General features: G+C 34.6%; 2 protein-coding genes across 2 annotated transcripts; both read right to left on the bottom strand.

Annotated features, from left to right (window-relative positions):
- Positions 1 to 41,189: 41,189 nt before the first annotated feature.
- On the bottom strand, positions 41,190 to 43,115 carry LOC131037624 (receptor kinase-like protein Xa21). Its single transcript, XM_057969814.2, has 2 exons — positions 42,006 to 43,115; positions 41,190 to 41,681 (listed from the first exon to the last, which is right to left on the bottom strand). Exons 1-2 carry the CDS (start codon positions 43,096 to 43,098, stop codon positions 41,674 to 41,676), a joined length of 1,101 nt encoding a protein of 366 aa, XP_057825797.2. The 5' UTR covers positions 43,099 to 43,115; the 3' UTR covers positions 41,190 to 41,673.
- A 21-nt stretch (positions 43,116 to 43,136) lies between these two features.
- LOC131860061 (putative leucine-rich repeat receptor-like serine/threonine-protein kinase At2g24130) lies at positions 43,137 to 140,220 on the bottom strand. The gene is made up of 2 exons (XM_059214412.1): positions 140,073 to 140,220; positions 43,137 to 43,846 (listed from the first exon to the last, which is right to left on the bottom strand). The coding sequence occupies exons 1-2, from the start codon at positions 140,218 to 140,220 to the stop codon at positions 43,137 to 43,139; spliced, it is 858 nt and encodes a 285-aa protein (XP_059070395.1).
- Between the last annotated feature and the right edge of the window lie 3,959 nt (positions 140,221 to 144,179).

The raw sequence follows: 144,179 nt of genomic DNA, 5'->3' as shown, positions 1-144,179 counted from the left end.
AATATTTTTCACTCAACATTTACCCGATATACTCTCAAAATCATTTGTATGATGTAGGTTTACTCATATTTCTCCTCAATCTCTCGATCTTGTAAAGGCTCCTTCACACACATTACTCTAAAGCCCTCTAATTCTTACATAATTTCTTCTTGGAGAGATGTAGTGGCTATAGCCTCCTTAATTAATCATAACACTCTCAACTTCCACATTGACTATAATGAGGATTTTGATGGGAGCTATAATGGTTGAATTGGTTAGTTTAGCAAGGAATCATTTTTTATTTCAAGAAAACTTTTCATATTCCATAAATTATCACAAACTAAGAAGTGGTTGAGTATACACATTGTGGTTGTTTATAAATTCTTCAGTTTATGGACTAAATTATCCAAACCATATTAGTGAATTTCTAAGATATGTAAGTATTTCTTGGAGGATAAAATTTATATTTATCCTCATATGGGCATATGCTTTTTTATTTTGAGTTTGAATCTATTACATATAAAGATCCCATTTTGAAGCGTACAAATCAAAACCAAAAATGATGAATTCATGTATTGCACAATAATTGCAGAGGTGCAAATATTGAGCTAGGGTCCCAGAACATAAACAGATGGGGTAACATTTCTTCAAACACCTTATCTTTCACCATGGGGGCTAATGTCATCTTGCAGACACTACAAAGAATAAATAAGGAAAAGACCGAGTAAACACAAAGTTGAATGGGCATTAGACAAAGACAAATATAAGTTACAGGAAACAAAGGGATTAATATCTAAATTGTAAAGGATGAGGGAAAGACCATCGAAGAGGGCAATTTTTATAATTAAATTTGTTTTAGGTGTGTAATTTTGTTGTGAAGTGAAATTAAATAGAATTAAGTAGTTATTGTGATCTTCATAATATCATTATTTGAGTTTGTGGGTAGTGAACTGCCTATTGTGTGAATGTATGTTTGGTAGCAAGGTAAATTTTCTATTGTATTAGTGTTATTAGAGCTAAAAGATTTTGAGTGTGCAAGCAGATTCACCAGAGGGAGGTAGCTTGCACCAATATCGAGCTTGTGGGTATTGTGAAATATGTATGAAAGAGGAGCCCTGGGTGGTTGAGGTAGAGGTGAAGTTAGAAAGGGAGGAAGAAACCCTCTAAATGTTGTCTATATTGATGATTTTAGAGAATTGAGTAGGCAAGTTGAAGCCATACAAGAAGAAATAAGAAGAGGGTTTTATTGCAAGAGAGGACCTAAAAGTGAAGAGGATGAAACTGTAGAAGATGCAGATAATTAAAGACATGTTCAATATGAAGGAGTATCAACAACTTTCAATGATCCTTTAGTAAGGGCACTGACAATAATGGGAAAGAAACCAAAGATTGATGTTCCTACTTTCAATGGTAACTTAAATTGAGAGGAGCTGATAGATTGGATAAATGATATGGAGGAATTTTTTGAGTTTGAGGAAGTGGAAGATCCTGATAGAGTGAGGTTTGCAAAGACCAGGTTGAAAGGTCAAGCCTATATTTGGTGGAAAGAAGTGCATTTTGAAAGAGGAAGAAGATGTAAAGATAAGATTCACAAATGGGATAGGATGGTAGAAAAGATGAAGAGGAAATTTATTTCTATGGATTACGAGTTAGATTTATTAAAGAAAATGCAGTCTGAGACAATGAAGTAGAACAATGAAAGAATACACTAAAGAATTTCATAATTTTTTAATCACAATAGGCCATTTAGAGGTCAACAAGGAGAAGATAGATTGTTGCATCGATGGCTTAAAGCCAAGCATTCAAGAAGAGTTGGCTTTGATAAGGATTTATACCATGGAGGATGCATATTAATTTTCATTGAAGGTGGAAGAAAGATTACAAAAGGTTTGGAAACAAGCAAATAGAAAAGGGTAGATCATGTGCAGAGAAGAATGAAGTTAATAATAATAAAAAATTAGAATGAAGAAGATCATAGCAGTAGCAAAACTCAAAGGTATGATGATTCATATGGTCCAAGATATCAAAATTCAAGAGGTAAATGGAGATTGGGTAGAGGTTTTGAAAGAGGAAATTTCAAAGGAACCTATTATAAGTGTTGTGAAGAAGGTCACAAGGCCTATGAATGCCCTTATGAAGAGGAAATACCAAAATGAAGATAAAAAAACTAGACTAGAGCAGCAAACATCAATGAAGAAGAAGCACATTCATCACAATTGGATGAAGTTGAATGAGATCAAGTCTTGATGCAAAGAAGAGAACTGTTGAATGCAAATAGAAAACTAACATAAAGAAAGAATTTTTTTAACACAAGTTTGTAATGCCATCATTGATAGTAGTAGCATAAACAACCTTGTATTTGAAGAAATAGTGAGAAAGTTGAAGTTTGAGAAGAAGAAACACTTGAATCCATACATGATAGCATGGCTACAAGATGATAGGAAACTTCTGGTAAGCGAACAAAGTGTGGTAAGATTTGAGATAAGAGGTTATTTTGAAGAAAAAATTTGATATTATTCCTATTAATACTTGTCATATGTTGTTGGGAAGACCTTAGCAATATGATAGGAAAGCAATGCATGATGGTTATACTAGTACTTACAAAGTTGCCTTAGCACTTTGAAACCAACATACTAGGGTATGACTATGTTTCATCATTTAAATATATCATTTGAACTAAAGATCAATAGATTGCACAAGTACAGAAAGGGATTATCAATTTAACATATAAGAAATTGATAATAATAATTGAGAAACACATTCAAGATATACAAATTAAATGCATTCTTTATTTTATTTTTGAAAATATACAAGTTCAAAAACCCTTAGTTAGAAGAGTGAACAAATTAATGTTCTCAAAATATTTCTCTATTGTAAAGTTCTTGAGAATTTCCCCTCTGTAAGAGTCTCATTTACAATAAAAAGAGCCTTGAATTTATAGGCCTCACAAAATAACGAATTCGTAACCACTTTGCATAACTACTTAGGATAACTACCTAAAATAACCACTTAGGATACCTACCTATGTTATTAGTTAGAGTAACCACCTTTTTGGAGACAAGTGAGGATATACCTAACTTTTATAGAAATAAAGTTAAAAATCAAACTTTTAGTTACAATGGGTGACATAAGTCACTTATACAAATAGACAAGTTCGAAATTGTAACTTTGATGAAAAAAAAAGTCATGAGCTATGCTTAGGTACTTCTTCATCTTCATCTACTTCATTTGTACTTGTAATTATCTCACCATCCATTTGTTTGATGACACAAAATATATACCTTTCCATTCAAAAGGAAAAGACAACTACCAGGTTCTCCTCAATGATGTAAAGGATCAATTGTTGCAACATGCCCATACATTGATACCTTGATCATTGACACAAAGAGATATCTGTCCACCAATTTAACTTGAATTCAAGGACATGTTGTCTAACTATATCTACATCTACTAAGAATTATTTTCTCAAGAAAATAACATTCATTTGTATAATAGAAGGATTGTATGATGGTGATCAATTCTTGTGTACTCATATTCATCATCACCTTCACAAAAATAAGCATCAAATGAATCATAGTCATATTTTACTATAGACTTGTATCATAGACTAGTTACAGGTTTCAATCACACAAGTATCACACTACACATGCCTTTTGTGAAATAACCTATAAATATTCTCAATAACATTGATATTCTTCTTTGTGTCATAATCATCAAATCTCTAACTAGAGAGTTTAAGGACTAACATGATTATCAACAGTCAACTTTTAGCTGAGTAATTTTATTTTGCTTAGACTTTTTTTTCACATTCAAAGGGAACCATAAAATGCAAATTACAATAAATTGAATGAGAGACTTTTAGTTTTTTTTTAAAAATAATTTGGTATTCATTTACGGGTAACCTATTCTCAATTCAATGCAATCCTCTATTTTTTTATTGTCATTATCTCACAACTCTTCCTTTCATCATGCACAACTTTGGAAAATGATCAAATTGTATTTGAATATTATCACTACCCACATGCCTTCTAGACTGTTTCTCTCACCTTCAAACCTACCCTCTTATTTTTGTCTTTACTCACATAGCTACTGTAGAGTCATAAAATTGTGACCCTAACAATTTTAGACCACATTAGGGTCTTCACACATGTGAGATTGAATACTCTAGCCTGATCAGAGACCAGAGACTACTCAACCCTCAGAATATGCTTCTCCCTTGGTCTCCACACCACCCTGTTTACACACTACCCTGTAGAAAGGGGTAGGACAAAGGAGTGCCACCTCTGTCCCCCTTGGACATGGGCGTGGCATCCTTGTCCTTCAAGAACAGAGGCATGTCCCCCTAGGACATAGGCGTGGCATCCTTGTCCTCCAATAACAGGGGCATGGTGCCCCTATCCCTGCCCTATTCTGGGGTAGGAACTTTCCTAAAAATTCATTGTAGGTTGTGGAGTGAGTAGGAAAATTCCACAATGTCGGCTTGTGATGAAAATCAGTATCATTAACCCTAATTGACATGTATGTAAGTTGCATTTTCCCTCTCATTTTGGTAAGTGGGATAAGTCGGATGAGGGGAAATTTAATTGAGATCAAGCATTCAAGCATTCAAGCATTCAAGCATTCCTTTCCAACATTAAGCATTCTCAAGTCTCCCTTCAAGGCTAGGTGTTGCGTTCAAGTCAAGCATTCAACCATTGAAGAGGAGATTGATTCCAACATTTAATTCCACACAAGATTTTATATCAACATTGCTATCACAACCTCCCTTGAGGTGACCTACATTTCAGTCTTTCATTTACATCTACTTGCAAGTGCTTTCTTTCGTTACTTGGTTAAATCCAAAATTGAGGTTTGACTTGAAGGAAAAACCCCAATCCCAACCCATTTTCCTCTTTGTTCTGTGTGTAGGTTGCAGGTGTGCAACTGTACTTTCAGATTCGGGCTCCATTCAGTGCAACTTTTCCTCAAATTTGCAAGGCGGATTCATGTCAACATATTACTACCAGATCCAGGTGCACAACCTCATCCCATGCTCCGTTCTCCAGTTATAATCAGTTCTTTGTCACTTTTTCACTACATAATTCAATCAATTCCTTTCCATTTCAAATAGGAAGAGGGGATCAACTTATCATTCCCATTTCATTCAGAATTCTATCTTCTTCTTTGGAGGTTGAATGTAGTGAATTTTCCTCTCCTCTTCCAATGTAATTAGGTGAAAAGTGTTTGAAAGAAAATCCGTAGTGAAACTCTCATCTCTCCTTGGAGGGAAAGGGTAGTTTTCCTCATGATCTCTCATTCACAAATTTTTCACCCACCAATACATTATGGTGACATAACATTTTGGTGAACTTAAAATTACTTAGTGACCTTTGTTTTGATTTGTAATCTTTAGTATCCTTGCTTTCATGACTCATAGTGAGGGGAACTTTTCTACTTGCAGTCATGGTTCTCCCCTTTTGGATCTTCCCTTTTACTTTGTCAATCGAAGTCGTAAGATCCTAAGTCCACTGGGGGCTTGACGCATCTTGCCTCCTTGACGTAATAAGTCTTTCAATCCAGTTTCCTTGTACTTTACCGATAGTATTAGCGTACACTCATACTCCCACTAAAGTGAGGGATAAATTTAGTGCCATAAAATTGTAACCCTAGCAATTTTAGAGTGCATTAGGGTACTCACGCACACAAGATCAAATCCTGTAGCCAGATCGGAGACTGAAGACTGCTCAACCCTAGGAATCTGCTTCTCCCTTGGCATCCACACCACTCTGTTTGCACTATGCCCTGGAGAAAGGGGTAGGAGAGGGGCTTGGAGCCCCTGTCCCCCCTAGGATACGGGCGTGGTACCCTTTTCCTCCCAGGATAGGGGCATGGTGCTCCTATCCCTACTCTATTTTGGAGCAAGTCCTTTCCTAACTAGGCATTGTAGGTTATGGAGTGAGCGGGAAACTTCCCCGATGTCAGCCAGTGATGAAATTCAGTTTCATTAACTCTAATTGATATGTATTTAAGTTGCATTTTCCCTCTCATTTTGGTAAGTGGGATAATTCAAATGAGTGGGAAGTTTACATGAGATCAAGCATTCAAGCAGTCCTTTCTAGCATTGAGCATTCTCAAGTCTCCCTTCAAGGCTAGGTGTTGCATTCAAGTCAAGGATTCAACCATTGAAGAGGAGATTTATTCCAACATTCAATTCCACACAAGCATTTCTATCAACATTTCTATCACAATCTCGCTTGAGGTGATTTACATTTAAGTCTTTCATTTACATCTACTTGCAAGTACTTTCTTTCATTACTTAGTTAATTCCAAAACTAGGGTTTGACCTGAAGACAAACCCCCAATCCCAACCCATTTTCCTCTCTTTTCTATGTGTAGGTTACAGGTGCGCATCTGTACTTTCAGATTCAAGCTCCATTTGTAGAGGCAAAAAACCATTTTTGTTTCATGGATTTTTCGGAGGACTATGTACATTCCAGCCATGGTCCAGACAACTTTTCCTCAAATTCGCAGGGTGGCTTCATCTTGACATATTACTGCTAGATCCTGGTGCACAGCTTCATCTTATACTCTGATCTTGAGTTATAATCAATTTTTGTCACTTTTGAACTACATAATTCAATCAATTCCTTTCCATTTCAAATAGGAAGAGGGGATCAACATATCATTCCCATCTCATTCAGAATTCTATCTTCTTCTTTGGAGGTTGAATCTAGTAAATTTTCCTCTCCTTTTCGAATGTAATTAGGTGAAAAGTGTTTGAAAGGAAATCTATAGTGAAACTCTCATCTCTCCTTGGAGGGAAAGGGTAGTTTTCCTCTTGATCTCTCATTCACACATTTTTCACCCACCAATATATTTTGCTGACATTACATTTTGGTGAACCCGACCTCTTACATGCTTTCCTTTGAACAAAATTACTTATTTTTTATTTGCAAGTTTAAAATTTCTGCAAACTTAGTGGTTAAATCTTTAAAAAACCCTAGTTTTAAAAATTATCATTGACCTTGTGATTTGTAAAAATTTCTTATGGTTATCTTAGATCTAAAAATTGTTTTGTTTGTCAAATTCAATTTCCTCATTGTCTTGTTCAATTTGCAATTCAAATTTAAAAAATTAAGAGATTACTTGTTAAAACCCTAAGTTTCAAAAATCATCTTGAACTTGTGCAAAAATTGAATTTCCATTTAATTTTTAGATTTATGATTGCTCTCAGATTTGTTTTCATTCCTACAATTCAAATTTTCAATTTCCCTCCCTTTTCCCAAAATTCAAATTTCAAAATTAAGTGGTTAGGTCATAAAACCCTAATTTTCAAATTTAATTGGATTTTTGTGCAAATTTCAACAATTTCATTCAAATTCAGATTTCTAAACATTTTCCAAGGTGTCCCTATCCATTAGGTTTGACCTTTTTCAAATTTGCAATTCAATTCCTCTTTTTCTTTAAAATCCTAATAGGGTCCTATTTTTGTATTTCAACCTTCATTTAGCCCATCTAGAAATCATAAAATTTGTCAATTTTTTGGGGTTAGCTTTGAAATCATCATAATATTCATCCTTGAAATTTTCAAAAAAAGTTGGTCGAACCATGTGCATTCCTGCCACGGCCCTCGACTTTTTTTCCTGAAATTTTGGGAGACTGTTATGACTGTATTTAATAGCCTAAATCCAGAAGATTGGCTGATTTTGTCGATTTTTTATTCCTCTAGACTCGCAAATACCTCCAAAATTCAACATTTCAAATTTCAAGAAATTTTTTAAAATTAAAAGGTTAATTATAGTCTACCCTGATTTTAAAAATTCTCATTTTAAAATCAAGCGGTATTCCCTTGGCCCTAATTTTAAAAAATCCGATTTCCTTTCATTTTTTGAGATTGTGTCATCCTCGTCCTCCAACAAATTTTAAATTGTGTAATCATTATTTTTTGCATTAATCAGTTTTGTAATCTTTGTTCCACAATTTAAAATTTAAATTTTCCCTCTAGTGCATGAGTTTTACCACTATTAGTCCTACCTACACTATCCCCATTAGACAAAGCATTAGAATTAAGGCCTCCAAAGGTTTAATTACTGAGGAGACGGAGCCTAGTTTGGGTGACTTCTTTAATTAGGATCAGGCTAATGCTTCCCATCCTAATCATGTCCCTATCTATCCAATTGATGAATCCCATGATGAACATGAGGAAGCTTTAACTAGGGTCTCTATAGATCAACTTTCTACATTGGACAATCAATTTGATAACTTTCAACAATGGATGTCCCAAGAATACCCTAATAGTGAAGCTCTTCCATTAATTGAAGGCCTTAATCGCATGATTCAAAGTGATAAGAATGGAATTGATATATTGCATGGCATTGCACATATTGTTGATTCTAATGTCATTCCTATCAAGAGTTGTGTCGAAACCCTAGGTTATTCACAAACTTCAACACAAGTCAATCCTTCAATTCCTTTGACTCCTCTTATGACTAGTATTCCTACTTTTACCTCAAGCATCATGGCTACTTCAACTCAAAGTGTCATTCCTACAACCATTGGTCATGGGGGAAATTCCTCTTCTTCATTTAATCATCCATCTTTACCTATGTCTTCCATAAGTATTCCTATTATTTGTCAACCAATCAATGTGACACAAGGGGGTAATTCATTCAACAACTTTCTTCCTCCTTTAAGTGTCCCTTTTCCTACCCAATCATCACCTATGCCTACTTATCATAATGTCCCACCACCTTATTCTCAGTCCATGCCTTCTTTCAATAAAATCACACCACCTTCTCAATCAACTATGTCTAATATACATTCTTCTACCGAAGCGATAATTAACAATCTTGCTCAAACTGTGTCTTCCTTACAAGTACAAATTGCTTCTATGTTCAATCCAAGTTTAGCGTGCCCACTTTTGATGTTGTGAGCCCACTTTCTCTTGATATTGTTAAAGTCATGCCACATAAATATTTTGAGATCCCTCAATTAGAACTCTATAATGGAAAAGGTGATCCTCTTACGCATGTCAAAACATTTCAAACCTTGTGTACCGATTTTGCTTATGATCAAAGATTGCTTGAAAAATTATTTACAAGAACACTAAGAGATAAGGCTTTACAATGGTATTATTCTTTGCCTTTTTATTCTATCACTTCTTTTCAACAACTGGCAAATGCTTTCACCCAACAATTTCAAAACAACATTTGTCCTAAAATCACTTTGACTGATTTAATGCATTGTAAAGAAGGTGTTAAAGAAAAAGTGGCTGATTTCATTGGTAGATATAATAATTTGTGTGCTCAAATTTCTTTTCATGTACCTAATAATGATATTAAAAGAATTTTCATTTCTAATTTACAAAAAGATATTAGGAAAAATCTTCTTTTGTCTCAGTTTACTTCCTTTCTACAGTTGTGCTGAACACTCCTCAATTATCAACTGGCTATGAGTCAAATGAGGCAATCCACTCCTATGGCTTTGAGTGATAAGGAGGAGAGTGTTCAACAACCATTTGTGAAGTTCAAACCAACAAAAAGCTTCATCAAGTTCAATGATAAAATCAACAACCACAATGTGAATGCTATAATAGGCGTGCCTTCTATTTCTAAAATTTTCCTAAGAGAAAGACAGTTTACTTCTTTGAATGAATCTTTACATAGTATTATGTCTCAGTTGTTGCACATAAATGTTATTCAGTTTTCTCTTGCAGATTGTGAGGGATTTTATGAATCTATTCTTTTCAACAGATTCTCTAGTGTATCATAGGCTTTCTTCCTTCCTTTTGTCTTTTTCTCTCTTATTGAGGTGGACCACTCTTCTTTAGAGGGGAAGAGTTGTGGGTAGAGTTTGGTGGGATGGCTCTTGATGGGGTTTTTGGTTAACTTTTTGTTCGAGGTTGCATGTGCTCCCGTGATTGTCTCTTTGTTGATGGGTTTCTTTCCCTCTTCTCCTTTAGAGGTGGAGGCTTTGGTTAAACTTATTGGCATAGAGTCCTTCTGGTAGTGGCCTCTGTTTCTATTCAAGGTTTTGGGAGCTTTTCCAAAACCCTTCTTTCCAATTAAGCATCATGTGAATATTTGTTGGTTATTGGTCTTTGTTTTGGGGTTATCTACTTCATTTTCCTTGCACATGGTTTCTTTCCTTCCAACTCCTATTGAGATGGCTTTATTTCTTATTGAGGTGGAGAGGTGTCATGCTGGAAGGCGCGTGCTGATTAGATGTTGGGTGGTGACAAGTGCCCTCCTGCTAGTTATGGGAGCTAGTTTAAAACCCATTGTTAAGGTCTGGGATGCCTTTCAAAATAACCCTCTTGGCTGTTGCTTTTTGTTTATTTTATTGATTTTTGGTTCAAGTTGTGGGAGCCTTGTAAAACCCACAAGTAGGATGGATGCTAGTAGTTTTCAAGGGCCCAGCCTGGCCACTTGCTAATTTGGTTTTTGGTTAAGGATAGGTTTTGTTTTTGGCAACCTGAGATCTATGTTGAAGGTTAAGAGAGCCTGGGAAAGTCCTTCTCTCCTAGTTTTGGGGGTCAGTTCAAAACCCAGGCTGATGGTTAGGGGAGTCATTCAAAACCTTCTGAGTCCTGATCCTAAATGTATGGCTACCTATTTTAGTCTAGTGTCTTTGAAGGTTATGGGTTCCTAGAAAACCCATGTTGTTAGTCGAAGGTTAAGGGAGCCTTAGTAAAACCCTTGTGTATGTTTTAGAGACTAGTCATTTTAGTCTCAGCTATGGTTGGGCTCCTAGTGTTCTGATGATTATTACTCTAGGCAGCATTGTTTTTTGGTTTCTAGATCTTGGTAAAATCTGAGGGTTTCGGGTCCCTTCAAAACCTGTTGTTTGGGGTTTCGAGTCCCCTCAAATCTGTTTATCCTTAATAAGAAACTTAATAGTTTAATATTACTGATTATACATAGCATCGATTATATTAGTATACTGATCTATATATGCAATGAATAAATATTAGGATAAGTGCAAGAAGTTGTGTCCACTTAATGTGGAAGTTTTGGACTTAGTTAAAAAGTCAAAATCGGGCAGAAAGAATAGGAGATGAATCAGGATCCCGTTGGCTCTTGGCATCACGAGCCTAAAATCAAACAGGATCTCGTGGGCCCTGGGATCCCGAGCCCAGAGCTCCAAATGGGATCCCATTTCATTTCAACACGGGATCCCATTTGGAATATATAATTTATTTATTTTTAACGTAATGCGGTTCATTTTTATCATACGGGATCCCAATTCAAGGTGTGGAGCCCTCACAGGAATTGCCAGCAACTCACCTTCTAGTCTTCCAGGTATGCCCAATACCCATTTTTATTCAATAATTCATGTTTAGATTAATTTTTTAGTTGAAAAATTAGATTTATAGTTTAAAAATTATTTTTTTGTTAATAATTTTTTGTTTTAAATTATTTTTTTTGTTAGAAAAAAATGTGTTTTAGTTTAGTAATTTTATTTTAATTAGAAAAGTATGTTTTTATTTTAAAAATTAGTTAAATTTAGTTTGAATTTTTTTTATGAATTGATTAGATTAGGATTTTTTTTAAACGAAACAAAAACCCCAAAAAAAATCAAAACCAAAACATTTAGTTTACAAGATCAAAACAAAAATAAAAATGAAAACCAAAACCAAAAAATTACAAAAAAATGAAACTATTTAAAATATTTTTAAATTGTATACAACATACCCCCTTATGACTACATAGGATCACATCACGTCCAACCCCTTACGACCACATATGACCCCATAGGATCAGCCATAGTGTCCAAAGGGGTCATGTATGTGGTCTTAAGGGGTCATTCATGCACATTCTAATGTACATGTGTGACCCCTTAGGACCACATACATGACCCCTTAGGACACTATGCACGATCCCATGGGCTCGCACATGTACATTGTAGAACACATGCATGTATCCCCTTAAGCCATCTCCTATTTTCAAATTCATTCCCCTTTTAAGCCACATTTGTCCTATAATTTAGTTTGAGCCATGTCTATATTATACCTTGAGTTAGAATGCATGTATGTGTGTGACGAGCCTTTACTAGGACCACATTCTGTTCTAATGGGTCATAATATGGTCCTAAGGGGTCAAATATGTGTTAGAACACATGTGTGACCCCTTAGGACCACATATGGCCCCTTTTACCATCCTAGTAGCTGGGGTATATTGCATGCACTAAGTATAGGATGTTAAAAGGGCTCATATGTAGTAAGGGGTCACGCATGTGTTAGAACACATGTGTGACCCCTTACAACACAATGTGGTCCTAAAGGCCCATCACACACATGCCACTTTTTTAACATTTATGTACACAACATGTACCCCTTATGACCTAATTTGACCACATAAGATCTCCTATATTGTGTACCTACGCCAATCCCCTTAAGTTGAGTGTCTTAAGTACATGAAATTAAGTAATTAACTAATTATGACTATACCCCTTTTAAAACATACTATTACAATCATACCCATTTTAATGTATACTAGGACCTATTAACTATATTTAAAGTAAATCTTCTTATAAAATGATCCCCTTAACTATATGTATACTAGGACCTATAAACTATATGTATACTAGGACATTTTAAAATGTATACTAGGACCTATTAACTATATGTATATACTAGGACCTTATAAAATGATCCCCTTAAGCCACATGTGTGTCCTATATTTAAAGTAAATCTTCTTTCCTTTACTTGCCACATACATCCTATAATCTAGGAAAATGGTATTAAGCCACATACATCCTAATTAGGCCTATCATCTTAAGCCACATACATCCTAATTAGCCCAATCCGTTTAAGTCATGTGTCTTAAATGATTAATTACAAAAGTTGTAGATGCTAAATTTGAAATTCTTATTCTAAACTTACATGAAATTAACTAATTACAACCATACGGGCCTCTTAAATAGCATGTAATAGGTCCTATTAACTATATATTCAATTTATTAAACTTAATTATGATCAAATGTAATATAATTTCAACCATGTCCCCTTAAGACACATGTAATTAGGAAATGTTGCACTTACATCCTATAATTTCTAGGCCTGTCCCCTTAAGCCAGATACATCCTAGAATTTATGCCTCTCCCCTTAAGCCACATACATCCTATAATTTATAGATGCTAAATTTGAAATTCCTATTGTAAGTACATTAAATCAACTATTTACAACCATACGAGCCTCTTAACATACTATTACGACAATTCCCCTTTTAACATACTAGGACCTATTAACTATATATATTATTAAATGCCATATATATTAAATAGCATGAAATAGGTGCTATTAACTATATATTCAGTTTATTAAACTTAATTATGATCAAATATAATTTAATTTCGACCATGTCCCCTTAAGACACATGTAATTAGGAAATGCACGTACATCCTAGAATTTATGCTTGTCCCCTTAAGCCACATACATCATATAATTTGTAGTTGCTAAATTTGAAATTCCTATTCTAAGTACATTAAATTAACTATATTTACAACCATATGGGCCTCTAAACATACTATTACGACAATTCCCCTTTTAACATACTAGGACCTATTAACTATATATATTATTAAATGCCATATATATTAAATAGCATGAAATAGGTCCTATTAACTATGTTTCAATTTATTAAACTTAATTATGATCAAATGTAATTTAATTTCGACCATGCCCCCTTAAGACACATGTAATTAGGAAATGCACGTACATCCTATAATTTAGGCTCCTCCCCTTAAGCCACATACATCCTATAATTTGTAGATGCTAAATTTGAAATTCCTATTCTAAGTACATTAAATTAACTATATTTACAATCATACGGGCCTCTAAACATACTATTACGACAATTCCCCTTTTAACATACTAGGACCTATTAACTATATATATTATTAAATGCCATATATATTAAATAGCATGAAATAGGTCCTATTAACTATATATTCAATTTATTAAACTTAATTATGATCAAATGTAATTTAATTTTGACCATGTCCCCTTAAGACACATGTAATTAGGAAATGCATGTACATCCTATAATTTAGGCTCCTTCCCTTAAGCCACATACATGCTATAATTTGTAGTTGCTAAATTTGAAATTCATATTCTAAGTACATTAAATCAACTAAATTTACATTAAATTACTATTCTTAACATACTATTATGACAATTCCCCTATTAACATACATTCAATCTATCCCCTTAAGCCAATCTATTAACATACATCCTAATTAGGCCTACCCCCTTAAGCCAATTGTCCTAGTTAGGACAATCCATTTAAGTCGTGTGTCTTAAATGATTGATTACAAAATTTAATTACAACCTATTTAGGCCTATCCCCTTAAGCCAAAATTATCCTATTTCTAGTTTGATCCCCTTAAGCCATGTGTCCTAACTATAGGCCAATCCCCTTAAGTCGTGTGTCACTTGATGATTAATTATAAACATTTTCATGTAGATGTTAACTTTTAAATTCTTATGTACATGATCATATATATTATATGTAAAACTGTGCATGTTCTTGATTTCATATGTACACATGTAATTTTTTATCATTTATCTGTTTGTAAAGTTTGTATATGTATATATATGTTTACAATGCATATATATGTAGATTCTACATGTTTTAAAATTATTTGTAATTTAAATTCATGTTTTAGTTTTAAAAGTTAGAATTTAAATTCTTATTTTATTTTTAATTAAATGTATTGAATGTGTACATGTGTATATATATATATATGCAGAGCTCAGATTACATACACATCATCACATGTATTTGTTTGATATATAAGATTTTCTTAATGAAATAGGGCCTGAGCAACCCCCCCAGATGACCCTGCCCATGGTGCACCACCTCCACCCCCACCTCCTCCTCCACCTCCACCCCCACCCCCACCCCCTCCTCCACCCCCATCCCCACCCAATCATCATCCTCCACCTCTTGATTTTGCTGAGGGTCGACTTCGAGCCATTATTGATGAGAATGTTATTTTCATATAGGGGAAAGTTAATGATATCCTTAGAGCACCACATATATCCCCACACATGCATCATTTTGCATCAAAGATGCAAAATGTTATTGATGCAGTTAGGTCTATAGATGCAGAGCTCGATTCACATCGAGCATGGAGAGAGGAGAGATGCTAGTTTTATTCTAATGGCCTCTCCTATAAGGATATTTTGAACCTAAGAATAGACAAATCTCACCTTGTTTGATATTTTTCAGCCCCTGTCACAGGTGAACCCATTCCACCAAACAAATCCCGCATATCCATGGGGTGGTGTACACATCGAGGCATGGCCGATAATTTTTGGGATTGATGGCAGATGGTATTTGATACTCTACCACATGCCAACTTAGAGTGCCCTTTATACTTCTTGAGAAAATTATATGCAGAGTTTGTTTTGGGTTTAAAGCCCAATTATTTTGATATAAGAGCATTCCAGGGTGTTGGTGGTGGCATGCCATAGGATAGGTTGGGCACACGTATTAACCCCAATAGACCTACCTGTCGCTAGGCCATTGTGGCTCCTATGCCTGTTATACCTATGACTGTTCATCAGCATTCTGTTATCTCCACATTGGACTCATTGGCCACACTCACTGGTAGCCTTAGTCAGTAGACAACTGGTTTGTTGGACTGTACACACACACACACACACACACACACACACACATATATATATATATGTATGTATATGTACATATATCTATATGTACATATACATATATATATATATATATATGTACATATATATACATATGTATATGTACATATATATACATATGTATATGTACATATGTACATATGTATATGTACATATGTACATATGTATATGTATGTATATGTACATCTGTACATATGTATATGTACATATGTACATATGTACATATATATATATATATATATATATATATATATATATATATATATATATATATATATATATATATAGATCTCTCTATCTATATGTCTTCACTATTTACACATTTGCATTAAAAGACATGTGCATTAAAAGAGGATCATTTGAACTAAATTATAGGACATGGCTTAAGGAGAGATTAATTGATTAGGACATGACTCGGCTTAAGGGCATGGGTGTACAATTGGGACATGTGGCTTAAGGGGATCAAACTAGAAATAGGACATGTGCTGTTAAAGAGGATCATTTGAACTAAATTATAGGACATGGCTTAAGGGGAGATTAATTTATTAGGACATGACTCAGCTTAAGGGGATGGGTGTACAATTTGGGACATGTGGCTTAAGGGGATCAAACTAGAAATAGGACATTTGCCTTAAAAGAGGATCATTTGAACTAAATTATAGGACATGGATTAAGGGGAGATTAATTGATTAGGACATAACTCGGCTTAAGGAGATGGGTGTACAATTTGGGACATGTGGCTTAAGGGGATCAAACTAGAAATAGGACATGTGCCTTAAAAGAGGATCATTTGAACTAAATTATAGGACATGACTCAAGGGGAGATTAATTGATTAGGACTTGACTCGGCTTAAGAGAATGGGTGTACAATTGGGACATGTGGCTTAAGGGGATCAAACTAGAAATAGGACATGTGCCTTAAAAGAGGATCATTTGAACTAAATTATAGGACATGGCTTAAGGGGAGATTAATTGATTAAGACATGACTCGGCTTAAGGGGATGGGTGTATGATTCGGACATGTGGCTTAAGGGGATCAAACTAGAAATAAGACATGTGCCATAAAAGAGGATCATTTGAACTCAATTATAGGACATGGCTTAAGGGGAGATTAATTGATTAGGACATGACTCAGCTTAAGGGCATGGGTGTACAATTGGGACATGTGGCTTAAGGAGATCAAACTAGAAATAGGACTTTTGCCTTAAAAGAGGATCATTTGAAGTATAATTTTAAAGCAAGTATAATAATTTCAAAAGACATACATAATTTTAAAACAAGTATACGTACCTCTATATATTAAATACTTATTCCATTACATGTAACACAATTGTGTAAGAGCTCTCAATAAGGGGATGTCCCTATATATATCAAACAATAATATTTAAACCATCTATATGATCAAATGGTATGTAATAAAAAGAAATTATACATGTACACAATATATAAATACATACATTTAACATGTATACATACCTCTTTATTTAAATACTTATTCCATTGTACCATCTGCATCCTCTCTTTTTCCAAAGCATCTATAATTGTCTCGTGATCTTCCATAGAAATTGTCCACAACTTTTTATTACTAGGTCTGCCGCGATATCTCACTAGTTGTATATTTGTTGCAACAATCAAATGCGAGTAGTGTATTATCTTGTTATGTGTTTCATAATCATCAAAAGCAGGCAAACCATTCTTCCTTGCCAAATATTTCCTTAGCCAAGTTCCAACAACTACCACTGAACCAGTCAGATAATGAAAACCATCATCATCTTCTCGAGGATTAACTAGTTTGTGTTTAGTCTCAACACATCGAGCCAACCAATATTCTGTTTCCTCTTCATTGTCCTCAGGTGCAACAACAACATACACATGTCCTAGACAAACAAAAAATTAATAAATTATCACAATTTAGAATTTAAAAAATGCCATTTTTAATTTACACCAAATATAAAAAAGTTTGAAACTACTTTTATTAAATGGCCAACAAAATAATAAAAAATGATTACCTTTCTATACAAGGTCTGAAACACGATCATAATCATCTGATGCAAATAGTTCATCATTATCTTCAATTGTGTTAATCTGATCTTGTGCTTGAGTATGAGTCAACGATCTTTGTTTCCAATCTTCAACCCATTCACTATTCTCACATACATTAGAATCACCTGAAATACAAAACTGACAAAAACAAACAAGTTCCCTTATCCATATAGTCCATGTTCTTGCATTTGAACTCTTAAATGAATGCCATTTCGCTGATTCGCTAATTGTCTCACAATCAAGTTTCGGCACAATGTTTTCCTCTTCAACTAACCAAAAGAATTGTTGAATTGTAGAGTTCACACTTGATCCAGTAGATAAGGTTGTGTTGCACCAATCTACAATTGCACGTGCATCTTTAAATTTTATATTATCTTCAAATATTAATTGCTCTCTAGCAAGAATTATTTTAACACATGCACCAGCTCCATCATGTTCTCCTTTGCCATGTCTAGCTTCAAGAAAGCTCCATATATGTTGGATATTGTATTCCTTGTGAGCCTTGCTTAACCAATAAAACATTCGAGCATTCTTGAATTGTCCAGTACAATTATCTGACCATATAAGATGTTCTGTCATCTGGACTCCTCTTTCTCTTATATTTCTATAGAATATACTGAAACAATATTGAACAAACTCTGATGAGTGCATCCTATTATCACTCACATAGAAATGATACTCTCTTAGGATTTTTCTATCATCCTCTGTGCTGTCATCTGCATGTCTATAAACAATATGAACAAAAATAGCAACTTGAGTGGAATTGTAATATTGAGATTGAATTTCCTCTTGTGGCTTAAGAGTATAGTTTTCTGAAAAGTCCACCACTGATAGCATACTTCCAATTGGAAATGTATTTCTACATGTGCGAAATTGAGAATCAAGCCATCTAGCATGTTGAGAGTGTGTCACATATTTTGGTACAATCTTACTTTTAAATTCTGACATGAATGCATGTACACTAACCTTCTCTGTGATTAAATTGACACGCTTTCCTATTTTTCTATCATTTAAGGGATAATCGACATTCTTAAATCTTCTAACATCCACTAGTTGTTGTCCAAAATCAGTTTCACTACTCTCATGCATACATTCTACTAGTGATGAAAATTTGCAACAACTAGAACATTGTCCAAAAATACATGAATGTAAATAAAATAATTGTCCATCGGTTCTTTGACAAAATAAACTTGCTACAAATTATTTGATTGATTCAGGTGGCATATCAATACCACATTCCTGGATAAGCATGTTACTATGCAAAACACAATGTATGTATCATAAAACATCATAATAGTAATGAAATTGCACGTGCATTTTACAACAACAAGAGACTCTTTTCTTGTTAATTTTCACATACCAGGGCTTGCATTTTTCAAATGATCTTTGACTTATAGTGATATTTCCAGGTAACAAAACTTCATCCAAAAATTCTCTATAAAATTTAGTTTGAGTTGTGTCTAATAGGTGTTTTGGATGAGGGTCACGAATTTTACACCCCTCTCAACTTTACAACATCTCTAGCATTAGATGATACCCTTGTATTATCATGCCAAAACTTTTCAACCAAAGATGTCACTTCAATATTCAATTTCATATCTGACCTGCAAAGTCTACCACTAAAAATCCAACTTTGGTTGATTGGATCACTTTCAATACTTTCTCTTCTTTTAGCTGCTCTAACCAATGTTTTAGGATGCATCTTTAAAATTCCACTAATTTTGCTTACCATCCTTTTATTCAAGGTTGCTTTATTCACTATGGCAGTTGTTATAGCTCATTGCGCCACATTCTTATCTTTAGATCAACTCGTTGTACCAATAGATTCAATGGCACTTGCAACAGTAGACATAACATGCTTAACAGATTCATCTTTTTTTGATGCTTTCACATAGATGCCTATTTTTTTCATCACTTTTCTCATTTTCCACATTCTCATCAATTGCATCATAAGTTGGTATTGAATTGCAAGTTTTTTTCGATAAAAAATTTCTTTGTATATTCTATTGACATATGTTCTTATCTGTCTCCAAGAAATCTTACCAGGAAGATTATCCAAAACATTTTTTTCAATTTTTATAAAAAAGTTTCCCAGATCTTCAACAATTGGAGGATTTTCATTTTCACCATGTTCAAAAGGATTTTCAGTTTCAGCATTCAAAAGAATTTCATCTCTACCATCATGAAGGTTTTCATTTTCATGGACAATTCTATCAATCTCAACATCGGTATATCCACCTTCTACTAAATCAGAAATATGAAGATCACCTATAATCACATTATCCATGTCTTGCTGAGAAGGATTTGAAGATGTACCTGGATAATTTGAAGATGTACCTAGATTTGAGGATGTTGTACTTGGAATATTCTTCATAATTATTTCACACATCATCATCATCCATAATTGCATCATCTACATCCATCTGATCCCCCAAGGCATCATCTTGAATGTTTGTCTCTTCCATTGTTGTGGATCCAAAAGCATCAGGATTATTCATTTGTCGAATCGTCATTCTTCTATCCATTTGACGTTTGGCCTCCTTCTCTCGTTCTTCTTGAATTTCCTCGACGGTCAATTTCCTCTGTTTCTTCTTCTGACGTTGTTTAGACCCCATGACTAAAAACTTATGCAATAAATGCTACCTTCAAAACATTGATCTAAAATTACAACCAAAAAGCATCCAAAGGACAACTAGATCATAATATATTATGTAAAAACTCGCACATTTGAATCGACATGTTTTATTATGTTAAATGAGCATATATTTATACAATTCAAAAAAAAAAAAAAATGGTAAATGCAAATGGGATCCTGTTTTAATTTGAAACAGGATCCCATTTGCTTTTTAAAAAAAAAATAATTTGCAATAAATAACGGGATCCCGTTTTCAACACGGGATCCCATTTTCAACATGGGATCCCGTTTTCAACACGGGATCCCGTTTGTAAAAAGATTATTTTGGGGCCCACTTATAGGTTCGTAATTAGGCTTGGTAAATGGTTCAGAAAGCCAAACTTGAGGCTTGGAACTCATTTGACCTACAACTTCAAGCCTAAATCAAGCTTCATACAAAAAAATGACTTCAAAAATATATCTGAACACCTAATTTTCAGAATTGTTTTAAACAACAAAAACCCATTATAGTACACACTATCTAGATTCCAAATATATAATTTTTTAAGAGAATGGATCAATATTTTTTATTTTAAAATAATTTCTAATAAAAGAGATCCATAAACTTGAAATAACATGGTTTTTTAAATTTTAATAACTTTTTTGTCTTTAAGTTTTAAAAAAAAAAATTACATGGCATCAAACTATAGACAAATCTATATAGTTTAAAAATAAATAAAAATTTAAAATGTTAAGTTTAGGTCAAATTATGCTTGCCTTACACGCGGATTTTTCAAAATAGTGATTATGCCCAATTAAAAAATAACAAAAAAAAAATATATGGAAAAAAATTACAAAAAAATATCCTCATCAAACATGAGTGAGTTATAGATCTTTTCCCAAAAGGATAAAGAAAAATAGTTTCATTTAGGTCAAATTATGCTTGTCGTACACGAGCATGGTATGGTCTTAAAAAGTGACTTTTAAACTATAGGTTTTACTAATGCCTATTCAAACTTCCTTTTTAAGATTCGGGTATTGAAAAAAATTACTTATTTGGAAAGTAGACTTCGAACACTACATTTTCTATTATTGAATTTTTTCAAGAATCGCCCTTTAAGTGCCTCAAATATTTAGGTCAAATGGGATGAAATCGAAAAAAAAGGGAAAAAACTTCCACTTTTTGGCCAAAAAGTGGACACAACTTCTTGCACTTACCCATTACTATCATAACATATCATAGGTTACACTAACTATACCGATTGCATATTGTTTGGTTATGCATTGATTATTGTTATCGATAGTTATCGATAAACATGGCTCCACATAGGAGTCACGACTCTATGTGGAACTGTGTCAATTTCACATAGAGTTGTGACTCTATGTTGACCACCGAGCCTATATAATATCAACCATATCACATTCCAACGTGAGATATACACAATGAACAATATAGAGAGAAGTCAACATATGTAAGTTGATATTATGTATAGTCAAGATTAGTTATTGAGATAGAGAATATTGTGAGAGAGAGAGCGATCTACAATGTGATAAGTCTTTCATATACGAACTTGGATAGTTTGATATACTGTGTAATCAACATTGAATTTTTTTGATAAATACAACAGTAAATAAGATTGACATTATATTTTAATCTAAAATTATTAAGATATCAGTAATATACTATCAGGATTAAATTACTATCTTAGTGTTAATAAAGTTTAAAAATACCAACTATCTAAATCTGATCCAAATTTAACAAAATTTAGCTACCAATTGATTCTATTATGATAATTAGAAATTTCTAGCGAGTCAGTATGATGTTTAAGGATCATAAGATAACATATATCTATTGGTATGGGTTAAAATATACAACTATTGTGAAATGCAATAGGATCTTTGATTATGGACTACTAATTAAAAGTGGTGAAAATGTACAAACAAAACAAGCAAATAAAAGGAAATATTTTTGGATTGTGCGAGATTACTCTTACGTCATAGCATACTCCTACATCAATTACAAACAAAAATTTTGGACCTATTTAATTCCCTAAAACATTTCTCTTATCATATATACCAAAACTAAATGTTTGATTTTCCATTGAAACAAGGATCTGTATATCTAGATTGTAGTGCACTTTAAAATTTTTTGTAAACAATGTTAATCTTTCTAGTGTCTTGGATACATGTCATTATTTCTCATAATGAAACTACATTTAATATAAAATCATATAATATATTTATAATAAATATTTTTAGTTTTATAATGCTAAATCTAAGGGCTACATTGTTGCACTTGTATTCTTTATCAAATAATTTCATTCTTCTAAAAAAAAGTGAGGAAAAAATAATTTTTTCTAGCCATTTAATAGGTGTGAACAAGACTCATTAAAGTGATTATTTTAAGCCTAGGGGACTCATATACAAGGGATTTTGATCTAAGAATATTTGACCTAATCCCCTTCGATGGAACCCCTCTAAACCTAAATAATTTACTTTTCCAAGAAAATAAGATGTTAGACAAAAATTGATATGTTACACAAATGAGACACACTATTATGAGATGAACTAGAAAAGAAGTTTCCCTCACTCTATTAATATTCAAAAGAATCTTTTATCAAATTATTAAAAGACATTGAATTCATCTAATGATTAATAAATCTATGATAATTTTCTTCTTATTAATCGTAATCCAATCCCACTTGAACAAATATAATGTTTGGTGTTTACAAATCAAGATCATAAAACTTAGAGTGCATTAAACAATCTTTTGTATCCTCTACAACTAAAGACCTCTCTTTTCCTTAATAAGATGAAGGAACACTAAAACCTTAGATTGATCAAAATATTATGTCACCGTCTTTAAATTGAGAAATACTTTACCAACATTTGAATCATAAAAATCATCTTGCAAAATTAATTGACTCTAGTCATATTTATTATACTTAATTGACTTACCTAGTTCTAGTTAGTTACATACCTTAAAATTGATCTTCTAATCTTCTAATCTTTGATTTCTAAAATAAAAATTGATTTCCATGCATTATTATATTTTTAAATGTCACTATAACTAAGTAGATAATGTTTCATTGGTGAATTATGGGTAAGTAAATTATATTTAGATAAAGTGGCATAACTTGTGATAGTAGGGTTATTTTGGATGGGGATTTGCACTAATATGGCTTTCTAGTCCACTGCTATAACTGTATCAATATGGTTTTACTTTTTGATGGTATAACTATTCATTGGTACGGTTACAACAAAATGGATCTTCGCAACGAATTATATAAATAGATAATTATGTAAACTAAATTTATTCCAAGCGATCTAGTAAAGCTAACATAATTTAAATTAGGATCCATAGCAAGTAGATTGGTAAATTGTAAATGTGTAGTACGTTACCAATTATAACCTTCTTACATGTAGTCAACCTAGGATGAATTATATAATATGATAATATCTAACCCCATTTTATATTAGTTCGTAATGATTAGTTTAATTTTATATTGTATTTTAATGAGATTTAATTAGATTAAAAAGGATATAAAATAATGGCTTGAATCAATTATTGAGATTATGTTCTATTACAAATAGTATAGTATACAATAACTTATTTTATGAATAGAATATAATATATAAATAGAATATAAGGAGTATAATATTTACACAAGTATCTTTCAATTTCACACATTTTCCATCCACTCCATTACCGATTTATTTGCTTGGCTTGATATTTGATCAATGATCTCAATTTCACTTTAAAGTCTTCATTCTACATTTCTTCTATCATACTAGCTCAGAATCTCCTTAAACGTAGACTATCCTTCCTATTACTAAGGTATGCCATTAGTATCATTTTTCTTTGGAATAATACCATAAAAAGTATTATTTGAAAGAGGGGTAATATGTAAACCCCTAAAAATTACTAATAAATTTTCTTCTTCTCATGTCATCATCTTTCATTAATACTTTTATTCATATTAAATAAATAATTTTAAAATATTTAACTATTTCATTTTCTTCATGTATGATAATTAAATTATTTTTAATTGTTTAATTAATTTATCCTTTTCTTTTCATTAATTAAATATATATTTTTTAAATTATTTAATTAGCTATCACTTCTTACAAAATTTAAAAAAAATTAAATAATTTTTCAAAATAAAATAAAATTATATTCTCTTTATATATTTGATCCTTCTTAATTCTTCCACCTCTTGAACATGTGTTAATTTTAGGTCCTACACTATCTTGAAGTTTCAGATTCATTGACCTTTCTAATTAATCCCAACCACTAATTAAATGTTGAGTGAATCATATAAATAAAACCCTTCACTCTAATTTCGACTAGGCTTCATAATTATCAAAGAGATCTAGCATCATTATAAATTATCAAGAATCAAGTATCAAGCTATCATTTTGTCATGGTTATGCTAAAATTTTGAAAGCAACTTACAATTCAAGTATTCAAGCCAGCATAAAAAAATGATGGAACAATTTAGAGTATTTTCTATGGTATTATTTTTTATCATTTGATTTTATGCATATATATTAATGATACTCTTAACTTTTGAAAAACTAACAATGAAGTCTTCTCAAACAGTATAAATTAATATGTAAATAGATGACAAGAACTAGCGGGAACATTAGCGACTGTGGAGCGGGAGCTAGGGTTTCAGAGGATGAGGGCAACTCAGAGGAGGCAAATAATGCAGAGAGTGCAAAGGAAGTAGATGGCGAGGCTAGATTGGTTATGGATAGAATTGTTGGGCTGCATGGGGAGTGTTTCTCTTGGGTGAAATGTTCTTGTCCTCTTCTTGGGTTCAAACTTGGGTGTCAGAGGAGACCTGTTCTAGAGTCCATGGTTGTTATTGTGGAGGCCCCTACGATTGGAGTGTGTGGTTGTGGGGTTGTGGGTGTGTGTCCTTGTTTTGGGATTCAACTGTCTATGCCTACCATCTCCTTTAGCTCACCGTTTTAGCCTCGAGTCTCTCCGGTGGGCAGATAGTTAGGTTTTTTGGAGGGCTTTGGCTTTTTAATTCTTCTGCATTGGTGGATCCCTCCATTTGTTGCTTGTCTAGGTACAATTTGATGAATAATGATGAACAACAGACACCCCAACCAGTACTGAGAGGGGGGGGGGGGTGAATCAGTACATGTAAAAACTCTCTTAACAACTTATCTAGCTAAAGAAAAACCAACTAGTTATCACCATTACTGAACTTAACCATGGGGATAATGGTTAAACATAGTAAGACACCAGACACCATAAACTGATAGGTCTGAATACTTCAAATACAATCAATTATGCAACATCAACTTAACCCCTAAACATATGCATGTGGTATACTAAAAATACCATAAACTATTAACCCTGCATGCATAATCTTTCAACCAGATACTTCATAAGCATCACATGAAAAATGCATAACACATAAACACATATATTTTTCACGTGGAAACCCAAATGGGAAAAACGACGATGCGGATGAATACCCACAAGCTTTTTTTGAACTCTTTTGAAGCTCACCCTGTTAGGAGCCTAGTCCGGTTACAGACTTTACAAAAAAGTTCTACTAGGAACTGATCCTATTAGAGATCACTCGGTTAAGGGATGGCTATATACCCTATTAAAGGTTACCTCACCCGAGGATTTAAAGAACTCAATGATCTTCAGTCACTTGGTTACAGATTTTACAATAAGCCTATTAAAGCTACCCAGTAAAGGGATTTTCCATATGTTGAAATGATTAGAAGACAATAGGAAAAACTACAATCTGATAACAACACTACATGCCAAGGCAGATCCTTTTCATATCCTCTACTCTGCAATCACACTTTGCAGTTTCCCTCTTACTGGTCTGACAAGTATCAAGTATCTCTTCACTTGGATACATACACACAACATTTGCCAACAACTTTTCAATAACAAACATCATCGACCTTATAGACAATAGATAGGTCGGTAACATAAACCCTAAACCCTAAAAATCTTAGGTTTACAACACAGGTGGTCCAATGTTGACCATTCAAACATATTGCATAGAGCATTACAATTTCAAATAGAACACAAGACAATCTGCATCGTTCATTCATCACCGCACATGGGAATCAGTAACCCATCACACTCTCTTCTCATACCACTAAGAAGAATGATCATTCCCAAGGTAGACTTCAAACGCGGTCGATCTTCTTATGCCTCAATCCTTCATGCGCACAAAGCTGACATGGCACCTCGATCACGTCTCTTAGCTAACTCATCACAAAGTATCATCGGTTCATTGCACAAGATGGATCACCAAACTGATAACCATAGAGCTGAGACTACCAATCGGTAATCACGCTTAGTTAAACCCTGACACCGGTTTACTAAATCTCCTCATGCCTCTTCATACCGGTTCACCAATGTCTTCCAATCTGCACATCGGTTCACTTACTCTTTTTTTACATCAATAACAACATACTCATCATATCAACATGCCAACTCATCGTATGCCAATGATATCCAACACAATCTCTTCTTTCTTTTTCATGGGTTATTCTCGGCTCTGTCTTTTGAGGTGACCCCATCTGGACTATTGAGGTGGAGATGCATTGGGCCTATTTTCCTATGATTTATTTCAAGGTGCTATTTAGGGAGGTTGTTTCTCTAGGGATATGGAGCTTTGTTTCATCGTCTATGAGAGTTTTGTTGGGTTCTTTAATTTCCCCCTACTCTCTTGTTGTTGTCTAGAAGCTTCCTCATTCTTCTTTTGTTTTGGTTATGGGAGCCAATCTAAAACCGAGTGCTTTAGGTTTAGGGATCCTTTCAAAACCCCATGGGGTGGTTTTTATTATTTTTGAGATATTTGTGTTTACCCCGGTTGTCCTATTTTAGAGGAAGGTTAAGGGATCCTTTTTAAAATACTTGTGTTTTCAATTGAAAGAGAATGATCCTCGTGTTCAAATATATTGTTCCTCAAGCCTCTTTTCATTGGGATTTTTTCTATCCCCCACTACTCTGATTTATTGGTTATGTGTGCGGAGCTTCATTGTTTGCATCTTGGGGTTTCTCTTATTTTTCCTTTTGAGGTGGTTCCATCTTTTATGGAGGTGAATATGGATGTGGCTGGAGGTGACTTGTCTCCTATTGAGGTGGATTTGGATGCTACTTATTTTTCCTGGAACTATTGTGGGGAGGCGGATGCTAATCAGTTTTTAGGTTGCAGAGGTGTTGTTTGTGGCATGGTTTCTTTCATCTTCCAGTCTAGTTCTGGGAGCCTTTTAAAACCCACTTTTGAGGGTTTGGGGAACCTTTAAAAACCCTTTAGTCCTAGATTGCATTTGGTTGTCTATTAGTTAGAAGGATGCCTTGTTAACAATCTGTCAAGTTGTGGGAGCCATATAAAACCAATTTCAGGTTGTGGGAGCCTCTTAAAACCCACTCTCAAGGTTATGGGGGCTTGGAAAATCCCTTGGTATTTTGATTCTATCATGGACAGGCTAGATGCTTGCAATTTTTAAGGGGCTAGTTTGGCTAGTTTTTGCTTTTGGTTAGGCTCAAGTTTTGTTGTTGGTGAGCTGGAGACTCTATTAAAGTTAAGGGAGCCTAGGAAAACCCTGATGTTTGGCTGGGGGTGCCTCGTAAACCCTCATTTTTTGTTTCTCGGATCTATAAGGTGGTTTAGATCTGTTGTTGTTGATAGCCTAGTTTGTATTGTCTATCTTTTGTGTGTGGTTGGCGGTTTGTTTCATTTTGGTTGCTTTGTGTCTTCCAGCCTTTTGTTCCACTGTATTTGTAATGTTTTAACCTCTTTGGTATGACTATGTCTTTGCTACTATTTAGCTTTGTTGTACCTTTCTACAACGTCCCTTTGTTGGTTCCGGATTTGTGAAAAAACGGAAGGTTTCAGGTCCCTCCAAAACTTGTTGTATGGGGTTTCTGGTCCCCTCAAAACCTATTTATCCTAATAAAAAAAAAATGAGTCTTCTCATGTAATATTTTGGAAATCTTGTTCATGCTAAGTTGGGTAAGCAGATCAAGTTATTGAAACAAATACTCATCGCTTTGATTATTGAAGGAAAAATAAATTCATGAAGAAAAATGTAATTTTTTTTGAAGAACTACATGAAAAGTTGGGATGGGATTATCTCCATTATGATTGTAGGTAGGTGGATCAATATATTACCAATTTACTCTTTAAGATTGTTCTTTTAATATTTCCTTTTTCTAAACTCTAATTTTCCTACGATGCTGAAACAAAGCTATAGTTTAATATTGTTGTTGGTTTATTGAATGCAAGAAATCCCACTCAAGTGAACATAAAAGCGTCATTGAACAAGACAATTGCATAGAGTGCAATCTTGAGTAGAAGTGTCCAGAAGTAGAAACCATTTCAATAAGGCCTCCAACTATTCGAAGGATATTGAAAAAACTTGAAGAAGAAGATTGGTACTATGAAATCTTTAAGGAAAATTCCTCCATTGAAAGGCAAAGAATCTCTTCTTTTTCATCACTAATTTCAAAATCCCTTCACAATCAATCTCAATTATTATAATTACATCAATGTCTCAGAGGAGGAGTTTCTTGAGATTGATGAAGAGATTTTGGAATTGGAACCCCCTATAGAAGAAGTTTTTTCAAAGAGTGAAGAGGAGTTTTTTGAGGTGATGGTTAGTTATACTAATATCAAAGTTTTAGTTTTATCTAATCAGAACATCAAAGAGGGAAAATATATTTCAGAATTCAAACTTCCTTCAGAAGAGGAATTTTTCAAAGCCATGACCAGCCAATATAGAATAATAATGCCTTAAAATTGAAGATCAAGGGACAAGAGTTAAATGGGTTTCATTTTGCCAATATAGAATAATAATGCCGATAGAATTGAAGATCAAGGAATGAGAGTTAAATGGGTTTCACTTTTTTGAGAATAGAAAACTTAAGATAAAAATGGAATAAATTTTTCATTTTCTATCAGGATACATACATTGTATCATCTAATTAGTTTTGGAACAATAATCTTTAAAGAATTTTTTATGATAAATATTCTTGAATATAATGGTGATGTACTCAATTGAGTTTCATTTTTGTAGTGTGTCTTATGTAAATATTATATTATTTTAAAAATCTAAGTTAAAATAAATAAATATTAAGTCAATTATGGGATTCATATTATCAAGCTTTTCTTATTATCTACTTTAAACTTATTGTGATGTATTATCATTTTTGGATTTTATAAAGACATGCAACACAAATTTTTATAGGAAAAAAAAATAGTTTGAAGGCATTAAATTTAATGTGATTAAGAAAGACAAGATTTCAGCTTTCTAATATTTTAACCCTTTTAAATATAAAAATATGAGAAAATAACTACAATATATATCAATTTTACAATAATATTTAAAATTCAAATATCATAAAATTAAAAACTCCAATTTAATTATATAGCTTCACAATTATGGTCATTCTCACAAACAACAAAAGATATTGAGGATGTAAGCTTATTTTCCAAATATTCAATACCGAATCTGTAATTTTTTAAACTGAAGTGTTTATATATATATATATATATTATACAAATAATTATTAGAATTACAAATTAAATTTTATTTTTTAATTGAATCAAATCAAGAAAAGTTCCAATAAAATTTTTATGATAAATATTCTTGAATATAATGGTGATGTAGTCAATTGAGTTTCATTTTTGTAGTGTGTCTTATGTAATTAGTTTTGGAAAAAATTAATTTGAAGATTATTTTTATGATAGACATTCTTGACATAATACTGATGTCAATTTAAATAAATATTCTATTATTTTAAAATCTAATTTAAAATAAATTAAAATTAAGTCAATTGTGAGATTCATATTATCTCTTTTAAACTTATTGTGATGTATTATCATTTTTGGATTTTATAAAGACATGCAACACAATTTTTTATAGAAAAAAATAGTTTGAAGGAATTATATTTAATGTGATTAAGAAAGACAAGATTTAAGCATTCTAATGTTTTAACCCTTCTAAATATAAAAATATAAGAAAATAACTGCAATATATATATCAATTTTGTAATAATTTTTAAAATTAAAAAATCACAGCTTCACCATTATGATCATTCTCACAGTCAACAAAAGGTATCGAGGATGTAAGCTTATTTTGCAAATATTCAATACACCTCGATCCCTTATGAAATATATGTTAATTCAAAACAAGTAAAGAAACAAAATAAAAATAATTAAACTAAAACATAAATGAACTAGAAAAATAAACAAGGACACAAAACACAATATTTTATAGTGGTTCACCATAAAGGCTACATTCACTCTGAAATAGGGAAATATCATATGTTAAATGATCTACAGTACACCAGTGCACTAAAAGACAAAGAGTTATTTATATTATCTATTCAGCTAAAAGAGAAAGAGATGGAGAATGCGAAAGGTCATGTGACTATTGGGCTTCACATTTCGAACAATATAATTAAATATTGTTTCCAGTTTAAATAATTCTTTTAATATTTAATTTTTTAAACTCAAGTTTTTTATTTTTATTTTAATTATAATATATATAGATAATAAATACAATGTACAAATAATTATTAGAATTCCATATTAAATTTTATTTTTTAATTGAATCAAATTAAGAAAATTGATATATGTTTAGAATTTTTAAATATTATTTTGCTTCCAAGATTTTAATAACTATAATAATATATACTTAATATAATATATAAATAATAAATTATATATTTTTTTAAAAAATAAATATAATTAAAATATATAAATTATTATTTATTATTAATATTTTAAGATTATGTTTATTATTATTTTTATTTTAATATATTTTAACTTTTTTTTTAGATTATTTAATTTAGATTTAAGTTTATAATTTATTTTTCATATATATTTTAATTTATTTATATCTGAATTTTGATATATTTTGATTTTTTATTAATATTATTCATTTTTTAATTTACAAAATTAAAAATAATAATTAAAAGTTTTTTAAACCAATTAAATTTATAACTATTTGTCTTATTAAAATTGTAATTAGTATAGAATTATTATATTTTCAATTTATATAATATTTTAAACATTTCTTTCAAATAAATAAATAAATAACTATGTAAAAGAAGTCATGAGATATTAATTTTCAGATGTCTATTTACTTGAAAAAGTTTAATAAAAATAAAAACTTAGATATAGAGAATAATATCACTTTGGTTTTACATAAAGTTATTCAAAGATAGAAATGATAGTATAATTTTTTTTAATATAAGATTGACAATTTTGTAGAAGTTGATGATCAACCATAGAGCCAAGATTCATCTACAACCAACAAAAATTGTATGTTCTATGACAAGTAGAAAATTTTATAAAACACTATCACACAAAAGAGATTAAGCAAAGATTGTGTGCTCTATGACAACTATAAAATTTTGTATTGTTGTTATCAATGAGATTTGTACCCTACTGAACTTGAAGAGTTTAGCAATCTCTTGAAACATGGGAATGATCTCAAGGTGTGGATACCTTATGTGAGATCAAACCTCTAGATTAAAGGGTCAGCTCCCTACAAAACTTCTTCTAAAAGATATTCCTAAACTACTGACTTTTTTTGAGAAAAGGAAAAAGAAAAGACTTAAACAAAAGCAAAAAAGCTAATGGGTGATTCACCAAACTCCTATGATATGTAGCTCTCTTTGACATATCTGCTATTCTCAATGAACAAACCAGACTAAGAACAACTCATTTTTACATATTTGTGAATAATTGTTTCATAATAAAGTTGAAGCTTCTAAAAATTTAAGTAGGAATATCATATATTTTCATAACTAAAGAATTCATAGCTTGATAACATAAACCAAGATCTGCACCCATGTGTATCTCTCCATGAAGGTGAATTGAAAATGAAGTGTGGAATTAAGGAGAACAAATATCACAAAATTATATTGCTCATTCTCACAGTCCCACACAAAATGAAGAATTTGAGAAGGGCAAAAAGATTGATTATTGGTCACAACATATTTTTTACAGAAGCATACAAGTTTATTTCATAGATTCTTGAGTTACAATGTCTACAAATGACTGGTTAAACAAAAACTCTAATTGCTGTAGGGTGGCATTGACTGGCTAAACTAACTTCAAGGTCTTCCAAACTGTTACAATGTCTGCAAATGTTATCTACACTCTGCTTGATAGGTGGAAAGTAGCCAAACTAATCCGTAGATGCTGTTTGGAATTTGTTTTACAAGTCACTAAACCGATGCCTATATATTTGCTACTATGTGTGTTTGACTTATTAAACGTGCAGCTTTAATGGTTTTTATGAGCTTCAAAGGGTTTTACATCCATCTATTCTCTGTCGTTGATCCGCCTTGCCACAATTCTCCTATAGATTGTCACAACCTTAGTTACCAGAAACACGACGGGAGATCATTACCTTAGTCGTCTTTCCAGCAGTTTTCGCTACAATTTAAACAGAAGCTTAAACATTTTTGTCTTTTCTCCAACTTTGAGGTGTAGTTTACATTAGTTTATATATGCTAATAAAGTTCAAGCTGTAGTTTATAACTGTCAATAAAGCTCGAGTTGAAGTTTACATTAATTTACAATTTTTGTACCTCGATTTAAGTATCACACAAACTTATTTTTGTCCTCATGATTTTATTATACTTATTGTGTGAAGTGTTTTATACAAATTATTTTAAAATGAAAGAATGAAATCAAATATTTTTTTAAGAATGTTTTAAATTTTTTATAGAGATATATGTTTTATAATTTTTATTTTTAAAATTAATTTAAATATATTTTATAAATATATATATATACATCTTTATATATATTTATATATAAATTCCGTTTCTTATACGCAACCTTTTGAAATTCTATTTCTCATCACGTTGTCGTTGTTGTTGCATTTTTCATTTCTCGTTTCTGATAACATAGGTCACAACTAACTTATGACTTATGACTGCTAAAAAAACCTTTCTTGTGATGATCTATGTATCTATCTCTTCAAAAAACATTGTCAAAACACCATTTATGAGTGTTTTCTTTTTTTGAAACTTGATCCCATGTCATTTCCAACTGTCCTTGGTGACTGCCCTAGAATGCATGGTTGCCATGTAAAATGCTATTAATGTACCTTACATCGTAATGCTTTCACTATCACCCATTATGTCTATCCTTGCAACTTTTGTGCTTGTGTGGCGATATTAATACATAGTAGTGTCTTCTTGTTTCTTCACAATCCTCTCCACCTGTTTATTGATCTTTCGTACTGCACTACATGCCCTTGTTGAGTGGACATCACTATCATCTACCATATGTGGCTTTCTTTGATAATCAATATCAACATTTTGAGCAATTCCAGTATGATTGAAAGAACGTACTTGCAAACCGCGAACTCCTTTTGTTTAAACAAAAACATTCTTTCATATTTTGTTTTACCACTAACTAAACATTTTAATTAATAACATCATTACATAACTAAAATGGTTTGATTACATAATACAAATGTTTTTCAAACCTAAAAAATTTTCTTCTTAATAGTTTCCAATACTCGTGCCACCTCTCTAACCGTGGGTCTTTCATTGGGGGACTCTTTTGAACACTCCAACCCAATAAGTAAGAAAGGAATAAGGCATTGATTTATTTCATGTTATCCTATATCCTTCATCATTCTCATGTCAATAATCTCCTCCAAATTGTTGTTAAAATTCATGCTTACCCACTTCTGGAGGTCCAATCCTCCCACAAATACATGGTTGGTTGGACTCTTTCCAATTACCATTTCCAACAGCATAATACCATAGCTGTAAATATCACCCCTTGTGGATACCTTCAAACCAATTCTATACTCTGCATTATAAAGTCAAAGATAATAATCTGGTTAGATCGTACATACGCTTTCATTTGACAATTGTCAAAAGGAACGGCTTAAATCACACAGACTATGCCTACACTTCTAGGCTTAAAAGTGTTAAACACTTAAAGTTGTTTTTGATTTTTTAGGCTTAATCTAGAAAGAGAAGAAAACTACAACGAAGTACTAAAAATCTAGTCTGCTATTCTTTATATAGATTTATATATCTCATCAGCTTTGTTCAATGAAAAAAAGTCACTTATGAATGGTACAATCTTCTAATATAAAGATATTCACACAACCTGAATTGGTCTTGTGGTAGAGAACTTGTATTGTTGAAAGAGAGTTCACAAGTTCAATCTCACAAGGAGTAAAGTATGTATACCCCATTTGTAGTGAATTACATACATCTTACAAAGAGACTTATGACCAATGACTCAAAATTTGAGACCCATGACCCAACTTGTATGATTGAAAAAGGATGAAAGGAATTATTCAATACAAAATAAAATTTATTTTGGCTTTGGCCACAAGACAATCAATATAAAGCTTATGACCAATGACTCAAAATTAAAACTCATGACCCAACATGTATGGTTGAAAGGAGATTGGGGAAATTGTTCAATGCCAATAAAATATATTTCGACTTTGGCAAGAGAACAATGACGAATGACCCAACATGTACGTTCCACAAGGCAACGGTCGAAACTTAAGTATGTCCATCGGTTGGAAGACGATAAAGACAACTCTCACTAATCTAACTTGAAATCGTCAACCTTGTCTTCTAACGCGAAATTTCATTTTGTTTTTTATTGGCGACTTTTAAAGTCGCAAGTGAAATAGCTTCCAATTATAATAATGTGAGACGTCTGCCGCTTGAATATTTAGTGGCGAATATGTGGTTGAAATCAAGTAAGCAAATTATGCCCAGTGAAGAGAATGAAAATCTAATTTGAAACCGTCAAAGTTTTCCTGTCTTAATTTATTGTCAAACAAAATTTTTCCTCTGTCGTAGTTACATTTTCTTTGGCGACATTTGAACGGCAAGCGATTTGGCTAACAATTGAGTACTTTGAAATTTACATGATGATGCTTGTGACTGTCATCAACTCTTTCCACTTGTGTGAACACACAAATTGAAATGCTATTACTCCATACAGTCACAAGCTTGATGATCTTATTGAATAAATATTCAATGTGAATAAGGTTTCTTTAAGAACAATTTGTTTGAACTGCACCCCTTTAATGAAATTCTCTCCAAATAAATATGTTTTTCTATGAAAATAAGTTCATCAAAGATTTCAAGATTTTCATATATTTTTCCCCAGGTTAGATAAACATTCCTATCAAAATATTGACCAATAATTTTTTTATAACAAATAAGTCATTTTCTTAGAACAACGTTTATATAAAACAATATTTCAAGCTTTCAATTATAAGATAATTGAAGAAATTTCACTTTAAGAATTAATAAAAGATAAAATATTTTTCATTTCCAATAAAATGTTTGTTATATTCATATGTCTATATATAGGTTAGATAAAATGTTTCTTATATATATGTATATGTATACATTTATATACATAGATACATATCTATTTACACATGCATGTACATATATATTTATACAAGTGCATCTGTTGAAAATTTATGTAGTTTTTTAATCGAAAACTCTTCAAAATGTGCACAAGATATTGTTTGTGTGTCATTGAAGGTGTGATACATTACAAGATTTACCAATTCACCTTGTATGAAGTTTACGCTATTATTTTATGAAAACTATATTTATACAATTTGTATCTTCTCATTGTTGCACAAGTTTAATACTTGCATCCAACATATTTTCATTAGATGTAGGATCTTGAACATCCCATATTTTTTAGTTCACTGATACAACATATGAGGCTCAATTAGAGTTATTAGTTCAACCTCACAAGTCCATGAATTAGCCACAAGCAAAACACTTGTCAAAAATGATGATCAAGGAAGATAGATTTTCTATATGGACGTCGACCCTCTGGTTGCGTTAGAAGTTGGGGTCTTCGCTCCTGGATGTGGACAAGGTGTTAAGGCCTCCTCCATGGTGGTAATTCACTATCCCCCTATTCACTTTTTCTAACCCCTTTCTCTCGCTTCTTCTTCTATCGAGGCTCTCTCTGTGTGGTTTTAGTAGTTATTGCAGGCATGTGTGGAAGCAGACGCATTCAATGCCTGATGGAAGAGGAGTCAAGTGGACTAGATAATAACATGACCCAACCACTATCCTCAAAAGCAGTGGAAGAAGGACTTATCGGCATGTCCTTTCGAGATGCCATAATCAGAGATTTTTTGCAGGTCCACCGTGAAGCCAAGTTCAATCTGGTAAGTGCTTCATCTTCTGGGTTCGGTGGTGGAGATGGAGGATGAGGTAAGGGATCTTCCTCGGCTCTCTGTACCTTCTCTATTTCTCCTAATGATTCTATGGCCAAAGCTTTTGATCTGGAAAATTGTAGACTCCAAGACATTGCCATTTTCTTTATAGTTACTAATTTAGATAGATGTCCGGCTAGGAAATTTCTAGAAGACTGGATGAAATTTTTTTGGGTTTAATTTTTCTTTCTGTAGAACGATCTAGAAAGGTTTATTTGTTATTTTCTTTAGAAATTATAAATCGAAGGTAGAGGTCCTCCAAAAATAGTTCTGGGCTATTGGAAAACCAACCTTTAGAGCCCTCAAATGGTCCTTTGATGTGAACAACAAAGAAATTATGGCTCTCTCCTGCCAACGTTGGCTCCTAGTTAAGAACTTGCCCCCCATTTTCTCGGATTTAATACCTCAAATTCTAGAATCTATCGGCATAGTGGTTAGGGTTGATCATTCCTCTAATCTTGTCCCCCACCTGGATGCCAGAGTCTTAGTATCCATTAATCCTGGCATTGATATTCCTAGATCTCTTGAAATTAAAGTCCAAGATGACACCTTCACTTGTGTTATAGAAATCCTAGTGGGGCTGAACTCTTATTTTTTGTGTAAACAGGAAGGACACAAAAGAAGATCATGCCCTATTCTTTTGGCCAAGAATAAAATAATGGTAACCCTCCTAGAACTACCACTAAAAATGATGTTATTGTACCCCCAATTATTTCTCCAAGATTGAAGAATTGTCGGCTATCCTAGATAAGTTGGACTCTCTCAGTAAGGCCATTAATAACGCAATGGCTAGTCTCCCAAAAGTTTAACCAGTTAACCCTGCTGTTATTGAAAAAGATGTCGACTTCGGTTCCTTTAGTAAAGACCCCCCCTCCCGCACTCTATTGTATCTGCTACCATCTCCCAAATGGAGGGATTCAAGGGCATAAGGACTTGGATTTTACCCTACTCTAGGAAGTTAAAGCCATTAGTTTTTCATTGAAAGTCAATCTTAATTTTGTCTGCAGGGACTCCCTCAAATTTTGCACTAAACATGAGAAAGGAAAATGGGGAATTGTTGTTCTTATTAACCCTATATGGAGAAGCTCTATCCTTTGCTCAGGAGTATCCCCTTGCAATAGGGTTGTATGGGTTACCTTCCAACATGGTGACTCTTCATTTCTATACCATTATCGCTTCCAATGACTATAGGGATATATCTGACCTCTGGCAATGGCTTGTATCACTCCCTGACATCTCATGGATCCTGGGGGGAGATTTCAATATGGTTGCACATAAGGAAGATAAGCTAGGGGGAGTCGTTGTTGACTGGAAAGGGGGGAAAAAGATTCATTGGGATAGGCTGAAAAGAATTAAGAGACTCTTTGACCCCTTGGAAGTTTTAAAATAAGTCTATAAGGGCATTTGGTTTACCTGGTGCAACTATCATAAAGCTGGCCATAGGATGTTCTCCAGCCTAGACCTGTTCTACACCAACAAAGATGCCTTTACCCTTATCCCGGATCAACAAGGTTGCTCGGTGGTTGTGAGGCCTTCCTCCCTTTTTGACCATCATCCCATTTTTGCAGATATTGCCCTTAGGAACTCAAGCTAGACTGTTAAAAAAAGTGGTGGCAAATTCATCTTTAACAAGATCATGATGTATTGGCTACTATCCATATTGTGAGATTGTTCAATAAGTGGAACTCTCAAGCTATCTCGAATATTTCTAGGTGGAATACCTCAGTAGCTAGTTGGCAGAAGATTCTATGTACCATTGGCAAGAAGGCAGCCAAGAATGCCAGATAGGTAGAGCTTATCCTATCCTCCAACTTGCATAAGGCGGATGAAGACATTCAAAATGACCTTAACAACTCTCATCTTACCCACTTAGTGGCAGTTGCTAGAGATAAGCTTAGGAGACGTCAACATGATAGAGCCATTGGAGCTAGGACTAGAGCTAGGATGTTGTGGTTGTCTCAAGGGGATAAAGGCTCTAAATTATTCTTCAACCTTCTAAAACAAAAGCATTGTAAGAGAAAATAGATAAACTATGGGTGGATGGTCGGGAAGTCTCTATATATGAGGAAATCATTAGTGAATTCCTTAACTTTTACAAGATGGTGTTCTCCTTAGAGGACTCTCCTGCATCCATGCTTGCTAGAGACAAATGTCGAGCTCTTATATGCAAGATTCTATCTCCTGAAGAAGGTAGGACTCTTAGTAGCCCCTTTTCGACTGAAGAGGTCAAAAGAGCCATCAACTCCCTGCACAATGATAAATCCCTCGAGCTGGATGGACTTACCATTGAATTTTATAAGACTAACATCACCTGGATTGAAGATGACTTACTTGAGGTCTATAAGGAAGCTACCAAGTCAGGGTCTCTGGGTGCTGACATTAATAGAGGTCTTATCAAGCTTATTCCCAAAGAAGGGGACAAGACTCTTATCAAAAATTGGAGTCCTATTACACTACTTAATGTTTCCTATAAGATCCTTGCTAAGATTCTTTCTATTAGACTTGAGAATATCCTTCCCAAGTTTATTTCTACCACTCAAACCGGATTTATTAAAGGGAGATACATCTTGGAGAACCTTATTACCAGCTGGGAGGCTATGGAATGGGCTAAATTCTCGAATCAAAAGGTGGCCATGTTCTTATTGGACTCTAAAAAGGCCTATGATAGGATTGAATGGAACTTTATCTCCACTATGCTTAAGGCCTTTAGGTTCTCTGAGGTCTTTTGTCACTATGTTCAAATTCTTCTTAGGGATGCTCATGCCCAGGTGGAAGTTAATGGGTTGATCTCACAACCCTTCAAGCTTAGTAGATCTATTCGGCAAGGGTACCCACTAGGCCTTACCCTCTTTGTAATAGCCTCTGACGCTATGTTTTACCTGCTCAAGGATAACTCTCTCTCCCCTAAGGTTAGAGGAATCTCCCTTCTAGATAAATCTGATCTACTTAACATCCAGTTTGTAAACAACACTACACTCTTATTTGAACTATCCAAGGAGAACATGAGTGATTTATCTACCAAACTCACCCTATTTTGTGATTCCTCAGGGGAAAAGATTTCTCAAACCAAATCTACTATGGTCAGTTGGGTTGAGCGACCACCAGATTGCCTTTCCATCTATGAGTTTGAATGGGGAGGACCTAACACAATTATCAGATAACGGGGGATTCCTTTTGCAATCTCTCCTTGCCTCAAGGATATGTGGGCATGGATTAAGGGCAAGATTGACACAAAGATTACCAAATGGAACACACTACCTCTCACTTGCAGGGAGAGTGCAAGTGTGTTAGAAGATTTTGTCTTCTTACAATATCTACTGTGCTTCTGTCTGTATGTTTAGTAACTAACAAATTAATGAGGTGTAGAAAATCATTAGGAATTTTTTGTGGTTAGATGGTAGAGGTCATGGAAAATATCACTCTGTCAAATGGGAGTGGTTTTGTATAGATAAGTCTATTGGAGGTCTAAGTCTTAAGGATCTTAAAGTGCAAGGGAGTGCACTTGCTGCCAAATGGATTTTTCATGCACTGGAAGTTAATGAACCTTGGAAAGTTCTCATTCATAACAATATCAGACTGGGTGTTCCCAAGAAGACTAAATCCTGGAAATACCTCCCTATTAGTGACCTATTAGATGGATCCTTCTTTGTCTCTACTGTAGGCTCTGTTGTCTTTAAAATTATATGGAAAGCATCAGAAATCATTAGATTTAGCATTGGCAATAATTGGATCAGCCGAGGTAACCAAGTCTATGAAGTGTTTTATACAAATTATTTTAAAATGAAAGAATGAAATCAAATATTTTTTTAAGAATGTTTTAATTTTTTTATAGAGATATATGTTTAATAATTTTTAATTTTAAAATTAATTTTATTATATTTTATAAATATATATATACATCTATATATATATATATATTTATATTTAAAATCCATTTCTTATACGCAACCTTTTGAAATTCCATTTCTCATCAAGTTGTCATTGCTGTTGAATTTTTTATTTCTCATTTCTAATAACATAGGTCACAACTAGCTTATGACTTATGACTGCTAAAAAAACCTTTCTTGTGATGATATATGTATCTATCTCTTCAAAAAACATTGTCAAAACAATGAAAAAAAGACTACCTTTTATGAGTGTTTCTTTTTATGTAACTTGATCCCATGTAATTTTCAACTGTCCTTGGTGATTTCTCTAGAATGCATGGCTGGCATGTAAAAATCTATTAATGTACCTTGCATCGTAATGCTTTCACTATCACCCATTATGTCTATCCATGCAACTTTTGTGCTTGTGTGGTGATATTAATACATAATAGTATCTTCTTGTTTCTTCACAATCCTCTTAACCTGTTTATTGATCTTTTGCACTGCACTACATGCCCTTGTTGAGTGGACATCGATATCATCTCCCATATGTGGCTTTCTTTGATAATCAATATCAACATTTTGAGCAATGCCATTATGATTCAAAGAGCCTACTTGCAAACCATGAACTCCTTTTGTTTAAACAAAAACATTGTCTCATATTTTGTTTTTGATTTAGATTTTTTTTAAAAATAATTATTCAAACTTCTTGACATTTAACATGACATTAACAAAAAAAAATTGCTTCATAACATCTCTAAGTCATTAAAATGACTTTATTATAACAAATATAATTAATATAACTGTTAGCATCTTTCAATATTGAAAGGACTTTATTACAGCGACCCTACTAATATACCACTAACTAGACATTTTAATTAATAACATCATTAGATAACTAAAATGATTTTATTACATAATACAAATGTTTTTCAGACCTCAAAAAGTCTCTTCTTAATAGTTTCCAATACTCATGCCACCTCTCTAGCCGTGGGTGTTTCATTGGGGGACTCTTTTGAACACTCCAACCCAATAAGTAAGAAAGGAAGAAGGCCTTGATTTATTTCATGTTCTCCTATATCCTTCATCATTCTCATGTCAATAATCTCCTCCAAATTGTTGTTAAAATGCATGCTTACCCACTTGTGGAGGTCCAATCCTCCCACAAATATATGGTTGGTTGGACTCTTTCCAGTTACCATTTCCAACAGCATAATACCATAACTGTAAATATCACCCTTCGTGGATACCTTCCCACCAATTCAATATTCTGCATTATATAGTCAAAGATAATAAATCTGGTTAGATTGTACATACGCTTTCATTTGGCAATGGCCAAAAGGAATGACTTTAATAACACATACTATGCCTACACTTCTAGGCTTAAAAGTGTTAAACACTTAAAGTTGACTTTCATTTTTTAGACTTAATATGTTGCTTAATGTGTGTGGACACACTAAGAATACACTTCTAGACTTAAAACTGTTAAACACTCACAGCTGTTTAACATTCTCTAGACTTAATATATTACTTAGTGTGTGTGGTGGACAGAGAATATGCAAAGATAAGATAATTACATAACTGAAAGCATTACCTGGTGCAATGTAGCCTATGGATCCCTTCACATTTAGAGTGGAAGTACTTCCTGAGTTAATGGTACTGTTATTTGACCCGTTAATTATTCGGGCAATTCCAAAATCTGCTACGTGTGCTGTCATGTCCTCATCCATAAGAACGTTGCTTGGTTTTACATCACAGTGTACAAATTGCACAAAGCAGTCATGATGCAGATACTCTAACCCATGAATAACATCAATTGCTATGTTCAATATCTCAATGAACATCAATGAGTTACCATTGGAATGCAACAGTGTCTCCAAATTTCCTTTGGACATGAACTCTAGAACCAATATTTTGTGTCCCAAATCTAAGCAGAAGGATATGATTTTTACCAGATTCCGATGCCTAACTTTTGCCAACACTTCGCATTCCCTCATGAAGCTCTTGCTGGCTTCTTCATTTTGTAAATTCAGACGCTTGAAAGCAGCCTTTGTACCATCATCCATAGTACCTTTATACACTGAGCCAAAGCTTCCAGTCCCCAACAAGTTTTCCTGGTTAAATCCATCTGTAGCTTTAACGATTTCCTGATAGGAAACCCCCTTGTCATCCATCAGCTTCAGAGGCAAGATGTCGTGAACATCAGACTTGACCTTCCTCCTCCTGTAAATTAGTCCCAAGATCAATAAACAAACTAATAGGAAGGTTATGGTTCCAGCAAGTGGTGCAAAAATTCTAATTCTGTTGCCGTGGTCCTGAACCCCAAGGCATGAAGGTAACTGGATCCATTCTCCACAGAGAAACATATTTCCCTTAAATGATGCAGCTGTCAAATTTTTAAACATGCCTTCTTTTGGGACCTCTCCACTGAGGTTATTGAAAGATAAATTCAAATAGTGGAGCATATTCAACGACTTTAGAGACACGGGGATCAAACCTGAGAGGTTGTTAGAAGACAGATCCATACTTACAAGACTTTTTAATTGGCTGAGAGAATCTGGTATTGGGCCTTCCAATATATTTGAAGAAAGACTCAGATATTCAAGTTCTTCACAGCTTCCAAGAGTAGCTGGAATGTGACCTTCTAACCTGTTAGCTGAAACATCAATAGCTTGAACATGAATCATCTTTCCAATTCCCGGAGGCAGAGAACCTTGCAATGAGTTTATGGACAAATTAAACAAAACTGTAAATTAGGAAGACTGGCCACTTCATTGGGTATGCGTCCCCTCAATTGATTGTTGGAGAGGTCTAGCAATTGCAAATTGTAACATTTTCCCAAACTTGCAGGTACATTCCCTGATAGTTGGTTGTTGTTAAGTACAAGATGTGTTAACTGTTGAAGTCGACCAATTGTATCAGGTATCTGTCCAGTAAGCATATTATGGCTGGCTGATAACTCCCCAAGGCTTTTCATTTCGCCAATCTCACGGGGTATGCTTCCTTTTAGCTTGTTGTTGTCCAGAAAAAGTCTTTGCAAGTTACCAAGGCTTCTCAGAGAGGATGGGATGCGGCCTGTAAGGAGATTGGAAGACATATAAAGGTCCCTCAAATTGGTTAGGTTTGCAAAAGATGAAGGTATCCTTCCTGTGATTCTATTACCATCTACTGATAACCAAGAGAGATTTGTCGGAAGCTGCTCTGGCAAGTATCCGCTCAAATAATTGTCATGAATCAATAGAATATTCAGCTTGGTGCAATTGTGGAGAGCTGCAAGTATGGGGATGGTCACAGAACTGCCGCTAACAAGTTGATTGGATGACAAACTCAGTCTTTGAAGATTTGATAGCCTCCTCAGATCCGATGGTACTGCTCCACTGAGACGATTTTCCTCCAAACCAAGCTTACGCAGATGTGTACAATTGGCGAATGTGGCTGGAATACTACCTCTTCAGCCATAAAAGTACAACTTCAGCGCGAGAGAGCCTGCCCAATTCTGGTGGGATGGGACCGGTCAACTGGTTTTTGTAAAGGGCCAAATCTAGTAAGCCTGATATATTTGAGATTGACGAGGGAATAAGGCCTTTTAAACGGGGACTCCGAAATAGAAGAAAGGAAGTCAAGCTAGAGAGCATTCCCAATTCAGGTGGAATCTGACCTTCAAGGTCGAGATCTCCCATATACAATGTTTCTAGGTAAGAGAGATTTCCTAAGGAAGGAGGGATGTTACCAGAAAGATTGTTGGAGCCAAGCACAAGGACTTGGAGATTTTTAAGCAGACTCAACTCTCCAGGAATCGCTCCAGTAAATTGATTCTTAGCCAGTAACAATGCTTGTAACTCCTTGCATGAAGTCAAATTTTTGGAATGGAGCCTTCTAATCGATTGATTGAAAGAAAAAGAACCGTTAGGCCTTGAAGTCTCCCTATTTCTTGTGGAATTCGGCCTGCAAGAGTGTTGTTGTGAAGATCAAGTTGCGTGAGGAATGAGAGATTACCAATTGAAGGGGAGATGGAACCCCCTAATTGCGTATCTGCCAACTCAAGCAATTGCACTCTGTTTCTTGTTGGATCACAAGTAACTCCAGTCCAGTTACAAAAGTGAATAGTAGGGACCCAATTGGCAAATAAATTTAGAGGATCGGAAGTGATGGAATTCTTGAAATCTATAAGACTTTCCTCATCAGTCATTGTGCATCTACAGGGACGTAAAAAAAGAAGCAGAATAATACAGATTCTTAACAGGGCATGCATTTTGTTATACTTGGTATTACTGGCAAACGATGTAAAGGCACAGCTCAAGAAGATATATCTTCTCCTCTTATAGCCTCTACTTTATTTGCTTGAACAAAACTTCAAGACCCTCTCCAGGCTGAGGTTTAGTCAGCACATTTGGAATGAAACAATCGGGACGACTTTGAATAATGTGCCCTCTCTCTGTCTTGCCAGGAAATTAAGGTTTGTTGTAGGAATGGTTTACTTGTGGACTTTGTGTTGTAGCCCATTAACAACGTTTTTCAACTTTATTTTTGATAATTCCATCTTTGAACTACGTCGAAGCCTGCAGGCTCAAATAACGCTTCAAAATCTTTTACCGCTGTAACCTAATTGGTTTGTCAAAACCAAGAATCAGACTTTGAGTTTTATTTGGAAAAATAGTATTATTTGGGGAAGAGGATTGAGTAGTTGTTTCACTTTAATTTCGTGCTTTGGAAAACTTAACACATCAATATCAAACAGTTGTCAAAAAGTTTTTAGTCATCACCATCAAATTTGATATATTTATTAAGCATAATAATATAAAGTGTCTAAAACAACACTTTTCTAACTCCTTACACATATTAATCAATTATCAGCCTTTGTCATGCATTAAACTTGTACGAATGTTTGAACATTTTATTGAACAAAACTTTTTTCACTTAAATATGAAAGTGAATGTCAATAAATTACACAATATATTTTTAATGATTAATTAAGCATACACTACTATTATTTTCTAAACGTCGTAAATCATAGCACATAATATCTTATCGATATATAATTTCAATCTATAAATTATTTAAAATATATATATGATTAGGAATGTATTAACCCAATCTTAATCATCTATTCCCTAGGACTCATCGTTATTTCAATTATTATTATATCTCATTTGTATGCTCTACTGCCCATCCATCCTTTCTCAACCCAAGATGCTCCTTCAACCATTTCATGTCCGTCAACATGAGACATGCATAGTCTACTACTAGGGAGGGGGAACCATGTAAAGCTTATATATTTTATTTTTTTCTTGTATTGTTTCTTGTTCTAAAGGGAAAAATACATATCAATTTTTTGGATGGACTTTTATTATCTTGCTCAACACTTCCTATAGAATTATTGTTAAAGCTCTAGCTATTATGATTAATCTAGGGACTAAAATAATAGTTATACCTAAACAAACAAGGTTCCTTGGTCACATGTTTATAATTGATAATTTATTATTGGCTTAGAAAACTAGTGAGTGGGCTCAACAATCTAGGCAAAATTCTCTATTGGTTAAGATTAATTTTGATAAAGTTTTTGATAGGATTAGATGGTTTTTATTATCAATATATTGTTGTTGTTGGGTTTTTATCCCAAAATATGTAGGCATGTTCAAATGCTATTTAATGATGCAAATTCTCAAATAATCAATAATTCAATATCTGAACCTTTCCTTTATTATGCTCAATTAAGTAGGGCTACACTTTATCTCCATTTCTCAATGCTTTAGTAGCTAGTGGCCTTAGTTACCTTTTGCTAAAATACAATCATATGACAATAATTGAAGGCATCACTATTCCTAAAACTGCATCTATTTTAAACTAACACTTTGCTAATGATACTTTGCCATTTATTCAAAATTATTAATAAAAACTTAAGCATGTTTTGGAGGTCCTAGATTTGTACTACTTTATTTCTTATTTGAAATTGGCTCATTATATTATTGAATATTTTATGATATATCTAGATTTGGGTTGGGGGTTTCTCTCCATGATATGTGGAGTAGGTTTATCACAAAATTGACAAATAAAATCTTCAATTGGAATAATAAATATGTTTCATTATTTACTAAAAATCAAGTTATAAACCATTTCTTTTGAGCCACCTATGTCTACTATTCTTCTAGTCGTATCCCCTATAAAAACAGGTTATAAAGACCTTAAAAAACTTATTCATCAATTCATATGGAATAATTGGGATGAAAAAATGAGTTTCAAATCTTTCTCTTGGCTACATTGTATACAACCAAAAGGTAGAGGTTGATCAGTTCTTTTGAACCTCGGGACACAAGTAATTTGTTTAGCTACAAAGTAGATGATAAGAGCCATGTCAAATGATGAACAATGAATTTTTTTGGTGTGTTACTTAATAGAACTTTATAATATGAATAACATGCTGCAAAATGTGGGATGGATAGATAAAATTCTACTAGCCCCATTTTTTCATGTTAAAGTTTCTTTCCCATTGCAATGTATTTACTAAAATTGGAAAAAAAAAGTATAATTTTCTATAGTGAAGGAAGGATTTGTAACAACATGGTTTCGAATATTATAGCTCCTTTATTTGTTGGAACAAGCTTGTTCAATTGCATGGGCCACCAATGGTTGTCATCTTTCTTAAATAGGTCTATTATTGTTTGAAGAAAGGGATGAGACAATTTGGTGATATTTGGGACTTCAACGCCCTTGACCAGTTGATGAAGTTTTATAAATTCTTTTAGTCTTAATAACAAAGTTAAGGGTTTCTTGGTTTTTGTTAAATCATTGGTTCTTATGGAGCTCCTTTTGAATCTTTGCACACCCCTACAATGTAATTTCTGCAAGGAGTGGTGGTGGCTTGAGAAATATCCATTTGCTTATTTTCTTTTTAAGAGGATCTATCTGAAATTGCTTTTGATGATGAAACTAAACACAAGACTTGATATTGAATGGGATTGTGGGTCGATAGAAAATAATTGGAGGAGCCTAAATTCTCACATTTGAAAGACTAATGAAAGAAGTGCAAAAATTATGTCTTGGAAAATCTTATCATATTATGCCTGTAGGGGTTAAACAAAATTATTGAAAATTACAACCTACTAAGTGGCCTTTTTGTCAATGCAATGAAAGTTTAAAACATATTTATCATAGCTATTTCAGAGAAAATAAGAAATGAAAAATTATAATATGTCACTTTCCTTCTGCATTTATTTTCCCTTATGTTAGAAGGAAGCAATTTTTGGTTTTAGACTTTATAAGAATGCTATTGTTGAGTCTATTTGGCAATGCATTTTATTCCATATATGAAAAAAATAGATGCCAAGCAGTGTTTTCTATTCATATTCTACATTAGAAAGTAGATATTCTAAAGTATTAAGCATGCAACATTATGTTTCATTTTATCTTTGTATTTTCCCAAGTAAAGAAGAGAGAATTTGAAACTCCATGAATGAGACATCAAATGTGCTAGACAAATTCAATACCTTTTTAACTTTCAAGTGTAATATGATCCTTTGTTTCATAAGATATTTTGGTTAAGATGGATGTAAATTTTTTTATTTTTTGTAGCTCTTCTATAACTAGTTAAATTTGTGGGAATGTCTTGTGGTATTTTCTTTTTCTTTTCATTTCCTATTGAGGAATAATAAGGGGATGAGACAATTTGGTGATATTTCCTATTTTTTCCTATTTAGTCATGTTTGATCTATAATTTGGTATAAATATTTATAGAATTTTTTATATTTACATTTTTTTGCTCTACTTTTGATTTGTTGACTTAACCTTTAGAGAGAGATAGGTGAATGCATGATATCTTATTTGATGTATTGAGGCAGATTTATACAATGGAGAAATAGTTAACACGATTGATGAGATTGCTAACTATATGACTACCTTACAAAATGTAATATATCATATTGACATTACCATTGCCCCCTTAGAACATTTAATATGCAAACCTATCACTAAAACACCAAGTGTTTGTCATCTAGCCAAAGGACCCCACCTTAAAGCTAAAATCCTAAAACAATTTGATTGCATAGTATGAATACATATTTTTTAGAAGATAATTCTTTGAAGAACAAGGCCTGAATCAAGTGGAACTCCCCAAGTTGCCTCATGAACTTCATAAAGATGTAGCTCTAAGATAAATCCTTGAGCTCTTAGTCCCAAACTCTCTAATTACAAACATTCAATTATTCTAAATAAAAATCATCCAAATTGTCTCTTCATCCTTGTCAGGGTGATAATTCTTGATCACATCCCCATGAATTTTGTGGGTAACCATTGATAATTGAGCTCTTCACTAAACATAAAACCTGTCTCCAAAAATCAAACTTTACAATACATGTATTCTTGAAAATTTGCAACACCAATAAATAAGACTAAAGCCAAAAATGTTTCTCATGCAAAGAATCATCTCAAAGCGAGAAGCTAGATTGAGGTGATGAATACTACTCCATCCTCCAATGCCACCAGCCTCCAAAATGAACCTATTATAGTTTATCCATATTATATCTTCAATGAATCTTTGGAGGCATTGTCAAGTGTGATGATTTCAATGAGACCTCTAATGGGGTTATTTCTCTTTAATGACCCTTGATATATCGAAAGAGAAATGTAACCATGTTAGTGCATTCTTAGCAGTGGGTATGAACATATAATGTATTAATGGAACCATACTTCCAATCATGTAGACTCTAGCTATAGTAAATACACTTTGTGTTTCCATCTTTGAGTATAGCTTCTTGAAACCTAATTTAAATGTCATCATAAATTCACTCTTTTGACCATCGATTGTAAAAAGATACACATTTCATGGGATATATATGAGGAAAAATACTTCGAGAATCATTTCTAGTTGAATCTTCTTTTCAACTAATGTTGATGATAGCATCGTAAATGACTTGTATTATATTTTGATCAATAAATAGATAAATAATTTCTAATAGAATTCTTAACAATACTTGATATGCATAATCTTTTCAATAAGAATTTAGGTTCCGAAACTAGAGAAAAAAAATGGACAACCACCAAATAGCGCCTCTACAAGCAACAATTATATTATTTTTGCCTTTATATTTGAGGAATATGAAATATCCTATCTTGTCGGTTGTTGGATGCTTTCCTTGATCTGCATAAACTATAATATCAAGCATATACTAACTTGAATGCTCCAATGTTTATGCCAATTTTATCTCTTTTTGAATTCCCAAGGACAAGTAAAAATTGTAGCTCAAATTATTGTCAAAAGATCAAACGACTAGCAAAGAATTTTGATGTATGAATGTCATGCCCTTGCAAAGATGAAAGTGCTTCTTTTGTTTATAGAATACGAACACTACCATTTTAAAATTCCAATAAATTTAAACATGTACACTTCTTTTACATTTTCCATGCATTTGACACACCTTACGCCATTCAAGTTATCAGAAAAAATGAATCACTCTCCGGGAAAATCATCTAATGTATTTACATTGTAAGGATTTTGTGTTGACTTTATAACAAATATGATTATCTCCATAAAAGTCTCCCACAAATTGTATGCACTATTGTTTCATTCTCAACTCATAGAAGAAAATTCTTCTCTACTCCCCCATATTTTCAACCTCTCTACCTGAATTAGAAGAGGTTGTGTTTGGGATGCATAAGGGTAAAGCTCTAGGTCCAGATGGGTTTCCTACAAAATATTTTTAGGAATTTTGGGATGTTATTAGTTTGGATTTTCTTTATGTGGTTTGAGAATCTCATAGTAGCAAAAAAATGCTCTAGGCCTTGAATTCTACTCTCCTTTTTCTTATTCCTAAAAAGGAAGGTGTTGATCGGCTGGATTTATTTAGGCCCATTTCTATTGGCAAGGTGGTGTATAAAATAATTGCTAAACTAAGTGCAGAGAGGCTAAAAAATTGGCTCGCATCTCTCATCTTGAATGAGAAAGTGGATATTGTGGCATGAAGACAAATTCAGGATGGAGTGGTGGCTACTTTTGAAGTCATTACTCTATGGTAGTGTCTAAGGAGAAATATATTTTCATTGAATTGAATATGGCCAAAGCTTATGGTTGAGTAAAGTGGCCCTTTTTGCAAAATATTCTTATAGGCTTTGGTTTTAATCAAGATTGGGTCAGGTGGACTATGAGTTGTGTTTCTTTTGTGTACTTCTCTATTATTATCAATGTCGAGCCTTTTGACTTATTTGGAGCTTTCACGGTTCTTAGCTAGGGGGATCCTCTTTTTATTTATTTATTTATTATTATGGTTGAGGGATTGGGTAGATTTATCAAGTCTCAAGTTTCCCAAGTGTTGATTCAAGGTTAGAGTTATGGTAATGGGCTTCTTAAGAATTCTCCTCTCCAATTTGTGGATGATACTTCTCTTATGGGGGTTTCTGATCTTCATGAAGTTAAATCTTTCAATGGAGATTGGATATTTATTTAGCTGCTTTGGGTTAGAAAGATAATGAGCACGAATATTTTATCTTTCTTTTCTTTTCCTCTTAAGTCTATTCAAAGAAGGATTGCTAATATCTCGAGGTTTCAAGCTGGTTATCTTTACTTCCTCTATTTTTGGTTCCCTCTATCTATTGAAAGGCCACTTAGATCATATTGGCAAGGTCCATTGGATAAGATTCATTGGAAGGTTACTCACTGGACTCATAGGTGGTTGTCCACTACTGCTGGGGTGACTCTATCTCGATCTGTGATCTAGACTCTTCGTATTTATAGAAGTTTTGTGCAAGTGGCTCTTGTGCATTTTCTTAAGGAATTTTATGCTCTCTCGTGTCGCTTCCTTTGGAGTGGTAATTTTCATACTTCCAAGTGGATCTTAACTAAGTTGGAGTTTACATGTGTAGGCCAAAGAAGGAGGGGTGTCTTGATTTCCTCTCTTCTATCTTGAATGGGAAATTTCTAGCTGCCAAATTATGTTTGCACTACTGTACTTGTCTAAATCAGGTTTGGTATCACATCATCATGCATAAGTATCTATATAGAGTTCACTTTCTGGATGTTCCTTGTTGAAATTTGGAGGGAGGGCATTCTATGGTTTGATACACTCTAAAAACTAGAACTCGGCTCGTTAAGAGTGGACTATTTTGGATACACAATAAGGGATTTGAAGCTCTTTTTTGGCTAGATTCTTTGAATAACAATCCTCCTATTATTTTTATGTGTGTGCAGGAAAAGTGGTGCAATGAAACAAATATTTCAGTTTCTAGACAAGTCCACACACCAATGGGCCTCTTGGTGCAAGTTATGGAGCTATATTGAAATAACTCAACTCCCCAAGGGACATTCCATTGTTCTCTATCTCACAGGATCCCTCAAGCCAATGCCTTTGCTCTCAGATCACTGAGGAAAGTGACTTAGGAATGATAACTATGAGAATGAGGGATATTCACCAATTTATCATGAATGCATTCCTAGATGTGTATGATATTAAATCTAGTATGAATTAAAGTAGCATGGATATGACGATAAGATGAAAGATTAGTAAAATCTATCCTAACATTATATACTAATCTAATATGATAATGCTATGATAATAGAAATGCTTCTAAAATGCCTATTTAGATGATTTCTATTCAAAGAGAGGCTAAATGCTTGATTACAATGATTTATATTTTATGCTTAGTAAAATGTCTATAAGTTTGATACTAAAGACTTGGATATGTAAACGAGAGAAGGAGGGCTCTATTTATAGGAAAAACAAGGCAATGAATGGTCGAGATTGGATAATCTTAACAAGGGCTAGGATTGAAAGTTATCAATCCATGTTTACAATTCTCACCAATGAAATGGTGACAATTGTAAACATAAGACTACTTGAGAGGAGATGCAAGAAGCATTAAATGCTTGAGAATACCTCATGGTTACCCTAGGAGGTAAGGGTTAAGGTTAGATTAAGGTTATTCATTGGATAAAGCTTTTACCCAGAGGATAAACTCTTGTGCAAGGGTTAAAGGGATAACCAAGGTTAGAGCCATCAATGCTTGATGAGACCCTTGGGTTAGATGAAGGTTGAGTTAGAGAGAAAGTCTCTAATCATGCAAGAGGGTTGAGTTAACCATTAATGGTTTGGAAGACTTTAAAGGTTAACTTGTTGAAGACATAAAGCCTTTAATGGTTTTCAAAGACTTTGAGGGTTTGAAAAGTGACAATATTTAGGAGATGGGTTAGGATAATTTAGAAGAGATTAGAAGAATCTAGAATGGGGTTTAGAAAGGAAAGTGGGATATGTAGGAGAATGCAAGTGGATGGAGGGTAATTTTAATTAAAAATAAATTACTTTATTTCAACAAAATAGAAGCAACTTACATAAATACAAGTGGGGGATTTAAATAAATAAATTAGATTTATTTACTTGCAATGAACAATGTAATTAAATGTGAATTTAATTAAAAGGGGAGAAAGAGGAATTAATTAAATAAAGTGATTTATTTAATTAAAGGCTATGGAAGGCTTAGGTGAACTTAATTAAATAAATTGAGTAATTCATTTATTCAAATAGATGAATGTAAATAATTTAATTAAATAAAATTTTAATTAAAATAGAGGAATGAGGTTAAAAATGAATATTAAATATTCACTTAGGAAAGTGGTCATTTTTATACTACATTATGTATCCACACCTCCAATTCCTTTGTGATATTTTTACTGTAATGGGTTGGGATAAGGTAGAGGATTATAAGACTATTAAAAATTTAGGGTTGGTTATTCGTTATAGATGGAAGGATTCCTGTGAATGACCACTAGTTGGGTCTACGGATGCTCGTAAAGAGTTAGCTTAGATTCTTTCTTCTCAACAATGCAAATCTTTAGTGAGGTAGGATGTTTTGTCCTAAGGCTATGATTCATCTAGTAAGTACTCTATTGGTGTAGGGTACTAAGAACTTGCTAGATAGTTGTTTGGTGTTGTTGAGGTGCCTTGGTGGAAATAAGTGTCTAACAAATTTTCTTGTTCCAAAAGAAACGTATTCATGTGGTTGGTGGATCAAAATCAATATCTTATTTAGGATAATCTATGCTAGAATTGATTCCAAGGTCCCAATATGTGTGTTTTATGTTGTCAAAGCGAGGAGTGTGTGTCTCACCTTTTCTTTCAATTATCATTTTCTAGGGTGATTTGGCACTTTTATTGTGGTGTTTAGGTTCAACCCCACTGGCATCTCTCCTCTTTGGATAAGTTTTGCACCCATTGGGATAGGCCCCATGTTAAGTCTTCTTTTCTTCAAGTTACTTGAGATCTAGGACTCATTGTAATTATCTGGCATATTTGGTTGTATAGGAATCATGGGATTTTTCAAGATGCTAAGATAGTTGCTCAATACTTGTGTGGGAAATTTTTTTATTCTCTTCATGAGATTGTCTTGGTGAAATGTGTGGATCCTTGAAATGTTTATATTTACAATCATTTCAATTTTCCTCTTCAAGGAGGTGTTCGTTCTCCTAGTGTGACATGTACTTAGCACGTTATGAGAAATAGGTGTAGACATCCTATGCAAAAGATAAATCAGGAGGGTCATTCGACCCCTCCTCCTCAAGTGGTTTTAAAAATTAACATTGATGGTTCATTTCTAAGGAATCTTGGTCATAACGATATTACTATAGTAGGCCATGATAGATCTAGAGATGTTCAATTTAATTTTGTATGATGTGGAGTGTAGTTGTGTTCTTAGCTATAAGAGGATTATATGCAAGTCTGATTCTTAAATAGTGCTCACTTTTGTGAATGAGCAACAACCAGATGATGCCAATTGGTTCTTATATATGATTATTAGATAGATTCTTCAAGCTCCTCGGAATTTGTTACTTTTAGTCATATTCCTAGAGAGTGGAATGGAGTAGCAAATTGTTTGGGCAAATGGGCCTTTGATGAAATGTAGAGCTGGGATGTTTATATAGCAGACAATAGTCTTGGAAATTGTCTCACATGTTGGATCACTTTGTGGTAACATGAAAGAGTGTGTAATTCTCTTTTTTGCTAGGTGGTTGGCCCTCCTTTCTTTGTATTTTTTTTTTGTGATTGAACAATTGTTTACCTCTTTTAGTGGAGTGGAAAACATGCAAAACATGATGGATATCACAAAGAACAATGTAATATAATATATTTATGCTTAAACAAATCTTCTATTTTCTTGTAGATTTTCTTTCACTACTTGAGCTAGTTTTAAATTAAAGTTAGTGACTATTTTTTTGGTTTACAATAGACATCAAAAGTTGTATATGAGCTAGTGTACATACATTACACACACCTATGTTTCACTACACAATGATATTTAATGCTTCCTATTGGTCATTGGAATCATTTATAAGCCTAGGATCTATGTCAATTGAAATAGTGGTGAAGAATGCAAATAGATAGTGAGTGCATAGTTTAGCATAGACTTGTATTATTATATCATTTGATTTATGTCATTTTCATATAGTATACCAATTATAACAAAAAGAGAGTGCCATAATGTCAATTCTTTGTGGAATTTGATAATTATTTTATGATTTTGAATTAATAAGGATTATATTAATTAGCTTAATGGGTAGATAATATTTTATTGGGCAAACAAGCTATGGCCACATCACATCTAAAAATTATCATTAAAGCTTTACATTTGATGGTCAATTCAATCCTAAGTTAATTAGGCTATGTAAAATTATTAAAAATAATATCTTGGGGAAATTACCTATGACATTCCTGTTTAAAATAGTATTAAATTTAGGGTAAATGTCCAAGGTATACACTTTTCACCCTTAAATTTTATCTCCACTTTCTTGTGCATACAATGATAAGATCCATACATATATTAATGATGATAAAATAATATATAAAAGTGATCACACACACCGCAATAGATATTGATGGGGCAAGACACACTAATATAGAAAATATACAAATGCAAAACATACTCTAGATGTAAGCTAACTTCATATAGTACTTGCTATGAAAGAACCAACTTCAAGGTATATCTAAAATATATCCCAAACACATAGCATGCTATTCACCTTTTTAATTTCTACCCCCTAATAATAGGATAGAGTGGTAAAATAGTAAACCTATTGTAGGACTACTCATATCTTATTGTAACTAGTTCTACAAATTATCCACACTCGTGTAACTAATTTGAAGATCATTTACATGTAGGTTCATAATGCATTAATATACATAAGAAAACATACACAAAAGAAAGAGGATAAACACAACTAAAAGAAAACTAATAAGAGTCATGATCCCAAATCCACTTATGAACTAAATATAAACTTAAATGTGATTGGTAATAATATGCAAAAAAATATTTTTATGTGTTTAGGAAGGGGTATACATGAATCAAAGAAAGAAAGAAAGATTAGAATAAAAAGTCTAGATACAATAACAGTATGATGGTAAATATTAAGAATACACGTGATAAGTTGAGTATATAGTAGAGACACGATAAATTGATCATAATAAAATATGACAAAACAAAGTTACATAATTGAGATGTTTAGCTTATGCGTGACTAATGCACATTCAAGATATCATAGAATAGAATCCTCCACTCTTCCTCCTTTTAATGGTAGCAATCATAAACACATATAACTTGTTTAAAGCAAGCAACCTTTATTACAAGTCATTTGGTGGGAGTGAGATAGGTGATGAGATTTAACCACTAAAATTATTGCTATTGACATGGTCTTATCTCAATATGATTAAAAGATATAACCCATGCACTTAGAAATAATTTCTGATTATGATGAAATGTAGGTTTATAAATGAAAAATGGATATAAAATTAACAAAGACAAAAACATTAAGAATTTATAAATTGACTATTCTAGAAATTTAAAACTTATGACCCACCTTGTACAAAATAAAGTTTATTTTCACTTTGGCCACAAGACAATCAATATGAAGCTTATGACCAATGACTCAAAATATGAAACTCATGACCCAACATGGATGGTTGAAAGGAGATTGAGAAAATTATTCAATGCAAACAAAATATAGACTTTGGCAACAGAACAATCAATGTGAGACTAATGAACAAGGCAACGGTCGAAAATTAATTATGTCCATCGTTTGGAAGACGATAAAGACAACTCTCACTAATCTAATCAAGTAAGCAAATTATGTCCAGTGAAAAGAATGAAAATCTAATTATGTCCTGTCTTAATATAGTGGCGACATTTGAATGGCAAGCGATTTGGCTAACTATCATCAAGTCTTTCCACTTGTGTGAACACAATGAAATTTATATGCTTGATGATCTTATTGAATAAGTATTCAATGTGAATAAGGTTTCTTTAAGATTTCAAGAAATAAAAATAATGTAAAATATAGGAAAATATACAATTGGAAATATTAATAAAATTGAAATATTTCTGCTTTATCTTAGATGAAATGAAAATATAAATTTGAAAACATAGATGATACTAATTTGTCTAAATTGAGACGTGCAAAAGTCTATCTTATAAAGTGAAGACAAAATGGAGTTATACTACAAAATGTTTGATCCTTTCTAATTTTTTTTGTAACACTAATATTTTGACATGTAGTTTATGTAATAATGCAAAGCCTAGTTCACCCCTTTCTAAAAGTAATATTATAGGAAGGAATAAGAACTACCTAATCCATGAGACTTTAAAAGTTGTTATGCTTAATATATTTATTTGACTATGAACTATTTATTCAAAGTACATCAAAATCTTTCTAATTTTTTATTTATTTGATCTTGATTAAAGATATGTGAGAGACTTAAAATATGATTGTGAATTCTAATCTCTAAGGGTGTTTATCAATGCTAAGTGTTGAATATTAGGAATGCACGAGTATAAGTGTGTGTTTAAAAGGTAATTGGCTATTAAAAAATTCCTAAATGATTTTACCTAAACTAATGTATGTAAGTTTAAATTCAATCTCATGTTTACTTTTATTTATGTTTATTGTGTGTAATGTTTGTTTATAATTAAACAAGTAGTTTCTAGAAAATGATTTAAAATATAAAAAAATACTCATAGCTAATAGAGATGATTTTTTCATTTATTGAGGAGGATTAAACGTTCTTTTTATATGCAAACTAGTTATTTCCAATTGCTAATTACTAGTTGTTCTTATATTTTTTATTTATTAGCTAAAAACACTCTTTACTTACAAAGAATGATAAAAACTTCCTATTTTAACTAGATTCTTGTGGATTCAATGATGAATAACACTATTACTATGAGAAAATATTGTAATAGAGATAAAATTTTCTATGGATTATATTCTCATGCAATATTGATGGGGTTTTGTAATAATTTAATGATCTTTTTTATTGTTTCATGCATGCACTTTGGAATGTGATTCATGAGATAATTAGTGATAGCTCATGGCAAGATTCAATGATGGATACCATTCTCTTCAATATATTAATGTAAATATTTTTAAAAATAGTAATATAAGTTGCTACTATATTGTTCTCTTACAATCTATCTCAAAAAAATATTATAATTTTTTATAGGATTTAAGGAAATTGTAAATAGATATTTGTTGTACTTTATATCACACCATTATTAGTTTATAAACCCTAATTTTAACTTAAATATATTTGAAAAGAAAAATAGAAAAATGACAAAGGAGCATATCTTGAGGACAAGCTATCAGGGGACATTGGTGAGATGAGATGGTAGTGTGTCATGGTGGCACAAAATCTTGTATTCGTTACTATGTTTCCTTCTTTTTCATCATCAAGTGAAAATTAAAATCAGAAATACCCGTGTTTTTAATAATGAATACCCATTACATAAATAATAGGTACCTGTTTCCTTGAGGATCTAAAGGAAAATGGGTTAGCATCTCCAAGAATAATAGCTATCCATTTCTGCTAACATTTTTTTGTCATTTTTCTAAGCCTAAAACATCGCCTAATTTTGGATTCAACTTCTTTTTGATGTCCTTAAGCCTTATATTTTGTGTATAAAATAACTTTTAGATTGGAATCTCAATTAAATAGGAATATATTTTATGATCTCCAACTCTTTATGTGAAAATCATCCTTTAGACTAAGGTTTCATTGATTCATACCTCAATTTTTTTAGAAAGCATTAGATTGTTGCACTATTAAAAGAAACCTTGTGAATCCTCTTGTCCTTTAGGACAAAGGTGTGCCTGTTATTGGTCTTCTAGACATGGCAAAGGTTCATAGTCATTTGGTTCACAACCTTCGAGCATGAGAGATAATGTTTCTGTAGTACCCCTACCCTAGTCATCTTTGTAAAACCGGTTTTGACCTTGGTTGACTTTTTATGTGGCATTCTTGAATGGGTGAATTACCATGAGGTAATGTTGTGTCAGATATTATGATTATTGTGTGTACCTGCTAATGTGCTTTCGCATCGATTCTTATGTAAGTTTAATTGTCCTCCCGATTCTTGTTATTAATCTCGAGCTAACACCTTCATTAAATATATATATATATATATATATATATATATATATATATATATATATATGTATGCTTGTATGACTCTTGGTTGCAGGAGACCACAGGTACAGTATCATCTAGGTGCGAGGTTCATCTTCACCTAGATTCATAGGGTTGAGTATACCTCTTTCGTCCTTAGAATTTGGGTTAGGTGGTCGTAAAACCCTTAGTTTACCCTAGTCATGCTCAAGTGAGCGTCGCTTGTGGTCCATTAGTTCCCTTTTCATTTGGGTTTGCCGGTCAGGTGTTTGGTTGGATTTCTTGGGTTGTGTGCTTGGCGTGTGGTTAAACTAAGTATTTAATCCTAAGTAGTTATTTTGATTTAATGTGTTCATTTATGCATTAGTAATTAAGAAACTAAAGTAAATAGGTTTCTTTCATATAATTAATCATTTATTTAAAAATTGTTCTATTCATGTTGTAGCAAGTTTAATTTAATGATTAATTTTAAATCATGAATTTATTTAGTTTACACATTTTGAAAGGGAAGATTTAAATTTATTCAAAATAAAAATAATTTAATCCCTTTTGCATTTTGGAATAGAAAGGTAAATTTTAATTATCTAAAAAAATCATTTTTTATTAGAAAACAAGTTTAATTTATATATATTTGATTTTTAATTATAAAAAAAAGTTTAGATTATTTGAATAGTTCAAAAGAATGATTTTTCTTTTTTATTTTAAAAAAATGTTTAAATTCTAAAATAAGGGATTAGGTCAGGGGATTCTTCTATTTAACCCTAGGTTTGGAAATATTTTTGGAGATTATTTTTGGGAGAGCTTTTTGGAAAATATGTTGGAAGGGAAGAGACTTTTGGAGCTTGCAGGTTGGGCTCTTCTTCAATCTTGACAGGATTGTTGAACCAAGTAGGCCTCTGGTTTATTTCATGGGCTTCTTTGTTTTAAAGAAATTGTTTTGGTTTTGCTTTGTAAAAATCTGGTTGTGTGTGTAGATAATTCTTTATTTTATGTGGAAAATGGAAGAATGGTAATAAAACCACAAACTCAAACCATCCTTGCTTCCATTCCAAACCTCTAGATGTCATTTTTGTTTGTATAAATTGGTTTTCAAAAATAAAAACCAAATATTGGGGTTTGGCTGTTCTTGAGGAAATTTTGTTTAAAACTGCAATGAATCTTCTCTTAAATAAGTTTAAAATTGAAACTTAGTTTGGGGTTTTGGCAGATTTGATGTTAAAATTATGTAAATCAATCTCATTTTTCCAATATGGTATTGTTTTAGAGAAATTTCCCCTTTCCTAAATCTGGGTATTCTATAAATGCAAAATGTTAGAAAACCATGATGTTGGAAAATTATTTTATAGTCTCTGATTGACTGTGTTTTTTCTAATTTTTGGGTACTGTTATTTTTTTAACATTAAATATATTTTAAAAATATATATATAAAAAATAAATAAATAAATAGGAACCCGTGGCAGGGAAAAATCCCCCACCACGGGGAGGTAGCATGCTACCAAGGTAGCGAGTGCTACCATAATTTGTAGCAGCGCTACCAATGGTAGTAGACTGCTACCAAAGGGTAGTAGCGCTACCAATGGTAGCATACTGTTATCTTTTGGTAGCAACACTACCATAGGTAGCGTGGGCTACCAAGGGGGACTCATGTGGGTGCCCCCCCTTTTTGCATTTTGAATTTATAAATTTTTTTATAAATATTTTTTTATATTGCAAAAAAATATAATAATAATTTAATATTATTTAAATGTTATTTAAATTTATTTTTTTAATAAATTTGTAATTATGATTAATTTAGCACTAATTAATAATTTATGATTAATTTGATATTAATTAAATTGTATAATGGTAAATATACGTTAACTAACATTCAAATTTCATTTTATTATTGCATATTTTTCTAATTAAATACTTGAATTGCTAATTTTGTTATTAATTATTAATTTTTTATATTTCATTAATCACGGATTAATAAATATATACATTAATTAATAGTTAATTTTGGTGTCTGTTTTTATTGAGGAAGTAATTTTTTGGAAAAAAAAATTAAAAAAATATTATTTTTAATTGGATAATTGTTGAAATAAAATATATTTATTAATTGATAGTTTTTAAATAATATTTTATTCAGGAATATATTAGTTGAGTAAATGAGAAAAGAATGAAATATTTTACCATGGATATTTTGAAAATTTAAACGATATGCTATTGGAATTATTGGAAATTTAATAATGTATCATTTGGAAAATTGGTAAGTTAATGAGATTTTCATTTAGTAAAATAAATGGTTTAGTTTATGTTTTTCCTCTGTATTGGGACATAGATAAATGGACTATTGCAATTGTGGTTTTGTATTCACCTTGAATGGTGATTTTTCTGTTAATGTATTTTTGAAAACTTAGATCATTTAGAAAACTTGATCGACTTTTATTGTTTAAACCAATAGGAAAGAAGATTGTCCTTTTCTGGTTATTGCCTATGCAAGTTTAATTGTTGTATTCGCTTTCATTTAAAGTAATGGCAAGGCCTTGATATGTTTGTTTGGACCCTATCATTTGGTTGATTTGGGGTACTTGTTTATGTCTTCGGTCTCGAGTTTGGTTGTTGCCTTGTGATGGTGTTATAATTGGTCTTGTCCTTTATGTGGATGTCAAGTGATGATTTGTGGTTGACCATAGCAGGTCAGGTCTCTAGTTAGAGTACTGTCGGGCAATGGACCTTGTATTAGCTTTTAATATGTTCAGTTGGATCCGTTTCTATGTAGAGATCAATTATGTATTTATTGACCGATGTGGGCGGTTGTTTATTGGAGTGATTTGCCTGGAGGGCAAGAATGTAAATGATGTGGAATTTATGTACCCTTAACTTATTTAAATGATCAAATGGGTCTTATAGTGAAGAAGACTCGAAGATGTAGCCCTTTAGGGGTGAACTCTGATATCAATTTGGTGTTATGTGATGCTTTTGTTCTTATGTTTCATGTTTTTAGTGTTAGCATGTATGGATGGATTTTTGATAGAATGTATAAGTGGATTAGATGAGATTTATTTTAAATGCATGTATGTTGTCAGTCTCTTAATGCAGTAATGTGGATCATGAAAGACTGTAGTTTGATTTGCAGAATGAATTCTATAATTGTTAATGAAATTAAGTATGCATGAGAAGATCTCACTAGTTATGATGAAATTGTAGTGCGTTTTGGAACTAGATGCATGGCATGTGTTTAACGTAAAATTGAACGAAATGAATGGATAACAATTGTTGGATGAACTCGTCATATTACCTAAATTGTAATTCTAATGGATGAACTTCATTTAGTTATTTACATTTTAACCTTAATACATGAATTTCATCATATTAGCTATATTTTAACCTTAATGAATGAATTCATATGTTGTCTATGTTTTAACTTTAATGGGTAAATTTCCTCATGTTAGACTCACCTTCAACCATAATGGATGAGTGCATCCTATTTTCTATAATGATAATTTACTAAACAAATTATATCCTTGTTTAAAGTAATATCATGAAATTAAGTTAACCCATTTTATTGGGTCAGATGTCGTGAGTTTTGATAGATGTTACCTTATGTAATCACGTTGGGAAACTCCTTAGGTTTTGTTTAGTCTTCCGCTATGTTACCTGAACTTTTGATAATTCCTTGTATCATTATGTTGTGTCTTATTTAAAAAAAAATTATTGCACTCCATTTGTGTGTTTTAAGCTTTATCCCTTTCGGGTTTCCTGGTTGGGGCATTACAGTTTCTTGTATAGGACGATATTAGTTTTATTGATCGTCTTCTATGCTAGTTTGAAGGAGTTAAGAATTCTCATTGATTGTGCGTCTATTGATAGTCTTGTCCCACAACATTTTTCGTGAAAGCCTAATGGTATTGATCTTCCATATACTGGCATTGCTTTAGATTTGTAATTTTGTGCGGGCTTGGCACTTTCTTTTGTCTTTATTTTAGAAAAGAAACTAGAGCTTCCATAATTAATTTGGTTACAATTTATTTAATAGAGTATATCTTCCATAAACAATCCCTTCTAATGAAAGCAACCATTACAGTGCACAACAATTACCCCCACAACATTCTCTCTGGTTGCTGCCAATTGGCTACATCACATAAAGTTTTAGTATATAAAATGATAGTGTTGTGTATGCAGCTAATAATCTTCCATGCCAATTTAATTAAGGCCACTCTTCATATTCTTATCTTTCAAAAGTTAAGTAAACAGATTTTATTTATATAATTTTTAATAACACATTAATTAACTAAAATTAATTAATTAATTAATAAATTTATATTTTCTTAAGCCAATTTAAATTTACACATGATGTGCATGCACCTTTTTTACATTTCACGGTTCTAGATAAAATATTTTTTTGCAATCTCATCCATTTTATTAAGATCTTTTTTGGTGAATAAGCGACTACATTATTAGTTATAAAAACATAATATTACACACAATCGCAAAATAGAAAAGATGGGTAGATATAAAATCACACCCTTAGAAGGTAAATTTTTCTCTTAAAAGTACATTTTAAAGTTCCATCATTTAATTTATCTTAGAAATGTCTCATGCAACGAATTTCCTTGTATTGTAGAACTTTTTAATTTATTTTATTACAAGGTGCCACTTAGGGAGCTTCTTATTTGTATCAATTACAAAATGCTTCTTAGAGGCCTCTTATGAAATCAATCTTCTAAGGGGCACCTTGCTTTATCTTCAAAATTAATCCCATCTATTCATCAATCCTCTCTCATATATATAAAACCCCTTTCATTTGGTCTATTTTGAGAGATATCCATGAATGCAACAATATTGTGATAGAGTGAACATTCATATAATTTTAATTTCACTTTCAGAATCTTGAACAAATCCATATTCACTAGACACTGGGAGGTAATTAAATCCAAATTTTGAGTCTCATGTTTGAGTGCAATTATCATTAATGGTGAAATGGAGGTAACAATTGAGCATGAGGCAAAGATTTTAATTTTTATATTTTAATTTTATTTGTGTGTTCCTTTTTTTTAATTATATTTTAGCATATTCAATTGGGATCTTGTCTTTGATTTGATATTTTTTTATTTTGTTTTGCGCACTTTTAAGCTAAGTTTTTATTTTGATATGTTATCTTTAGTATTTAGTGTTTATATAGTAGTTTTAGCACATCTATCCTTGGGATGGTGTATCCATCTATATTTTAGGAGCATAATGTAAACTCGTAGCTTGTTTTTATTCAAGTTTTCAATCCATTAGTTAGTTTATATATTTCCTAACAAGTTAGTTGTAGATTAATCCTATTTTCTTAGATATTTAATATTTATTTATTTATTATTGTTCATTATTTTCACTTCAAAAATTGATACTTTGTGTAATAAGCACATTCTAGCATCTTTAAAAAATTTGTAAAATTGAACCAAATGAAACTAGCAACAACCAGCAACTAGTAATTTGTAAACTACGTAACATTGGACCTCAAAATTAGAAAAATGAAAACCTAGATAACATTTTTAAAAAAGAAAAAATTGAAAGAAGGAAATTTACACTAGAAAAGATGAAATTCATTTGCATAACATAAAATAGTACAACATAAGCAAATATTTAAGAGATTTTTTGTATTTACAAGGTTTTGGAATTCATCCTGAACTTAGAAGATCTTTACAATGTTGAGAGAGGGAAGGTATCCTTAGGGTGTTTTTCCAACCAACCATGGACTTGCTAGTCCCCCTCATCACTTGCAGCTGGAGAGGCCCAACCCTTCGTAGGGAGGTAAAAGTTGGTTATAATGCCATCTGAGACTTATCCTTTGTTGGATGTTTGAGGAGATTGTTGTAACTTGTATGATGCAAATATTTTCTTTACAAATATGTAAGAGATGTGTTATCATTCATGTCAACATATTTCTCTGTCTACATAATAGTATTGCAATGAAGTTCAGTGAGTTGGTTTGTTCAGGATGTTGATTATCAAAGTTTGCAGATTAAAGGGTTTGTAGAGGATTGTGTATAGATGATTTAGTGTAATTTTCAGAGGTCTACATGGTGATTTCAGTGAGTTAAGACTATATATTTTGTCGATCATTTTTCTATTAATTAGGGATGACAGAGTGTCAGTATTTTGACATGCATTTCTTTGCATTGTAATATCTCAATTTACGGGTTTGGAGGAATGTTTGGGACATTGATGTGTGTGTTCAATTCAAGTAGTTTGTGGTTTAGAGCTCTACAAGTGATTTTTACTTTCTGACAGTCATTGTAGCTAGTGTTCTCGAAGTTCGGTATAATGATGATGTGATTATAGTAATTTGAGTTGTTGCGGTAGTAATTCATGTTTCTTGTGGATTTTTCTAGATCATGTGTCTTTTGTGTTGGTGGTTTGCATGTATCATTGTGATGTAATTGATTATTTTCTCTGGTGTATTAGTGTTCTTCATTGTTTTGGTTGACTAGATGCTTGTAGTGTGTTGTAGATGTCTGATGCATAATTTTGGGAGGTGTTTTGTGTTTGAGGAATGTAATATGGGTTTGTGCTATGCCTTAGCTAGTATTTCTTGGTCCACATGTGATATTGTAGCATGTGTGATTATATTTTTTATAATTAGGTGATGAGTGTTGAGTCGACCTTGTGGAGAATTGATGTCATGTATAAATATATTTAATATCTTTGTAGTGTTGGTGGAGTGATGTATTGTCTATGGATGATAATCAAATGTATGTGCAAATAATCTATTAATCTTTCAGAAGTAGAGAAGAAGTGTGAGAAGACATTGTTATGTACTTAATTGGAACTGTAACTAGGCATTAGGAGATGATATTTCTTCATTTCATGATCTTCTAGATGTAATCCGAATATGTTTGTAAGACATCGAGTCTTCCCTAGGTTGTAGCCCTTGTTGTTCTTGTTTCTGAGTAGTGAGCTCTATGTAGTGTGCCTAAATGTAAGTGCATTCCCCACTATAATATTTCATATACTTCTAATAATTAGATATATGAGATTAAGTTTAATTTGTAAATTTTTTTGTGCCAATTGATGCACCCCTCCTCTTAGTTTTTCACCTTGGAATCAGACCTATTTCATCAATTGGTATTAGAGAAAGTTCCTTCAAAGAACCTTAACCACTTGAGGTGATCCAGGATGACATCTTACAAGAGGGATAGTCTTAGATTTGATGGTACTAACTACTCTCTTTGGAAGAGTTGCATGGAGTTTCATCTGAGATGCACTAGTGAATCTTACTGGACAATTACAAAGACCAAGTATGCTATTCCTGCAAATGGACGTTCAACTTCGAATGGGATAAAGGAAGTTGAATGCAATATTAGGAAGTTTATTGAGTTCCTTGATAGATTATGAAATGACAAATTTTATTGAAATGCAGCCTGTTAATGAGGTCTAGAAGAATTTAGAAACCCTATATGAAGGAGACAACTATGTGAAGATTGCTAAGTTGCAGAGCCTGAAGGGAAAGTATGAGGTGTTGAGGATAGGTGGAGATGAGAACATTAATTATCTTATTTAGAAGGTCAATGAACTTGTGTGCAATATCATATGTGTTGATGGAAAGTTGGAAGAATTAGAGATTGTTGCTAAAGTGCATCCTACAAACATAAAGTTGCTGCTATTGAGGAGATCTGGACCATGACAGATGTGACCAGAGATATGTAGATTGGGAAGATCTCAGCCTTTGAATTAAGTTATTTTAGTGACTCCCCTCATAAGGTAGAATTTGTATTCAAAGCCACTATTTTTAGAAAGGAGAAGCAGAGATATGATCTAAGAGAAAGTTCTTCAAGGAGGATGTCTAGATATGAGAAGAAGATGAAGGAAATGGATGAAGAAGAGTGAGAGCTTGAGGATCTTGAAACAATGATTGGCAAAAGATTACCTAAAGGAATCAGTAAGTATGAAGGAAATTTTACTCTTAAATATTTTTCATGTAATAAGATAGTACATTTTGTCTCAAGGTGTCCAAAAAGAGTTCCTGAGAAATATTTCAAGCCTAAATTTCAGAAGAGATGTTATTGAGCTACCGATGAAGGTGTTTCAAATGATAAATTGGATAAAGGAAATACAAGTGATAATGAATGGGCATTTATTGCTATCAAGGAAGATGATCCACTTCCTACTAATTCTGCTAGTTGCATGAATGTGGAAAGAGATTTGACTACATAGGTTGAAGAGAAAAATGAATGGGTGATTGACAATGGATTCTCTCATCATATGAGAAGTGATAGGAGTAAGTTTGCGAGTTTGGAAAAGTACGAAGCTAGACTTGTAAAGTTTGGAGATGATAAAGCTGGTATAATCTGTGGTAGAGGTTCTATTTCTCTTGATGGTAAGCACAATACTGATGATGTCTTGTATGTAGAAGGCCTAAAGAATAATATTTTTAGTGTTGGAAAAATGGTTGACAAGGGATATGATCTCCAGTTCAAGAATGGAAAGTGAAAAATCTTGGGTAGCTCTGGAATAAAGATTGCAATAGGTACAAAGATTAAAGGTAATATATTTCACTTGAATAGCTCTGGTAAAAGATGTTTGATTGCTCAAGATGATGAAAGTTGGTTGTGGCATAGAAGGATGTGTCATCTTAATTTTGATAACATTATTAAGATAAGTTCTACTTAGGGTATGAGAGATCTTCCTAAGCTGATAAAATCTACTAATCCTATGTGCAAAGAATGTCAGTTAGGGAAACTAACAAGAATATCTTCAAGACTAAGAAGCATTTTTCAAATGGATTATTAGATCTTCTGCATATTGATTTATGTGGAAATTATAGATTTAGAAGCATGCAAGGAGACACATATTTTATGTTTTTGATTGATGACTATTCAAGGATGATGTGGGTTACTTTCTTAAACGAAAAATATGGCCTTAGAGTAGTTCAAGATTTTCAAAGGCATGGTTGAGACTGAGACAGGTTTGAAGTTGAAGCGTCTAAGATCTGACAAAGGTGGAGAATTCATTTCCAATGAGTTTAATGCATTTAATGAAGAGCATGGGATAAGAAGACATTTTTAAGCTCTGAGAACCCCTTAGCAAAATGGTGTTGTGAAAAGGAAGAAAAAAACTATTCAAGAAGCTGGAAGGACAATGATGTTGTAAGGAAATGTTCTTTATGATTATTGGAGAGAAGTTGTGAGTACTATAGTTTACAATATTAAATGGGTGCATATCAAAGGTGATATCGATAAGACTCCTTATGAATTATGGGTTCGTCGTGCTCCGATTATTAAATATTTCAAAATTTTTGGAAGTAAATGTTATATCAAAAGGGATGAGGATTTAGGGAAGTTTAATGCTAGATGTAATGAAGGAATATTTCTTGGTTATTCTACTAAAAGAAAGGCCTACTGGTGTTATAACAAGAGAATGAGAAAGATAGTCGAGAGTGTAAATATCAAGGTTGATGTATGCAATGAGAGACACATCAGATCTAGTGAATATGATTCAGATGATCAGAATGACAATGCAAATAAAGGAAAGCAACCTCAGATTTAGAATCAAGTTTAGGTCATTTCGATGAATACATAAAATCAAGGTCAAGGAACTAGTACAAGTGCAAAAGAGAGAACACAAGAATCCAAAAAATAAGAAAATCCTAAGACTCCTAGGTATGTAAGATTGTATCATTCAGAAAATCAGATTATAGGAGATAGAAATAAAGGCATTCAAACTAAGAGAAGAATTGCAGAAGATCAAGTTGAATATTGTTTGAATTCTAAGATTGAAGCTAAGGATGTGAATGAAGCATGTAAAGATGAACATTGGGTAAAAGAAATGGAAGAAGAATTGAATCAGATTGAAAAGAACAATTCATAGATTCTTGTTCCTAGACCTAAGGACAAAAATGTAATATTAACTAAATGGGTCTTTCAGAATAAATTAAATGAGAAAGGTGAAGTTGTTAGGAACAAAGCTAAACTTATTTGTAAAAGATTATATCAAATGGAAGGAATTGATTTTGAGGAGACATTTTCTTCAATAGCAATGATTGAAGCTGATAGATTATTTCTTGCTTATGCTACTTACAAGGATTTCAAAGTCTATCATATGGATGTCAAGTTAGCATTTCTAATGGTGAATTGAAAGAAGAGGTGTACATAGAGAAATCAGATGGATTTCCATTGACTAATCAGAAGGATATGGTGTGTCAATTGAAGAAAGTATTGAATGGATTGAAGCAAGCGCCAAGAGCATAGTATGCTAGATTGGATAAGTATCTACTGAAGCTAGGATTTATCAAAGGTACTGCTGATAATATTCTGTATTTCAAGATTGATCATGATAACATTCTGATTGTTGAAGTTTTTATTGATGACATTATTTTTGGAGGAAATGATAATTTGTTCAAAGAGTTTGCTAATGAAATGCCGAATGAATTTGAGATGTCTATGATTGGAGAGAGAAAATTCTATCTGGGATTGCAAATCACATTATTAGAAAAAAGAGTTTTATATCAGAATCCAAGTATGTGAAAGAGTTATTGAAGAAGTTTGGTTTAGAGGATACAAAGCCAGTTGGAACTCCTATGGTGACCGGAAGTAAGTTAACTAAGGATGATTATTACCCTAAAGAAAATCAGACTAGATACAAATCTATGATTGGTCAATTTCTATATTTGACTCAATGTAGACCAGATATCATGAATGCTATTTATCTTGTTGCTAATTTCAAGTTGATTCTAAGGAATCTCATGTTGTAGTTGTTAAAAGAATCTTTAGATATTTGAAAGGAATTGTTAATTTTGTCTTATGGTATCCTAAAGATAATGATTTTTCATTGAGTGCTTGTATTGATGTTGATTGGGTAGGATATGTTGATGATCGGAAGAGTCCTAGTGGTGGTGCATTTTTCTTGGGAAAAAGGTTGGTTTCTTGGTTGAGTAAAAAGAAAAATTGAATTTCTCTATCTACTACAAAGGTGGAATATATTGTTGCTACTAACAACTGTTCTCAGGTACTATGGATGAAGTAGATATTGAAGGATATCAAAGTTGTGTATGATGAGCCTATTTCTATTTATTGTGGCAATTCAAGTGCAATTAAAATTTCTAGGAATTTGGTGTTGCATTCCAATACTAAGCATATATCAATCAAGTTTCACTTTTTGAGGGACAAGGTAAATGAGAAGGAAGATAGATTGGAGTATGTGCCTACAAAGGAACAAATTGCAGACATTTTCATGAAGTCTTTGCCTAAGGAAACTTTTGAGTATCTCGGAGAAAAGTTAGGGGTGAATTCCCCTCTTGATTAGAACTAAGATGCATTGGTATGCATCAGTTTGGTGCATTTCACAATCATATCTTGTGATTCATATTGATGAGTAGAGGCTTCTACTCAGTGGGAGTAGTCAGTGAGTTAGTTTTGTGAGTTAGTTTTGTGTTTTGATTGCAAATATGTGTCTTTTTCATTGATGTCAAAGGGTGAGAGATTCATGTGAAAAAATGTGTAGTGATCTAAGGGTGAGAGATTTATTTGCAAGAGGGAATGAGTAATATGAGAGTTGTAGATTTCTTTGACATTGATTATTTTTCACACCATATATTGTCATCAATGGCAAAGGGGGAGATTGTTGGATTTTTGAGGAGATTATTGTAAGTATGTTGAAAATATGTGCTTTAGAGATATCTGAGAGATGTGTTGTATTTGATGTCAACATAATTATTTGTCTGTGACAATGTTGCAATGAAGTTCAGTGAGTTTGTTTGTTTGGCATGTTGATTATCAGAGTTTGCAGATTAAGGGTTTGTAGAGGATTGTGTATAGACGATTCATTGTAATTTTCAGAGGTCTACATGGATATTTAAGTAAGTTATGGGTATCCGTGTTGTGACTAGTTTTTCTATTGTCTAGGGATGCCAAAGTGTCAGTATTTTGATGTACATTGCTCTGGATTGTAATATCTTGATTTGCGGATTTGGAGTCTAATGTTTGGGACATCTATGTGTGTCTTCAATTCAAGTTCTTCGTGGTTTAGATATCCACAAGTGAGTTGTGCATGAAATTGATGATTTTCTCTAGCATGTTAATGTTCTTTATTGTTTTGGCTGACCAAATGCTTGTAGCGTGTTGCATATGTTCCATGCATAATTATGGGGGCTTTTCCATGTGCGAGGCATGTGATATGGGTTTGTGCTATGTGTTAGTCAACATTGCTTGGTCTGCATGTGATATTGTAGCGTGTGTGATCATATTTTTGTAATTAGGTGATGAGTGTTGAGCCGATCTTCTGATGAATTGATGTCATTTATAAATATATGTAATATCTTTGTAGTGTTGGTGTGGTGAGGTGGTGTGTATGGATGAGAATCAAATTTATGTTTGAATAATGTATTAATCTTTCGGAAGAAGATAATAAGTGTGAGAAGAAGTTGTTATGTCCTTAACAAGAACTATAACTAGGCATTAGGAGATGCTATTTATTTAGTTCATGATCTTCTAGATGTGATCCGAATGTGTCTGTAAGACAGTGAGTCTTCCTTGGGTTGTACACCTTGTTGTTCTTGTTTTTAAGCAGTGAGCTCTAGGTAGTGTGTTTTAATGCATGTGCATTCCCCATTGTAATATTTCATATACTTCTAACAAAATATCATCATATTATGGGTAGGTTCCGACCGTGTTTTTTTCTTTGACCAAGATTTCCACGTCAAAAATCTTGGTGTTGTGTGTGTTCTTGTTATGTTGTTGGTTCATGCTTTCATGTTTGATAATTAGATCCGAGATTAACTTTAATTTTTATGGTTTTGTGACAACTCATTCAACCCACCCCTTGCTAGTTGTCTTCCTAGAATCAGACCTATTTCATCATCCTTCACCCTACTTTTCCAAAGGTTTTATGAGTTTGTAACACATCAATGCATGTAGTCATTATTCATCATGCTACTTGGCTATACTTAAACCTATGAAGGTTTTCCAAGGCATCATGCCTATCTCTCATGCTAATTGTATACTAACACTAAAGAGGCTCACTAAGCTTACTTTCATGTTTAGGCTCAAGTTTTAAATGCTATTCAATCAAGATCATGGTCACAATCACCCTTAGGGCTAACCTTTATTTGACAATTACTTAGATTATTTAATAACTTGATTCATGCTTGCACTCATGAGTTGACAACCTTCTCACTGATGAGTACAAGAATGAAATCATTCGTATAAGAGTAAAGAAAATTCTTTATTCCCCATTAAATGAGTCATATACCTTATCTAGATTTTAGCAGTCTTTAATTGCAATGGTTATGGTTATTTACACTTGCAACAGTCTCGTTGTTGTCTACACATGATATGTAGCCAATAATTGGCCACTAATAACTGACATTAATGTTGAATTATAAACCAATTAATCTTTTATTATTTTTTAATTTTTTAAGCCAAAAGCCATAGCATCCATTGGTATCGTTATGGGTTCCTAAGTTTCATTCATCAATGGTACTCTTGTCTCAATTTTTGGCTTCCTCATTAAGTTGTATTATTTTTGTGGTAAGAAAATACCAAGATTCAAATCATGATACCCATGGTATTTTTCTTATGAGGATAGCGATAAAACTAACACTTAAACTCTTACAAGATTTCCATAGATATAATTACATTTCACTAAATAAACAAAGATAGATTGTACATGTCATAAATGCTATATTTTTTTTTATTCCATTAGTTCAATCCTCTCTTTCAACTTTCAACTAAACAAAGATGTAAGATTTAATATGTAAGATCGTATTTTTTTTGGAAGTGTCACGTAAAATGCTTTTATCAGCTATGAACTAATTATTATCATTTGAACTTTATATAATTACAAATTTTGCAATGTAAATATCATTCCACTTACTAACATATGGTGAAGTCTCCTCAAGTCGAGACATAGTTATTATGTTGGATACATGTACATGTTTTTGTGTTGTGATACTAAGTTCCTCTACTTATATATATTTATTGGTACGCATATGTGTGTTGAGTACTATATTGCGTTCACACATATCTTTACTTACAAATATACTTATATCATATATATGTATACTAGATTTCCAAATTACTCACACATAATCATGTATATATTAATATTATCAAAAGTGTTATTGAAATCAAAACAATAGATAATTATTATTATCAAAGTGTTTTAGATTTATTAAGTTATTTAGAATGAAAGGAATAACCTATGACAAATTTAAAACAATCTTATCCACTTAGACTGACGTAAAGGGTTTACCTAGATAAACACTAATCTGACGCCATCAAACCCTATCACATCTCAATAAGTCTCAACTTACAGGTTAAGGTTCCAAATAGCATTAGATCCTTCTGGTATTATCTTGCAACCCTGATGATACTTCTCCTCCGTTTGAGGAGGATGATGACTTCCTACATCCACTAGGTAAAAATCATGTAGTTGGTCTGTAATCTTAGAATAACACTATATTTCCCTATATTGATATAAAAATTAACTCATATGTCATAATGATTAAAACCAAATCATTAACATGTGCATTGTGAATCACCTTTCAACAATATTAAGCAACAAGTATCAATGTATAAAACATCATAAAAAATATTTAGAGCACAAGTGGGATGTAACACTTTGGATTATTTAGTGAGTATAATTTAGGATGATATATATAGTATCCTAAATTGTAATCGTTTACAATTTTGTCATCACCTAGACCTCACTTTGGTGCTTCTACTTCTAAGTTATGATTGTAATGCCAGTTCTAATCACACATCCTATCTTCTCTACATTCTCACTATCTTTACTATCTTCATCTCAATCTAGAGTCCTAATTTTCATGACCAAGATGTGGTACATGCATTTGTCCTCTTAATGAAGCCATAAGTTGGGGGCTCACAATAGTCATCACAAATGAACAAGAATTTGGATCCCATGTCAGTCAACTACAAAAATTTATTTGATTTTCAAGTAGTCAAGTATAAAAGGAGGTCTACCTCTCTCATTTGAAACCTAATCGAAATCAAGATCTTAATTATGCTTTAGAAAATTTCAAGTGAGCAAGCAATCAAACATTCATTCTTATCAATCAAACATTCCTTCTTAGAAAACCTTAGAAAACTATGCTTCAATTTTAGGATAGTATATAAACTTTCTCAAAATAAAAATGCTCTTTATGAATACCAACTCTATCCTTCAAGATAAAATATCCTCTATCCTTGGCTATCAAGCTACTACCCTCCCAGATTCCTATCTTGGACACCCCCTCATCTCCAAACACCCTTCTCTGAACTTTTGGAATGGGTTCCTTGGAAGGTTTGAAAAGAATTTGGCTAGCCGAAAAGGAAAGCTCTTTCATATGGTAGGAAAATTACAACTTGTCAAGTCTTGTTTGCAAAATATGTTGATCTATTATCTCTCTCTTTTCAAAATGTCGAGCTCTATTGCTAATAAGTTAGAGAGGAATCAAAAAAGGTTTCTATGGGCAACCATAGAAGAAAGAAGTAGACTTTCCTTGGTTGCTTAGGAAAAAGTTTGTAAACCCTTGAAGTATGGAGGGTTGGGTATAAGGAAGATCAAGTCCTTTAACAAAGCGCTCATTACCAAAATTGGTTGGCAATTATTTGAAGCACAGAAAGATTGGATTGACATCTTTAAAGCTAAGTACTTCCCTAGCCAGAGTGAGGATAAGTTCTTCAATCAGATGGATCTCCCTGTTTGTTCTACTATCTGAAATTATGTGGCTAAAACTAGAAATGACTTCAAAAGAAATGGAAAGATATTAATAGAAAATGGTATAAAGATTGATTTCTGGAAGGACACTTGGTTGCACAATTTGCCCCTAGATCATATCCCACAATCCAAGAATATCAAGCAATTTTTAAGCAGCCATTGTGGAAATAATGCCCATGACTACATAATTCAGAACAAGGATTATGAATCTTGGAAAGACTTGAATAGAATGGTTTCCTCCTGGTTGAATAATCATCCCACCAGTAAAAACCAATCATTTCTCGAGGCTTTTGAACTATCTACTCTTCTGACCGACTGCTCCCTTTACTCTCCCTTGGTGGATGATGAGTGGATTTGGAAAACTAATGCCTTAGGGAATTTCACTGTAAAATTGGCTTACCAAAATTTGGAAGAACAAACTACTAAAGAATTCAATTGGAAAGCTATTTCGATCAAGGGTTTTATCTTGAAAATCAATTATTTCTTGTGGGCTACGACCCATTGAAGGATCCTCATGATTGATAATTTGAATAGAAGAGGATTCTTTCTTGATAACAGATGCGAGCTCTACCAAAAGGAAATGGAAAGTATTGAACACATATTCCTTCATTGTGTTTATGCCCAAGAAATTTGGGAAGAGGTTCTTATCATGCTGAAAACTAGCTTGACTCAATGTAGAAATATGAAAGACTTTATAGAAGCTAGGCATTTATCTCCTTACTCGCACTTGGTGGAAAAAAGTATTCTATACCAAAATCCCCCATTCTTGGCATGAAATATGTGGAAGGAATGAAACATTAGGGTCTTCAAAGAAGAAAGGAGAAGCAATAGGATCCTTGCAACCATCATAACCCACCAAATTAAATAAAATGTTAATGCTCAACCTTCAACTTCTTCCAAAATTTACCTCTCTCTCTTGGACCTCCGGCTAAGAAAAGTCTGGGGGATTCGTCATAATTTTTTGGAGCTTAACTAGTAGAAAATGTTACTAAGAAAGACCTACTCTTGGCAACCTCCTGAACCAAGTTGGATTAAATGTAACTTTGATGGATGTTGTAGAGGTAACCCTGGGGTTTCAGGGACATGAGGCTTAATAAGAGACCATAATGGTAAAATGCTTATGGGATATGGTTCTAACCCTGGGATTGCCACTAACAACAAGGCGGAAGCCTCGAAGACTTGGATGGGTCTCCTAAAATTATAAAATATCTTGAGGAATAATGTTATCCTCGAAGGTGAATCTAAATTAATCATTGAATTCCTTAACAATGCTATCTATCCATCGTGGGAAGTCAAGGGTAAGGTTAATAAGTGCAAAGCATCATGTCATCTTTTGATGATATTAAGATACAACATGTCTATAGGGAGGGCAATAGGATGGTGAACCTTATTGCTAATCAAAGTCTTGGAAATATAGACTCGCAAGTTTTTAATTTTGAAAATAGCTCAAGAGAGCTTAAAGAAATCCTTGCACGGGAATAACAAAATGCAAGTGGATAATTTGGTCTCTTTTTTTGAGGTTTTTTTTATCAGTATTAAATTATTCCAAGATGACAACCATTTTTCAAATTTAAAAAAAAAGAAAGGTGGGCCCCTACATGATGTTGTGTAGGTTGAAGATGGATAGGCATCCTAGCTGTATGGGTTCCCAATCCAACTGGATGCTTTAGGTGGATACTTTTTTGATGTGGATGCAAAAGTGATGGATGGAGTTGGCATATGGATATGGGGAGATATTGTCTTTCTTAGAAAGATAGGGAAGCCTTAGATTTTTTACACTATGTTTATCGGAAATGATTGCATTTGGTGCCACACATGTAAGCAGTTTAATTTGAGTAAAGTTAGAAAAGACAAGATTAAAAGAAATTCTTCAAGAAGAAGCTTAAAAGTACAGAAATGTAATTGTTTGTCCAGTTGCTTTCACAAATTTTTGTTGTGCTCTGTTCATCATATTATCAACATGAGGGGCCCTCTCAAGTGAACTGAACCTCACAATTTCTTGGGGCTGCTTGACAAAAGGGAAATATGGGAGCTTTTCCTAGTGGATAGCTCACTTAGCATTAAAAAGTTATAACAAGGAGCTTTTTGCTAGATTCTACAACTCCTAAAAGAATGGCATGGTCACAGTCAGCAAAATTTTGTTTACTATGACTCTAGAGTATATTGCTGAGGTGACTGGCTTACAGAGTGAAGGGGAAAGAGTTGAAAGGAAAATCTTGGCAGATTATAAAGGGTTCATAAGGTAGTTCTTCGAAAAGGGAGAGAAATCGATGCCATTCCAGAATGGGTATGACCACTCTGCTTTACCCAAACCCTTTCCTATTTTTAGTTACTATGTCCAAAAATATTTTACCTTAGAGGGTAGATACCCTACTGTGCACAAGTATCATTTCCCTATCTTGAATCACGTTAGGAACCATGAGAAAATTAATATGACATTTTTCCTATTCTCCTCATTGCAAATATGCATTCAAAATGGGGCTAACCCCTCACTCCACTAGGGTCTGATATATCTATTGTATAAGTTTGCTTTCGAACACTCTCCTTCTATCAGTTGTCTTGTCTCTATGTCTAGCAGTGTTGGTGGCTTTGTTAAGGCTCCTTTTATTTCCCCCAAGTTGTTTCTCTCTAGCACTAAAGCTTAGAATTCTCCCAGCCTATCTTGCTCTATTATGACCATTCCCAAGAATTCTACTATTGTTCTTGAAAAATTCTCCATTGAACTTACCCTCCTTGATGTCAATCCTAACAAAAGAAAGCTTGACACCCATGCATGCCGAAACAAAGCCAAGAAAACCAATATAGAGTTGGAGGGGAAAAGAATTACCATAGACCTAGAGATGCACAATTCTCATGATGAAGGGAAAAATCCGACGGAGCAGGGAAAGATTGAGAGCATTTTGGGTGAGAAAAGGTCGACTCGTTTGCGTGTGAAAAGAAGAAGAGATTTAAATAAGGAAGAGGAAAACCTGACCAAGGCTAATTTGTAGGAAATATATGACTTAGAGGATGCAAATGAATTGAAGGAAAACTCAGAAGATGAGGACTTCTAGGTGAAAGAAGACAAACTTGAAGTAAACCCTAATGATGAAATTGAGGAAATGGATGAAAAAGAGGAAGGGGAGGAAGGAGAGGAAGGGGGGGGATGAGAGTAGCAATATTGAAAGTGAATTGGAGTCCCCAGTCAAAAGCCCTATCCACCCCAAAATCTCTCAAGATGAAGATATGGTGTCCTGTTCTCCTATCTCTCATGTGCATGATGATAGTAGTATGATGGAAGGGTAGTCAAATGACATGAGAGAGAAAATGTCAACCCTCGAACAAAAAAATGAGGAGCAAGGCATAAAAATCCAACTGTTGTGTGATACAGTTAACTCTCTTTGATGCATTACAGATGCTATCCTAAAGAATGTTGTTCTGGGAACTATTTGTGGATATGGCAAAATTAAGAAAATTAAAAAGAAAGTGGCCAAGAAGGAAGCAAAGGAGCTGGACGAGGAAGGGGAAATGGACCAGAATGACACATGGGATCTAAACTTGGGAAGACTCAAAAGGGATTGCAACCTGATCAAGGAGTAGATATTTTTTGTCTGGCTCCTTCCATTTTCTTTTTGTGATTCTCATGGTGGATTATTGGGTTCTATGCACCCATTTTGATAAACTTTATGTTTTATGGTTATGCTAAGACTTTTCTTTCTAGGTTTATGGAGGATATGAACATAAAAATTGTTAGTTCTAGGAATAATGATATTAGGTATACTGGGATAGTTCTTTTTAAAATTTGGAAGCTTGTTAGAATCTATACAAAGAGCTATAGGGTTATGAGGGGTTTTTAATACTTTTAATGGGGGACTAGGTTTTTTTTTTAAGCTTCTGGTGGCCGCTTGGTGATGTATTGATGCAATCCTTGTCTCTGGTTTAGGGTTGTCTCCTTGGCAATCTAATAAAACAAATTCATTCTTCAAGCATTGGAGGATAAGTTAAGTCAAGTTTGAGAATTGAATATGGCATCCATGATCAATTTTTTATGAAGCCATCCTACATGAAACGCTAAAATATTTGTGTGAAGGAAAACAAAAATTTATCAAGGTAAACTTTGTGATTTGAAGCATTACATTTTAGATTCAACTTTTCTCTCAAAAGGAAAGTATTTTATTATAGTCTTTCGTTATATTTATTAATAAAATTTCATGGTTAATTTTAATTGCATGTCGGTCCCCCTGAGAAGCCCATAAGGCCGATGGGGGGAGAATGACCCAAGTAGTAGTAGATTATAGCCAAGTCACCTCTTAGCCACTATATAAAATTTGTGGGATGAAAGTCTTCACAATGGGTGTTAATTGCCTACCTATGCTGACTTCCCGAAGATTCACACTAAAATTCTTTTTGTTTAATTGCAAAAAAAACCTTCTACTTGTTGACTCAAGCATTGTGATATGTGCATGCTGAAGATACCCATCATGTACCCCTCAATTTGAGATAGAAAATTACTCAATATCTTAGGATCAGTGAAAATTTAAGAAACCCCCTCATAAAAAACTGTATAAAATCTTGGTGAATATTTAATTTAATTTTGTTAAATAATAATTTTTATTGGTGAATCTTTCCCCTTTTTAATGAAAAATATTAATTTTATTGGTGAATAATTTTTATATCAATTTTTTTTGTAGAAAATATTGGCGAATATTGGAAAATAATAAGAGTATTCATTTATTACTATTCCAAATTATTTCATTTAAAAAATAGGTTTTAATAGAAAATTAGAGGCCTGAAGGTGGAAATCATTAATGATTTTAAGGAGTATACTCTACTTTATTTAGTTTCTACCATTAATTTAAAATAATCTAATAGCCCTCTTTGTATTTTGCGAGATAAAATGTACCAACAATTTGTAACATTCATGGGGCCAAAAGTTGCTTTTAAACCATTGATTTTCATTGAGGTCAACAATTCAAAAGATTTTAACTCCCACAAGCATTACAACTTGTACGTACAATTTACCTCATGGAATACAATGAAGGTTACTAGATTATATTTTCAATCAATCATGGAAGCTAAATATTGTTGACAAATCTTATCCAATCATGCATCAAATATTGTGGCAAATGTTTGAGTTAGAAAAATTAATAAAATAAATTCTTTGGTGATTTAAATGAAACTAAAATAAAAATTTGTGAAAATGTTGTGATTTGAGTCACCTTAAAATTTAAACTTATTAGCCAAATTTTGATTCCCAAATTTTAAAAAATAGCCAATTGGTGAATATTAGCCACTAAAAATTTCACTTCTCAGGGTCTTTAGAAATTCGATTCTTGGCATGCTCGAGAAGTGTGTGTTGTAGAGTGGAGCCAATGCTGCCAAGTTTCTATCTATCCTATTGATTGTGGTATTTTGGGCTAGGGGATTCAACAAGTACTGTTTCTTGACCAACCTAGGAAGTGAATGATTGTTTTTTCATTTTTTGTTGGAAAATCTTAGGAGTTGTGACACAATTCCTTATAACATCTTCATCATAGTGCACCTCATGGGTGATCACCTCTTTGGTCAAGATTTTTTGTCTTACAAAATTCATATGGCCTTTAGGATCAAAAGCCCTTTTTACTCCCGATCTCAAAGAATACATTCCCTTTATATAGTTTTGCAATTATTCTAAAGTGTCTAAGCCGATAGAAAATCCTACACATATAGTCACATGCAAAAAAAACATGCCTATCTTTTGTCTTTTCATAACATCCTTCTCCATCCACATCATCTACCACATGAATTCAATAAAGGCTACCCTTGCAGAGATAAATTTAGGCAAATGGTAGGGAGCTTGTGGGCATCCATAGACTATGATAAGTGTGTAATTGGGCATAAGAAAGCAATCGCCAAAGTTTTGTGTATGCCCTTTCTCAATTTTCAGGGCCAAACACCTCAACACTTCCATTATTTGTGAGAGCATCCTTGGTTTGATGTGTGATTCAAAGTAGCCAAAATTGTGACTGAGAAATCCTCATGAAAAACTACATAGTAATTGTTTTGATATCTCTTATCCCATATATAACACCAACTTTGAACTGGTAGTCTATTTCCTTGGTTACCAAGCATTCCAAAATTTAATCTTTGGCTCCATTTGTTTCTATTTTGATATAAAATAAGATCATAGGAGAAGGAATAATTTTTTATGTCAAATGGACTTCTACCCTCCTTCAATTCGATAAATTGTCTATGTATCCTTTTCTCAATTTTTGAGGCAAATTCAAATTCTATATAAATTTTTGAATAATGTATTCTCATGACCATCATCATCAAGCCAATAGGCATTTTTTTTGTTGCGTCCACTCCAAGAATGTGACATATAAGGTAAAGTATGTTATTTTGAAATACACTTGAAATTTATCCACTAAAAAATGTTAACTGTCTACAATGGACAATGATTTATTATTCATACCCTTTCACGTATACATGGGGAGCTCATCACTTTGATAAGTGTTCCTTCACCTCTTATAATCCTCCTCTAACTTCTCTAGGTCAATTTCAGTGAGAGCTTTCTTATTCAACATGAAACACTTAGTGATGGCAGATTTAGTCACTACTACCATAGGAGACCCACTACAAATTCTTATAGTCCCTGTAATTATATTGAAGTGTTGTGCCAATACCCTAGTGAGTTCAACATCAACAAAAACATTGGGCAATATTAACTTGGCTAAGTCCAATTTCAGAGGGTTTGAGATAGGAACCTTACTATTCCTCTTATCGTAGAAATACCAAAACAAATCCCAACAACGCATAGGAATTGCAACATCCCTAAAAAATTTCTTTGAGGCCTCATCATCATAATCCAACAACACATCCAATATAGACTACTGAAAGGGCATCTTCTTCTCTTTAGGGGTCGAAGAATTCCCCTTTTCTTTTGTAGATTTTTGCAAGGCATTATTATTAATTGTTTCTTTCTAGACCCACTTCTATCCTATTTAACTTCACAAAAATCCTGAAATTTGACAATTGCAAATGGATGATTTCAACTTTTAAAGGAAAGTTATTTACTCGTTCCAAGAACTCAGCTTGATACTGAACTTCTCCCTTAAATTGTGTAGAGCTCCGATTCCAATTTTCAGTGAATGTAGAATGACTAAAATGGGATCAAAATCAAGTTTTATTTAGTGCTACAACCTATCACTTCACCGTTAATGTCTTCGCATGCCAAGGTTGTCGACATTTTGAGTTTAAACCTTCACTATAGATTTTTATCATAATGAACAGTCAGGATTCATTATCATCCCCATGCAATTATTAATCTTGCTCACACTTCGGAGTTACTGCTAACCCACAACGTGCCCATAGACTGCCTCTTCAATACCAGCAGGCTAACGATATATACAAACACTTACTCTACCTTACCGCAAGAATTCCTTTAACCATCTTCTTCCTACCTATGAAACTATGAGGCTTTTTGAATTGGTCGTTGCCTTATTACTACCATCCCGCAACCTTACCTTATATTCACCATGAGTCTGCAGGTTTACTGTCTCCATGCCATATTTTATGTGGCTCAAGATACAGACCACCCTACAATACTTTTCTGCTATCCTACAATACTTTCTATGCAATGTTGTGTAACCATCTCGGTCTTGCGGCTTATCGCCTCCCTAAAAAGATCTTTATGAATAGAGACTTAGGCTATGCGAGGCTACAGTAAAAATCGTTTGATGAGACTTATACACCACTATCCCACAACACCATTTGAAACCTTATACACCTTGACTCCTGCATTCCTGCAAAGAATGGTAATGAAGTATTGCTTGGATGGGACATTTTAAGAATAGACATAAAACAGGCAAGACAATTAGAGAGGATACAATAATGGAGGGATTTTTTTTTGACATTGAAAAAAATAAATCTAGTGTTTAGGGTTTCTTAGACAAGCAATATTAGATCAAAATATGCAAAATTTTGCATGTCGATAGATTCTCTTCAAAGTAGATAATAATAGCCATGTTAGGTGGTGAACAATGAATTTTTTTGGTGCATTATTGAAAAGTGGTTTCTAATATGAACAATAGGTGGCAAAAGGTGGGATGGATATATAAATTTTATTAGCTACATTTTTTCATGTTAAAGATTCCTTCCCATTACAATCTATTTGGAGATATTAAAATAAAATATCTATAATTTTCTAAAGTGGAGGAAGGATTCATAACAACATGCTTTAAACTTTTCTAACCCTTCTATTTGGTGGAATAGGCTTGTTCAATATCATAGGCAACCAATGGTGGTCATCTTTCCTAAACAAGTCTATTATTATTTTAAGAAATATATGAGACAATTTGGTGATATTCGGGACTTCAACACCCTTGACTAGATGAGTTGACAAAATTTCAAAAATTCTTTGTCTTATTACTAGAGTTAAAGGCTTGTTATTTTTTGTTCAATAATTGGTTCTTATGGAACCCCTTTTGAATCTCTGCACATCCCTACAATGTAATTTATTCAAGTACTAGTGGTGTCTTGATAAATATCTATTTGTTTGCTTTACTTTTAAGAGGATCTAGTTGAAGTTTCTTTCGATGATGAAATTAAACCCAAGACTTAGTAATTAATGGGAATGTAGGCTGAAAGAAAAGTATTGGAGGAGCCTCAATGCTCACATTTGAAAGGCTAAGGAAAGAAAATGAACAGATTATGTCTTGGAAAATCTTGCACCATAAGTTACCTTTAGGGGTTCAACTAAATTATTGGAAATTGCAACCTACTAAGTGGTCTTTTTGTCAATGTAGTGAAAGTTTAAATCATATTTTTTGGGACTATTTGAAAGGGAAAAAGAAATGGAAAATTATATTTATTCACTTTCCTTCTATTTTTTATTGTTCTTTATGGTAGAAGGTAGTATTGTTTGTTTTCAAACTTCATAAGATTGTTATTGTTCAGTCTATGAGACAATACATTTTGTTGCATATATTAAAAAAATAGATGCAAAGCAGTCTTTTCTAATCATATTTTCCATTAGAAAAGTAGATATTCTAAAGTCTTAAGCATGTGACTTAATGTTTTATTTCATCTTTTTATTTTCACAACTAAAGAAGAGAGAATACTGTTGGCAATTGACACTCATTGGATTCATTTTGTTGGCATTGATGGCAACAAGATCAGATAGAAGGAAACAAGACTCGATGGAAGTCACAAACTGGCACTAGGAGGCATATACTGACAGATACCGGTATTGGAAGCATTCAGGGCTACACTAGCACCGACACCAGCACTGACATCAATACTTGAGGAAGCCGACATCAAGGAAGATTTATTTTGTATATCATTTTGTAATTATTCTCGATGCCGACATTGAATATCTTTTGTAAGTGCATTGTAAGACAACATAAGGTATATCATATGTAATAGGTATATAAGTCAGTTTAGTAGGTCAATTTAAATAAAGAAGAAAAAGGGTATTATGATGGTATAGAGGTAGACATATAGCAAAACTATGAGATGCAAACTATATGTATGGAGATCATTTTTGTATGCTAACATTGTATCATGTAATGGTCTATAGATAGCTAGGAAAGCACTCTTGGAGGAGAAGCAATACCGGTAATAGTTCAAGACCGTGAACCGGTATAGAGAAGAACTAGAATAGGAACTCTATCTGGCATAGCAGATGCATTCTTGAGTTCATTTTTAGTAATTTACTTTGGCAGAAAGCTTGTAGTTAGTGAGGCTCTTTACTGATGAGTAGTATGCTCTAGCTAGTATGCCTTCCTGCAAGTGCAGACCCCTATTTATATAATAAATTTTCAATTGGAAGTGAACTGATAATGTGGGTCACAAATCCCACCGTGGTTTTTCCTCATTGAGGTTTTCCACATATAAATTCTATGTTGTATGGTGTTCATTTATGTGGATGCTTTATTTGCTTCTGTTTATATTCTTATTTGTTTACTGATACATACATGCATGGTTTAGAAAGTTAAATATTGTTGATTCTGACAGAACATTGATTCAGCCCCACTGCTCAGTGTTGTCATATCCCAACAATTGGTTTCAGACCTTGGTACCTCGGAAGAAGTTTAACAGCTTGAGGAAGATCCTAAAATCAGAATATTTGAATGTGGATATGGAAAAGCAACTTGAGATGGCTTTTGAGGATTATGATGTTGAAAGGATGAAGGACTTGAAATTGCAAGGAGAACTAAATTCTACAAATGAATTCATTATTATCCTACAAGAAATGTTGTCATCTTCTCAAGCCAAGAGGAAAGAACTTTTGTAACAACCGGATGATGAGGAGAAGAATGCTCTTAAGGAACAATGTCAGAAACTAAGTCAAGCAAATATGCTCATGAAGAATGAAAAGCAAGATCTGACCATGAGGCTATCAAAAGATATTGAGGACAAAAAGAAGAAGGAAGATAGTCTTGTTTTATCTTTGAAGAACAAATTTGATGAATGTGGAAGATTGACTCATGCGAATAATCTGTTGAGAACTGATTTGGCACACTCCCGGAACAATGAACAAGAACTTGAAAGGCAAATAACTACTCTAAGAGATTATCTGACTATTGCAAGTGAATATAAAGAAGAATTTAGGATTAGTGCTGCACAATTGAATGACTTACTAAAAAGACAAAGACAAATAAATGACTCTAGAGGACTTGGATTTGTACAAGGTGAAAGCTTCAGTACTACTAATGAAGATCAGACAACCGGTATGCAGAACTCATCAGAATAGAGGAAACTGGTAAGGCAATGTAATGCTTATAAATTCAATGCTAGATGCTTTTTTTGCAATAAACTTGGGCATATGGCTAAACAATGTAGAAATAAGGAAAATCAAAACTACAATTCTATTCCCGATCAATGCACAAACTACAAGAAATATGGTCATAAATCAGAAGAATACATAATGAATGTTAAATGTCATGCATGTGGAAAGTTTGGAATTTTTTCTAATCATTGTAGGTGAAGAAATAATAATAATACCAGATATGTCAAAGCAATTCAGAAGAACAATGTTACATATTATGCATGCAACAAAATAGGTCACATTGCTAATTATTGCAAAAGCAAGACTCAACCGGCCAATAATGATAAAGACAATGAGAAATTAAATAAGAAGGTAGATGAAATACAACAAGATCATACCAAGAGATGGCTTAGAAAATCTGAAGAACAAAGTGGAGATGGATCTATATCGGCAAATCCATCGGTAGAACAAAGTATTCCTCCACCAATAGGAAATTCTACTGGTAACTGAGGCATAAGCCTTAGGGGTTGGCAAAGTCACAACTAAATTTTGCATATTACCCTAGAAGAGATCTAAGGAGATCTCGAAAGAAATCTGGAGAACTGTGTTTATCATCGATGAAGGTTACCCTGACACTTAATTATGAAACTGACATCTGTAGGGTTGTTGGTGAAGCATTAATGGCATAAAATTAGGGATTTATTCGCTGATAAAAGAAGCTAAGTAAATTCATTTTCACTCACCAAGAATTCAAGCAATCAAAGTGAAGTAGAGGCGAACTAAGAGAAAGCAAGCATTAAGAGAGGATTTCGAGCAATAATTTGAAACACTCAAATCATCCACCAACATTCACTCAGGTATTTTTCAACATGGCATCTGGATCTTCCATTCTTATTTTTATTGCAAATATGACCATCATCGAAGTTAAGGATAGGTTAAGGCCAATCTTTAAGGAGGTTCTCGAAATTGCAAAGAAGGAAGACTCTACAGGAGGATTTTCTAGGGTTCCTGATGGAGTAATGTATGTCGAAGATGTGAGGGCATACATCCACTACACTCTTGAGGATCTGGGTACCAAAGACATAAAAATCATGTATCAATCAGTAACATTGGGAGACACTGGAAAGATCAAACCAGAATTGAAGGCAATTGAGGATCTAGGGTTAACTGATATTCTGTATTTATTAGAGTTCAAGGATGAAGTTATCAAATACATCCTGAGCAGGGTTTATAATGAATTCATTTGGTTAGACAGACCCCATATTATCACCAAGGAAGCTATCCAAGTTGTCAGTGGGTTACCTAGGGCTGGACAAGATCCTGGTAAGAAAATTTCCAACACAGAGGTTCAAAAACTCATTGGTTCCACACTAGATGACAGATCAATGAGGATAAGCACAATAACCAACTTTGACATAAAATTTGCAAGCATGATCATATAATATAAGGTAACTCAATCCAATCGCTTGAATTCTATTACAGGGTCATGCATTCATGCCGCATATTAAATATTGAGAAATAATGTGAAGTGTGACTTATGTGAATGGATGAGGAGTGAGTTAATGTTAAATCTTAAAAAGGTCAAAGGAACCAAGAAAGGCACATTCAGATATGGAAACTTAATTGTCTATTTTATTCTTTATTTCTTGAATGAGCTACCTAGTTTAGGAAAGAAGCAATGGGCTCATGACATACTGATAGGTATGCTAATCAAAATGGCTATCACCGGTCTTGGTACCGATAGGGATGAAAATCTCTAGGGATACTTCAAGACATTTCAAGAAAACATGAGGCAAAGGGAAAAAATCTGTAAAAACATTGTGGAGAAGTACTCCACTGACATATGTTTCATGGTGAAAACTGATGAAACAGTCATGGAAGCAATGGAATCCAGGCAAATTTGGATCACTGAGCTAGGATATGAGGTAGATGATAGTATTTTTGAGCTTTATGCAAAGATACTATTAGATGCCCCATTGGATGAAAAAATTGAGCACTTCGGTATAGTAGGAGAAAAGGCTCTTGAAGTGAAAACAAGTTTCAATAGAAAAAAGAGAGAAGAAAATTGATAAAATATCTACATATGTGCAGAATGTGATTTACAAGATAGACACTCATCTAGGATCCCAATCTAAATCGGTAGTCAAACCAACAAAGGTTTCTATTGAAGAAGTGAAGAAGCCATAAGTTCACATTTCCCCAATCACTTCTGACTCTTACCCTGAGGATAATGAGCCTCTGGCTTTCAGAAGGGTGAAAAGGAAGGATGTGGTAAAACCATCGGTAGAGAAACAAAAGGCAGAACCAAGGAGGAGACTTGTCAGAAAGGAAGCTCAGCCTACTGCACCTCGACCACCGGTAAGGAAGCCTATGCAGAAGAGGAAACCAGTCACACTAGCAACAACAAGCAAAAATCAGAAGGGTGGTGATACCGGATCTGGTAAGACAAAAATGACCTGTGCTGAAATTATTGATGAAGTAAAAAAAGATGGGATATTAAAGAATATTTCAAAATATTATGAATATTTTGAAGAGAGTGAGCAAAATGAGTTAGAGGAAGCTATTTTATTGTATATAGATATCTATAAGAAGGAATTAGTTAAAATTTTGAAAGATATACCTTTATCTTTATAAAATAAACTTGAAGCTAGGAGACTTGATGCTATCAAGAGGGATAAGGAAATGAAGGATGTTGCACTTTTTGAACAATGCAACTATATAAATAATGAAGAGATGAAAAGATGTATAGATACTACTAATAGGACAATTTTTAGTAGTAAAAATTAACAAATAAGTCTTATGTTGGGTAGAGTAAATGAGGTGGTAAATGAAACAAGTAAGGGGTGGACAAAATTCTTTTAGAAAAACCAAGAATTTCTCACATCTTGGGAAGAATTAGCAAAGGAAACATCCCCTACAATTTATGACAAATCAAAAGTAAATGGTATTTTAGGTAGTTCTACTCCAATTTTGACACAATCACAACTGACTGTAAGTACCGACACACATCCACAATCAATTGTCATAGAGAGTGTACCAGCACAAACCAATTTTGAGCAAGAGAGTGTAAAGGACACTAGAAACACTATGGATAATAGTCCACTGCTAGTAACCGACACTGCACCAAATAGTGAAGCCACCGATGCAAAAGAGATTGAGATGGACAAGGTCAAATCAACTGAGTCCACACCGGTAGGCAAAATAGATTTATTGGCAAGAGTATTGGCAATTGACACTTCTCAAGTCAAGAAGAAATCAGTTTCTGAGTTAATTCCAACAGAACTAATGACGATGGCCACTCAGAAATTGTTAAAAGAAGGAAATTTAGACAAAGGGTTAATTGATCAATTGGTCTTTGTATTACACAGAATAATGCCTGATTGTCAGATAGAGGATGGAGCAAGCCCTTCTAGTAAGCTCAAAGATTTAACATAGTACATATCAAATAACTATCAATCCTTGAGGCAGATTGTAGACCGATAGGCTTTTGACAGTTTCTCTACTGCAAAGAGAGAAACTTTTGATCAACTTATAGCAACTGGAAAGAAGAAGATAGAGGAAAAACTTATCTCTATTGAGGTTTGTTTGAACCAATGCACCAATATTTAAAGAGTATGTTGTAATATAGGAAGTATAAGAGCCAATGTAAATGATAGATTCAAAAAATTATATGAGAAAATGGCTACTATTGCTAATTCTTTTGATGGGCTAACTACACTAACTACATTTGTTGATGGGCAAATTTTGTCCTTGAAAAACCAAGTTTTTCCTTTTGAGAAAAAAGATAAAATAGTGAGGAGAGCAAGAAACTTAAGAGGACTGCTGAGTCCAAGACTTGACTCTTTGGATGTTCACAAAAGAGAATGCATGGATATGCTAGAAAAACGCACACTGGTAGATACCCAGGAGAAGGAATCATTTTCCCACTTACTTAGTGGACTTGCATCGATATCAGACACTTTCAAATCTAAATGGGACACATATCTTCAGTTGCTGCAAAAAGAATACCCAGAAATTCTAAAGATGACTAAGCTCAAATGACTCTAACTGTATTATTTCATTCTTTATTTATTCACCGGTCTTTGGCATTAATGTCAAAGGGAGTTATGTACATTTGTAAAAAATATCAGGGAATATGTTATTAGTTGAAGTGTGTTGCTTAGGGGGAGCACATTGGAAGGGAATCCATTTTTCACATGAGTGTTGTTATCAATGCCAAAGGGGGAAATTTGTTGGCAATTGACACTCATTGGATTCATTTTGTTGTCATTCATGGCAACAAGACTTGATGGAGGTCACAAACTGGAACTAGGAGGCATATACTAGTAGATACCAGTATTAGAAGCATTCAGGGCTACACTGGCACTGAAACCGGCACCAACATCAGTACTTCAGGAAGCCAACATCAAGGAAGATTTATTTTGTAAATCATTTTGTAATTATTGTCGAGGCCGACATTGAATATCTTTTGTGAATGCATTGTAAGCCGACATAAGGCATATCATATGTAATAGGTATATAAGTCAGTCTGGTAGGTCAATTTAAAAAAGAAGAAAAAGGGTATTATGATGGTATAGAGATAGACATATAGAAGAACTGTGAGATGTGAAATATATGTATGGAGATCATTGTTGTATGCGAACATTGTATCATCCAATGATCTATAGATATCTAGGAAAGAAGTCTTGGAGGAAAAGAAATACTGGTAATAGTTCAAGACTATGAACTAGTACAGAGAAGAACCAAAATAGGAACTCTATCTGGCATAGTAGATGCATTCTTAAGTTCATTTTGTGTAATTTACTTTGGCAGAAAGCTTGTAGTCAGTGAGTCTCTTTAGTGATGAGCAGTATTCTCTAGGTAGTATGCCTTCTTGCAAGTGCAAGCCCCTATTTATGTAATATCTTTTCATATAGCCAGTGAACTGATATTGTGGATCACAAATCCCATCGTGGTTTTTCATCATGGAGGTTTTCCATGTATAAATTTTGTGTGTTATGGTGTTCATTTATGTGGATGGTATATTTGCTTCTTCTTATATGCTTATTTGTTTACTAGTACATACATGCATGGTTTAGAAAATTGAATATTGTTGATTCAGGTGGAACACTGATTCACACCCCCCCCTCTCAGTGTTCTCATATCCCAACAAATACAATAAGTGCCATGATTAGATAAAACATTAGTTTTTGTAACTCCAGGAAAGAGACATCAAATGTGCTAGACAACTACAATACCTTTTCAAATTTCAAGTGCAATATGATCCTTTGTTTCATTAGATAATTTGGTTAAGCTAGACGTAACTTTTTTGATATATTGCAGCCCCTGTATAACTATTTAAATTTGTGATAGTATCTTATGGTTTTTTGTTTTTTTTCTTTCCTATGCAGTCCTATTTGGACTATTATTTAATTTTATTGTATTTATTCTACTTTTATCAATACAAAAAATAAAATATATTAAAGAAAACCCAAGCTCTAGGATATGAAGTAAATTATAGGTATTCATAACTATTTATAGATTTGTTTATATTTACATTTTTGTTTGGCTCTAATTATTAATCATTGACTTAATCTTGATAGAGAGATAGGTGAATGTTTGACATCTTATTTGATGTATTGAGACAAATTTATGGAACTGAAAAATAATTAACATAGTTGATGAAATTTATCTTTATAACTACCTTAAAAAATGTCTTATATCATATTTATGCTAACACTCCCCCCTTGTTACATTATTTCTACATACCTACTAGTAAAACCTCAAGTTTTTATCACCTAGACAAGGGACCCCCCCTTAAGGCTAAAATCACAAAATTTGTTGATTACATAATATGAATACATATATTTTAGAAGATATTGCTTTGAAGAAAAAACCCTAAATCAAGTGGAACTCCCCCAAGTTGTCTCATGACCCTCCTAAAGATGTAGCTCTGTGCTGAATCCTTGAGCTCTCAATCTTGAACTCTTGAATCATAGACATTGAATTACTCTAGAAAAAAATCCTCCGAATTGTCTCTTGACCCTCGTAAGGGTGAAAATTCTCAATCAAAACCTCATGAACACTATGGGCAACCATCCATACTCAATCTCTTCACCAAACCCCAAACTTGTCTCCAAAAATCAAACTTCACAATACATATATTCTTCAAATTTGTCAACATCAACAAAGAAGACTAAAGCCAAAAATTCTTGTCATGAAAAAAATCATCTCAAAGTGAGAAGTTAGCTTGAGATGGTGGAAATTATTCAATCCTCAATTACCACTAGCCTCCAAAATGAACTTTTTATAGTTTATCCATGTGATAGATTTAATGAATCTTTGGAGGCATTGTCAAGTGTTGTGCATAAAGCTTCAATTTTGATGGTTTCAAAGAGACTTCTAATGGGCTTATCTCTATTATAATGAACCTCGAGATAGCCAAAGAGAAATGTAACTATTAGTTCATTCTTAGCAATGGACATGAACATATAAGGCATTAATGGAAGCAAACTTCCAATCACATAAGTGTTAGCTATAGTAAATGCACTTTATGGTTCCATCTTTAAGTCCAGTTTCTCCAAACCCAATTTAAGTGTCATCATATATTCAATTTTTTGAGCATCAATTGTGAAATGATAGATTTTCTGATTGACACATATCATGGAAGATATATCAAGAAAAATACTTGAAGAATCATTTCTAATTGCATCTTCTTTTGAACAAATATTTATGATAGCATCATAAATGACTTGCATTAGATTTTTATCAATAAATAGATGAATAATTTCCTATAGCATTCTCAACTATACTAGATATCCATAATCGTTCCAATGAGAATTTAGGTTTCGAAAGTAGAGAAATAAAATGGACAACAACCAAATAGTGCACCAGTATTCTCAATCTTACTAGTTGTCACACCCTTTTCTCAATCTCCAAAACACACAATATCAACCATATACTTACTTCAATTCTTCGAATGCCTAGGCACCAGTAAATTTTTTAGCTCAAATTATTGTCAAATAGATCAAATGAGGAACAAAGAATTTTGATGAATCAATGACATGTTCTTGCAAAGATGAAAATGCCTCTTTTGTTTACAAAATACCAACACTCTCATTTTCAAATTTCAATAGATTTTAACATGTGCAATTATTCTACATTTTCCATGTATTCAATACACCTTACACCATTCAAACTATCTGAGAAAAAAAGGCTCACTCTAGAGGAAACTCATCTTTGATACCATGAAATCCTTGCCAATAGAATGTTAATTCAAATCAGGTGAAGACTTCATGTAGAAGGCCCATTCTTCCATGCTCCAACTATATCCAGGCATTCACTACTTCACTGCCCACTCATAGGTGCAGATTATTCAGAGGCACTTAGGAGAAAAGAGGTGCTCTGATACCTAATGAGAGCGATAGAGGAGAATTTTCAATATATTATTTGATGTATTGAGGTAGATTTATACAATGGAAAAACTATTAATGTAGTTGATAAAATTGTTAACTATATAACTACTTTAAACAATGTAATATATCATATTTACGGTTACAAATCTTGTATTTTCTTCTAGTTTTTATTTACTATACAGATCAAAAGTTGTATACAAATTAATATACATACATATATATATTACACATGTGTTTCAAAAAATAATGATATTTATTGCCTCTAGTGAATCATTGGGATAATTTCCAAGGGTACGAGCTACATGATTTGAAAAAGTGGTGAAGAATGTAGATAGAAAGTAAATGCATAGTATAGCATGGACTTGTATTATTTTTTATTAAGGGTAAATAGGTTTTGAGGGGACCTGAAACCCCACAGATTTTGAAAGGACTTAAACCCCTAATATTTTACCAGGATCTGGAACCCACAATACAATGCTGCTGAAGGAAAAGAACATCAACATACCAGCAAAAAAACCACAAACTAGACATAAAATCATCCCTGATACATAAAAAAGGGTTTTACAAGGATCCCTTAACCTACAGATGTTTCCATGGGTGTATCTAGGCAACCATCACCTTCAACAACACTAGATTATAATAGATCATCATATACTCACAATCTGGACTAATGGGGTTTTGAATGGCTCCCCTAACCTTCATCATTGGATTTAAATTGTCTCTCAAAACCAAGAAACAAGGGTTTTCCCAAGCTCCCTTAACCTATAACAAAGTATTCAGCCTATCAATAGCGCAACTAACCCTTAACCAAAAACCACAACTGGTCAAACTGGGCCCTTTAAAATTGATAGCATCCAACTTTTCTGTGTTAAAAACAAGGCTCCCATGACCAACACATGCAGGAAAGAAAAAAAATTGAAAGCACTAGCAGCAACCAGCCCATCTGTGGGTTTTACTATGCTCCCACAACCTCAAACCAAGAAACCAGCTAACCGATTCCAAGCAAAACCATGAGGGATTTGAAAGGGTCCGTCAACCCACAAAAACAAACTAGGTAGTAGGGACATAGAGGACCCAAACCTTTCCATGAGGAAACATGTGAGAGAAATGAAAGGCAAATTCAACCAGCAGCACAAGAAACAACATCATCTAAAAGGCCTCCTCACACCATCTCCCCACCTCAATAGGAAAGAGGTCGACCTCAATGGGACAAGAGAGAAGGTAGAAAGTCAGCCCTGAGAACCCTCTAGGAGCAAGCTGAAACCCGACCATTCCCAGCCACCAAATCTCCACCTCAATAGGAGAAAGGGCCACCTTAGATAGGCAAGGAGAAGAACATCCCAAAAGCCCAAACATTTCAATCATACCCCAACATAAAAAAATTCACTCCACCTCAATAGGAGGACAACCCAGATTAGCAAAAAACCCAAGATATTGGATCTTCCAGAAACAAAACCTTAGCAACACCAGATCTAGCCCCAAGGGCACAAGATATCTTAAAGAGAGAAGGGCAATAAAAAACCCATGAAAGCGAAGCCTTGAAAAACCACTTGGCTCCCATAAAAGAGGAATGCACCTAGAGCCTACGACCCCCACCAGAGCAGCCCAACAAGCCTGAAGCTCAACCAAGCCTTGCTCCTTGCACATAGAGAAGGTAGAGAACATCCATCACTTGCAAATAACAAGGGAGAAAGGAAGGCAGAATCCTAAAAATCTGACTTCAGCACTGTCAAACATGAACTCGCCAAGCACAACAAAGCATCTCACCCCTTTGTCGTCATCACTAGTTGGTCCCACATCATCCTTTTCATGGAACAAGGCACAATTTCCAAATAGGAAAAGACAATGATCACTAGTCATGACACCATCACCATCACCACCATCCTTCTCATCCTTCACGGAACCCCTCATTTGGATGCTCCCTCCTGCATGCCCACTCTGGTTCCCACCGATCTACTTGCATGGACTTGTATTGCTATATCTGAAAGAAATAAAAAATTGGAAAACAAATAAAGTATTCTATTAATTCAAGAGATTACAAGAGATTCTTGCTCAACTTACCAAGGGTCAGACTAACTGATAGAGAATTAATTACAACTACCTCATTATATGGAGTTCTTAGATGCATCTAGATATTGGAAAACTTGTATTATTCAAAATAACGCAAAAAAACTAGAACTAAAAAACTAAAACAATTTTTACTACATAGTAATTTAAAATAAAGCTAAAAAACTAAAAGCATAAAACTATGCAAGTGGGAGGAACTACTAAACAATATTCCAACAATCTCCCCCTTAATTTCAACCACTAATTGATGCAACACAAAGAACAATTGTATTTTCCTCTGGTGTGAATGGTCTCAACTCTTACCACAATCCATCATGTGGCTATCTCTATTTAGACTATAAATTCTTGACTTTTATCTCCTTCAAGCCTTTTCTAAGACTTGGATTTGACTTTATCACATGATTGCATATTGGTAGCTTAAAATAATTTCTCCAGTTCTCACAAAACTTGTGATCTTCTCTCCTCTCTTAGAAGGATTCTTTCTTTTTTTTTTGATAAAAAATACTATGGCCCCTTCAAAGACCATGATTGGGCTTCCTCACACAACTTCATGTTGCTAGCTTTGACTAATTGTTAGACACTCACAAGATCCATTATCTTCTTCATACAAATTATTTTTTTAATCATTTGTGATTTTTGTCATTTCTCCTTAAAAAATCTTATTAACAAAGGGCTTCACCTTTTTGGAGGTGGTTGTAAACTTATAGTTTATTCCATATTGCAATATCCTCTTTCAAGGGTTGAATTCACCTCATTGAGGAGGTGGCTTCTACATTGAAAGTAGGTTTAACATTGTTGGCTTCAAAAATACTTCACCCTTTGAACATAGGTCACTTGCTTTGACTAAAAAAAGTTTCACAAAAATCTTGTGATCTTCTTGGATATCTATTGGCAGCTTCCATTTACAAAATGTGGTATCTTTACTTAAAATGCTAGTATGATAAAATCTATGAGAATTTGCCAAGATCCAGAGGCAATGGAAAGCACAAATTAGAGAGAACCAAATAGATGATAGGAATAAACTGTATTCTATCAAGAAAATACCGATCATCTGGATCATCAATCGTTACATACAATGAATATGATCCTTCTTATATAGGGAAGGCTATATGGATATAAGAGCACACAATCATGTAATTTGGCTCAATAAGAAACAAGGGTAGGTAGGAGTAATAATATAATATTCCACATGAGATGGATCACCCACCGAAGGTGGAATGTAACAACAAGATAAGACCACAAAAGGTGGATATTCTCTTACACACACTATCCCAAAGTGGCACAAACACCCAAGTGTCTCATACCCAAACTACTATGAAATGCATTATCCTAAGTAAACATAAGTAAGGTGTAATAATATCCATGATGAATAATTATTTACACCAACAACCCCCCTTAAGTACAACTTAGGGGAATGCACTTAAGTATACAATGCAACTAAGCAATGCAAGATGGGTCATGACTACAAGGACATGTTAGGTACCCATGTACAAATGCAAATGCATGCAAACCAATGTAATGAAATCTCTCATAAAGCGGGAAAAAGGAGAAAAACCCAATGGGAAAAAACCCTCCCCCAAAAGAGATGAAAACTAGATACAAATAACTCTCATAGAAGCATGTGAAGGACAAAACCCCATGTGAGGAAAAATTCCCCCCCATATGAGCGAAGAAGAGAGACTAGGTATCGCCCCCTCAATGTAGAATTTGCACCAATGATAGAAGCTTAATGATGTATGAAGAAAATGCTCCATGAACGTCGAACAATGTTCCTCCCCTTAGGAAGAAACAAAGCCAAAGATGTATCCATGAAGTCTCCCCAATCATGAAGGGAAGATGTAGGAAAAAAACTCATGATGAATGAAATCTCTAAAAACTGCTTGAGTGTCCCCATGTCAATGCTGAAAGGTACCCCCTCCAAAGGTGGTAAACTGCGCCACACTACTGAAAAAGGCACTCCAAGATCTAGTGGAGAAGAATGTAGAACAAGTCCCAAAGAATCACATGTCTCCTCTAAACATAAAGAGACCTCCGCCAACTGATGTAAAAAAGTATCCACAATCATGTCAACCTCTAAATAATGATCATGTAGAGAGTGCACAAGAGGGTCAGAGTGTTCCCTTTCAACAATCAAAGAAGGATCATCTTCATCAAAGAGAAGATGAATGTCATCAATGATGTCTCCCAAATATTCAATGTAAGACTCCACAAACAAACCTACAATGTATGTCAAGTAGGCATCCCAATCAACTGAAGCTGGAAGACATGAGATATCCCGCTACATTGAATCACAAGAAGGCAAAACTGTCACACTGTTTTCTTCATCAGGTGAAATAGGTGATGTGATATCAAGAGGAGAAGATGGAATGCAAGGCTCAAGAACAGGGTCACATGTGAGAATCCCCAAGTTCAAGTACCCAAAGTTCTCCTTAAAATCTGAATTATCAACATAGGAAGAATCAACCTGATCAGTAGGACCAAAATGTGGAAAAGAGTAAAATCGAGATGCATGATCAACCACCCCAGTCACAATGATAGCTCTAGTCTCCAAGTCTAGAATGATAACTAAATTAGGTGTGAACTCCAGAGTTTTCCTAGTTTCCCCATATGTGATTTGATTGATGGAAAGAATATTGTTTGTCAAGTGGGGTACACACAATATATCATTGAAGGAGTTATCCCCAATGGTAGTAGATCCTTTTCCAATCACATCCATGTATGTATGATTTCCCATCAAAATCTGTGACATAGTGCAAGGCTCAAATGAAGAGAACATAGACTGTAAAGATGCCATATGATGAGAATCCCCTGAATCTAGAAGCCATCTCCCTGAATCATGAATTGTAGTAGCACAAAGAGTTTGTCCCTTTCCTTTATTTGTCCCAAAAGAATGATCCTTTCCTTTATCCTTTTCTTTGGAAGAAGAAGCTGACGTAGACATTCTAGAAGGTAGCTTGATTTTGTTCTTCTCAAGAAGATTCTTCAACTCATCAATATCCTTCTTGTAACAATGATGTTCATCATTTCCTCACTTCTTGCAATATGCACAAAAAAGATTTGAGAATCCCCATCTTGGTCGAGTTAGATTGCTCAAGGATCAACATCTCTGTAAATGAATCAAATGAGGGAGAAGTGTATGAGGAACCTTGAGCTAACCCATGGGTGAGAAAGGTAGATAAAAAGGCTGCATACTCTGAAGGACTCTTGTCCAACAAGTTATAAACCAATTGAGCATCCTTTTTGTCAATTCTACAATCCTTTAGCTTTTCTCTTAGCTTATTTTCTTTTGTGACATAATCTTGGATTCTATCAAAATCCTTGTGATCCAAAGTTGTGAGTTCACTCTCAAGCTTGTAGCCCTTAATCTCATCAACTTGACCATACAGTTTCTCATAAATATCCCACGCGTCTTTAATTGTAGTACACTTATCAATGTGGAAATTGAGGGCATCTAATACACACATTCTAAGAGTTCCAAGTGCCATATCACTCTTAGTGAGCCATTCAATTAACCAACGGGCTTAGCCATAGGATTAGCAGGAGCAACAATAGTTCCATCAATATAATGAGTTATCATTTTTCCATAAGTTTACTCCATGTATTAATTTTCCAAGTAGAATAATTATGAGCAGTTAAGAGAGAAAAATTAGGAGAACTCATAGCAGAAAAAAGGAAGGAACACAAGAGCACAAAAGAACAAGGGACACCTCCTCATATTCAATAAATCAAAGTACCCCCCCCCCCCAAAAAAATGATGATTTTGGCACTTTATATGTAGTGTGTGTACAATAGACCACTTGCAAACAATGACAAGGTGGACTTGTGATTTTTTTTTACTTCCCCAATATGCTAAGAACTATAAAGAAAAGACCAGCAAGATAGATCTATGCAATACAAGAGACAAATTGGCCAAAAAAGACCATATGCTGAAAGTACAACTACTACCCAAAATCTCTGCAAAATGATAGTATATTATGAAAGCAAGCAAAAAATAATGCACTTTTAAAAAAAATGACACCTAAAAAGGAGTTCATATGAGCCCAAACGGAGTCTTGGAAGTTGTAGAAATGAGGATTGGAGATGTACAGTCACCAAAAACTAAGATTTATGAAAACTATGTCCATCAAAATTAGAAAATAATTCCACCACAATAAATTACATGAAATTCTAGCCCATTTCAAAAAAAAAGCACCAAAAAGGAGCAAAAATGAGCAAGATATTGCCATTTGAAGTTGAACTACAAAATCAAAAAGCTCAATCGAGGGGGCCTACCATATATTCAAAAAGATGATGACATCAGCAAAACACAATGTTAAATTTGATGGCCATCTAGCCGTCATGAAAACTTCACCTCCCTGGTGACTGGGCATCCATACTATATAGACTGCTAACGTGGTGCAATCTGGCTGGTCGAAATAGCTGATGTGGTAGTATGGAATGATAATGTGGTAGATGAGGTGGCATGTACGGTTGTACAACACTACTTATGTGGAGGATTATGTGGGTGCCAACTGGGCATTGATTGGTTTTCCACGTAGAGCGGTCCGGTTGGAGGTCGGGGGCACGTGTACGACAGAGCTAGTGTGGGGGAAACAACGGACCGTGACCGATAGATGGTGATGAGGCTAATGCCGATAGGGAGGCATCGGTGCTTAAAGGAGCCACTAGTACTAGTGTCGGGAGGAGCGTCGGTGCTCTACAAGCGGTGGGATAAACAGAGGTCAACAGTCGGGAGTTGATGAACGACACCGGTTGGCCCAATACGGTGCCCCTGCAAACAAAAAGTTGCAGTACGACAGTGGATAGGGGGGGTGAACCCCCATAAAAAAGGATTTTTTTTTTAATTTAATTTTTTTCAAAAAAAAAAATTTCAAAAAAATTCTGCAGAAAATGATTTTGGAAAATTTTTTTAAAAAATTTTGAAAAAAAAATTTGAAATCTGTACCATACTGCCCAAATTGGACAAAAGTTTTGTCCAAGCCCCAAATTTGACTTTCACCCAATATAGGCCAATTTATTGTCAAATTCATGGAAACAGCCACCGGGGAGCAATGGCGAGGTCGGATCTGGTCTAGGACGCCTCCAAAAGATGTTGCTCCTCAAATCTGCCTCTTGACATCACAATAATGCCTCTCAAGGAAAAATCAATGACACTCTAATTGCTCTGATACCATGTGAGAATTTACCAAGATCTAGAGGCAACGGAAAGCACAAATAAGAGAGAACAAAATAGTTGATAGGAATAAACTGTGTTCTATCAAGAAAATACTGATCAACTGGATCATCAATCGTTACATACAATGAATATGAGCCTACTTATATAGGAAAGGCTATATAGATATGTGAGCACACAATCATGACATATGGCTCAATAAGAAACACGGGTAGGTAGGAAATAGGTGTGGTAGGTAGGATAAACAATATAATATTCCACATGAGGTGGATCACCCACTGAAGGTGGAATGTAACAACAAGATAAGACAAGAAAAGGTGGAAATTCTCCTACACACACTATCCCAATGTGGCACAAACACCCAAGTGTCTCATACCCAAACTACTATGAAATGCATTATCCTAAGTAAACTTAAGTAAGGTGTAATAATATCCATCTTGAATAATTATTTACACAAACAAAATCAAAGGATGCGTGGGAGTCTCTACAAACTACATCCCAAGGTATAGATAAAATCAAATTGGTAAGACTTCAAACTTTTTGAAGAGTATTTGAAAATTTGAGGATGAAAATCTGAGTCCATTCATTAATTTATTACTAGGACTCAAAGTAATGTCAATAAACTTAGGACTCAACAAGAAACTATATCGGATCAGAAAATTATTGAATTTTTTTTTAGGTCTCTTCCTCCTAAATTTGATCTAGTAGTGATTTCTATTGAAGAAAGTAAATATCTAACTACTTTCAGAGTCGCAAAGTTAATTGGTTCTTTGCAGTCACATGAGTAGCCTATGAAGCATTCTACGAATTTTTTTGTGCAAGATTTCCAGTCTTCTATGAACATTGAGGAAAAGTCCAAATCTCCTCCCTCTCACACTACTAAATTTCAAGGTGAACCTTCTAGTAATAATAGAGGAAAAGCTAGACTAAGAGGAAGAGGACAAATATATGTTGATTGAAGGAGTATTTAGTGTAGATATTGTGAACGAGATGAGAACTATGAATCTCAGTGCAAGAAGAAGAAATCAAATTTGAATAAGTCAAGAGCTAGTTATGCAAAAGAATCTTCTGACGCAAAGAATTCTACATTATTTGCATGCAATTTGGCAAGAGAACACCAAGAGGATGTCTAGTTCTTCAATGGTGGTTGCTCAAATCACATGACAAGTAAATTTGATTTCTTTGTCAAATAAGATGATTCAATGAGAAGTAAAGTTAAATTTGGAGATGATAATGAGGTTGATGTAGAGGGAAAAGGTACCCTTGCAATCAAGAATAATAAAGGATACACTACACATATTCATAATACTTTATTTGTGCCAACGTTACAACATAGTCTTTTGAGTATAGGACAACTTCTAGAAAAGAATTAAAAAGTTGTATTTGATGATAGCAGCTGCAAATGGGGTGTCTTTAATAAAAAAGTGACTTGGACAAATTCATCATAACTTCCAAGATGAAGTGATTTCTTTTTGCATGACCTCTTTAATCCCTTCCATTAGTAATCTACTTTGCTATCAATTTCTACATGCAATGACTAGCAAGATTTGTGGTGACTTTAAATTGGAGATACCTTCACACAGACAATATGATGACTTGCAAATTCCTTTTCACTTGGTGATCTTAGCTAATTCTTACTTCTGCAACTTTCTTTCAACCATCTATAGCAGCGATTTCTTTATAGTCTTCAACCTCCCAACATGTTTCTTCTTGAATCCAGATAACTTTCTCAAACCTTCTCTGATACCAAATGAAAGAAATAAAAAATTGAAACACAAACAAACTATTCTATTCATTCAAGAGATTACAAGAGCTTCTTGATCAACTAATCAATGATCAAACTATCTTATAGAGAATTAATTACAACTTCCTCATTATATAGAGGTCTTAGATACATCTAGATATTGGAAAACTTGTATTATTGGAAATAAAGAAAAAACACTAAAACAGTTTTTATTGCATAGTCATTTCAAATAAAGTTAAAATACTAAAAGCATAAAACTATGCAAGTGGGAGGAATTACTAAACAATATTCCAATAGTATCATTTGATTTATTATAATATGTACTTATAATAAAATGATAATGCCACATCGTCAACTCTTTGGGGGTGTTTTATAATTCTTTTGGGATTGTTAATTAATAAGTATTACATTAATTAGCTAAATGGCTAGATAATCTTCTATTGGAAAAACAAGTTATGACTACATCATATCTGAAAAGTCTCAATTAAGTTTTACTTTTGATGGTCAATTTAAACCTAATTTAATTGGGCTATGTAAAATTATTTAAAAAAATATCTTGGGGAAAATAACTTATGACATGCCTATTTAAATTAGTATTAAATTTAGGGTAAACGTCCAAGGTATACACTTTTCACCCTTGAATTTTATCCACACTTTGTTGTGCATACAATGATAAGATCCATACATATAATAATGATGATAATATAATATAGAAAAGCAATCACACACACCACAATAAATATTTATGGGGCAAGATACAAAACTATAAAATATATATAAATAAAGAAAAGACTCTAGATGTAAGATAACTTTATATAATACTTGTTATACAAGAACAAACTCCAAGTTATATCTAAAAGATATCCTAAACACATATCATAATATTCACATCTTTTTACAATTGTATTTACCTCCTTTATTTCTACCTCCTAATAATAGGATAGAGGGGTAAAATGCTAAACCTATTGTAGGGCTACTCATTTCTTATTGTAACTATTTGTACAAATTTTTCATACTCTTGTAACTAATTTGAAGGATGTGCATCATACCTTGGCATCTCTAACAACATATGGACATTATAATATTATATGCATGTAGATGCATAACACATAAATATACATAAGAAAACACACACAAAGTAAGAGGATAAACACCACTAAAAGAAAAATAATAAGAGTCATGATCCCAAATCCACCTAAATGAAACTTATATAAACTTAAATGTAATTGGTAAAGTATGCACAATTATTTTTGTGTGTTTAGGAAGGGGTACACATGAATCAAGGAAAAAGAGAAAGATTAGAATAAAAAGTCTAGATATGATTACACTATGATGGTTGGTAAAAATTAAGAATACACGTGATAAGTTGAATGTTAAGTATACGCATGATAGATTGATCATAAAAAAATATGACAAAATAGAGTTGCATAATTCAGGTAATCAACTTTTGTGTGACTAATGCACATTCAAGATGGAAAATAATAGAATAATCCAGTCTTTTACTCGTAATGGTAGCAATCATAAACACATATGACTTGTTTAAAGAAAGCAACCTTTTTTACAAGTCATTTGGTGGGAGGGAGAGAGGTGATGAGATTTAACCATTGAAATTATCACCATTTACATGCTCTTATCTCAATATGATTAGAATTTTTTTCTTACCATCATAAAATATATCTTTATAAATGAAAAATTGATATAAAATTAACACAGACATAAAGAAAGACAATGATGAGTAGGAAGAGCGGTTGTCTGTGAATTTCAAATAGTGAAGGGTATGCAAAGGGTGATGAGGATGCAGATGATGATGTAGAAGGTGCTCTTGCAATTGACACTTCTATAGATTTGTTTCCTTGGGGCATGGTTGGGATTTCTTCTATTGGTTTGGAGGGCATCTACAACATTTTTGTGGAGCAGTTGAAGAGGGGAAAATGGATTAGAAAGGAAAATGATCAAAACATGATGAAATAAACATGAAAATGCTAAAAACATCAAAGAATAACCATTTTACCTTGCTATTTTACCTTCTCCTTTGGATTGAGTTTGATGAAGTGAAGGTGCCCTTGGATGATGCTCCACTCGATGTGCTCCTTTGATTGATTTTGAATGTGGAATGCTCTCCTTTGTGCTCAACAAGATGGATTGATGGTTTATGGGATTGTTGGATTTGAGTGATGGATTATGAATTTGATATATTTGAGAGAGGAATTAGAAGAGGATGAGAGGAGAATAGAGCAGCATGAGGATGCATGAGAAGTGGGTCCTTTTGTGAGGATAATTGGCTCCAATTTATAGATTGGAGAAGGCCAATGGAGGGCCAAGATTGATTTGATTATGAAGGGTTGAGATTGATTTTGGATAGAAGGCATGGATCAAGGGTGCCTTGGGAAAATAAACAGGAATATAAAATTCCTTTGGAAAAAGGAAGGAGAAATTTGAATTTCAAACTTGAGGAATTAAAAATTCCAAAATGAGGATGCATTGAGGGATTCAAAGAAATTTGAATTTCTTTGAGAGATTCAAAGTTTGATGTGACATGAGTGGGAATTAAAAATTGGAGAATAATGATAATCATGACTATGAGAGATTCTAGAAGAATTAATTAGGCTAAGTGGGATTAGGAAAAGTGATTTGTAGGAATCACATGACTAGGTTAATTAATTAAAATTAATTAACTGAGTGGGTTTAGAGGAAATAATTATTGAGATGACTTTAGAAGAATAGGGGAATAATTAATTTATTTGATAAATTAATTATTGGACTATAGTGACGGGATTAATTACATTAGATTTAATTGATTCTGAGAGGAATAAGGATAACACAATTAAAGTCAATTAATTATGTTGATAGGCTTAAATTAATTAAACATTAATTTTAGGTGTCTACAGTATCTACCTAATGTTCCTGGTGGTTCCTTCCTCTTTGCATGTAGAATTGTTATGGTAATGTTGTGGGTAGGGGTGTATTTTTTAATGCTTTTTTCATCCTAGATCTAGTCTCTTTGACCATGTGAAGGGATTTTTTTGCCTCCACAATGACTATATGCCCTCTATTTTCATGGGGGTCTATCCATTTGATTTTTCTAGGGGCTTTCTACATAGAGTTTGGTTTCACCTTGCCTCAAATAGTTATGGTTAGAGCATCGAATCTAGTTGAATTTGTGTGTAGAGGGTTTGATTTGGTGGTCTCTAGTATTGGGGCGAAGGTTGCTCTTGTCCTTGCTCTATTATTGGCCCTTGCATTCTATTTATTCTCTTTTTTATTGGGGAGAAGTCACGATAGTTTTAGAGCCAGGGTTTTGGCTAGTGAGGAAGTGGGTGTTATTATTTGTGCTCCCAATTTGGCCTCCTCTAGTTCGTTGATGGTTGAACTATGTGCCATTCTTGGGCTTCTCGTTTTAGTTTTTTTTGTGGTGAGTTCATTTTTTGTTTCTCTTTCATGTTTTTGATTAGGGGATTCTTCCTTTGTCTAACTGAAGAAGTTTGTTCTTCCAAGTTTTGTTTGGGCCATGTTTGTGGATCTTATTTCTCATCTAGTGAGGCCTTGTGATGTTATTACCTTGGATTCGTATTGTGTGGCTCTTATTGAGGTGGAGTTGGCTCTTATGGAGGTGGAGATTATTGATGTAGAGGTGGAGGAGGCTTGTTCTCAGGTCTTCTTTCTATTGGTCTTTTCCGTTGCCAACCCTATTGAGGTGGGGATTGGTTGTTTGAGGATTGTTGTTGTGGATGCTAGGGAGGCTCATTCTAAGATCTTTTTCTATTGTTTTTTTCCCATGCTAACCCTATTGAGGTGGGAACATCTTCTATTGAGGTGGAGATGGGATTTGTTGGTATGGCAAGGACCAACTATTGAAGGATTTTGTCGAGTTTCTCTTGATGGTTATAGGAACCATTCAAAAGCCCATTTTGAAGGGTTGGGTGCTTGTCAAAACCCCCTATTATTGTTATTCCAAAGGTTTTGGGAGCCTTTTGAAAACCTAGTTACCTAGGGAGTTCCATCAACCTATGTCTCTATTTTTAAGGTCTTATGGTAATGGGAGCCATGTGAAAACACATGGTCCAAGTTAACAAAGCCTTGAAAAATCATGTGTCTATGTATTTCTGAAGTTTCCTATTTGATGGCTTCAACCTTTTGGATGTTCTAGCTTGATCCTTGATGCCTACTTTTTAGTATTTGGTTGTTGGTTGGCTATTGTTAGTCTGTGTTTTATCTGGTTGCAAAATTCTATATGTGGGTTCACGATCCTTAGGAAAAACTTCTGTAAGGGGTTTCAGGTCCCCTCAAAACTTGTTTTACCTAATAAAAAAAAGACAAAAGCATCAAGAATTCATAAATTCGCTATTCTAGAAATTAAAAAAATAAAATATTTTATTAAAATTATAGTCTAATAGTATAGAAAGACAAGAAGACTAAATAATGAAGTACACAAATCTAGTCTACTATTCTTTATAAACATTTTTATATATCAACTTTGTTCAATGAAAAATAGTCACTTATGAAAGGTACGATCTTCTAATATAAGGATATTTATACAACCCGAGTTAACCTAGTGCTAGAGAACTTGTACTCTTTAAAGAGAGGTCACAAGTTCAATCCCACAGGGGGTAAGGTATGTATACCTTGTTTGTAGCACAATTAGGTGCCTCTTGCAAGGAGTATAGGGTAGTCCCATATTGCTATAAGTCATCTATAGACCCATATACAAACCACCCAATATTGTGGACAATAAATGAATCTTTTTTTCTTTCTCCTTTTTTCTATAGATAGTAATATGACAACACTATAACATGATGAGAATGTGAAGTATTTAAAGTCAAAGTTGAAATCTTGAAATTTGTCTTAATCAAACTCATCCAATGCGATTATGACATGAGATGAAGAGAATTATTCAATGCAAAATAAAGTTCATTTTGACTTTGGCAACAAGATAATGAATGTGAGGCTTATGACCAACGACTTAAAATGTGAGAGTCACAAGCCAACTTATATGGTTAGAAGGAGATGAAGATAATTATTCAATACAAAATAAAATTTATTTAGGTCTTGATGATAGGATGATCGATATGAGGCTTATGACCAATGACTCAAAATGTGATTTGTGACCCAACATGTATAATTGGAGGGGATGAAGAAAATTATTCATTTTATTTTGATTCTAGCAACAGGACAATCAATGTGGAACTTATGACCACTGACCCAAAATGTGAGACTTGTAACCCAACATGTACGTTCCACAACGCAACAGTCGAAAATTAAGTATAGACAACTTGACATCGTCAAACTGGTCGCATTTCATTTCGCTTTTATCATTTTGGTTTTTGTTGGCGAGTCGCTAGTGAAATAACTTCCAATTATAATAATAATAATGTGAGACGTCTAGGGTTGAATATTAAGTGGTGAGTATGTGGTTGAAATCAAGTAAGCAAATTATGTCCAGTGATCAAACTAATTTGAAAGCGTCAAAGTTGTCTTGTCTTAAATCATCAACGCAAAATTTTCCCGTCTTAATTATATTTTGACTTTACAAAGAGATTTGAACGGCAAGCTATTAGGCTAAGAATGAGTAATAATACAATTGTCTTTATCATTTTAATTTCCTCTCCACACATTTCAAATGATTTGATTTGATGCTTCTTGGGCATTATTTGAAATGAATTTTTTATTTTCCTCGGTGATATTTCAAGTAGCAAACTAAAGATTGCTTAACCTTTAGTTATACGAAACGGAAAATAGTGAGTGAAGTTAACAATCTCTAATATCAAATATGTGACTAATGAGCAATGATCCAAAATAGAAATTATAATTAAATAAATTTAACTTCAAGTAAGTGAAATATAAAATAGTATACAATTTATACAATAAAAAATCAAATAAATAAAATATATTTGTTTTATTTTGTATTACAAATGTATTATTTGTCTAAATTAATCAATGTCTAGTTTTCTTGGACAATTAATATGGAAAAGTATGTGAGATGACTTTTTGTTCATATCACTCAATTGACAATGGAGTAATCTTACATTCATATCATGATGCTTATGGCTGTCATCTAGTCTTTTCACTTGAGTCAACATATTGAAATGTTATTATTTCATATAGTCACAAGCTTGATGATCATATAGAATAAGTATTCAATGTGAATCGTGTTTCTTTGAGAACAATTTGTTGCGCTTGACTTCCTATGAACTTTACGCCCTTCATAAAATTCCCTTGAAATACATATGTTTTTCTATGATAATAAGTCTACCAAAGATTTCTACAGTTTGATATATTTTTCCACAAGTTAGGTAAACATCCCTATCAAATTATGCATTGACCAATAATTTTTCTTTATAATATGTCCATTGTACATAAACATTTAGCTCAAAAAAATATTTCAAGCTTTCAATTATAAGATAATTGAAAATATCTTACTTGAAAATTAACAAAGAATAATATAACTTTCATTTCCAATTGATGATTTTGTTATAGTCTTGATATAACTTTAATCTATTTAGAGATTACATTTTCATATCCAGTATAAGATTCCAATAGTCCTTAATTTTAGCACTTTAACACTAGGTATGATCTTTCAGAAGAACTCTAAACTTTAATAGTTCATTCTAATAATTTTTACTATTGATGTTTATATAAGTTGTGAGGAATTGACAATTGCATTTGTTATAGTCTTCATATAAAATTAATCTATTTTGAAATTCCATTTTCTAATCTAGTATAAGATGCCAAATAGTCCTTAATTTTAGTGCTTTAACACTAGCTATGATCTTTGAGAAGAAATTTAAAGTATAATAGTTAGTTTTAATAGTCTTTACTAGTGATGTTATATAAGTTGTGAGGAATTAACTATTGCGAATTAGACCAACTAGTGATGTTTATGCATTGGAGAAGAAAAAAAAAGAGAGAATTCCCTTCTTAGTGATGAAAAAGGAAGATTTGTTTAAAAGAAAAAAGGTTGTGCATGATTTTCCTAGCCAGTTTGATGAGGAATCATATGCTAAAGAGACAAGGGATAATTAGAATTTGGAAAGAGAGAATCTAATGCATGGAGGGGAAGGATCTTTGGGAGTATCCCATTCCCCTCCATTGTCTAATCATGATGAGGACAACACTATTCATCCACCCTTTTCCAGGGACCTACAAAATCACTCCCCTTTTCTTGGGAGTGAACTTGAGAATCCTCCTAATCTTTTGGGTATTGCTAGGGATTTCCTAGTGGATCAGTTCATGATTTCCAAATGGTTGTTTATAAAAATGAGTCAGGTTAGTGTTAATATCTGGTCTATTAAAAGAAAAGTGGTTGCATTAGACTAGGTTGATGATCGGGCTACCTCTGGGTTCATGTTGGCAATGCGATTATAGATGAGGACAAATTAGAATTTTTTCTATCCTTGAGAACCTTGCTAAAGATGTAGCTCACTTGAAGATGTACTATGCAGATACATTGGGGATTCTTGAAGTTAAGATGAAGACAATTGATGATAATCTCACTAATCTGATTAACATGAGCTATAGAACCATTTGCGCTAGTGCAAAGGGGATTAAAACCCTTTTGAATCATTTGCAGAATGTGGAAGATTTGAAGTTTGGGGGAAAATTGTAATTGGTCTTGATCTGGCTCAGAAGGGAAAATAGGCTAAGGATGATAGTCCAAGTCCATTAGTTTGGACTTGTGGGAATCTCAAGAAGAATAGGAAGTTGAAAATTTTTAAATTGCAATGTTAGAGGAACTTGTCTTAGTATCTAGATCAGATGGAAACTAAGGTTGCTAAAGCCCTAAAAAAATTGTGTTAGTTTTTTCTTTGTTTTCTTTCATTGGCCTACTATTTAAGAGGCTTTCCGTTTGGTTTCTTTTTTTGCTATGGCTGAATTATTGGTTGGCTATGTATTTTCTATTTGTAATTATTTTTAATTAGAGTTTTAGGGTCCATTCAAAACCTATTTTTTCCTTAACAAATAATTAGAAGATTTCATGAATCTTCTCCTCCCATACTCTCATTATTCAATATCAATGTTGATGGCTAAATTATTTGTACATTTTTTCATTGTATCTAACATAAAGGTATGTGTGTGTGCATTGAAAAAATATATAATATTTTTAATATAAAAAAATCTTTAAAATGTACATGAAATATTACTTATCATTAAAGGTGTGGCACATTCTAATAATTATCATTTTATCATATTTGGTGCTTATATTATTATTTTATGAAAACCATATTTATACAATTTGAATTTTTTCATAGTTTCTTTTTGAATAAAGGGGTACATTTTTTATTGAACATCAGAAATAAGAAATACAAAGAGAACCAGAGCCCCAAAACCCCAGAAAAGAATCACAAGCCCAACCAAGGATCAACTATCTTTATAACTATCCATGTCCTCAACAAAGATCTTCTAGAAGTCCTGACAGTGATCCGGGGAGAGATGCTCCCACTCTTCAAATTTCCAATCCTTACAATGTTCTGAGGCCCACTTAGCCAAACAATCAGCTACTCTATTCCATTCACAAGGAATGTGGATGAAAGACACCTGCTCCAGCATAGTACTAATTTGAAGAATCTAGTGAACAATCCCTGCCAGCTGCCAATGAATCCCACTCACTTTCTGCTCAATCAACATGTTAACAATAATTTGTGAATCTGATTCACAAATAACCTTCTGCCATCCCAACTCCAAAGCAAGCTCTTGGGCATAGAAAATTGCTAATACCTCCATAATTTTATTAGACTACTGCCCTTTATGCACTGAAAAAAAGAAGACCACCTCCCGCATAGCAGTCCTACCAACACCAACAACCCCAACAGGGCCCGAATTACCCCTAGAGGAGCCATCGATGTTAATCTTGATAAACTCATCCTGAGGGGGCATCCACCTTACCACCCTTGAACCTTCTTCATAGCACGTTTATCTCTCCTAACACATGCTAAAGTGGGAGACAACTCCTGCAAACCCAACCTACTCACAATATCTGCCTTGTCTCTATCCAAAGGAAAATTCACCTCACATTTAGCTTTCATCATTTCCCGAATCATATCAATGATTATATTCCACACTTGTTGGACTAGCAGTCTGACCTCCTAGAAGATCCTCCTAATCCTCTCGAGCTAGATCTGCCATAGTATGAAAATGGGCCCAATATGCCCAACATTTTGGAGAAAGGAGGACAAAATAGGAGGTCTACCCAAATTGCCCCAAAACTCCACTAGAGATTCCACATGAACACAAGGATGATTCCACACCCCCCACTAGTAATGCCAAATTGTGAGACATAGACCAGCTCTGATACCATGTGAGATTTTGCCAAGATCAAGAGGCAATGGAAAGCACAAATAAGAGAGACAAAATATATGATAGAAATAAATTGTATTCTATCAAGAGAAAATACTGATCAACTAGATCATCAATCGTTACATACAATGAATATGAGTCTTCTTATATAGGCAAGGCTATATGGATATGTGAGCACAGAAACATGACATGTGGCTCAATAAGAAACAAGCATAGGTAGGAAATAGGTGTGGGTAGGTAGGAGAAACAATATAATATTCCACATGAGGTGGATCACCCACTGAATGTGGAGTGTAACAACAAGATCAACACCATAAAAGGTGGAAATTCTCCTACACACACTATCCCAATGTGGCACAAACACCCAAGTGTCTCATACCCAAACTACTATGAAATGCATTTCCTAAGTAAACTTAAGTAAGGTGTAATAATATCCATGATGAATAGTTACTTACACCAACACCCCCCCTTAAGTGCAACTTAGGGGAATGCACTAAAGTATACAATGCAACTAAGCAATGCAATATGGGTCCTGGCTACTAGGCCATGTTAGGTACCCATGTAAAAATGCAAATGCATGAAAACCAATGCAAGGAAATCTCTCACAAAGCGAGGAAAGAGAGAAAAACCCAATGGGAAAAAACCCTCCCCCAAAAGAGAGATGAAAACTAGATACAAAGAACTCTCATAGAAGTATGTGAAGGACAAAACCCCATGTGAGGAAAAAGTCCCCCCCATATGACAGAAGAAGAAGAAGAAGAGAGACTAGGAAGCACCCCCTTAATGTGGAATCTGCACCAATGATAGAAGCTCGATGTATGAAGAAACTGCTCCACGATCATCAAAAAACATTCCTCCCCTTAGGAAGAAACAAAACCAAAGGTATATCCATGAAGTCTCCCCAATCATGAAGGGAAGATGAAGAAAAAATACTCATGATGAAAGGAATCTCTGAAAATTACTCAAGTGTCCCCATGTCAATGTTGAAAGATACCCCCTCCAAAGGTGGTAAACTGTGCCACACTGCTGAAAAAGGCATTCCAAGATCTAGTGGAGATGAATGTAGAACAATATCCAAAGACTCACATGTCTCCTCAAAAAATAAAGAGACCTCCTCCAACTATTGTACAAAAGTATCCACAATCATGTCAGCCTCTAAAGATTGATCATGCAGAGAATGCACAAGAGGGTAAGAGTTATCCCTCGCAATAATCAAAGAAGGATCATCTTCATCAAAGAGAAGATGAATGTCATGAATGGTGTCTCCCAAATCTGCAATGTCAGAGTTCATAAACAAACCTGCAATGTCTGTCAAGTAGGCATCCCAATCAACTGAAGCTAGAAGACATGAAATATCCTACTGCATTGAATCATAAGAAGGCAAAACTGTCACACTAGCTGCATCATCAGGTGCAATAGGTGGTGTGATACCAATAGAAGGAGATGAAATGAAAGGCTCAAGAACGGAGTCACATGTGAGAATCCCCAAGTTCAAATGCCCAAAGTTCTCCTCAAAATCTGAATCATCAACATAGGTAGAGTCAACCTCATCAATAGGACCAAAATCTAAAAAGGAGTACAACCGAGATGAATGATCAACCACCCCAGTCACAATGATAGCTCCACTCTCCAAGTCTCTAATGATAACTAAATCAGGTGTGAACTCCACAGTTTTCCTAGTTGCCCCATCTGTGATTTGATAGATGGAAAGAAGATTATTCGTCAAGTGAGGTACACACAACACATCATTGAAGGAGTTATCCCCAATGTTAATAGATCCTTTCCCAATCACATCCATGTATGTATGATTGCCCATCAAAATCTATGGCATGGTGCAAGGCTCAAATGTAGAAAACATAAATTGTGAAGATGCCATATGATGAGAAGCCCCTGAATCTAGAAGCCATCTCCCTGAATCATGACTTGTAGCAGCACAAAGAGCTTGTCCCTTTCCTTTATCCTTGGAAGAAGAAGTCGATGTAGATATTCTAAAAGGTAGGTTGATTCTATGCTTCTCAAGAAGATTCTTCAACTCATCAATATCCTTCTTATAACAATGATGTTCATCATGTCCTGACTTCTTGCAATATCCACAAAAAAGATTGTCCTTATATATTTCCTCTTAGGTGAGAATGGTGAATCACCTTGTTGTGGAGAGGAAGGTTGTGCTCCATCTTGTTGTGGTTTAGACTTAGGTTGCTTTTGGTTCTTGGCTTTTCCTTAATTACTTTGATTCCCTTTGTTAGCCATCAAAGCTTGTGACTTTGAAGATTTGAGAATCCCCATTGTGGTCAACTTAGATTGCTCAAGTATCAACATCTCCATGAATGAATCAAATGAGGGAGAAGTGTATGAGGAACCTTGAGCTAACCTATGGGTGTGAAAGCTAGATACAAAGGCTGCATACTTTGAAGGAAGCTTGTCCAACAAGTTATAAACCAATTGAGCATCCTTTTTGTCAATTCCACAATCCTTTAACTTTGCTCTTAGCTTAGTTGCTTTTGTGACATAATCTTGGATTGTATCAAAATCCTTGGGATCCAAAGTTGTGAGTTCACTATCAAGCTTGTAGCCCTTTATCTAATCAACTTGACCATACAATTTCTTAAAAATATCCCAAGCCTCTTTAATTGTTGTACAATTATCAATGTGAAAAATGAGGTCATCTGATACATACTTTCTAAGAGTTCCAAGTGCCATAGCATTCTTAGTAAGCCATTCAATTTGAGCATTAGGATCAGCCTTGGGATCAAGTGGTGTTGTAATAGTTTCATTTACATAATGAATGAGTCCTTTTTCCATTAGTTTACTCCATACCTTAATTTTCCATCATGCATAATTATGAGGAGTTAAAAGTGGAAATTTAGGAGAAACCATAGCACCAAAATGAAAAAACACAAGATAGAGAGAGGCACAATCACACAAGACACCCCCCCAAAATACTCAATCAAGAAATCCCCCCAAAATGGTGATTTTGGCACTTTATACTTAGTGCATATACAATGGGCCACTCGAAAACAAGGCAAAGTAGACTTCTGATTTCAATTTACAACTTCTCAAAATGAGATCTAAGAGACTTCAACAAATACTGCTAGTGATATAAATTGAGATCCAAGCAAAATGCAAGTACCAAATATGCCAAAAATGGCCAAATACTAAAAGTACAATTTCTACTTAAAATCACTACAAACAAATGGCAGATTATGAAAGTAGATGAAAAAATATGCACTTTCAAAAAAAATGGCACCTGAAAAGGAGTTCATATGAGCCCAAATGAAGCCTCCAAAGTTGTAAAAATCAAGATTTCATGATTTCTGAAAAACATGTATTTGAAAATTAGAAAACGCTTGCACCACTATATAGATCATGAAATTATATCCCAAAACAAAAAAAAATGCTTGAAAAAACGAGTTCGAATGAGTGAGATATCGCTATTTGAAAATTGCCTGCAAAATTACAATTTCTGGAAAATTTCCGTCACAGCATCAAACTTCAAATGCCCCTAGATTTGGCCTCTGAAGTGCAATTTTGATGAAACAAAAGGCAAAACTGACTTTCTTGGTCCTCCTTAATCCAATGGTAACCTCAGATTTAACCCATCAAGCTTCAATAAAAACCTGCAATAGAAATCTCCAAAATGCAAACCCCAAATAGCATCAAATTTCTCTCAATTGGCAAACCAATGACACTCTAATGGCTCTGATACCATGTGAGACATAGACCAGCTCTGATACCATGTGAGATTTTGCCAAGATCAAGAGGCAATGGAAAGCACAAATAAGAGAGACAAAATATATGATAGAAATAAACTTTATCCTATCAAGAGAAAATACTGATCAACTGGATCATCAATCGTTACATACAATGAATATGAGCCTTCTTATATAGGGAAGACTATATGGATATGTGAGCACACAAACATGACATGTGGCTCAATAAGAAACAAGGGTAGGTAGGAAATAGGTGTGGGTAGGTAGGAGAAACAATATAATATTCCACATGAGGTGGATCACCCATCGAATGTGGAGTGTAACAACAAGATCAACACCATAAAAGGTAGAAATTCTCCTACACACACTATCCCAATGTGGCACAAACACCCAAGTGTCTCATACCCAAACTACTATGGAATGCATTTCCTAAGTAAACTTAAGTAAGGTGTAATAATATCCATGATGAATAATTATTTACACCAACACAAATAAGTAGCAAGAAATGACATTTGAAGAACAAGTGTGAGGAATCTTCCTCCCCATTACCACACAAAGCATAGATGGAGGGCCCCAAGAATCCCTGCTTGCGAATATTTTCCCAAGTTAGGCATCTATTCAAAGACAAAGTCCAAACAAAATAGTTAGACTTCAGCCAAGAAAAATTATTCCACACATGTTTCCACCAATGCACCTCCCTCCCCTCCAATCTATGAGACAACACCTCGTGGTATCCACTAGCCACAATAAAGACACCCTTAGGATTTAGAGACCAAGCAAGTCCATCCCTACCCTTGATGGAACTATAGTTTCTACTTGCCAAAATGCCATGCAACTCAGCACATTCTTCATCCATCCCAACAATCGAACACTCATTAAGAGCCTTCCACCGCTCCAACTCCAGCCGCCCACACCTATAAACAACCTTGAAGTCACTCACCTTAGACCACCTTGCCTCCGAAAACCTCTAGCAAAGATTCCCAAGGTTAGGAAATTGATCAAGGATAGGGGGTATCCATCCCAAGATTCATACCAGAAAAGGACCTCTTCCCCCCTCATACGAATCCAAAAGAGGCCTTCCTTAATAAGAGAAGCCCCTTTCTTGAGAGTGCTCCCAATCGTTGAGCCTTTTTCCACAAGTGGGTATCTTGAAATTTCCTCCTTCGGGATCCTCTGCATATATTTGTAGACCAAAATCCTAGCCCGACAGTAGTCCTGTTCAACACACCACCTCGAGTACAATTTAGTTGCCAAAGCCTCCCCAAATAAAATAGACTGCCTTAAACAAAGCCCACCCGACTATGAGGAAAGATTGCCTTCCCATAAGAATTGCCTTGCTAGAGAGTCCAAAACCTTCAAGAACCACTTGGGGGCCACTTGAAGCATACATCGATAAATCAAAAGAGCCTAAACCACTAACTGGATCAGTTGAACCCTCTCAATAAAGGATAATCATCTATGCATCAAATGTTCAACCTTCATGCAAAATTTATCCAAGATAGCCTATCACGAATCCTTGGGAGGGTTACCAGGGAAAATAGGAATACCCAGATAAGTCAAGGGAAGAGAGCCAACTTGGAATCTCAAGATATAAGCAATCCTCCTCTGAATATATCTAGGTGTGTTGAAGAAGAGGATAGAAGATTTATCCTCATTGATCAACTAGCCCAACGCTGCAAGATAAACATCCAAAACTTTATGCAGATTAGTAGTTTCTTTGATCCAAGCTAATCCCATCAGGGCCATGTCATCAACAAACTACAAATGAGACTATGGCTACAAGTCATTACCCCAACTCCAACCCTGAATAATACCCAGATCCACATTATACTTAATCAGCCTCCCCAGACCCTGAACCAAAAGAATGAATAAGTAAGGGGAGAGGAGGTCCCCCTAGTGAAGACCCCTAGAAGCACCAAACAACTCAATATGATCTCCATTAATAAGAACATAGAAAGAGGTAGATGTAACACAACTCATAACCCATTAGGTCCATTCATTAGCAAAGCCAAAAGCCCTAAGGATCTTCTAGAGGAAGGACCAACGAACTCTATCATTAGCCTTAGCCATATCCTGCTTGATAAAAATATCTTTTTCCTTGGAGTTTGCCATAGAATGAATGGTCTCTGTAGCAATGGCCACACCATCCAAGATTTGGTGACCTTCCACGAACTTGCTCTGCTCCTTAGAGATGACTTCCCTAAGAAAATTCTTCAACCTATCCACTATCACCTTAGTGATGATCTTATAGATCACATTACAGACAAAGATGGGGTCAAACTGGCCTAACTAGTTAGACCCTTCACACTTGGGGATTAGTGCAATGAAAGTTGCATTCAAAGCCTGAAGCATCTTCTTATTCCTCTGTGACTCTTGGACCACTTCCAATAACTCCAGTTTGATAATTGTTGGCATTATGTGAACCGGTATGTGGACATAATGACATTGTATGTTGTCATTGATGTCAATATGTTGAAGAGGTATGAACTGGCATATGTGAGAACTGGTATAACACCGTGAACTGACATTTTTGCCAAAGTGAAGCGGTTTGCTTGTTCAAGATGAACCAACATATAGTTATGGGAACTGACACATGGAAGCGTTGTATGACTACCAGTTGGTAGTCTCAACTTCAGGGTTTCCGATTGAAGTGCTTCAAGCCTGTATGGCTCAATTGGTGACATTGTGTGATGAGTTAGCATTGTAATGAAGAACAGATCATGTTGCCACGTCAGCCTTGTGCGCGTGAAGGATCTTGCATAAAGGAGATTGTTCCTATCTACCTCAAGAATGTGTGAAGTCTGTAAACAGTGATAATGTGTGATGGGTTATCATCCGCCATGAAATCGATGGAAAAAAAATGATGGAGAATGTCTTGAGATTGGATCAAGATTGTTGCATTCAATATAGTATGATCAACGGTCAAGATTGAACCATTTGAATTCCTTAACATAACAGGTCTAGGGTTTAGGGTTTATGCTACCGACCTGTCTGTTGTCCTATAAGGTCGATGTTGTGACTCTTTCAGAGGTTGTTGGCAGAAGTTGTGTATGAGTATCCAAGAGAAGGGATACATGGTTCTTGCCAGACCAGAGGAGAGAAGTGATACCTGCAGAGTGTAAGTGCAGAAGGTGAAGAGGAGCTTAAGTGGATCTGCAATGGCATTGAGTGTTGTTACCAGATCATTGAAATACCTGTTGATCTCTAACCACCTCAATAGTTGGAAAATCCCCTAACAGGGTAGCCTTAACCGGCTTGCTGTAAATCGCTTAATAGGGTAACTCAAAGTTATTGAGATCTGGAAAGCTAGAGAGCTCTAGAAATCCTTTAGCTATTGAGTTCTTGAAATCCTTAAACAAGGTAACCTATAACAAGGTTTAACCCTTAACCGAGTGTTGTAGACATCCCTTAACCGGCTGATCCCTAATAGGATCAATTCCTAATAGAACCTATTGTATCTATCTTTAACAGGACAAGGCTCCTAACAGAGCAGACTAACAAAGAGTTCAACAACAAGCTTGTGGGTATTCATCCCCACCATGGTTTTTCCCAGTTGGGTTTCCACATGAAAAATATGTGTGTCATGTGTGATGCTTTTATCTTGTGATGCTTTGTTATTACCTATTAAGCATATGATGGTTCTGTGTTTTATGGCTGTCAATAAAACATGTTGAACTAGCTATTGTGAAGATATGATGATAGATTACCTGTTCATACATAAGGGTGAAATGGTAGTGTAGTTTTGAGTTGAGTGGAAAGCTAAGTGAGTAACCGGTTTATGATTGTTTTAGTTGTTCTGGGTTTTACCGATTGCACTCTATTTCAAACCGGTGTCACTGTTTGCCTGTCATTTGGGATAATTACTATTGAACCGGTTTAGGACTGTGTTTTGTCTGTACTGATTCACCCCCCATCTCAGTACCGTTTTGGTACTATTTGCTCATCATTGAGTTATCAATTGGTATCAGAGCATCCTCCAGGTCCTCTATGTTGTAAGCTTAACCACTTAAGGTAAAGATCCTAGTCAAATGATGAAGAGGGAAGGTCCAAAGTTTAACAGGGAAAATTTCGGTATATGGAAAGATAGGATGAAGATATTCATCAGAAGAGGTGCTCAACACTAGAGTTATGTTGAGAATGTCTATGTTGTCTCTACCGGTACTCTCACCGATGACCAAAAGAGAGAGATACAAGAAAATGGGCAAGTCATGGAAGCCCTTATTAGTAGTCTATCTGACATTGAGTTTGTTGATGTTCAGGACAAGGTAAATCCCAAAGAGGTATGGGATGCTCTTGAAAATATCTATGGTGGTGATGAACATGTAAAATAGGCTAAGGAAGAAAGCCTGAGAAGGAAGTTTTAAGATATGCAGATGGTTGAAGGTGAGACCATTCAGCAGTATGGAATAAGAATAAAAACAGTTGTTGGAGAAATCAAGAGTGCAAGTGGTAAAATAGAAGATTCCACTGTGGTAAGCAAAGTCCTAAGATCCCTATTTCTGGTCTATGCAATAAGGGTTGCTGCTATTCAGGAGCTGAGATCAATAGACAAGACTAAAGTATCCTTGGACTCCATCATAGCCAAGTTGATAGCCTATGAGCTAAATAGTTTTTATGGCAGTGTTCAAAAGACTAAATCAACTTTTAAAGCCTCTAATATACCATCTAGAAAAGGAAAAGAAGCTAGCACTAGTGGTGACCTAGACAGAGTAGAGAAATGGATGATGAGGAGATTCTGATGGCATTTGAAGCTCTCCTTGCTAGGAAGCTTCCTAAAGGAACTGGTAAATACAAAGGTAAGCTACCTTTGAAATGCTTTTCTTGTAACCGGATAGGAAATATTGCTATAAACTGTCCTAATGGTGATAACAAGGACAAACTAGAAAGGTTTAGGAAATTCAAAGGAGGAAACCAGAGAAACTATTTTGTGGCAATTGATGAAGGTGTCACAGATGAAGAATCAGAGGATGAAGAAAATGAAGATATTGTGTTTGTTGCTGTCAAAGAAGACGTGTTAGACAAGAAGGCTCTTCTCTCCTGGTTTGATAATTCCAATGAGTGGATCATTGACAGTGGTTGTTCTCACCATATGACTGGTGACTGGAGCAAGTTTCTATCCTTGGAGGAGTATGATGGAGGTGTGGTTCACTTTGGCAATGATGCACCATGCATGGTCAAAGGCAGAGGGTCTATCTCTTTGAATGGAAAGAGTAGTGCTGACAATGTGTACTGGGTTGATGGTCTCAGACAAAACCTTCTAAGTGTTGCCTAGTTGAATGACAGTGGCCTCACTCTGGAATTCAAGAATGGATTTTGCAGAATCAAAGGAAAAAATGGTGAATTGGTGGCCACCGGCATGCAGACCAAAGGTAACCTATTTCATCTGAATGCAAATATAAGTACATGTCTTATGGCTAAGTTTGATGATAGCTGGATATGGCATAGGAGACTTTGCCATATAAACTTTGATAACATTGTGAAGGCTAGTAAGATCAAGGCAGTTAGAGGGTTGCTGGTGCTAAGAAAAATAGATAATACCTTGTACAGAGAGTGTCAATTGGGGAAAATGTCTTCGTCAACCTTTAAAGGTAAATCTTTCACTGCAGACAACTTGTTTGATCTTGTGCATACTGATTTGTGTGGTCCTATGAAAACTAGAAGTGTGTAGGGTGATAGGTACTTCATGATTCTCACTGATGACTGCTCAAGAATGATGTGGGCCACATTCTTGAAAGACAAGTCTGAAGCCTTTGTGAAGTTCAAAGCTTTCAGAGCATTAGTGGAAAAGGAAAGTGGTAAAAGGATAAAGTGTCTCAGAACTGATCAAGGAGGGGAATTCACTTCCAATGAATTCAACAAGTATTGTGAATAATTTGGCATCAAGAGGCAATTGTCTGCCCCCCAGACTCCACAGCTGGATGGCCTAGCAGAGAGGAATAACTAGACTACGGTTGAAGCAGCTAGAACCATGTTGATACAAGGAAAGGTAGCTCACACCTTTTGGAGAGAAACGGTGAGCACTGCAGTCTACACAATGAACTGGGTACTCATCAAGAGAGGTAAGGATAAAACTCCTTATGAGTACTGGACTGGTAAGACACCTGTAGTTAGCTACTTTAGAGTGTTTGGTAGCAAATGTTACATCAAGAGGAGTGAACACTAGAGCAAATTTGATGCAAAATGTGATGAGGGAATACTCCTAGGATATTCCACCAAGAGTAAAGCTCTCAAGTGTTTCAAGAATAGGACTCAAAGAATTATGGAAAGTATCAATGTGAGAGTTGATGAAACCTTTGGGAAACTAGAGGAAACCGATAGTGAGCAAGCTGTAAATGAGCCGATTGCAACCTTTTGGGAACCGATTGTCAGTCAACCAAGTACCAGTAATAGTGTTCCTGAACCGGTGAATGCTAATACTGATGAAGATGAGGATGATGAGGAAAAGCAAGAAGAACCAGTCAAGACTATTCCTCGATATGTCAAGCTAAATCATGATCCTAAGAAGATCATAGGAGATAAGGATGCAGGAATCCTTACAAGAAGAAAGATCAGAGAAAACTCATGTATGATCTCTGAATTTGAGCCTAAATCATTCAAAGAGGCCCATAAAGATGAAGACTAGATCAAGGCAATGGAAGAGGAACTTGACCAGATAGAGAAAAATGGCACATGGTCCTTGGTACCCAGACCAAAGCATAAAAATGTCATTGGCACCAAATGGATGTTCAGAAACAAGCTGAATGAGGATGGCACAGTGATTAGGAACAAAGCCAGATTGGTGTGCAAAGGATATGCTCAAAAAGAAGGAGAAGACTATGGAGAAACCTTTGCTCCTGTAGCTAGATTGGAAGGAGTTCATATGCTTCTTGCATATATAGCTTTTAAAGGCTTCAAAGTATATCAAATGGATGTAAAATCAACATTCCTAAATGGTGTACTTGAAGAGGAGGTGTATATTGAGCAACCAGATGGGTTTGCCCTAACTTAAGACAATGACATGGTATGTAGGCTACATAAAGCCTTATATGGTCTAAAGCAAGCACCTAGGGCATGGTATGAGCACCTTCATTCCCATCTTGTGAAGATTAGATTTGAGAGAACAAGTGAAGATAGTAATATCTACTTGAAGTCTGAAGGAGATCAGATCCTGATCTGTGAGGTATTTGTTGATGACATTATCTTTGTTGGAGATGACAAGATAAGTCATGAGTTTGCTGATGAGATGAAGGAAGAGTTTGAGATGTCACTCATAGGGGAGATTAAGTTCTTCATTAGACTACAGATCCAACAGATGAAGGATGGAATCTTTATCACTTAGTCCAAGTATGTCAAAGAGGTATTGAAGACCTTTGACATAGAAGATAGCAAACCAGTTGGTACACTGATAGTGAGCGGTTGTAAACTATCCAAAGAGGATGACTCAGCATTGGTTGATGAGAAGGAATACCGATCAATGATTGGTAGATTAAATTATCTAGTGCATAGCAGACCGGATATTGCACATGCAGTTGGCATTACTGTAAGGTTCCAGAAAAGTCCAAGAGAATCCCACTTGGTTGCAGTCAAGCAGATTCTTAGGTATCTGAAGGGAACTATTGGCTATGTATTGTGGTATCCATATAGTAAGGACTTCAACTTGAAAGTGTTCAGAGATGCTGATTGGGTTGGTAATGTAGATGACCGGAAGAGCACAACCAATGGTGCATTCTTCCTTGGTGGTAGACTGGTCTCATGGATGAGTAAAAAGCAGAGTTGTATTTCTCAGTCTACAATGGAAGCAGAGTATATTGCAGCTTTCATGAACTGCACTCAGATAATTTGGATGAAGCAGGTACTGAAAGGCTTCAAAATCCCTGTATCTGAACCAGTAAGTATATTCTATGATAACACAAGTGCTATCAATATTTCAAAGAATCTGGTTTTACATTCTAGAACCAAGCACTTTGAGCTTAAGTATCATTTCTTGAGGGAATAGGTTCAGAACAAAGAGATTGCACTAGAGCATGTGTCAAGTAAGGAGTAGTTAGCAGACATATTCACCAAGCCTCTCCCAAAGACCACATTTACACACTTAAGAGGTGAATTAGGGGTACTGCCCCTTCAAGAGGTGAACTAAAGGTATATGCTCCACATCAATCATGTATTGCATAGTCAAATGTTTCTTCAGGATTGATATGTTGAAGGATGCTACTCCTTAGGGGGAGCAACATAATGAAACAGGGAAGCTTGTGCCTCCACTTTCGCATTATTGTCAAAGGGGGAGAAGATGTCAAGCGGAGAAGATATCTGCAGAAATTGGGGGAGAAAATGTAAAGCAGAGAGATATCTTTGTATATTGCCATCAATGCCAAAGGGGGAGATTGTTGGCATTATGTGAACCAGTATGTGGACATAATGACATTGTATGTTGTCATTGATGTCAATATGTTGAAGAGGTATGAACTGACATATGTGAGAACTGGTATAACACTATGAACAAACATTTGTGCCAAAGTGAAGCGATGTGCTTATTCAAGATGAACTGACATATGGTTATGGGAACCGGTACATGGAAGCATTGTATGACTACCGGTTGGTAGTCTCAACTTCAGAGTTTCCGGTTGAAGTGCTTCAAGCCTATATGGCTCAACTAATGACATTGTGTGATGAGTTAGCATTGTAATGAAGAACAGATCATGTTGCCACATCAGCCTTGTGCGCGTGAAGAATCTTGCATAAAGGAGATTTTTCCTATCTACCTCACGAATGTGCAAATTCTGTAAACGGTGATAACATGTGATGGGTTATCATCTGCCATGAAATCGGTGGAAAAAAAATGATGGAGAATGTCTTGAGATTGGATAAAGACTATTGCATTCAATACAGTATGATCAACGGTCAAGATTGAACCGTTTAAATTACTTAACCTAAAAGGTCTAGGGTTTAGGGTTTATGCTACCAACTTGTCTGTTGTCCTATAAGGTCGATGTTGTGACTCTTTCAGAGGTTGTTGGCAGAAGTTGTGTGTGAGTATCCAAGAGAAGGGATACATGATTCTTGCCAGACCAGAGGAGAGAAGTGATACCTGCAAAGTGTAAGTGCAGAAGGTGAAGAGGAGCTTAAGCAGATTTGCATTGGCATTGAGTGTTGTTACTAGATCATTGAAATACCTATTGATCTCTAACCACCTCAACAGTTGGAAAATCCCCTAACAAGGTAGCCTTAACCGACTTTCTATAAATCCCTTAATAGGGTAACTCAAAGTTATTGAGATCTGGAAAGCTAGAGAGCTCTGGAAATCCTTTAGCTATTGAGTTCTTGAAATCCTCTAACAAGGTACCCTGTAACAAGGTTTAACCCTTAACCAGGTATTGTAGCCATCCCTTAACCGGGTGATCCCTAACAGGATCGGTTCCTAACAGAACCTATTGTATCTGTCTCTAATAGGACAAGGCTCCTAATAGAGCGGACTTCCAAAGAGTTCAACAAGAAGCTTGTGGGTATTCATCCCCACTGTGGTTTTTCCTAGTTGGGTTTCCACATGAAAAATATGTGTGTCATGTGTGATGCTTTTATCTTGTGATGATTTGTTATTACCTGTTAAGCATATGATGGTTTTGTGTTTTATGGCTGTCAATAAAACATGTTGAACTAGCTGTTGTGAAGATATGATGATAGATTACCTATTCAACATAAGGGTGAAATGGTAGTGTAGTTCTGAGTTGAGTGGAAAGCTAAGAGAGTAACCAGTTTATGATTGTTTTAGTTGTTCTGGGTTTTACTGATTGCACTCTGTTTCAAACCGGTGTCACTATTTGCTAGTCATTTGGGGTAATTGCTATATAACTAGTTTAGCACTATATTTTGTCTGTACTGATTCACCCCCCCCTCTCAGTATTAGTTTGGTACTATTTTCTCATCATTGAGTTATCAATAATATCCCAGAAATCTTGAAAGATTTCAACCAGAAACCCATCTAGTCCAGGAGATTTTCCCTTCCTCATGTGAAAAACAATCCTCTTGAGTTCTTCTAGCAAAATAGGACCCATAAGTTGCTCATTCATCGCCCTAGTAACTACAGAAGGAATGCAATCAAGAACTTGATTCTCCTCTTCTGAGTCCCCCTAAGGATCCTTGCTGAAGAGGGACCGAAAATACTATAAACACTCCCTGTAAATGTCCTGCAAGGATAAAAACTGCTCACCTCTATCATTGACTAGAACAAGAATGGAATTTCCATTTCTTGTTGCTTTCACTGAATTGAAGAAGAAAGCAGTATTCTTGTCCCCCACTTGAACCTAGTCAATATGAGCTATTTGTTTCCAGTATATTTCCTCCCTAAGCTCCCATTCTTTTAAAGCCTTGACATCCCTTTCTTACTCCTTGAGAAAGGCTTTAGAGAAACCATGCTCTCTAATTTCACTAGTGATGCCATTCAACACTATTTCAGCAACTTTTTGAGCATGAAAAATGTTATTGAAATACAAGCGGTTCCATTGTTTAAGCTGAAACTTAACAAATTACATTTACTTGGAAAAAGTGTACATAACAGTGCCAAAGGCTAGCCTCCCTTTCCTGCACCACTCTGCTACATGATTCTGTAGAGAAGGATCTTGTAACCACATAAGCTGGAATTTGAATTAAGGAGAGTGAGTGACTTGAGCAGAAGAAGATACCGTCTTAATGGGCCAGTGGTCCAACCCTCTCCAGTTAAGAATCTTAGAATATGTGGACCACCCCCCACCAACCCAAAAAATAGAAACCAGAAAGCGATCCAACCTCTCCGCAATCCAATAATCCCAAACCCTCATGTTGTTCCAAGTGAACAAACCATTACAAGGCTTAATATCAATGAGATGCAAAGATGATAAACAATCTCGAAAAAGGAAAGAAGAAGGTTCCAATCTTATAACACCACCCTTCTTCTCACTTAGCTCAACGATGGGATTGAAATCACCTACCATAATCCAAGGATGAAAAGGGAACAACCTTCGCATACAAGAAATATGAGACCATAATTTCTGCTTACCCTAGAGATCAGTGGGGTCATAAATGTTAGTAAACAAGATATATTCCCCAGTCTCAAGACTAGAGGCAACCCACCATAATGAAGATCTGGAGGCAACCCACCAAATAGGATGAATCCTCAAGGGGTTCCAAAGATAGGCCACCCCTCCAGAGAAGCCAACTACCCCAATACACGGACACTAGCTTCTCCCCCATAGCTTTGGCACCAAATCCAACATACTTTCCACACAAAGTTTTGTTTCCTGCAAGAAAAGGACATCAAGAGAATGACTCCTTATCAACTCCCAAACAAGTTTTTGTCTAGGGCCACTATTCAAGCTCCTCACATTCCATGGTAGCACAATCATTTCGAGGGATTGGAAAAATGATAATCTAGAGTCTTTACTGACCCTAAATCAACCAAATTCTTCCCCATCAATTTGATCTTATCCAAATCCTCTTTTCTGCCAAACTTTCAAATCTTCTCTGTTGGTCCTTTCTTTATGTCCTTTTGATGAAGACCCAAATGTAAGGCGATCTTCTTAGTTTTGACCCCAGAAGGTTCCAATTTTTGAGCTATAGGAGAACCAGTCCCCCTAGCCAACTTCACCTCAGCACCAGAAATGGGCCCTAACTGAGCCACTACTAGTTGATCCATCTCCATTTGCTGACTCCCAATTACTTGTAGAGCTTGCATAGAGTCCCAATTCACACTATCAAGGACCAACCCTAACGCACCCTGATCCAAAATAAGTAACCGTGGGTTCACCTTCTGTTGGGTAAGGTCATCCAAGGCTTCAAATATGTTAAAGGTATCTTCCTCATGTCTCTCCTAGGATACTTGTGCTGCAAATGACCATACTCATGACACAGATGACAACAAAATGGTAAAGTCTCATATTCCAACTGATGCACCCAAGAATAAGAACCCACACACATATCTATAGCATATGGCAGGGGCTTACCAAGATCAATTTCAACACAGATATAGGAAAAAGTCATTACCTTTCTCCCCAAGGTTTGCATTGAGGATCCAACTGGCCTCCCAAGCACTGAAGTGAGCATCTGCAATACCTCCTCCTGGCACTAATACATTTGGTCTAGAATTCTGATGGAGGTTTCTGATGGAAAAGGTATATTGTGACCAAATTTGATTTTTTTTTGAAAAAGTACCCGCATTCATCAAAATTTTGACGGCAACGGGAATTACTTAAAAGAAAAGAAAAAAGAGGGCAAGTCATTTGTGTTGCATTCAATCCCGTGCAGGCTTACACGTCGAGCTCAACCCTTGGCAAGATAAAATGACATAGTCACCATTAGAGGTAGGATATTCACCTTCACTTTGGATTTGGACAATATGAGAAATTGGTGAACTTCACTTTCATTTCGGATTTGCATACTATACAGAATTGTTTAATCTCCACCTTCATTAATTGAATCTTTGCATTTGAATAATTTTGGATTTGCATAATATTTGCTTATAATTTGCATTAGGAATTTCAGATTTGCATAATGTTTGGATGAGGGATTTCAAAATTTTGGATTTGAATGTTTACCATGACAGAGGAAAAAGGTTACAATAGGTTTCTGTAGAATCCATATCCTCTATGCCCAAGGGTAGTATGCTTTGTAACCCTTTGACCACATAGAACCATCACCGTACCACTCTTTCAACCCTACTTCCCTTCTACCATGGTTGGAAGTATTCAATCGTATGAAAGAGGAAAACTATCAGACATATACTTAGCATAAAATAAATAAGTTGCAAATTTTCACAAATTAGAGGGTGAACCCTAGTAACAATAGACTAATCAGCAGTGAGACCTTGTGGTTTGATCACAAGATGCTTCCCCAATAAGATTAGATCGATACTGAACTGGGTAATAACATAACCGTCAATAATGTATTTATCAATGATTAGTGTGTAGAAGTATATTCATTAATCCAACATCCATTCTATTATATACAAAGGAATTCATACCAAATAGTATTAATTAATCAATCTATTTTATATTCAGTGCCTTATCAAGTATTTAGTGTTTGGTTTGATGATTTTATAAGTGTTGGGAGTTTCCATGAGCCATAAAACATAAAATATTGTCAAGGCATAAATAATTTTCAAGTCCAAAACTAGATAAAACATCAAACTAGGTTACACATCTTAATCTTCTTCATTTTCTTTTGGTCGATCTTTCTGGTTCTTTTCTTCCTCTTCAAAATCTCCCTGTTCATTAACCTTCTTGCCCTTGTCTTTATCCACCTTCTTTGGCTTTGTTCAGCTATCCTAATAGGAGTCAAATGTCTATCCCAATGAGGGGGAAATTCTATCCCAGCTAGTTGTATCATAGTTCTGATATATAATTTCAAGGTCCCTAACTTCTTCATCCCTTCTCTATCATATTGATGTTCTTTGCACTACTACAACCTTAAATGATATTAAATAGTATCTCTTGCTGTAAGAATTTTTTTAGTTACAACAATTGGCATAGAATTTAAAGAACTAAGATGAACTAAGCCCTAGGAGTCCTATATCTCATCTCAATTAATAAAGAGAATATAGGGCTGCATCTATGAAGAAAAAAATGTTGTAAATGACTATTTCCACCTACTTGGCCACCTAGGAGTGGTTTTTGAGGTGTATTCAAAGCTTTTACTCCTTTTGTTGCATTTTCACTTGAAATATAGTTGAATTGGCTTCGTAAGCTCCTAGATACTTGGTACATGTTCTAATTGAGTTAAAAGAGTCTCAAGACTACCCTATAGTGATGCTCTACCTTATCCAGCTACTCAATTAGCTTCCCAAACTTATAGGACATATGGTTTTATTCCTTACTTTGAGTTGAAATTGTCTTGGGTTAGATATAACTAAAATAAGCCATTCCTTCAACTACTTCAAAAATCATCAAAAAGACTTCATACTACTATCTACATGTGTTTCTATCCTTAAGAAGTCTAATTTATGCAAGTGAAAAAACACCTAAGAGGTCATAGCTACTCCTTTTGACTTGGTAATCTTCATGGTTTTTATTGTCTATTTAACTTCATTCCTTGCATCTTACCCACTATCTTGTAGCATACTTTGTTTTATTTTTTAGTGAATTGTATTTAGTGGACTATTGTGGATCTTTAAAATCATTTGACGACTTCAAGAAATGGTTTTCCTTCTTTATTACTTGACTATATCATTTAATATGCATGGATGGTATTATCATTTAATTTTCAAGATGGACCTTATATGGATGGTCCTTGCACCTTTTCAAATTGAACTTTTGCAAAAGTCCAAATTTGGAGAGGAAATTCCTACTACTTGCAAATCCAACATTCATCTTTCAGATTTTAAGTCCAATTTCCATGAATAAGGGTTCCTAAGACCCTAGTCCTATAAAAATGAGCCATGAGGAACATCATGAATAAGGGAATGAACCAAATTTATGGAAACATTGTCAAACCAAGGCACAACCACTTAAATTGAGTCCAAACCTAGTGTATATTTTTAAAGAGATACAACTTATGATACAATATTTAGCCCACTCTTAGAAAGAGTATGAAATTATGCTCATGTACTCCTGGGAAAATATGAAGAAACCAAATTTTCTTTCACCAAGAAGATGGCTACAAGTTTGGAAAGGTGGTAGCTCCCAAGACCTATGATATTGTCAATCTACAATATTGAGATAAAAGGGAAGTATAAAGTAAGTAATATGAGTAAAATTGGTAACACATATGGACCATGCAAAACACAAAGTTATGACATTTACAACTAGTAAGATTCATATATTCTCACTAGGAACCATATCAAAAAGATAAGGCATAGATCTAGGACTAGTAAGATCCTTATATAGTTACTAGGAGTCATGTCAGAGACACATTAAAGAATGATACCCAAGTTAGTAAGATCCTCTAATACTTAGTCATAGATTGCATTCTAACAACAAATAGAGACCTAATTGTGAAAGTTTGAGGTCCATTGGGAAAAAAGTTGTCATATTGCCCTGACAACTTTTGCATTTCTTGTAGAAACTTCTTAAAAATATAGTTGGAAAGTTAGTTTATGGTGGTTTTAGGTTGTAACCCAATTGGATGGGAATAAATAGGCCTTTTGCATGCCATCCAAGAGTTTTTCTTAATGAAATTGGGGTTTTATGTTTATTTTTTGACATTTTGGTCTGATTCTCTTCATTTTTCATTGTGAAAATCATCATAATTTGATGGGAAGTCAATTGGATGTGGTAGAGAAGTGAGTTAGCTTCATTTTTTCTATTTATGGCATTTAATTTCATTGTGTTTTAAATTAGATATCATAGTTTTTTCAAAAAATGTCAAAACCCTGCCTAGTGTTTACCGAGAGGAGTAAATAATGTATAGTTTGGTCTCCCATGCATATAAATTCACCCAAATGTGTGGGAAGACCTTTTTTCATGCTATGTATCATATCAGGGAAGAATTTTGTGGGAAGAGCAAGTGATTGGTATTTTGAAGTGGTTGATGATAGAGAGAGAGGTGAGGGGACCCTATGCAACCTTTAGAAGGGTTTGTTGATAAAAACCAAATGAAATAGATTAAATTTCTATGCCTGTCCTAAGGGTATTAATTGTCACAGTCATAGTTTTACTAGTGGTATTGTTTTTGTTTTGATAGAGTTGTTTTTGTAAACCCAAGTGTGGACATGTAATAGAGTCATGAGATATCTTAAGACTAGATCAATACTTAACAACAACATAGTGTGTATGCACCTAAAATATGAAAGGACTACATATTGGAAGGTGCAAGAGATGATGCCATGAAAGGTGTGATATCCCTATGTATCGGACTAAGAAAACCAATGAAAGACAATAAAAGTGCATTGAAAAGGAAAAAGGTTGAATTGCCTAATGTTTGTTGGTAAAATGATGTGACCCTGCCAAGTCAAATACCTTGTTGTAGTTTCAAAGGGTGGAAAAAGAATAAGCATTTTATTTACCATCCTAATAGACCATCCATCATAACAATTTTTACCAATATTGATGTGTGCGTTGCAAACAAAGTTCTAGAGGAAGGCTCTTTCTATTGTAATACCAAGTGAGTGTTCATAGACCTTGTGTAGGGTCCTCCTAGCCTAGAGTTAGGAGTTAGAAGCCTACATATATTGATTTGGCCTTTTGGCCATCAATGAGTGCTCACCCAATAGGGGAAGTCTTGAGACTGACAATTTTGGAAGTGTGGCATTGTTGAGAGCCAACACTTATGTGTGAGCCCTGTCTTCATGTATTCTGATTAGTTTCCATGACACTTGACCCTATCCTCATGGTGATGGCTCAATTCATATTAGTTTGTTTTCTTGAAGAAACATGATGTGAGAATTTTGATGCAAAGGCAAGGGTAGAACTCAGTATTTCATATTAGGAGAACAACCACATTTATTAGGCAAGTCAGATAAGGTCTCTCCAATGTTTAGGTTAATGAATTCACATTAGACACTCATGGATTACCCCAATTAGACATTAGTCAACTTGATATATTATACAAGGATTGCATACCACAAAGCCATTAGATATGTTTTGAGATGAAAAAGAAGAGTTAAATGGTTTTGGTTCAATGATGATAATTTCTATTTTCAAATAATTTAATTTGGTATAATATACTGAAACATGATTTCATAAGTAACATTTCAACTTCTATATAACTAGTTCTATAGCCCGATTTTCTTTCCTGTGAAGAAAGACCATGTCAAACAATATCAGCGAACAACAAAATAAGGAGACCATTGCTAGATTGTGGTCTAACTTGAAAAGAAAAGGTGGTGGAAAATGTTCTTGTCCCTAAAAAATTTGTAAGGGGTTAAAGACTAGAAGACTTCTAATCAAAAAAGTAAAAAACATTGTAGGTTGCATGGTCACATTGAAGGTGGACATGATTATCATCCATTGGTAAGTTTGTCATTATATCATTTTAACAATTTATATACATAATAAATCATGTGATGATGAGATCATGATCATGGTTTATTTATGTTTATCAATTTTATATAGGTCGAGCACCCCAGAGCACATGGTATGGATCAACACAACTTGGAGAATATTGTTTTTGAAGTGGACGGATATGGAGGTGTGAATATCGAAGCTAAAGCTAATGATCCCATGGAAGATGATGATCATGAGCCAGAAAACACAATTGAAGATGATGATACAAATACATTGATCCATGACACATTTAGTACTCGCGTAGCTGATCTTGATGATGAAGATGACCCTGATGTTGTTCATGATGTCCCTCTACTTGAGATGGCATCTGAGGCCCTTTACGAAGGCTTGTAGACAACTCTTCTCTCCGCTATATTGTTGTTGGTGAACTTGAAGGTTATGAATGGTTTATCTAGAATAACAATGTCACGTATGTTAAGGTATGTCATATATGTCATAATAAACTATGAATCATGTTGTACCATTAATATTTGTTAGATTAACAAATTATATTTTTTTGTTGTAGATTGATAGGTGAATTTTTGTTACCATCATCAAATATTCTACCTCACTCATACCGAGAATTATCTGTCCTTATGAAAGATATTAGAATGGAGTATTAAGCAATAGATGCTTGTCCCAATGATCATATTATATATCACAAACAACATGAATTTCGATCTAAATGACCTGAATGTTATATCAATAGATATCAAATAGATCAAATAACAAAACGGGTTCCTTGCAAGGTTCTTCTCTATATTCCCATTATTCCACGTATGCAACGATTATTCAAGTGCACTAGCTTGGCACAATTTATGGATTACCATGCATGCAATAGAAGTCGAGATGACATTATTTGAATGCTTGTGGATGGTTCAACATTTATGGACACAGAGGAAAAGTGGCCACACTTTAAAGAAGAACCTCGTAATCTTGAGCTTTCATTGGTAGGGAATGGTGTCAATCCATTTGGAGAGATGAAATCTGTTTACACAGTGTGGCCTGTTTTTGTTATCAACAATAAAATTCCTCCATGGATGTCAATAAAGAGGGAGCACATAATTTTGGCAAGGATTGTTCTAGGTATTTTATCATTTAAATATAGTCTAAATTTAAATATAAATATTGCAGTAAAATGGTCATAATAATTGTAGTCACACAAATCTGTCCATTTTAATTAAATGAATATTTCGTATTTATTTGATTAAAAATCCACTAGCCACCAATTAATTAAATAAATATTTAATTAATTCATCTCCAAACATTCTTCTATTAATTAAATAAATTATTCAATTTATTTTAATTAATTCATTAAATCAAATTCCCATCAATTAAATAAATAAAATCAATTTATTTAATTAAATCCCCCTTTTCCTCTTTTAAATAAATTAAATAAAACATTTATTTAAATCATTATCCCCCCCACTTGCATTTTCCTACAAATGCAACTTGCACACATTATTGAAATAAATGAATTTTTATTTTAATAAAATCCTATTTTCCCTCACCCACCAAATCCACTTGCAAAATCTAATCCCCTTCTAGATTCTTCTAACCTCTTCCTAATTAACCTAATCCATCCCCTAATTATTGTCACATTCCTAAGCAAAATGGAGTCACTTCTCAAATGGCCCAAAGTCTTGGATAACCATTGAAGGTTTTCAACCTTCAACCACCAAAAACCCCAAAGTCTTTGAAAACCATTAAAGGCTTCCAACTTTCAACCACTTAATCCCCAAAGTCTCCAATAACCATTAATGGTTAATTCAACCCTCCCACATGGTTAAAACATTTGTTTTGACTCAACCTCTACCCAACCCAAGGGTCTCATCAGGTCATTAATGCTTTGACCATGATTATCCCTTAATCATTTGCACAAAGATTTATCCTTGGATTAACTTCTAATCCAGTGGGTAATCCTAATTTAGGCTTGACCCTTAGCCTTTGGATAACCATGAAGTCTTCTCAGGCATTCAATGCCTCCAACCCCTTTCTTTCAACCCAATCCTGTGTTGACACTTGTCACTATTTTATTGGTGTCAATTATGCACATGGATTCCCAACTTTCAAACTTGACCCTTGATTAAACCTTTCAATCCTGGCCATCCATTGCTCCATTTTTCCTATAAATAGAGTCCATTCCTTCATAATCCAGATCCTGAAAACTTGTAAGCATTTAGACTATAGACATTTTAGAGAACATTTTAGCATAGCATAACTAAATCTTTTCTTTTGGTTCAAATACATCATTTTAGCATAAAAATAGCTTTTCATTTCATGTTTAGAGCTATTTTATAAATCTCAATCCTCCATAAGCATCCATAGTGCAAAAAGCTGCTGAGAGCTACACTATTTTGGAACTTGGAGAGGAGAGGAACAAGGGAGAAGAAGCTAGGAGTATGTTAGGAGGTATTTGGAGATGCCTCATCATGTTTGCTTTGATAGTTAAATATGCTTGCATGCTTTTAGTCTCTCTTTTGGTATGCCTTTTTAGATTAGTTTTCGATTGACTAACACTAATGGTTTGTGTGTTTTTGTGTTGATTGATCTTGGACTAATCTTGTGCCATTTAGGAGGGCATCATTTGGTGAACCCGACGTGAATCGAACACGCAACCTTCTGATTGTTGTTTTTGAAAATTAACATTTTTGCTTGTTGAAACTGCCACACAGGTCGCGCTTCGGCGCTATTGAACACGTTCTAGCGCTATTGCAAAATTTTCTTTTAGCGCTATTGTCCATATAATAGCGCTAATGAAAAAGTTTTAGCGCTATTGATTCCATTCTGGCGCCTTTGTCACAGTTCTAGCGCTATTGCAACTATTTTAGCGCTTTTGACTTTCCGGATTTTTCTATTATTTTAGCGCTACTGTGTAAAATAGCGCTTCTGCGACCGCAGACTAGCGCTATTGTATTAATTAGCGCTTTTGTAAAAAAAAGCAGAATAGCGCTATTGCGACAGAGTGTTGTCCAATTCGCTTTGTAACCCAAAATCAGCATTTAGGCTTGTGTAAGCCCACACTAACGCTTTGACTATTGACCAGGTGCAGGTTCTAATCTTTTTGTGTGCAGGGAAAGGAGTTAGTAGATGCTCTAAAAAAAAATCTTTCTTTTTACTTTCTTTAAAAAGTTGGCTAAAAAGAATTCATTTTTCCCTTATTGCATAAGTTAAAATAAACCTCACATCTCATTTTGGAGTGCATAAAATGAACCTCAAATTTGTTTTTGGTGCTTAAAACAAAATTCATCTTTCTTTATTTGCAAGGTAAAAAGAACAACAAAATTCAAACATTTGTTTTCTTGCAAGTTAGGAAACACACTTTACTTGGTGCTTAAAACCAAACAATTCCATTTTCTTGCATCAATTGAGACTTAAAAATCACAATCCACACTTCAAATTTTTGGTGCAGTAAAAAGAACAATCCACTTGTCTTTATTTTTGGCAAAAACAAAAATTTTCCTTCAAAGCAAAACGTGTTTTTCATTAAGTTGACCAGGATTTCTCAATTCTAGATTACAAAACATATTGCTTTGAAGCTAAAAATGAACACCATGGCTGTTGGAGCAACATCTCCAAATAGTTAGATCACATTTGCAAATGCTGGATTAAAAAGAACAAGTGAATTACGTGTTTGGCACGCTTGTGCACAAAAAGTCAGTCGAGTGGTCCTACTTCTAACACACACTATCCTCTCCCTTGGCTCTCGTGGTCCTAGGTGCAAGAGAAAAGTGTTAGTAACACTCAAAATTTTATCTTTTTAAGAGAGGCCTGCCAAGGGATCGATACTCTTGGGAACGACCTCGAGCGGTAAATCCTTCGAGCCGCTATAGAAATCAGGTGAGAGCGAAAGCTGTAGCCTTGGGTATAGCTGTTCCTACAGTGTAACTGGCCGAAAGGACAAATGGGCCCCACCACCAGTTACAAGGCTCTTAAGTGAGTCACTGCAGAATGAACTTATGTCCAAAGCCATCGAACATGACTAAACACTTTTAAGTAGTAGCCCACCTGTTCTATTGATTGAGAATATTTGAGGTATAATTTAGTGCAAGAGCATAGAAGGTTTTGCTCCCAAGATACTCACCATACATATTTCCTTGAGTAGAAACATAGCTTTTTGAAAAGTCACTTGTGGCTTGATAAAAGTGGTGACTCCCCCATCATAGGGATCATCTATTTGTTATGCTCGTGCAAGACTTAGTATATCACATCCTTACCTGCCACGGCGGGATTCATAAGGTATGTAGTACCAAAGTCAAAGAAATATCAAGATGTGGGCTAAATTTATCACAACTGGCCATTTGACCATAGGGATAAAGAGTGTTTGAAGTGTGTTCGTTTTACAGACCTAGTGCAAATTAAGCCGACTTCAGGCTTTGGAATTACACCTTAAAAATAAATCAAAAGGAAGGGTCAAAAACAAGTCCAAGGATTGGGTTGATCTAGACCCATACTCATTTGTGCCTTTGAGGCTACAATTTTGTGTTTGTGTGCTTGCTTTGTTTTCTTGTCAAAGAAAAATCAGAAAATCACTTTCAAAAACAAAGTACTCATCCAACATCTGTCAACACAACCAAAAATACCAAAAACAAAGTGCAAACAACACAGAGTCACCACTTTTATGACCATTCTTCACATCTTGCGAAAGAAGAAGTGTCATCAGAATATTACCTTGAAAAGAAGACCATTAAGCTCAAAAGCTTTAATCAAAAGGAGGAAATTCTTCTATATCAATCGACAAATCTTTGTCTCACATAGAGTCTTTCTACATCGCATGCGTCTATACCTTCAAGGTAAAACAAACGAATTTGATTCTGAATCATTAAACCGCAGAGCTTTTATGCAATATAGAGCTCTGAGTTATCACAAGAATCAAGGAGGAAAGATTAATCCCAATTTCTTCCCAAACATCTGTATCACCTACAACACAGCTCGAGAAGTGCCACCAACCCCTGAAAGGGAAGAAGAAGAGTTTGTCCCATTTGTGACACAAAGTTTTTATTGAAAGTTGAAAACATCTTCATCCATCATCCCACTCATACATCATCATCAATTTATCCCAAAACTCTCAAAACATTCAGAGGTTCTTGTCCCAAGATCCCTTTTTAGATATTGCTTGAAATCAAAACACATCACATCACTTTTAGATTGTTTCTACATCTAGGATAAGCTCATCCTAAGAGACACATCTACACAGGTTAAAACTAGTTCATGAGTGAATCCTCTCATTACTAGGTAGTCAAAATCTGTAACACATCTCAGATTTCTCTACACCTTATCACATCCAAACTTATCAAACAAACAAGCAATTCAAAGAAAGGAATTTCGGTTACATCTACCTTAAAAGTGCTAGAGATCCCCATACAACACAAATCACCGACCATCAATTTTTCATTTCATCACCAACTCATCATCATTTTCAATCAACTTCAAAACCAAACTTATAAACAAAATGGCTCAAACCCGATCACGATCAAGGCAACGAGAAATGGAAATTGAGGAAGAAGAGGACAACCTCGATGAATTTCAAGAAGCACTTGGAGGAACTGGGAATGATGAAAACCCAAGTACGCCCACTCCTTCAACAATCGAAAGGGTTCAGCATAACCCTCATTTTAACAGATTATTTGATGAAATACTAAGGAGCAATGCGGATGCTCACTTTTTACGACTTGCTCAAGAAGGAGCCAAACTCCCCTCTGACTTTGATCTTGCCCAATTAAGACAAGCATCAGAAAGACAAAGTCGCCATGAGGAGGAAAGGCATAGAGATCCCATCAGATATAACATCCCTCGAGGTAACCCACCACCTCCTCCTCCTAATGAAATAGAGATGTTGCGGCAACAAGTTGAGAATCTCGCCCAACAACTTCATAGTGGTGTTAAAACCAATCAATTCTCACTTAACGACATCTGTCCCTATCCGTTTGACAGGAATCTTTATATGCCACCCTTTCCACGCGGGTTCGAAACACCAAAATTCGAAAAATATAGAGGAAAGGGAGATCCCCGCGATCATGTTCGAGAATTTCATTCTGCTTGTCTTGAAGTAGCTTATGAGGACACATACTTAATGCGCCTTTTTCCCCAAAGCTTGGGAGGAACAACCACATCATGGTTTTCCCGACTACCAGGTGGCATAAGAACATTTGAGGAACTCATCCAGAAGTTCCTATCTCATTACTCTTATAATATTGAACGCGACATCACCATGGCTGATCTATGTAACACCAAACAAAAACCAGGTGAATTATTCTCAGTATTCCTGCAACGATGGCGCCAAATGTCTAGCAGACGTTCTCTTCAGTTACCTGAACGAGAACTAGTGGAAATTTTCATTTCCAACTTAAACGAAGAAATGGAATTTCACCTGGATGTCAAAGATACCGATTCTTTTAACGATATGATCACCAAGGGTATAAAATGTGAAAGGGCACTCATCAAAAAAGGACTCATCAAAATCTTTAATGAACCCAAAGATGGTCCTCGCCCGCGCTTCAATAGCGATAAACCGAACTTCTGGAACAAGAATAAGAATATCGTTAACGATGGAGTTGTGGATGCTCGGACTGTCCAAAATGCACAACCTGTGGTTCGGTTTGCAGGACAAAATCCTCCACCTCAAAATAACACAAATGTCCTTCCTAATCAAGGTCGCATCACGTCTCAGGATGAACCAAGACCTCGTCCACAAAAACAAAAACGCACATACACTCCCTTAGGGGAACCCATTGAAACAGTGATGCGACAACTCATTTCTCAGAATTTGATCACGCTACCTAAGTTATCAAATTATGAGCCTCAAGTCAAACCAGCATGGTGGAGCGATACTGAACATTGTGAATTCCATCAAGGAAGAGGACATAAGACAAGTAATTGTCATCGATTGAAAGATCTCATTCAGGATCTTATTGACCGAGGAGAAATTGAAATTGAAGGACATGACCCAAAAACAACCAATAATGATCATCAGATGTTCAAGAATCCACTTCCATCACAAGATCAAAGGGGTCCTTCCACTTCCAGATGAGGTCCTGATACCACTGATTATACGCAAGCTGCGTATAACTACACTGTCAATCACCTGTATGATGCCAGTGAACAAATTGCAACTATCACCTTCAAAAATCCCACCTCAAATTGCAATGTTGTTACACGTCGTGGCAAGGTCACCATCAAGGCAGCTCCACAAGGCACCACCTCCATCCCAAAGCAGTACAATCTTGTGGAACAATTAGACAAAACGCCGGCACTTATATCCATTTTAGAGCTATTACGCCTGTCACCATCTCATAAAACTATCTTGGATCAAGCACTCCAAGAAGCGTCAGTCCCTGCAAACTTAAATACGGACCAGTTTCAAGCCATGGTTGGAAGTCTAAAGTCATCACCTTGTCTCACTTTTTCCGAAAGTGATAACTCTTCCTTCCAGCAACCTCATAACGCCTCACTCCACATTGAAGGCTTTGTCAACTAACACAGGATCAAGCGAGTCTTGATTGATAATGGAGCAGGCCTAAACATTTGTACACTACAGTTGGTCACAGCATTGGGCTATGCAGTAGAATCAGTGGATCCTCGCAAGAAGATCACCATCAAGGCCTATGATGATGCAGAGCGTTCATCCAAAGGAGCTGTGGTACTACCAATCTGAGTGGGCCCCGTGGTAAAGCACATAATTTGTCAGGTTCTGGACCTTCCTCTGCCATATAATCTATTATTAGGGAGACCTTGGATACATGCCATGCAAGCTGTTCCATCTACCTATCATCAATGTATCAAGTTCCCACATAATGGTGCAGAGATCACAATCCTGGGCGATGCAAATCCCTTTGCATTTTGCCATAATATCAGCCATCAACCAGAGATTACTGTTCCTAATAATAGGGAAGCCATTTCCTCTACATCATATATAAGTCCCGCCTCTCTTGCCAGTTCAAACACTCCTATACCCAAGCAAGAAAAGCTTAAGATGAAAGTCACAGAGGAAGGTCCTGGAGAATACAACTTGAGTCAGCTCTTTTGTGTGGGACAAATGCCCATTTCTCCTAGAACACATGGTAAACCCCAGCAGTTACTCCAGCAACCACTGATCACGCCCGCATGTGCTTTGACGCCTTTCATTCTTGGAAAGAGTCAAGAGGAAGAAACACAAGATGAGGACCTAGTAGACTGGATCTATAAAGATCCCATCACCACTGACATACCACGAGTTACACTTCCTACGGAACAATATGGAAAAGGCCTCCTCATTATGCAAAGAATGGGATATGATGGTCAGAGTGCTTTGGGATACTGCAAACAAGGACGACATGAACCTCTGCTACCAGAATTCAAGCCCAAAGGTAATACAGGCCTAGGTTTTGAAAAAGAAGTCCTTCCTAAACTCAGATTCAAAGGAAAACCCAATACACCATTGTGCCCACCTACTGCAAAGAGGACACCTTTCATAATCAAAGCACCATCAAACACTATCCCCACGGCCCCATCGAGGCTCACAACTCCACCACAACCATCTACAATACCAATCATCCCACCAAATGAACCAGTAATACCACCAGAAGTACCATTAGCAGTAGCAACTGCATCAAAACCCGCCACGACATCTATGGCACCAGCAGTTCCTGCAGAAACCACTGAGTCACCATTGCCGATACTTCCAATAACAAATCCTTTAAACCCCATCACGGTTCCTGCAGCATCGATCACCACAAAAGTACATAAACCAATCACACCTGCAGTATTTAACTCCAAAGACGTCCCAGTATGGTATAGCAATCGGATGCTGGAAAGTGATTCAGAGATTGACTCACATGAGTGGGAATTCGATTCAGTGCAACTTAACACTTCAGATGAGGAAGACACATCACCACCTCCACCACGCAAAGACATCCCTGTTTACGGAGAAGCACAGATAAAGACCACTTGGGTACCTGAGCTGGAAACATCTTCCACAGACCCCACGTCTCATCCTACGCCTGATTCTGACAGGGAGAGTACTATCAACGACCTTCACCACACCGTCTTAACCCTCACTGATACATCACCCGCACTTAATCTAATCGATGAAGTAATGCCTATTATACACCCTGAACTCATCGAATGGAACCAACCAAATCCCCCATGTCTTGACCTCTTTCAGAACGATGAGGCTATCATTGACTTTTTAGAATTACGGGATAATCTACCAAGCGGGGATCACAAAGCTGGATTCGCCATTCAACTTAATAGCGCAGCATACTTCGGGGCAGATGCCAAACCCTTCAGCTACAAAAATATAACAATAAAACATGGATCTTCTAGTGAAAACCACACTGTGGCACTGTTTGATCCAACAAAAGTAAAAAGAAAGAGCGTATCCAACGGTGAAAACCTCTCTGAGGCGCCTGAGGATGAAGGGTTTGACATTCTTCCTGCTAGTACACAACAGGAATGATCGACGATTCTCATTGAGGAGACTAAAGAATACAATGTGGGGACTCCTGAAAACCCTCATATCATACATCTGGCATCTCTTCTCACTCGAGAGGAACAGCCTCAATTTATAGAGTTCTTCCAGAAGCGTCAGATCAACTTTGCATGGTCATATGCAGACATGCCTGGGCTTGATCCTGATTTAGTCATGCATCATCTCACAGTAGCAGAAGGAGCCAAACCTGTTAAGCAGAAGCTTCGTAAGATGCATCCCCAGATTGCAGTGCTAGTCAAAATAGAACTCAAGAAACTTCTAGATGTTGGTTTCATTAGGCCAATTGATTATGCAGAATGGATCTCCAATATTGTGCCAGTCGGCAAACCAAAAGGGGGCATCCGCATTTGTACAGACTTCAGAGATCTGAATAAGGCATGTCCTAAGGATGACTTTCCCCTACCAAATATCGACATCATAGTGGATTTGACAGCAGGACATGCCATGCTTTCACTCATGGATGGCTTTTCAGGATATAATCAAATAAAGATCGCACCAGAGGATCAACATAAGACAGCCTTCACATGTCCATGGGGCACATACTGCTGGAATGTAATGCCTTTTGGTCTAAAGAATGCAGGAGCAACCTATCAAAGAGCAATGACCACCATCTTCCATGACATGATGCATACTATGATGGAAGATTATGTGGATGATTTACTAGCAAAATCACTTACTAGAGAAGGACATCTTCACATTTTAGATAAAATCTTTGATAGACTGGAACAATACCATGTTCGACTCAACCCAAAGAAATGTGTCTTTGGAGTGACCTCCGGGAAGCTTCTAGGATACATTGTCTCAAGCAAAGGTATTGAGGTCAATCCAGCAAAGGTTAAGGCAATCATGGACATGCCACCTCCAAAGAATATCAGCTAGCTAAGGACATTACAAGGACGGCTTCAATCCATCCGCAGGTTCATTGCACAATTAGCCGATAAGTGTCACCCATTCACACACCTGCTACACAAGAACATCCGCTTTCAGTGGGATGACAAATGCCAGCAAGCATTTCAGTCACTCAAAGACTATCTCATGAATCCACCATTGCTGATGCCACCAGATCCAAGTAGACCATTATTGCTCTATATCTCAGCAACAAGTACAGCATTGGGTGTACTACTGGCACAACATAATGCAGAAGGAAAAGAGTGTGCTATTTACTACATCTCTCGCACACTGGTCGGCTATGAACTCAATTACACACCTATTGAGCGAGCTTGCCTAGCAGTAATCTTAGCAGCCACTAAACTGAGGCACTATCTATTGACACACAAGGTGCAACTCATTGCAAAAATTGATCCACTCAAGTACTTACTCAGCAAAGCAGCATTGACAGGTCGTTTGGCCAAATGGGTGATGATTCTAAGTGAATTTGACATTGAGTATGTGGACCGTAAAGCTATCAAAGGTCAGGTTATTGCAGATCAGTTAGCCGATGCACCTCTCATAGGTGATCATCCTCTCATTTCCAATTTTCCAGATGAAGAGATATTCGTGATTACAGAAGCACAGTCATGGAAACTATATTTTGATGGTTCATACACTAGGCACGGCTCGGGGGCAGGTATTCTATTTATCACACCTCAAGGTGATAGCATCCCGAAGTCTTACAAGCTCACATTTCCATGCACAAATAACATAGCAGAGTATGAGGCCTTGATCACAGGACTCAGGCTAGCCATACAATGGAAATTACAAGAACTGCAAGTATATGGCGACTCACAACTGGTCATTCGACAAGCAACTGATGAATATCAGACCAAAGATGATAAACTCATGCCATACAAGCAAATGGTGGACACTCTAAAGACATCATTTACTACTATCACTTTTGAGCAGATACCAAGAGATCAAAATTGAGCTGCTGACGCTATGGCTACCATCGCATCTCTCCTAGATCTTCCACAGAATTCAACACGCTACGAGTTCTTGGTAGAACAGCTTTGGATTCCCGCTTATGATATCCCCGAATCCGAAATGATATGTCGCCTTGTCAGTTCTGAATCCCCATGGTATGGTGAGTTCTACACCTATCTCCGCGATCACACCCTTCCTCCCGACCAATCAAATAACCAACAAAAAACCTTCATTCGCCAAACTGCTCGATATACCATTATTGCCGAAACCCTATACTGACGTAGTCTTGATGGTACTCTCCTTCGATGTCTGGAACAAGATGAGATAAAAAAGGCTTTGGAAGAGGTACATAAAGGAATTTGTGGGACTCACTCAAGTGGTCCATCACTAGCCAAGAAGATCATGCGAGCTGGATACTATTGGCCATCTATGGAAAAGGATTCCTACTACTTTGTCAGAAAATGCAAGAAATGTCAAGTTCACGGTGACCTGATACATGCACCAGCACAGGAACTGCAACCAATCACAACACCATGGCCTTTTTGTCAATGGGGCCTTGACCTTGTCGGTAAAATTCACCCATCTTCATCCAACGGCCATAAATTCATTATTACCGCCACCGAATATTTCACCAAGTGGATCGAAGCTGTTCCACTTACCCAAGTCACCGACAAGCAGATCGCCTCATTCATCCTCAACTACATCATCTGCCGGTATGGTGTACCCATGTCCATCGTCACAGATAACGGTCTTCCTTTTAAAAATCAGGATGTCCGTGAGCTCTGTGAGAAATTTCATATCCAACACCGCTTTTCCACTCCCTATTACCCACAAGGCAATGGTCAGGCCGAAGCATCCAATAAAAACATATTGAGGATCCTAAAGAAGACAGTCAATGATGTCGGTCGTGATTGGCATGTTCAATTGAATCCAGCATTATGGGCATATCGCACTAGCATTCGAACCCCTACAGGTGCAACTCCTTATTCATTGGTCTATGGTGCTGAAGCTATCCTACCTATTGAGGTTGAGATACCATCATTACGAGTTTCATTGCACAATCTCATCGATGATGAAGCATACAGAGTATCCCGTCTTCAAGACTTAGAGTTACTAGATGAGAAGCGACAAGCTGCATACAATCACCTCAAAGCCTATCAGCAGCGCATGAGCAGAAGTTACAATCACCGAGTTAGACCTCGTACATTTGAGGTAGGCGATCTTGTTCTACGAGAGAATCCTCGCAACCAACCAAACAGAGAACATCAGGGTAAGTTTGAATCAAACTGGCTGGACCCATATGTTGTCACTGCTG

The sequence above is a fragment of the Cryptomeria japonica genome, chromosome 11 (assembly GCF_030272615.1).
Source record: "Cryptomeria japonica chromosome 11, Sugi_1.0, whole genome shotgun sequence".
In the NCBI taxonomy this organism is placed as follows: domain Eukaryota; kingdom Viridiplantae; phylum Streptophyta; class Pinopsida; order Cupressales; family Cupressaceae; genus Cryptomeria; species Cryptomeria japonica.
Note: the sequence above shows the minus strand (reverse complement) of the source record. Positions and strands in the feature narration are given on the sequence as shown.

Excerpts from the sequence above, each read along its gene's own strand:
- LOC131037624 (XM_057969814.2), bottom strand. The coding sequence starts at position 43,098 with ATGATTCATGTTCAAGCTATTGATGTTTCAGCTAACAGGTTAGAAGGT.
- LOC131860061 (XM_059214412.1), bottom strand. The coding sequence starts at position 140,220 with ATGGGGTTTAAAGGATTTGTTATTGGAAGTATCGGCAATGGTGACTCA. Across the intron at positions 43,847-140,072 it reads TGGTATTACTGGTTCATTTG|CCACATTCGCCAATTGTACA; the intron begins GTGGGATGATTG and ends GTAGTATTCCAG.